Raw genomic sequence first — 144,179 nt, forward strand, 5'->3', positions numbered from 1 at the left:
GACACAACATCTCTCATTCTACCCTACTACACTCACACAGAAAATGTTGAATGTGAAACCAATCAAACTTAAATCAGAGTGATTTGAGGAAATACAGTTCAGTTTTAGAATTTCGTCACCATTTTAAACTTAGGACGATTAAGCTGTTAACACAAGGAACCTTACACGCTGTCCTAAAGTACGCCATCTTAAATTTTCTACTAAGAACAAATGATGAGGCAACCACGGTGGCTATCCTCGTATCCACAGCAATGCCGTCCTTGATCCCCATCTTGGATACTGACATGATATAGGTTGTCCTTATATTCCCAGGACTGCAATCTTGGAACGCTATCTTGGATTCTTATGTCATAGAGGATTTCCTTAGGTCAGCCTTCTTGAATTTCATCCATAGAACACTTTACCTATGTCCACCACGTTTAATTTTTTAATTTCCCCTTGTTTCATACTTACAAAATTTAGCTATTTTGAATTTCCTAAGATTTTTTTGCAGTCCCCATCATTTTATACATAGGGCACCTGGCTTATGTCCACTGTGAGATCATAGGACTGGGGGTTGAACTGAGGGAAAACTTTGGCAGCAATGCAATTTTTTGACATCATCGAAAAGGTTATATGAAATGTGGCAACAATGAAATCTGTCCCTCCACCCCTTAACAATAAAAGAAAAAGATGGCTAACGGCGCGTAGTTGGAAGAATCAAGTGAACCTGACTAGGTCATAAGTCAGCACTTTTCCATTTTCCTCTTCTTCTTCTAGTTAATATTTGGCTCATCGGTTTAGAAGTGTAGGATGTCTGTCTGCCTGGGCTCTTGTTTATTCTGTCTTGCTGTCTTTCACCGTGCCTTAACGATAAATCTTTCACCGTTCTGTGGTAATCGTCTGCCATAAGAACTTTAGAAAGCAACTGAATAACGTCCAAAATTGTAATACAGTATTTTCCTCCAAAGTGACACTTGCATATTATTGAAGGTCGCTGGTGATCTTAATATAACACCTAATTTTAACGTTATTTCTATTATCACTATTATTATTCATATTTAGGACATTACTAAATCAATATTTTTAAGCTCAATGTAAGGACATTTACATCGAATTATACGGACACTGCACTAAGTATATTTCATGCCAAAGAAAGGCAAACTGATGAGAAAAGCATTCTCTCTTTCCTTGAGCTGGAATCACACGAACAGTGTGTGAGCACTGTGGGATGTAAGAACTATGACATTGGAAGTTTGGATCAGTCCGGGAAGTGTGCACGGATAGTCAGAATTGTTAAAGCGACCACTCATGAGAAGCCTGATATCTGGTTTCGAGACCAGGATCGGCGCAATTTTTTTTGTGTCTATAGAATTACAATACAGTTGGTGTAACATCGTACTCGCAATTTGTGAATACATTTCATGATTTAATATGGCTTTAGAATGTCAGCAGTGCCGCTTCCTTCAGACATTCAGGAATTTATGAAGGACATTTCCATTGAAATGCACAGACATTATCAAATACAAACACTGCACTACCTGTATTTCATGCCAAAGAAAGGCAAACAGAAGAGAATAACATTATCTCTCCCTGTACGGGAACATAGACATTACGACATGTGGAAGTTTGTATCGGTAAGGGAGACGTCCACAGATAGCGCTAGTGATAAACGGGAAATACGGGTTCGAGTAGCAGTCCGGCAGAAATTTCCATTTGTCTGTAGTAAACCATACAGCTGACGTAATATCTTGCTCACAGTTTGCAGATACATTTAATAATATACGGTTATATTTATGAAAATTGACATTACAACAGGCAGTGGAGCCATATCTAGTACCTAAACAACTGATTGCTGCTGTAATGAGTCAATTGAAGACAGATGCAGAATGATATAGGATACTGTTGACGACTTTTATTCTATTCAGCAACACGAAGAAACTTATTAGAAGTATAAATCGAGGTAAGACACCCATTAAATCGTCCAACATTAGTGTTTCGAGACCGGATTACATCTCATTAATAAACGGTCACAACGCCCATGTTGGCTGAAACCAGACGTAAACAGTAATGAAATCCTAAACTCAGATTGGAATGTATACCGCAGAGACAGGCTGGACAGTGAAGGGGGAGGCGTGTTTATAGCGATAAGAAGTGCAATAGTATCGAAGAAAATTGACGGAGATCCGAAATGTGAAATCATTTGGGTGAAGGTCACTGTTAAAGCAGGTTCAGACATGGTAATTGGATGTCTCTATAGGCCCCCTGGCTCAGCAGCTGTTGTGGCTGAACACCTGAAGGATAATTTGGAAAATATTTCGAGTAGATTTCCCCACCATGTTATAGTTCTGGGTGGAGATATTAATTTGCCGGATATAGACTGGGAGACTCAAACGTTCATAACGGGTGGCAGGGACAAAGAATACAGTGAAATTTTTTTAAGTGCTTTATCTGAAAACTACCTTGAGCAGTTCAACAGAGAACCGACTCGTGGCGATAACATATTAGACCTTCTGGTGACAAACAGCCCCGAACTATTTGAAACAGTTGACGCAGAACAGGGAATCAGCGATCATAAAGCGGTTAGTGCATCGATGATTTCAGCCGTAAATAGAAATATTAAAAAAGGTAGGAAGATTTTTCTATTTAGCAAAAGTGACAAAAAGCAGATTTCAGATAACCTGACGGATCAACACAAAAGTATTGTCCCAAGTACAGATAGTGTTGAGGATCAGTGGACAAAGTTCAAAACCATCGTACAATATGCGTTAGTTGAGTATGTGCCAAGCAAGATCGTAAGAGATGGAAAAGAGCCACCGTGGTACAACAACCGAGTTAGAAAACTGCTGCGGAACCAAAGGGAACTTCGTAGCAATCATAAACATAGCCAAAGCCTTGCAGACAAACAAAAATTACGCGAAGCGAAATGTAGTGTGAGGAGGGCTATGCGAGAGGCGTTCAATGAATTCGAAAGTAAAGTTCTATGTACTGACTTGGCAGAAAACTAAGAAATTTTGGTCCTACGTCAAAGCGGTAGGTGGATCAAAACAAAATGTCCAGACACTCTATGACGAAAATGGTACTGAAACAGAGGATGACAGACTAAAGGCCGAAATACTAAATGTCTTTTTCCAAAGCTGTTTCACAGAGGAAGACTGCACTGTAGTTCCTTCTCTAAATTGTCGCACAGATGACAATATGGTAGATATCGAAATAGATGACAGACGGATAGAGAAACAATTAAAGGCCGCTGGACCTGATGGGATACCAGTTCGATTTTACACAGAGTACGCGAAGGAACTTGCTCCCCTTCTTGCAACGGTGTACCGTAGGTCTCTAGAAGAGCGTAGCGTTCCAAAGGATTGGAAAAGGGCACAAGTCACCCCCCTTTTCAAGAAGGGACTATAAAATAAATAAATAAAATCAAATGTTAATTATTGTATATGTATGATAGTGATTGGTTGTAATTAATATTTGCTTATCTGGAACGTGGACGTTTAATTATTTGGTATCAGACGCTTGACAATGGTTTTTTCGTAAATGCAATGTTATTCGTAGTTGACCGTGAAATAAGACTCAAATAATCGGACTTCGTATTTAAATAGTTTCCAAACACTGCTGCGGTAGATGCGGACTCAAAATCTCAATATTAGAATAATTTGCCAGCCTTGTCAATACGTCGCACAGAGGTGACTGTCTACTAAACATAAAAAAGTTTACACAGTAACTTAAATCAGATATATTCAACGAATAAGCCTACAGTTAAATAATGCAACTTACTTTCATAAATATAGAATCTTTACAGGATCGAGTGCCTAGTAAGATTGCAACTCGCAGTGTTCTTATCTAACACCAAATATGGCGGTGTGCCAGTTAATGAAATATACGTGCTTCCCGCACCAGCTATTCTTCAGACCTCCTCCTTGTTAATCAAATATAAGAGTGCCATAATTGTATTTCGTTTTATCAGCGGCATAGCGCTGCAGTTCTGTGCCATAGGCTTTATTTATTTGTCAGAGATTAATTATTTAATTAAGATTTCGCGTTTCCGAGGAAACTCACGCACGGCATGTAAATGTGCCTTTATATTGCCCCCTGAATTGCGAGGCGAAAGGACACACCTGCAGGCGAGCGATTCACCTAAAGGCACAAGAAAATTTAAGTTATCTACAACTATTTACATGACATACATTATACAGTATATTATATACAACATTTGAATGACACGCGTGCGCCGTAAAAGTTCTTATGTTGGCAAAATAGAGTGCGCGCATGCGCAGAAGCGTCTATGTGACTCCGGAACTGCCGTTATATCGTAAATTTAGATCACGCGGCACAGTATTGCAGTTCATATTGTTCGTGTGCGTGTGCGTTTCTTAGTCGTTGCATAAAGAAAATATTTCACCAAGATTACATATGAAGAGTACATTCTATGACAGGTAACTTAATTTTAAAAGCACAATATTTGTTATAATACAATACAACTTTAGATTGTTGAATGTTCTTAGTTACATAGTATTGCATTTAAATGCTTCAAAGAAAAATGTCTTTTTGTTTCAGGTGCGTTGACCTATACACATCGTGTCGTTATTACAGTTTATATTCATCTGCTGCACAGTAATGTTTCACAGGTTAGTGTCGTCGAGGTAAAGTTTTTTGATCACAGTAAAATCGCTATATAACAACGTAATTGATACATAAGCATATCCATTTCCTATTTCCATTATAGTCGTTGTGATGCAGTTCGTTGTGACAACAAGCATTGTTTATTACAGATCGGACGTGACCCGTCGAGTAATTGGTCCATATGCAGTTTGTTTTCAGTATTCCGTGGAAGCTTGGTTGCAGAACCTCGAACGGCACATAGCTGGCGTCGATCCTTGGACAGTCCAGGTAAGTGTGTCCTTCACATTTCGAGAACATTTTATTCCCAGAAGTTCCAACCAAAATTCTTCCACTCGTCGTGTTGTTTTCTGGACAGGCACGTTGTGACCATTTAATCCAGTTAACATCTTGAATTTAGATACTGTAGTAATGTCACTAGACGATGCACCAATTATGCACTTCATATTTTCAGTTTTTTGCTAAATATAGCTCACCTAAATGTTTGTAGTTACTTATCAAAGAAATCGTTCATCGCGTTTACAAAGGTACGATGCATGTTGAATATCGTAAACAGCTTCTTTCACATACGTTTCTGCGTAATTGCAGACTTATTAATGTACGTTAATGTCCGTGAACAGTCGTTCACTATGCAATTTTTTTAAAAAGTTTTTCACATTTTGGCACTCGTTATCGTTCAAATTTTCACATAGTAACAGTTACATTATACATCATTTTTTAAAAAAACATAAGTAATCATACATATACACATCACATATTTTCTTAGCATAAACATAATACATTTACACATAAACATGTTTACATCATCATTACATAGCTATAAATTATTACATAATGTCACATTTGATTACATGAATTGCAGATATTTACGTTCTCTTTAACGGTTTTGCTGGGATTTTATCGATTTTTTTTTATGTCATCTGAAATTAAGATAGGTTAGACACAACATTCATTACATCAGTAGGCAAGACCAGGCGTTTTCACTACTCAATAAATAGTCAGAATAATAAGAGACGGAAAACTGTTAGATTCCTCGCGTTTTGCGCGTGTGTGGCCTTGGCTACTGGTAGATGCTTTTCTTGCTGAGAGATGTGCGTCTAATCTATTTCTCGAAGTAAAAGGTCCCTTCACAGATGACGTCTGTCGGTTCGTCAGGTGTCATACCAAGTCAGTGCTACCTACAGTCACAAATGTTCCGTGAAAAATTAATATATCATTCACTGCTATGTAATCATAAATTTTACCTTAATATTCAGTGTTCTTGGTAGTGCCGCGGCGTTGAAAGAAAAGTTCTTCTGTCTTCAACTGCGTCACTAGTACAGCTGAAATGAAAATTTCTATAGTACTTATTATCTATGCTGTAGCAAACAGAGTTTTGCGAGTTGCTTAGCAATGTTTTCATGGATATGACTTTGACATTATTTAGCATGAAATGCTCTAAGATCTCGGTGTGCGTATAGCCCAATAATTTTGTTAGTTCTAGGATGTTGTAACAGATACGCACCAGGATGCAGTATGTTAACAATAATATAAGGTCCTTCATATAGCAGACGCCACTTAGCATTGCGTCGTTTGAGTGCTACGGATTTATGATGAGTACGAAGTAGTACAACCATTCCTGCCTTGAATTTTTGTTTTCATTTTATTATGTTTGTTTCGTATCTGTGCGTGATGTGTCAGTGTAATCAATACTTCTTTCATTTTCTGTTCAGGTGTGATTTTCTTGTCTGACAACTTAGGTAATTGCAATTGAACATGATCTCGTTAGGTGTGTAATTTGTATTGTAAATATTTAAGTTATTGTGTACGTCTTCGAAAAGACTTAGGTAGGACACCCAATTAGTATGTTTTGATGAAATATAGGTCCTCATGAATCGGTTTAGTTCTCGAAAAAGTCTCTCAGTCGCGTTACATTGTGGACTAAACCTTGAAATAAATACACTTTTAATGTTATTGTCCTTCAAGAAATTTCTCCATTTGTACCCAGAGTAGTATGCTGCATTATCTGACAGAATTGCTGTAGGTTTTCCCACGTGCGTCAGGTAATCACTTGAGAATCTTCGTATTATAGCATTTGCAGTGGCGGATTTTAAAGCATAAAGTTTTACATGTTTAGAAAATATATCGTAAAAAGCTAAGACATATATGACGCCTCCAGAGCTTGCTGGATGCGGTCCACTGATGTCAGTACACAGAATTTCCAGGGGTTTACTCGGTAAAATAGAATGTAAATCTGTTTTTGTGGATAAATTCTGAGGTTTTGATTTTTGACATATGACACATGTTTTCAGTTCCCTGGAAATTTCTCTTCTCATATTGCTGAAACAACAGTATGTGCTGAGCTTTGTCAAACACTTTCTCGTCCCATAATGACCCCAAACTAAGTGTGTGTGCCAAATAAAATTATGTTCAGACTCTTTGGGAATGCATACACACCAGTTAGTAGCATTTGGATGTCGGCGATAAAATAGTACATCATTGTGTAACATGTAATACTTAGTCAAAGGATGATTGTGTTTTTCTACCAGTAATGTTATTATCTTACACCAGTGAGGATCAGATTTTTGTAATTTAGCCATATTTCTGCACATATCAATACAATATTGGTAATACTGCTTGTCTTGCATTAAGAGAATCCTGTAGTCATTCATATTTTCAAGTCACTGTTGGTTTCATTAATACCTTGTGGAAGTCTAGACAAAGCGTCGGCAATGGTGTTGTCCTTACCTTTTATGTATTTAATTTCAAAAGAGTAGTTCTGAAGAGTAACTGCCCATCGTGATAGTCTAGGATGTACAAGTTTACAAGTTAACAAAAATGTCAGGGCCTGGTGATCGGTATAAATTACTGTAAGTTTACCAAATAAATAATAATTGAATTTCTTGAATGCCCAGACTATGGAAAGTGTTTCTAGCTCAGTAGTGGAGTATGTTCGCTCACATTCACTGAGAGTACGACTTGCAAAACCAATAATTCTTATCTGTTCCTTTTATTTATTCTTTACAACTTGAAATAAGCAACAGCCCAAGCCAGAACACGAAGCGTAACAAGTCATACAAAAATCTAAATTGAAATCTGGATGGCTCAATATATTTGCATTGACTAAAGCATGTTTAATTGTATTAAAGTCATTCTGGCACTGTTCCGACCAGATCCAAACTTGATTCTTTCTGAGTAGATTTAACAGATGTGTACCGTTCAAAAGTGGTTGTGGTAAAAAACGTCTGAAAAATGAACATAGCCCAAGGAATGATTTTAAATGATTTTTTGTTCGAGGGCTAGGACAGTTTCTGATAGCATCTAATTTACTGGGGTCAGGACGTATGCCCTGTGAATTAATGATATGTCCTAAATATTTTATCTCACTGCAACCAAATTTTGATTTTCTAAGATTGGCTGTGACTCCAGCTTGTGCAAATTTTTCTAAAATTCTTTCAAGTGTGTTATTTTTTTTCTTTCCAATACTGTGTAGCTATCAGTATATCATCTACATAGTGTGTGACTGTCTCAACTAAATCATCGCCAAGCACGGTATCCAGGGCTGTATGAATACTCAGAACTGGCATTCAATCCGAAGGGTAGAACACAAAACTGATAGGTTCGCCCCCCCCCCCCCCCCCGAATATAAATGCAGTATATTTCCGAGAATCAGAAGTGATACCTACTTGCCAAAATGAATTAGCGAGATCTATTGTGGAAAAATATTTTGCATCTAGAAATTTCTGTAATTGCTCTTCTAAATTTTCGGGTTTTGTGTGAATCGGTAAAATTATTTCATTAATTGCTCGTGCGTGTAACACTAGCCTAATGTTACCATTTGGTTTTTTGACAACAAGTAGAGGACTACAGTAAGGTGAGGTGGATGGTTCAATTACTTTCCAGTCTAACATTTGTTTTAGTTCTCGCCACACAGCAGGTCGTTGATATAACGGTACGTTATATGTCTTGTGGTAGAAGATCTTGTGAGGCTTAACTTTAATTTTGTAGACATACATGTTGATAACACCTAATCGTTTGGTAAAAACTTGTAAATATTTGGATAACAGTTCCTGTAGTTTCATACGTTCATGTACACTGAGATCTGTAGCTTTATTTATCTTATGACCAAGCAATGTTTTCAAGGCCATTAGCTCTGTGTCAGATGAGTGTGTGTGCGTGTCTTGAATGTCATTGTCAAGTACTAACTGAAGCTTGTACCCTATACAGTGTTTGTCATGCTTTAGAGTTCTCCTGTCCAAGCCAATAATAATTACACTGCTTTTATCATTTAAAATACATTTACCTTTGGAGTAGTCTATAATGCAGTCCTTCTCGCTCATAATATCTAATCCTAATATGCAATTTGTCACAAGGTTTTGTACAACCAGCAATGACCATTGTACGGTTCCATTACCTATTTTAATGTTTACAAAAACTTGCTTCTTAACCCTACATGACTTATTACCTAGACCTGTAGTTATTTTACAGTTTTGGGCAGGATACTCAGGCACAGGCTCCAATCCAAACATCTTTTTATAGAAATTAAAAGACAAAACGCTCACAGCTGCACCTGTATCTAAGATAATAGTAGTTGGAATCCCACCTACTACACCAGTAGTAGATGCTAAAACAATTTCATTTGTATTTGAACGACATTGTGTACTTTCTTGCAAAATTTCATCTGATATATTCTCATTGTGGTTGTATCTTATAAATAAAACAGGTAGTTTTTGTTTACAATTATTAGGCATATCAATATTTTGTTGTTCAATGGTGGTGTCAAATAACTGATTAACATTGAAGTCGCTCAACAAGAATTCTTCAGCCACGACCCGGGGCATAGAAGTGACTGTTTCTAGTTTGTTGGATTAGCATTTGTATTAGGTACTGACACAGATAGAGGTTGTGTATCAGGTGTCACTTCTATTATATTCACATTCGGATATTGCCTGTTGTGATCTCCAAACTTTTGCGGTTGTTGTTGCTGTTCCGCATTACGACTTACTTGTCGGTCGTAAGGTATGCTCCAATTTTGTCCTGGTGGCTGCTGTGGTATAGCAGTGTTTGAATGAAAGTATTGATCGCTAAGAGTCCACCCTTGATGCTGTCTTGGCTCGTAGTTATTATTATTTCTATTTCTGTTTGTGTTTTTGTTCTTATATTTGTATCCGTTGTTACCGTTGTTGTTGTTATTACCGTGGTGCCTTTTGTATGGGTTGCCGCATGAAGTGTTATTACTGTTGTAACTGTTGTTTGTATTGGAATACGCGTGTTGATTTTGATTTCCGTATTGAGATGGCATGTGTGTTTGCTGTTTTTGCTGTACCGCGTATCCAACTGTCGGCGCGCCAGAATTGAGTTGGCAAGCCTGCATGTTTTGCGTACCACTGATATAAACATTGTTGCTGCTGTTTTGCCGCGCGAAGCGCTGATCTTCTAGTAACATGTCAACCGAATCTAAAACTGTTAAAAAATAATCTGGATCGACATCCGAAATATGTAAGAGTTTTTCTTTACTGTTGAAAGGCAATTTGGCCTTCAACGCATGCAGTATATCACATGTTGCGACTGGTTCGTCCAAAAAATGTCCCATGTTCAAGTATTTTTCAAAATATCTGCGTAAGTTACCATTTTTACTGTTAAAAGTTTCAGGTTCTAAAAATTGTCTTCTGAGTCGCTCCGGGACGGATTGCGAACAGAATTTGTTCAGAAAGGCACGCTCAAACTCACTGTACGTGATACGTACGTCAGCTTGACTGTATGCCCAGACAGCTGCATCGCCTTGGATGTAACCGACAATATATGAAATCTTTTTCCGGTCACTCCAAGTGCGTGGAAATGCGTTACTAAAAGATTTAAGAAAAATCACCGGATGAATGGTTCTTTTTTCTAGGATAAAAGTCTGAAATTGCCTGTTTTTTATTAAGCTTTCTTCTTCTTTTGCATTATGATATGGATTTGTTCCACTGTAATTACTGTAATGTTCAGATGGCGAGTAATTACGATAATGTTGCTGTGGTTTACCATGATAATAGCTTGTGTTTGTGTTTGCATGACGTGGTATGTGTTTTGTTCTTGTGTGCGGTATGTTTGCGTCATACTCGTATGTATATTGGTTTCTGAACTGTACATTTTGACTGATATTTTCGTTACATTCAGACTGTGGTTGATCGGTGAATTGTGTCATTGGTGAATTGACAGACTGTACTGCGTCACTAATCAGCTGTTTGTTATTAGTGATGTATTCCGCTACGGAGTTGTGCACAATTGTTGGTAAATTTTCACGTATGCATCTATCAAAATGTTTGTCTTTGTTCTCTACCCAATTATGAAATTCTTTATTAATATTTTGAAAATGAGCTGTGGCATCAGATTGTAATCTGTCAGTCAGGTGTTGTTCAACATCGTCAAATTTATTCTGCACGTCAGTAATTCGTTTTTCAAGGTTGTCATGTACTGAAGGATATGTTTGAATTTGTTCAGTAAGAGCTTCACACGTGACATTAAGGTTTTTTACTTGTGTCTGTAAAAGAGCTACGTCACTTGTAGTCTTTTCTTGTATCGTATTAAGCTTGGAAAATTTCGTACTGAGTCCAGTCATCTGTTTAGCGAGTGTGGCGTCTATAAGTTCCACACGTTTACATAAAGTGTCATTACATGTCTTGTTTGCTATGAGATCAGATTTAATTTCGTCATTTTGTGTCTTTAAGGTTGCAATATTTTCTGCGTTTCGTTCATTAGCATTTGTAACATGTTGGCAATGTTTACTGTTTGCAAGGTCACTGCCCCCGGCGCGTCATTAGACGTGACGTCATGTATTAACATGGGCTCTGACTGAGACTTTGAAATTTTTGTGGTGGACGGCCTATTGTCAAAATTTCCGTTAACACTTGCGTCAATATTTGATGAATCGTCACTACCGGTTGCTGTCGTAAAGTCATTTTCAAACATTTGTCTCGCGTCCGAGTCAGATTGCGTCTGAATAGTACGTCTTTGCTGTTCCATATTTGCCTATTGTTTTCTAGTTATGACCATGCCACACGTAACATATGTTTCAAGAAAATAAAGTTTGACACTGGTTTTAAAATAAAATGCAGTTGAACTAGAATCGCTCGTAGCAACAATGGCTGTTTGTTAATTTAAAAATGTAAACTGAATGTGGGATTATTGTTAATGGCTGCTGGACATGTTACAACGTATCGTATAGAAGTTGGCCATATTGTACACTCGTGTATTGGTATTGTTGCAGAAGTTATTGTTTAAGGAAAAGCACTGAGAATGAAATTTGTCACGGAAAACTGCTACGCGCGAAAGAAATACTACAGAATCTACTGAAGAGCTAATACACTGAATTATGCGTCTGGTCAAGCCTGCCAATGCAAAGATGCTGCGTCTTACCTTATTTTGCTGGAAGCTTCTTTGCGTCTTCCCGAAAAATTTTAGAATTGGAAAATATCTTCAGATTTTTGTTATTTCTCATATATTCAAGTCCAGGTCCTGAAAGTTGATTTTTCACGTGAAACAAAGAGAACAATGTAACAAATGACAAAATAACAAGTCCGACACGCAGTCGCCAATATAAAATAAATCAATAAAATAAAATATTAATTATTGTATATATATGATAGTGATTGGTTGTAATTAATATTTGCTTATGTGGAACGTGGACGTTTAATTATTTGGTATCAGACGCTTGACAATGGCTTTTTCGGCCGGCCGAAGTGGCCGTGCGGTTAAAGGCGCTGCAGTCTGGAACCTCAAGACCGCTACGGTCGCAGGTTCGAATCCTGCCTCGGGCATGGATGTTTGTGATGTCCTTAGGTTAGTTAGGTTTAACTAGTTCTAAGTTCTAGGGGACTAATGACCTCAGCAGTTGAGTCCCATAGTGCTCAGAGCCATTTTTTGGCTTTTTCGTAAATGCCATGTTATTCGTAATTGACCGTGAAACAAGACTCAAATAATCGGACTTCGTATTTAAATCGTTTCCAAAGACATAGAATCTTTACAGGATCGAGTGCCTAGTGAGATAGCAACTAGCAGTGTTCTTATCTAACACCAAATATGGCGGTGTGCCAGTTAATAAAATATACGTGCTTCCCGCACCAGCTTTCTCCAGACCTCCTCCTTGTTAATCAAATATAAGAGTGTCATAATTGTATTTTGTTTTATCAGCGGCATAGCGCTGCATTTCTGTGCCATAGGCTTTATTTATTTGTCAGAGATTAATTATTTAATTAAGATTTCGCGTTTCCGAGGAAACTCACACACGGCATGCAAATGTGCCTTTATAGGACGTCGAACAGATGTACAGAACTATAGACCTATATCTCCAACGTCGATCAGTTGTAGAATTTTGGAACACGTATTATGTTCGAGTATAATGATTTTTCTGGAGACTAGAAATCTACTCTGTAGGAATCAGCATGGGTTTCGAAAAAGACGGTCGTGTGAAACCCAGCTTGCGCTATTCGTCCACGAGACTCAGAGGGCCATAGACACGGGTTCACAGGTAGATGTCGTGTTTCTTGACTTCCACAAGGCGTTCGATACAGTTCCCCACAGTCGTTTAATGAACAAAGTAAGAGCATATGGACTATCAGACCAGTTGTGTGATTGGATTGAAGAGCTCCTAGATAACAGAACGCAGCATGTCATTCTCAATGGAGAGAAGTCTAGAGAAGTAAGAGTGATTTCAGGTGTGCCGCAGAGGAGTGTAATAGGACCGTTGCTATTCACAATATACATAAATGACTTGTAGATGACATTGGAAGTTCACTGAGGCTTTTTGCAGATGATGCTGTGGTGTATCGAGAGGTTGTAACAATGGAAAATTGTACTGAAATGCAGGAGGATCTGCAGCGAATTGACGCATGGTGCAGGGAATGGCAATTCAATCTCAATGTAGAAAAGTGTAATGTGCTGCGAATACATAGAAAGATGGATCCCTTATCATTTAGATACAAATTAGCAGGTCAGCAACTGGAAGCAGTTAATTCCATAAATTATCTGGGAGTACGCATTAGGAGTGATTTAAAATGGAATGATCATATAAAGTTGATCGTCGGTAAAGCAAATGCCAGACTGAGATTCATTGGAAGAATCCTAAGGAAATGCAATCCGAAAACAAAGGAAGTAGGTTACAGTACGCTTGTTCGCCCACTGCTTGAATACTGCTCAGCAGTGTGAGATCCGTACCAGATAGGGTTGATAGAGGAGATAGAGAGGATCCAACGGAAAGTAGCGCGCTTTGTTACAGGATCATTTAGTAATCGCGAAAGCGTTACGGAGATGATAGATAAACTCCAGCGGAAGACTGCAGGAGAGACGCTCAGCAGCTCGGTACGGGCTTTTGTTAAAGTTTCGAGAACATACCTTCACCGAAGAGTCAAGCAGTATATTGCTCCCTCCTACGTATATCTCGCGAAGAGACCATGCGGATAAAATCAGAGAGATTATAGAGCCCACACAGAAGCATACCGACAATCCGTTTTCCACGAACAATACGAGACTGGAATAGAAGGGAGAACCGATAGAGGTACTCAGGGTACCCTCCGCCACGCACCGTCGGGTGGCTTGCGGAGTATGGATGTACATGCAGATGTACTACCCCATGATTATATACTTGTCCTCCAAGGACAAACAGATATTATTAAACATGTTTAACAAATGTTGAGAGCAAGATGAGCTTACTGGAATTGAAAATTTTACTCAGTATGCCAACTGTAAGAAGTCTTGAACAACTTACTAATTACAACAGGGTTTCAGGTATGTACAACGCACGGCAGACATGCAGCAATGACATCCACTTGTGTTACACTACGAATAATTATTTAATACCTTTTATGGACCTCAGCAATTCGTACAATAAATTACTGTTATCCATACGTGCCCGAAAGTTGATTAGCTTTTAGCTTACGGAAAGTTTGAAGATGAGCTGCTAAATAAAGTTATTCGATCCTGCAACAAGATGCTGCGCCAGCCGACGTTGCACCAACACATCAACACAACCATTGGTGGAGACATTTTCAATCCTAAGCGTGTTTCAGAATCTCAACCAAAAAACGCGACTGCTATGGTACTTTAAGCAACAGTACCAAAATATAAACCAGTTACAGGGCTCACGCATTAATATACTAATGAGGAACAGCAAAATGGGGTTCAGCAGATTAACCTTATCAAAACAATGGCTATTAGGTGCGCGAAGTGAAGGAACTCTACTAATTACAGAGCACAATAACACATGACGGACGAATCAAGGTGGACATGAAAAGAAGACTAGTACAGACAAGAAGGGCATTCCTGGCTAGTAAAAACTTTATCAGTGTCAAACATTGACCTATATCTGAGACAGAAATCACTGTATGGACATGAATAATGCATTGTGTGGAAACTAGAAAAGCAAAGAATAGAAACATTTGAAGTGTGTTGCTACAATAGTAAAGGAATGTGGAAAATTAGATGTACCGATAAGATAGTTAATAATTGCCAACCAGTGCTGAACAATCGCAATGAAGTCATGAGATGTTCAATTGACTCTTTTATTAGAACATGTTACGCGTTTCGCGATTACACCGATCTTCAGACATCACAGACTTCAACTCCTTCCTAACCAACCGGGCGTACAGCCTTGACAACTCAAAGAAAGTGTCGAATAAACCTATCAAAACTTTCTTTGAGTTGTCAAGGTTGCACGCCTGATTGGTTAGGAAGGAGTTGAAATTTTTTGATGTCTGAAGATGGGTATAATCCCGAAACGCGTAACATGTTCTAATAAAAGAGTCAATTGAACATCTCATGACTTTATTGCCAATTGTACAGCATTGGTTGCCAATTATTAACATAAAAATGAATGCAGGCTTCAGACGGGATTTTGTGTCCTGTATATCCGATAAGATAGGAAATGAGGAGATTTCCGCAAAGTCGGTGAGCAGAGGAACAAAACGAGAAGCGACAGGATGGTAGGACCTGTGTTAAGACACCAACAAATAGCTTCGTTGGTAGTTGAGAGATCTGTAGAGGGCAAATATTTCAAGGGAACATTGGAATGTGTCTTACAATTAACTGGGAACGTTTCTGGTTGGCACAGGGGAAGAATTCTTGGCAGGACGCATCAGACAAACCACTGATTTCTACCACCTCACACCCCCCCCCCCCCCCCCCCCGCGCAATAAAAAACACTTTCATAATCAAATATTTCATTTTTATGGCTTCTGGGACAATTACCAAAACTGTCTGACAGAATCGAAACCAAACATTGTTAAATGACCAGGTAGTCGTCTTCAGGAAAGTGTTCAAACGGAAAGGGGCAGAGACTTCAACCGGCATGATACAGTCCGATCGATGCAGACCGTATAGTATCAATAAATGAGTCGTTCTCTGCGTTGCAGACAGTAGCATTCATTGATACGGACAAAGTGATGAGCTGTTATGTTTCATGTCAAATGAGAAGGCTTACCAACTGGCAAATATCAAACGCAAGAGAGATGCCTGTCAGTTATGTATCTAATTGCTGTAGTCATGGCTTAGAAGCGAATGGGACAAATAGTGGGAGACCGAAGATATGTATAACGGCACCTGTTTCAAATAAATCCGCCCTCATATTCCGAAGGCACAGTGGTCACTGAAAAAAAGGAATATAAAATTCAACTTTATTAGTAACAGGAACAAGAGGCAGTTTGTAATAAATGTTGCCTGACTGAAGTTTAATCACGGCTGCTACTGAGGAAACCTTCGCTGAATCAACATCATACCATTACCATATTGCGCCTGTGGAGATAACTAGGACAACCTCAAATACTTTGACTGTCCTAGATCGGAGAAGGTATCAGATTTGCTTGTTAACGAGGCGGTAAAAATGAAGCAAGAACTTCCGTCTAATGTACTGATGCTCTTTGACAAAAGTGAATTTATGTATTACTCGCGGACCCTTGTTAAAATTGACATTAACACGTAATCAATTAATTCCAGTTTGTGTGTGCGTATGTGTGTTTATTTTGAGTATTTAGAAACTGGTCTGTTAACCTCGGATGCAGAGACTTTTTGACCAGTGTAGTTATTTTTGTGTGATTGTTAACGGCAGTGAAATTTGTTTTTTATTTACTTCGTTATTTGGGGGAGGACATTCCTATAGGTTTAAACTGGCTGTGTGGTATATCCAAATGCCTTTAAAACAAAATAAGATCATTATTATAATGCAACGCCAAAATAATCGTAAACAGCCTTCCAAGAAAGCGGAATGAAAGACCTGACATGGAAATACAAATTTGCTGTAGATGTTTGTAAGACACCCATGTACTTTACTTGTATTGTCACAAAGTGAAATAAAGAATAACCTAAAGTGCTCATTCTGCAATTGTCGTTCAAAATCCAGTAAACAGCGAAAAAGTTCATCCAAACAAATTAAAGCAGTCATCAGAGAGGGGTTTATTTTAGCCAGATATGTTGCCGTATGGGAAGGTAGAACAGTACAAAGGATAAGGTCGCTGGAGACGGAAAATGCAAATCAACCTAGGCTTGTTAAATGGAAGTATATAAGCACTCACTAGGAGTGACTTAGGGATACTGTGGAAACGTCCACTGGATGAATACAAGTTCAGTATTTTGACCACTTTGGGAGCACTCTCGTCGGGCCTTTTTCAACCAAAGGAAATCTTCAACTACCAACTACCAAACATGGCGAAAGCTGCAGCTTACAGTTAAACCCGATGCCCTTTGCAACAATTATTTTCCTTCAGAAATCCAAAGAAGTTCCAGAAGTGAAAAATATATCAAGTTAAGTAATACTGCGACCGATTAAGGGTCAAATTACGAATGATTGGTTTTGTACCTTTGCCTTGTTGGAAGCGAAAAGTATCTTGCATTACGAAAGCCCAAGTAATCCAGAATCGTTTTGATGAATGGGTTGTTGATGACTTAAAACCAAGATACGTTCCTGATAAACTACACTATTCACGTCCAAACGTTTCAACGCTTCCCTACCACACTAAAAAAATGACGGAATAATATGTCACAGTGGTTAAGACGCAACACTCGCTTTCCGAATTAGAGGATCTAATTTCTCCATCGAACCATCATGATTACCGAGGATGTAAAATTTGTTTTATGTCTGAATCTGTCCTTTGTTAAGCCTATGTAATTTCGTACCAAGATACGACTTAAACTAATGTACACTACGAGCTGTCGAAACAAACTGTAGTATAGCATTTCCAGTGTTGAGATGGCATACTCCAAAAACCAATACATTTAACAAAATCAAGATTTTTCCTCTATTCCAGTAGGACACGCCAACAGAATGCCTTGACATTGTTTTCAACAAGGTTGCGTCCGAATTCTTTCCCTTTCTGATGAGAGAAACTATTCTCTCACATTTTCAACTTTTGTAATCCTGTCTTCCTCAGTTGCGTGTAATATTACGGTATATTGATAATTTTTACTTATGTACCGTCTGACAGCAACTGATAAAACACAATTTTAGTGCCATAAGCGTTTCACCTTTATTTTCTGCAAAGCATCATCCGTGGCCTGGAATATGTACATGGCTGTTTAATTTACATTTTGTCACTGTACCTATATGTTCTAAACTGTTCTGGTGGTTGGTATTTCCTACTAAGTAGTAATGTTTTGAACTGTACATAGAGACTGCGTGGGCAATTTCTTACATATTACGCTACTGTTGGATTTTTGGTGTCGTTCTTCTTCTTATGAATGCCAATTTGCGGTTTTTTTCCACAATCTACAGCACTATGGACTGAACGCTTGTTTCAATGCAATGTTTTGGTTTCTGTTTCCGACTGTCAAATGTTTTTACCAAAGGTCGAATGTTATTGCCAAACTTTCGAGTGTAGTTATTGAAGTATCTGTGATCTGTTCGTGTATGCATCTTTGTGTGCGTTTGTGTGTGTGTGTGTGTGAGTGTGTGTGTGTTTGTGTTTTGGTGTGGTGTACGTATAATATTTCTTTTTTTTTTTTTTTGGTGGGCTCTGCTTACGTGTGTGTGTGTGTGTGTGTGTATGTGTGTGTGTGTGTGTGTGTGTGTGTATTGTACCACACCAAAACACACACATAAGCAGAGCCCAGCCCATCAACAAAAATAAATAAATTACATACCAAAACACACACACACAGTACAAAAAAATTATATCACACCAAAACACACACACACACACACACACGCATACACAGACGCACACAAAGATGCATACACGAGCAGATCACAGATACTTCAATAATTACACTCGAAAGTTTGGCAATAACATTCGATCTTTGGCAAAAACATTTGACAGCCGACAACAGAAACCAAAACATTTCATTGAAACAAGCGTTCAGTTCATAGTGCTATAGAATGTGGGGGAAAAAACCGCAAATTGGCGTTCATAAGAAGAAGAACAACACCAAAAATGCAACAGGAGCGTAATATGTAAGAAATTGTCCACGCAACCAGTAAGTACAGTTCAAAACGTTACTACTTAATAGGAAATACCAACCACCAGAACTGTTTATAACCTATTGGTACAGTGACAAAAATATAAATTAAATAGCAAACATATGTACGTATTCCAAGCCACTGGTGATGCCTTGCAGAAAATAAAGGCGAAATGCGTATGGCACTAAAATTGTGTTTTATTCAGTTGCTGACAGTCGATCCATAAGTAAAAATCATGAATATACTGTAATATTCTCTCACAGTGTCGATGTTACACAGTAACCATCCATTTCCTTTACCGAATGGCGTCAGAAGCTCTTTCCAGATGTCACAAATTCTAGTCTTGGAACAGAAAAATTTAGCAGCATGCTTATTTAACACAATATAGCAAAAGAAGGCGGAATTTCCCCGTAAGAGCATAAAGACTAATTAACGCGCGGCTCACTTCGGTTATCTCTCGCGTGCATTCTCAGAACTCAATTACCGATATCGCCCGCTGAGGCACAGGCGTGTCAGGGCACGCATTCGCTTGTTTGTGTCTCTTCACATGCGCGCTTACACATTAATGAGCAGGAAAGTATAAGCTAGTTCCATACAAAAAAATGCGATAAAAGCAAAGGAGAACCGGTAAAGGAGAAAACAATTCGATGGAAGGCGGTTGGTTAGAGTCAATTGCCAGCCTAACGCCTCATTATTCTATCTGCTTGTAATTAACGATTTCAGTGTCATCCTACAGCGGCGCAGTTCCTCTTTCAGCCTCTCCTTGTCGGTCATTCCCCGTATTGTTCCCCGTTATGGCGACTGATAACCTTGCGCTCCACCTGTTGGCGACAAAACACGCGCATACATTTAGTGCTTAGTGTTGTCGGGCAACTCCACTCGAGAACATTCATTTCTTCCTGTGGTCGCGCAAGTCTGCCGTACAGAAATGGCTCCTAACAACTCGACAGTGGTACGTTTTGTTTTTTGCTGATGACATCTTTTTGTATTTGTGGTAACACCTCTTATAGCTAGCAGTTTTGAGCAGTTTCTATGTTCACTTGAATAGCCGACTTTCCGCTTCATACTAACACTATTGTTAGTGTAGCTTCTTGCTCGTACATCAGTATGTGAAGTTCTTGTTTATTATAAAGTTATGATCAGATATCACCCCCGTCTGGCAGACAATTTTGATCTCTTGGGAAGTTTCATAACAGTGTAGTCTCCGCTCTGCTCTTAATACACTCCCTAGACTGTGAATAAGCCCTTTATACGCTGCATCCTCCTTCCCAGAAGTGGTTTTAAGGTGTCTTGAAATTTAGCAACATAGTAGAAGAGTTTGTTACAGTGTCAAAGATTCCGAGTGGAAATCACCTACAGGTGGTCAGATTTCTGTTAACCGCTCCCCATTCTCCTGCCTCCACTCGTACGTTTCACATCTCATGGCGGCTTATAACTTTTCTTCACAAAGATAAAACATAGTTCATTGCCAAAACTTTAGAGAACTTTTCGTTTAAAGAATGGCTAACATCTACGACAGGTTGGGGCTAAAATGGAACTGAGAAGAGCGTATAACAAACTGAAGCTGTGATCTGTGGCATGCTAGGTCAGCCTCATTGTAAAAGCACTGTACACGAAAGCAGGATCTAGATGTTCAGGTGAAATTATAAGCACCGTAAGTCTTATACCATAGTATACCCCTTGAGAACACAAAGCCAGAGTGAAGCAGTTTAATTTTTTTTAATGACTGTACTTTTTTCTTCGCTTTTCAAGTTGGAAGCTAGTGTAATGTGTAGTGAGTGCGACACTGCAGTGAAAACTGGACGACCAGAAATTTTTAGTTGAGTAGTCGGGAGTGCAGTGCTGGAGAGGCAGTGGCAGTGTTGTTGAATGGTTTTGTGTGTGTACTTGTTAATGCTGGATTAAGGTAAGTCACACGGAATATTCTAAATGTATATCGGTCTTGAACTTACAAGATCGATCGCTATCGTTTGCTTACAGAGGACCTCAAAGTGAAGAAGACGACGTCAGTTAGTCTGATTTGGAATGTAGTTGTTTTAATTCTCCCATTAAGTATCAAAAGTCGAGCTACCAAGTGTGCAAACTGTGTCATTTCTTTAAAAACCGTCATTCTTTAGAATGCTGATCCACGAAATTTTGGAAAAACTCCTGGATTTTTTTTTAGTCATCGGTTTTCTGTTTGGTTTGATGCTGTCCGACACGAATTCCTCTCCTTTGCTAACATCCTCATCTCAGAGCAGTACGCCCAACATACGTCCTCAGTTATTTGCTGGGTGTATTCCAGTCTCCGTCTTTATCCACAGTTTTTCCCCTCTGCGGCTCCTTCCAGTGCCATGGTTATTCCCTGAAGTCTTAATACGTCTCCTGTCATCCCGTCCCTTCTTCTTAGTGCTTTCCATATGTTTCCTTCTTGGGCGATTCTGTGGGTAACCTCTTCATTCCTTACATTAACAGTAAACTTAATTTTAAACATTCTTGTGTATCACCACGTCCCAAATGCTTCGATTCCCTTCTACACCGGTTTTCCCATAGTCCGTGATCCACTACCGTACAGTGCAGTAATCCAGAATGTCTCAGGAATGTCTCCCTCAAATGAAGATCAGTGTTTGGTACTAGCAATCTGTTCTTGGCCAGGAATTCCCTTTTTGCCAATGCTAGTCTGCCTTTTATGTCCTGCTTGATACATCCGACATGGGTTACTTTTCAAATGGCTCTGAGCACTATGGGACTTAACATCTGAGGTCATCAGTCCCCTAGAACTTAGAACTACTTAAACCTAACTAACATAATGACATCACACACATCCATGCCCGTGGCAGGATTCGAACCTGCGACCGTAGCAGTCGAGCGGTTCCAGACTGAAGCGGCTAGAACCGCTCGGTCACAATGGCCGACGGTTATTTTTCTGCCTTAATTTTGTCTTCTTCGTTACTACAACTTTAATGTTAAGTTGCTCGCTATTCTCACTTCTATTATGTCTCATTACTTTCGTCTGACCTTGGTTTACTGTCAGTCCATATTCAGTACTCCTAGTGTATGCTATATCACGAAATATCGTGAAAGCAAGTTATAGAGAACCGACGGAGCGCGCGAAATTTCATAGAACAAGCTACACACCGGGAAGCTTTAAATTTCGAGGTGGTTTGATGCAGTTCTTCACATTTCTGTGTCCTGTAGGAATCTCTTTGTACAACCATCCTCCTCTACAAACTGTTTTGCATATTCTTCTGTTTTTCCCCTTCTAGTGCTTCTTTCAGCACCACTGCCCATTTCTCTAGTAAGGGTGTTTCTACTACTCCTTGCTCACGTATTCTTTTATGTGTGTCTTCTTTTTTTACTTTATCTGTACTCAAGTATTTACGTTCTTCAGCAGTACCATACATCAAATGCTTCCTATTTATTCTTGCCTAGATTTACAATGTTCTATGTTTCATCTTTATACAAATGCTGCCACCAGACGTAGATGTTCAGAAACTTCTTCCTCATTTCCATATCAACATCTACAGACGCAAAAAGATTCCTTCACCTGTGCCAGTCTGCCTCTGATCCTTGCCATCCTGCGAAATCTTACGCTGAGAAAGTTCACTTGTTGTGGAATACCATTTACTTTGTAATTGTTGGAATATCGTTTACTTAATACTCATTCTTAGCTCTTGAACACATTTTATCATAAACTTCCATTATTTGGTAAGAGGGACTTGTATTTTTTAAGATTTTACAAAATTTATGACAGCATGAAATTCTCTGCCACTGCGCCAACATCTTGTGCCTATGGTCACGAGCCAATTTCAGTTGTAGTTTCCAATGTCGTGGTATTAACATTGGCACACATATGGGTCGTTGGCTGCGGAGGCCCATCCTCAGGAGTCTCGGCACACTGTGTGTTCAGACACATTTGTACTCTCTCTAGCCTTAAAGTCTGATGTTAGGTCCGCCACAGATCGCCGCCTGTCCTGTTTTACCAGTCTGCCCAGCCTACGATGTCCTACATTCGTAATTAAGGGTGGCCACCCAACCTCACAATGTCTGAACGTGGTTTCACCTTGGTTTCACCACGAGTTGAGGACACTCACAACAGCACTCCTCGAACACCCGACAAGTTGTGAAGTTTCCGAAATGCTCGTGCCGAACCTCCGGGCCATCTCAATATGCCCTAGGTCAAGCTGAGATAGATTTTGCGCTTTCCCCATTCTACATATGGACAACACGTACACAGATATTACAGGCACCCTGCGTGTGTCTGACTAGCAGTCATTTCTCGCCAGGTGATGCTGCTATCGCGTGGACTGATTTATATTGATAGTAGGTCTGTGATCATAATGTTCTGGCTGGTCAGTGTGCATTGTCCGACTTTTCCATAAATCAAAAATTCATCTACTGGGCAAGAGAATTATTTCCCCTCTTCTAGAACTATGTCGTTGCCAGTTTCGATGTTAAGCAAGTCATTTTCTGTGTCTACTACCCTTCATCACCTTCAGTTTTGCTTTATTTCTCCTTAAGCCACATTCCGTGTTCAGTATCCTGTCTTATGCTTTCATCAGGCTTCTAAGTGTTCTGTGAATTCAGGCTGGAGAGTACGTCGTCTGCCAACAAAATTAGATACCTGGTTCCCCACTCGCTTACATTCCTTCTCCGAAATTTTCTTTTAATATTTTCAATACTTCTTCCAAGTAAATGTTCAGCGACAGTGGTGTTAACTTGCAACCCTCATTAACACGAACTTTTCTTTATTATTATCACATTTAATTAGTAGTTAAGAATTCAAATGACAGGGTCCCAATGGTCAAAGTCAAACATCAGGCAAGGACGCGTTTCCGAATTTATTCATCATCAGATACCTAGGAAGCAAACATTCGCAGACGTTATGTCACATTTATATTATTATAATATTTGTATATTTTAGACGTAAATTATTCGTCTCTTTACATTACTATCAATTTTCTGCAGACAATTTGCATATCAATCTACCTTATATCGCCGAAGACTTCTCTATATCCTAAAATGTTATTGAGGTATACTTTCAATTTTTAGGCTCAAAGTCGAAATGGTTTGCCTGTGCATTCTCCCACCCTCAAACTAAACTGGTCTTTGTTCAGTACGTCTTGAATTTTATTCTTATTTATAATAGTCTGGTCAGAAGTTTACTAAAATATTTTATCAGACTAATTGTTCGATAATTTCACGATACCTTCACCGTTCATCGCACCGCAACACGGTGTAAAATGGTCTGAAAGTGTGAGCGAAACCGGTTACCCTTGCCAACAAATATTTTATTGCGGTCAAGACTGTTCCTAATCAAATTTTATCATAATCGTTCGATAGTTTGAACCCTTATGTGCACGTGCCTTTTTCGGTAATGCTATGGTGACATTTTTCTTTAAAACTTACGTTAAGTTGTCCGTTTGTCACTTCTCCCACATATTTCAGTAGCTCCGTAGGATTGCTGCTGAGTTATTCGGGCTGAGATTATTCTCTGGTCTATCAAAATTTGATCTCATTTCTGGATCACCTGTTTCCTCCATATTATCTTCCCCTTAGTCTTTCTTAACACTTCGGAACAGTCGCTTTCCATGACTCGTGGTTTCGAAGTACTCCTGTTACATATCACCCACTCTCTTACATCTAATAGATACTAACATCTGCATCGTAAATTAACACTTCTATATTTTGCTTTCATGAAATGACGTTCAGTCTTACCGTTAAGTCATGTCTATTTTTCCTCAATATCGTTACAGCTTTCTCGCGCTCATTCTAACATAGCATGTTTGTAGTAACTCTTAATCTTGTTTTTAAGTAACCCATAATCCGTGGGTAAGCTCCCTCGTTCTTGATATTCTGCCATTAAGCTCGAGTACTGTTCAGATCTCCGTCATTTCTGCTTTCGCGATACATACTGCATACTTTCCTCCCTTTCTTCTTCATTTTATTCCTCCATTCGTCTACTACAATAGCCTCACGGCTTTTATTTACGCCAGTGGTCACTGCCTCAGACAATATGTACTTTGTCTCGTTCCGCCTTATATTTTCAGTATTTTATCGCGCGTCTCCCCCCACCCATTTCCATTATCCTATCGATTTTCTGCCTTACTTCTACCGCTACTGACTCGTGATCGATATCCGCATCTGCCTGTGCTTTGTAGATTACGATTTTATTTCTAAATATTTCCTAGCTATATTCTCATCTAAATCAGTATTCGATCCATTGCCGTGTAATCGGGTTCCAAACATTTAGGACTACCAAATTTTCATTCCCTATATATACTTTAGCATTTCTTCTACTACTAAAACCATGTATTATGCTGTCAAGGGGACACCACAGTGATTCGTATATACAACTTCCCTAAGTAACACAGTCTGCATCACAATACATTTACTTCTAACGCCCATAGATAGTCTGTTGAGGTCCCATAACGTAGTAATTTATGTAGATCACCAATTAATAATAAGGTCGGTACATAAGCAACTCGAAGTGCTGCCCCACAATGTCAGCATTGGCTCTTAAACGAAAAAGTTTGACAGCCTCTGGTATAAAATATATTTCCTTCAGAAAAATTTACCTGCCAAATGTGAGGCGTACCTTTGACTCAAATGTTGTCAATGACCTAGACAGTCAAATGTTGTCAATGACCTAGACGTCATACGAGGAATCGGAAAGACAGTAAAAACTCAAGGTGAGCGCTTGCTCGTTAGCTCATTTTTCAACTGTACATCATTAAAAACAATCAGACATCACCAAATGTTAAATAAGCTGAAAGCTGCTCTTGTAGAATGGCGCCTTAGCAGTGCTAATTGCCGTGGTGGCAAGTCATTATTTGTTGATAGCTATAAAGATTCTCTGTTCCTTCTCTTATGTTTTTCACCTTTATATTAAGAACAAGCAAGTTTTAAAAAGAATTAAGCGAGCAGAGCGTTAACTGGTAAACCTTCGATACAACGGTGTTCACAATGGATGTAAGTGAATGACTAAGTAAACTTTCTGCGTGCGAGCACACATGTGACGAATCTTTCTTTTGTTTTATTGTTATATGAGTTTTGGTTAACCTAACTGTCTAGAATGAAATTTTCACTCTACAGCGGAGTGTGCGCTGCTATGAAACTTCTTGGTAGATTAAAACTGTGTGCCAGACCGAGACTCGAACTTGGAACCTTTGCGCACACTCCGCTGTAGAGTGATACTTTCATTCTAGAAACATCCCCCAAGCTGTGACTAAGCCATGTATCCACAATATCCTTTCTTCAAGGAGTGCTAGTTCTGCAAGGTTCGCAGGAGAGCTTCTGTGAAGTTTGGAAGGTAGGAGACGAGGTACTGGCGGAATTAAAGCTGTGAGGACGGGTCGTGAGTCGTGCTTGGGTAGCTCAGTTGGTAGAGCACTTGCCCGCGAAAGGCAAAGGTCCCAAGTTCGAGTCTCGGTCCGGCACACAGTTTTAATCTGCCAAGAAGTTTCAACCGAACTGTCGTCAGATCAAGACAGTTCTGTTCAGAAAAGTGAAATGGATGGTATGATATCGCTTTTTAACAACGGTATTGTTGCGTGCACTTCGTTGGCGGCAATGTCGACACTGGTCTATATTTCACCAAAATTCTCTTCTTATGGACCACGTAAGTAACTATTTATGACTTGCCACCTGATCTGAATGCTCCTTCATTCGATTAGGTTGTGATTTCTATTCTCTTGATCACATTACTACAGGTTTCTTTCTTATTTTCAGAATTGGAGAATTATCTCTGCCTATTATTTCATGCCTGATGATGGTCGTTTGTTGTGTCCTTTTGTATCACGGTGGTTTAATCTTTCTGTGATGTTCAAATCTCCAGTTGTAGTACCTTTCCTTTCTTTTGATTTCGTGTGGAATAGGGTTTAGTATATGTTTCTTCATGGTTATATTCGGTGGCTCTATGTTCTTACGCAGTTTGTATTATCTCTAGCTTACGTGACTCTTTTGTAAATCTTTGTATTTTTTTTTTTTTAGAAAATTTTCCTTCTTCTGCCGTTTTATATTTCTTCTCTCTTAATCTAGTCGAGGCATTCAGCTGCATATAAACATTATGGTTTTATTCCCTTCATGTTCAAATTAATCATTCAGCTTCCGGTGAGAAATGGCTCTTATTGTTAACAGTAGTTATTTAGAGTGATTTACTACGCGAAACTTAATATTTCACTTTCAGAAATTAATGTTCGTATATGGACGGACTACACAATAAGTTCACGTCCATAGAGCAAAACGTGAACTGTAATTGAAGTGTACTTATTTGAGAAGTAGGCTAAACAGATTTATTTCGTATTGTGATTACCAGTAATTGGAACATTCACCAAATCTATCTGTTATTCTGATTATATTCTCGATATTTGTTGTCATTTTCCGTAATATTTTGCAGCAATATTAGCTATTACTCAATTTTGTTTCACATAGTTGCCTTATCCGTCTTCAGTAATTTTCTTTGTAATAAAGTCTTAAACATGGTTGCGAAACAGCAACTGTGTAACTCTGAAGAGGTTGAAAAATCAGTCAACCAGTTGCAAATAAGGGTTTATTAGCCCCTGACCATGGTGTCGATTTTTTTTAAAAATTGCTTCTTCAGAAGTATTGCCCTTATTACATCATATGATAGCACAATAGATTAGATGAAACCGAGCGGCTCTTCTCATAAACGAAATTGATGAAACAAGAATTATTGCAAGATATGGGTTTAGAAAGCCGCAGATTACATATGTCATACTTCAGAATAACTACTCATTAGTAAGTCCACACAGGCAGAGGCCCTTGCCAACATTTAAATGGAGTAGACGTCACAGGATAAAATATTTGTCTACGTTACATGTACCTTCTGCCAGAGACTAAGGCCAATTGCAGTTGCGACAGGATGACAAAACATCTCTTAAGACATTAGGAAATAACTTCCATTATACTAGAGAGAGCTAGAGGGTAAAGACTGTGGATTACGAGGGTAATCCCAAAAGTAAGGTCATCTATTTTTTTGTAAGTGCATAGACCTGTTTATTTCTTCAATGGTTTACATTATTTTACGGATTGAACATTTAGCTATATTTCGACATGATCACCATTTCTGTCGATGCCTTTTTCTAGACGCTGTGGCATTTTTTGTATGTCTATGTCATACCAGCTCGCCGCGCCATGCTGTTCAGAAAGTTATGATCTGGCGTGATTGTTGCTTGACCTCAGGTGTAAAGTGGTATGCCCAGGTTTGGTCACCCGTGACAACAGAGTCCAGAAAGTTGTCCTGTTCGGCTGCAAGGCGGTGAAGAAATGCGCGGGAAGCATCAACTCGTTGCCGCATGTGGTCCTCAGTCGGCATGCGTGGCACCCTTTTTGCGCACACCTTTCGGTAGTTCAATGTTTCCGTTAAAATTCTGTGAGTGGTGCTTCGGGAAACCTCAGAAACTAACGTGCAGAGATCATCCAGGGTGATCCGTCGATCTTCACGTATGTTTTGCTCAACCTTCAACACTGTTTCCTCAGAAATTGACGGTCTCCCGCTCCTTTGTTCGTCGAGAATTTCGGTCCGACCAGCTGCAAACTCTCTACACCACTTACGGACATTGCACGACTCTTCATACACTTCCGTCAATTGGCGATGGATTTCAATCGGCGCAGTGCCCTTTGCGTTCAAAAACCGAATAACTGCGCGCAATTCGCACTTGGCGGTAACATCCAACGGGATCTCCATTCTCAACGGCTGCCAAGCCAAGACTGAGCGCCTCAGAGCGGCTTGCGCTTGTTTACACACAGCGCGTGTAGCACTCTTCATAACAGTTTGACCAACTGCCGCACGAACAGAGTTCTGTACTTATAAAAAAATAGAAGACCTTACTTTTGGGATTACCCTCGTAGATAGAGATTAGAACACAACCAGCAAATATTCGAGGACATGGGTTACAATTGCTATTCTGAGACGAAAAGGTTAGCACAGGAGAGGAATTCGTGACGGGCCGCGCAAACCAGTCAGAAGACTGATGGCTCAAAAAGAGCCATCATAATTCGGATTACTTCACTGTAATTGTTGTCTTTAAATAAAGGTGTTATTTCTGTTCTTCTCATTGTGTACGTCTTTCGTATAACTTTTGTACTATACTGTAGCAGGTCTTTCCAAGTATGATCCAAGTTTCATCGAACTGTGTTACTTGGCAGTGACACATTATGCGAAAGTGACTTTCGTACTTAAGTTTTACGTAGCAGTGCACCATTAGCGCCAGGAAATGAGCAACTGAATCCCCTACATTCAGTCCTGGAGACTGATTGACGGAAAGATCTGCTTGTTAAAATAAGTTTGTGGAAACATATTGCAGCTAGAGAAATCTAGAGGAAACCAGCAGCCTCCAGCGTATCGGACGAAGTCGTGAGGCCTGTTGGCAACAGCTGACCTTTTAATAAACTGTGCGTATGAAGTAGTGAGGGAGTGATCCTCAGAGATCAGTACAGTTGTTTTGCGGGTTTTTTTGAAAAAAGGGGGAATTTGCTAGGCGGAAGGTTTCATATGAGGAAATGGGGACATCCGATAGCCGATGTAGTGTTTGGTAACAAAGAGGCCGAGTTGACGAGGACTTATAAAAGACAATAACTTCCATTTGTTCCTGTGGATACCTGTGGTGATTTTCAGGCGTTTCCTCCAACCTTTTAATGTTATATTGTTACCCGGTTTTATTTCTGGAGGAAACACTATAAACAGGTATAGAGACTATCTTCTTAGCCCGTTATTCGATCCAGTGTTCGGATATGAGTGGCTTTCGATAGTAGTTGGATAGTTACATCGTATTAATTAGCAGTTGCAACTAGACAGGCTATATGGTACCGTTATTGAAGTGTCGGCAGAAGTGCCAACACCGTGTTGTTTGAGGAAGCCGAAATGCACGCTATAAGCTCACGCAGGATGGCGTGAGGTCTGAAACAGGATACGTAATGAATGCTATAAAGAAAAGTACGTAGCTGCTGGAATACTTAACTTTAATCCACAATTGGGGAACATTGGTCTTGTTGATACAGTATTATCATTTCAATATAACTTGGTGATGGCGCCTTGCTAGGTCGTAGCAATTGACTTAGCTGAAGGCTATGCTAACTATCTTCTCGGCAAATGAGATAGTCTTCGTCAGTGTCTGTTGCTAGCTACGTCGGCTGTACAACTGGGGCGAGTGCTAGTAAGTCTCTCGAGACCTGCCGTGTGGTGGCGCTCGGTCTGCTATCACTGACAGTGGCGACACGCGGGTCCGACATGTACTACTGGACCGCGGCCGATTTAAAGCTACCACCTAGCAAGTGTGGTGTCTGGCGGTGACACCACAGTTATACACCACAGTTATACACAACTCAAATGCGTCTGGACAAATGGTTTTCTGTGAGCTATATGAGACGTAATATTTCAATATCGGTCACTGAATCAAATGAGACTGATCGTACATCAATCCCGTCTCTGGCCATCCTGATTTAGGTTTTCCGTGATTTACCTAAATCACTTCAGGCAAATGCCGGGATGGTTCCTTTGAAAGGGCACGGCCGATTTCCTTCTCCATCCTTCCCTCACCCGAGCTTGCGCTCCGTCTCTAATGACCTCGTTGTCGACGGGACGTTAAACACTAATCTCCTCCTCCTCCTCCACTGATCGTACACAGTTGTTTTTAAGCCCAAAGCGAAGTACAAAGTTAAGGCAGAACTCTTTTCTCTAGTATCGACAACTGCAATATAAAACAGGAAATAACGAACAAATAATTACGCGAATAGAATGAAGGATGAATAGACGAAATCGATTCCGTAGGACAATGATGTTGTGTCTAACCATTCGATTAGACTTTCACCCAGAAGTTTGAAACAGATAGGTCAGATCCATCTCACATGTTTATCTGCTGTTATAAGTCATTCCGTTTCACATTAACGTTCGTTACTTTCTGCAGAGGTAAGCTTCTCTTTTTACTCTCAATATTAACTCTGATATTGGTCATGTGTGTCTTCGATTTATCCCTTTCCTATTCTTTAGCTATCTGTCCATGACTGAGATGAGTAAGTGTTAGTTTTCGTAAGGGAGGCTAGTATCTGTTGAACGCTAGGGCATGAGCCGCGCTGTCCCCGGCTTACGCGTTGGATTAAACCTTAACTGTTACTCTGCATTTGGTTTCCCGCGGTTATTGCGGTTATGCCTTGGTTCTTCCTCTTTCTACCTGTGGCAGCAGATGTGTGTATCGATATTCGGACTTTGTACTATCTTTGGTCTGGCGCTGATAAAATGGTTCAAATGGCTCTGGGCACTATGGGACTTAACTGCTGTGGTCATCAGTCCCCTTGAACTTAGAACTACTTAAACCTAACTAACCTAAGGACATCACACACATCCATGCCCGAGGCAGGATTCGAACCTGCGACCGTAGCGGTCACGCGGCTCCAGACTGTAGCGCCTAGAACCGCACGGCCTCTCCGGCCGGCCTGGTGCTGATAGTTTCCGGCTAGATGGTGTGCCGCAGTCGGTCGGTTGGTGTGGACCAGCCAGGAAATCTCCGCGCGGCGCAGTGGGCCGGGCCCGCTGGCGGTCTCTACGCAGTGTCGCAGTGTGTGGGAGCTGTTCCGATTGCTACGAGGTTCGTGGCTCACCGACCCAAGACATCACAGTTGAGTGGTGAAGGCAGTCTGTTCACATTGTGCCGTTTGTTTTCATGGTTGGCTGTTTGGGGGGGGGGGGTATTCCCGTGAGCAACAGCGAGTGTTAGAGTTGGCGAAAGTTTGGCCACCATCCGGTGGAGTTTAACTGTATTTTGGTTATTTGGAGTCCAAGTGCACCAGCGGAATTTTCTGCCTTGTGGCCGTTAGCGTTCCGGCTATTTGCCCCGGCCGCTGACGTAAAATTCAGGCAGTGTCCTTTCCTCACCGTGTTGTCGCTGTCCGACACGTGTGTGTAGTTTTGACAGCTTATGCATACTTGGTTGTGGGCGGCTGCGCGTTTTACGTTTTGGCATTGGAGTTCCTTGTGTACTTGTCGGTGGGTCCGTTGACTGTCTCTTGGTTGGGTTGCCGGCGGATCGGATATAGTTGGGCCGACTACCTGTCTCCCATAAGCGAACGTTAATATTTCAAGTGCAGACCGATCCCCGGAAACTTCTGAGCGCCGCTGGCTGTACTGCCTTTTCTTATTGATGTTTGATTGTGTATTTTAATGGTTCATAGCCGATGGTTTGAATTTGTATGCTTTTAGTTGGGTTTTAAATAACGGGCCTTCAGCCGTTTTGAAATTGAAAGTTCCTTACTTGTCAAGTCTTAGATTGTTTGAGCTTTCAGCCTTATTTGAAATATTATTTAAGGATAAAACCTTGCGCTTTCTCCCTTTCAAAAATTTATTGCAGTTGTGTTTTAAATCATGGGCCTTCAATCGTTTTAAAAATTGAAGAGGTTGTGTCCTTAAGCCATAAGATTGTGTGACATATTCAGTCGATAGTTATGGTCGGAAATATGCGCTGTAATGTTTGGGCAACTAAATAAAGTTATATGTGTTCGAATGTAACTGATAGCCGCTCATTTTTGGCCCCTTTTCACAATTCCAACTACCTGTTTTGTCCTGCGGATTTAACAATGCGTTTCAGGGCAGTTGTACCAATAGTGGCAGTTTCAGTCGAAAGGGAGAGAGGCTTAGCGTTGCTGTAGGTCAGGTGCGTGAACAGGTATACAGTTAAGTTCGCGGGAGGAACACTACTCACCTCTGGCTTTCCCCGTCCCGCTGATAAGCGGAAGGCGCTCTGTATTCGTCCAGTACCTGACTTGGCCGCTGGCAGTAGATAAGAGTAGGTGTCCTCCGGTCACTCTACAGATGAAACTTTTGGAAAGTATTTAGTATGTAATACTTAACCACATTTATTTCAGCTTTTTTTTTATTTTTGTTGAAAATAAAGTTGGTAATGGTAGGAGACGTTTCGCAGGTGACTTTACTATTTCTTGCACTTTGATAGGGAGTACTTTGTATGTGAGTGAGTTGCCCACCACGTTTGATGTGGTACAGAGGAACTTCCTTCCCCCATGCAGATATAAAGTTGAAATTGCTTTTAACGTGTGAAGTAAATCTGTGATAAACAATCGCTAGAAGTGCAGGGCTGGATTCTGTATTTTTCGCTTGAAACTAGATGGCTTTGTTCAGCTGTCATATCACATGGGCAATGGTAGAATTTATGTGTAATCCTTATTTAACTTTCAGTAAACGCTTGTGTTTTAAACGCGTGAGGATATGCACAGAAAGTTACAAATTTAACTGACATTTCTTTCGAAAACAGATGGGTTTTGTGTCACTCATGGTGTGTTAAGCCACGTGTTGCTTAGAGAACAAGGCATTGCAGTTCCTTATTAATCATCGGAAAGATCATCGGACACAGCAGAATAAATGCTCAAATTTTTGCATAATTTTTCGTCGTTTTCGAATTATGTAATTTTACTGTAATAGTAATGGTGGAATAAAATTTGTGAAAACTTTGTCAGTGTTACCCACAGAAAATGTAAGACCTCGGTTTGGATAAAGCCCAAGGTCTTATCGAAACCCACTGTCAAATACTGTCATAACATCTTTGTATTTCAATGTCACAAACAAAGAATATGAGTCATAGTTTGCACATGTGTGAATTTATGCTTAATGGAGATGGTACAGCACCTAAAAGTAGAAACACAAAAATATCATTTCTAGCATTATGATCTAAAAAAATCTCAAAATTTGACATGCCGAAGTTTCAGATCGCAGTACAGCCTCAAAAGGCGACTACAGTGCAAGAGAGGCAGAACTACACACTTTCAAACATCAGACAAACTACTTATATAAATATCACGCCTGACAATGAGAACAAATTCTAAAAACGCGTCGTGGTAAGCATGAAGAAATTACGTAATTGCTGCAGTGTATCTTCATTTAAATCGTGAATGACAGTTGTTAAACATCGATTCCCTCGAACGAAATTTAGTTAATAATAACTTACGGTAAGAATTTTATTCGTCACACTTGTAGCCTAACTAGTCGAAACAACAATCTTACACAAATTGGTACTAAAGCTTGAGGCTAGGCACAACACTAACTTTAGACGTAATACAGCGTCAAACTATATATAAATAAATATAGAAATCAACGAGATCGTTGACTGGAATTGTGATGATAATTTTAATGAAGTGTGTTCAAATGGAGGCATCATAGCTTAGGCACATTTCTGCATACTCTTTAGTAAATTTAACTACCTATACATTTTGTTGAACATTAAAGGTTTCGAAATATATTCGCTGTAAACGAATTCGTTGACACCAGCTGTATTAGGGATAACTCTACCCAGTGGTGACATGAAAACTTGTGTCGCAGCAGGACCCGAGTCCAGATTTACCACTTCTCGCGAACAGTCACTTCAACCACTTCGGCTATCCATGCATGCTCACTGGACTGACCCAAACTTCCACATATGACACTGTGTACATCCTTGTACCACAGTCCACTTAAGTCATTACCTAATGCTCGTAACATTACTTGGATTCCTGCAGCGGGTAAAATGAAATAATGAGAAATCAAGATCAATGGTATCATTGTATTCCCGCCTAGACTTGTAATACTTGAACACATATCTATGTACAGAACGGCACAAATTTTTGCCGGCGTCGCGAGCAGTTAAATAACGTGTCGCGTTTGTACTTTGCATGTCTATTTCAGTGCTTTGAATTTTATGAACAACTATTATTTTATATTTTAAATTATTTTACATTTTAATAACTTTATCAGTATCGTGTTTACAAGCATACCCTAATTTCCAGTGAGCTCATCTCACCGCCACGATCCGTACGCTGTCTTTAGTTTTCTTGTAGCATGTATGTAAGGTGTTTATGGTAGTGTCAGTGAATATCAAAATTTCTCCTATATATTCTGAGTCAGTGCGGCCTTCTTAACTTGCCCAGAAGGCACGCGGCCTCAGTATCCACACTATCAGGATGTACCCACTGCTGCCTCGCCGGTACCTGCTGGCCACCGCTACAGATAGCCTGTGCTGACTGCTTACCACAACCTCCCAAGCGCCTGCCCACAGAGAAGCCGGACTCACATAGCCCGGCCACATCACTGTAGTTCGCCACTACAAACTGCCCAGCCAAAATATATCCAGCACCCTCGTACCTATGCATATTGGTCGATAGTAATGTCACAGAGTGACTGTTTTAATCCTGTCTTGCAGGTTAGTACGAGCCTGGCGATCTTTATTTAACGCTTAGTATCTGTTTATAGTGACCCAGAATCTAGGGGGAAATAATAATAATAAAATAAGTAGCATCTTTGATTAGAAATCCTAACATCCTCGGTCATTGGTTAGAATATCGTCACTGTTTAAATGTTAAATAAAATTCATCATAAATGGCGGCCAAAGACTTCCGGCACAAGGAGTCACCCTCATTGTGCCAATGACCTTGTCAAGGACGGGCGGCGGAGCGGACAAAAATTCAGGGCACATTCTTGACATTCGGCTAGAAACTGCCCCTAAAAGGCGGAAGAATCAGCGATGATCAATAGATTAGTGGGATACATCCAACAAATAACTGAGGACATAGGTTGCAAAGGTTACTCTGAGATGAAAAGGTTGGCACAGGAGAGGAATTCATGGCGGGTGACATCAAAACAGTCAGAAGACTCATGACCCAAAAAAAGAAAGGTATATGTTTAGTAGGTCCAAGGAGAAATATTTCCAAGAATATGTGCAGACCAATACGTCAGAAAATTTGTCTTGCGCAGCACACAGCACTGAGACAATGGATTGTGGTAGTGGCCGTGAGTGGACCCTTGCCAGATGCTGTGGGACCTCCGAGATGACAAATGCGAAGCAAGCAATATATATTTCGTTACAGGTACTGGTCCTACATTGTCTTAGGAGAGACTCTGTGTTTGGAAGGAAAGTATAAGAGATGCTATGCCAGCTGAAGGTTTGAGTCAGACTGAGTCAGACGTAGAAGCATATTTGGATAGTGCAACTGCTGGTGTACTTCCTATAAAATACAAGTCTATGTTTTACACTTCCTATCTAGATATAGGTTGTATTTGGAATATATAATCAAAGGTTCTAATATTCTAGCACACTACGTATAAAACGTAAGAGATTTAGTATGTTGCTAGCAACTTGTTATATGTTAATAAAGTTGTTCGCCCTTCCATATAACTAATTCAGTTGACTGAAGCTGTCATCATTACAGAGGTGTGAACATTGAGTTGCGGCAGTATTCGTAAATTTTCCTCTCAAAAAGATTGCTTGAAATCACAATTTTAATTTAGAATTTCACTTCGCCTCTGTCGATTTTGCTTGTACTCTCATCAAAAAGTTACTGGCTGCTGTAGCAGCATGGCCTCAGGCCGTCATCTCACGCCTAACCCAGATACTTGCCGACATTCAATAGCACTGCACTCGTATCAGGCCAACGGCTCTGTAAGTGTGACCTGCAACTCTAGCAATAATGGGCGTTTCGAGACGTTTTGGAAGCGCTTGGCTGGCTACTTACATGACTTCAGTCACAACGAGCCCTCTCTTGATGTACATAGCCATCCTGGCTAAGTTGCGACAGCTAGGATTCAACCGATGTCTGCTGTTCTGCTGTTCTTTGGCTTCTGCTGAAAGGCCTCCAACATTCTCCCATCAACCTGATGGGACCACCAGCCGTGTGTCCAGCCACAGCCTGGGTAACCCAAGGGTCGAGTTAATATTCTATATCAGCTCAGAACCCTGTTGTCCAGCAGCGTCAACCACCCTTCTGTAGTCACTGGTACAAGATCCTGGCCTTTGTCCACCACCATCTACAGCCGGGGCAGCACATCAGCTTCTTCCAAGGGCAGTTACAAAAACAGAGGCTCCCCTCCCCTTATGTGACAACGAAGCAATATGATGTGTTGTTAGCAATGTTGACGCCGAGCTGTGAAATGAAAAACGCTGAAACCAGCACATCCTCACCAGCCCATCTCTGCTAGGTTAACCGATGGGCAGCGACATCTGCCTCCGCCGCGTGCCTCCAGTCTGGGCCTATCTCGCTTAGAACACATTATTTGTCACCACAGGCTACCTTCATCTTCTGCACCTGCTCTCCACTCCACCAGAGAAGCACTCACCACATACAATCCACTGATGTTTGAACCAGTAACAGACTTCCATAAAAATCTGTTACAGTTGTGAAGGTGCTGTTGCTAAAGAAATTAGCCAAGATAGTTAAAAGGATTTCACCCATTGTCCTTCTTTATTTCCTATAAATGATTTCCAAGCCACATGTTAAACACACTTTTCCAATAAATATTTAGAACCATTTAACAGGAAGTTTTGTCTCGACCACCATTGAAATTCTAAGTCTTGCAGTATACTGTGGACTGTTCATAATTTCGCCGGCCCCTGTGGTCGAGTGGTTCTGGGCGCTTCAGTCCGGAACTGCGCGGCTGCTACGGTCGCAGGTTCGAATCCTGCCTCGGGCATGGATGTGTGTGCTGTCCTTAGGTTACTTAGGTTTAAGTAGCTCTAAGTCTAGGGGATTGATGACCTCAGATGTTAAGTCCCATATTGCTTAGAGCCATTTGAACGATTTGTTCAAAATTTCCTCTTCCCCACCCCACAAAACGTTAGGTGAGTGGGGAACATCGGCTCTAATGAACAGCTCTCTTGGAATATTCGTGATCTTTTGCAGAAGAATCTTGTGAGTAGTAAAAAGATGCAAGACGTTTTAGCTTTATTATGGTTGATAACCTTGACCAAAGGTTTTCTTAATCTACACACTTATTAAAAAAATGTGAGTCACTTTTTCTTCCAAGTAGTAGAGCCACATCTGTAAAAAAAGTGTGGTGAAAAGAAATGCAACATTTGTATATCACAACTGAAGATTTAACAAAAATGTTAAAGCACTTATGATGGAAGTTGACTAGATAATAAGTCGCTCATGATGTTTTTCTATTATGGAAAACGAGAACTTGAGGAACGATGACACATGTTCAGAGCACTGTAACAGTTATTGACTCTGAAATGGTTAGAATACTGCATTTAGAAGCAAAATCAAGAGATCATTATACTGAAATGATACAATTTCTTCATCTTTTAGTAACAAAAGGCTACCAAGAAACACTCCCGAGCCATAATTTCGGATGGATAAGTAATATTTCTAAATAAGTGTTAATAAATGTAACATTTTATTAGAAATGCAACAACATTCGTAACAAACCACCAACCAAAAATAACCCGACAGAAGGAATACAAATTACCAAACGAAGCAATTCTCAATATGCCAACTGTTAAAGTAATCTTACTATACTTTCCTATAATTTTGGACGAAGTGATATATTTGGTCGCTGTTAATTAATTAGTCTGAATGCTGATTTCTGAATTTCATATTCAGCTAAGTTTAGGAATATAGAGATTCAAAAACAAATACGTTTCACAGGGAAACAATGTAGTCTACGAGAAAGGTAGTGCAATTATTTGAACATGTACATTTTAGGCAGAAACAATATCACATATGCTATAATTCTGAAGTAATATTTTAGAAATCTCTACGTTTGGTTCTAAGGCACTCCAGTTTCATGGAACTTTTCAACTATTTTACATGAAAGATCACGACAATTTTCGGTCTGTAGGAAAGTAAAAGGGGTCTGTGTGCACAAGAAAAGCAATGAAGTTGAACTCCTACTTATGTGTAAAACAACTGAACTGTGTCTTTGTCTACAGTTCATACCATGACAACACCCGTCCTCACACACAAACACACACACATACATACACTTGAATTTCAGCATTTATATGTGCATATTAACAATATATTAGTGGCGAAACTATGAAAGCTTACTAATGTTTTAAATGTTTTATCCACTGCACTACTGGCCTCGATGCTATTCTCAACACTCAATGAGGTGATTGTAAATCTCGCAAATTGTGAGACGAATGAATTACTTATTTGATTATATCAAAATAAAACATTTAGTATACATACCTCAATAAATATATTTTAGTGGTTTTTTGCAGTTTGTGCTCGATAATATTTTAGTGTCATAACATAGATTTTCGAAAATCATAAATGGTTTTATGATATTTCTATTTCATTAATAATAAATAGTAGTTATATATATATATATATATATATATATATATATATATATATATGAAATAAAAAAATAAATAAAAGATGGATAGAGTGTATACTATGTAAGCAGGATATCCCGGGTTCGAGTCCCAGTCGGTGCACACATTTTCAACTGTCCGAAAGAACAGATACCATCTTCATGTATATATATATAGTTAAGACTCACCCGCCATTTGACCATCTTCTTCTGTGCGGATGCACAAAGAGTGCCCGCACTTTTACGGTAATCGGCGGTAAAGCTGCGAGTAAGGAGTATGATGGGCGCCGGCACGGTAGCTCAGTGTGTTCGGTCAGTGAGCTGGTTGGCCTCTGTAATAAAAAACTGAGTGAAAGCATCAACAACGAACTTGAACGGATGCCATGTGACGTCCGCAACGACCAAACACAACGATCAGCAACGAACAAAATGTAAAATAAGTAAAAAAATAAAAGATGGATAGAGCATATGCTATGTAAGCAGGATATCCCGGGTTCGAGTCCCGGTCGGAGCACACATTTTGAACTGTCCCCGTTGACTTATATCAACGCCTGTATGCAGCTAAGGGTATTCATTTCATTGTAATTTCAAATAGTAGTTCTGTTTATCCGAATGCATATGTTTGATGAATATTTTCATGTCATATGAAGGAACGTAACTTGGAAATACAGTACTCAATCTTTTTTTTCTGCATTTCAGACATTTGAAACACGTGCAGATGGAGAGACAGAAAGATTAAACTTTACGGCACAAAAAGAACCGACATTCGAAAACATACTAGAGAAGATAGACAGCCGAGGGAGATTCCAAGTTCGGCTGAACCTTGTTTACGTTTGTCTGTCCGTACTGTTGTGCACCATGCCTGGTCACATGTTCGTTTTGTCAATGGTGATTCCAGACCACTGGTGTCACGTTCCTGGGAGACCTGAGAATATCAGCGTCGAGAAGTGGAAGGACATGACAATACCACCGTAAGAAGCTGCTGAGATCATGCAGCATCTTTTTTCGTGTTATCGTATAGTACTAATATTGCTTGATTCCACAAAACATGTAAGATGTAAAACTTAGCCAAAATATATTCGTACATGTTTTTCAGTACTGTTAACGTTAATAAAATAAGTGTCATTTTATGTTCTCGCAGGGATGGCAAGTCGTACAGTAAATGTTTCATGTACAAAGATTTTGACAAGAGAAATGAGACAGTTGGATGCCAGGATGGTTGGGAATACGATACGACGTGGTTTTCACTCACTATACCATCTCAAGAAAACTGGGTGTGTGAGAAGAAGATTATAGTCAGCAATACTCAGGCCACCGTCCAAGGGCTTTCTGTGATCGTAGGTCTTGCCATCTGCTACATAGGTGACAGGTCAGTATGACTAACAATAAATGTGGTTTCTTTCTTCCACGTGGCTTCTTTCATACTCATACGTCAGCTGAACTTGTGATAAAAACAACAGGCGCTAAACAAATATATGGAAAGACCAAAAACACAACACATTACCATGGTTAATAAAGTGTAGGAAACCCTTTGGCATTCAAAACTATTTCCTGTTGTCTCGGATGGATAAATACAGGTCCTGTAGGGATTTCAAAGGAATCTTACACCTTTCTCCCTGCAAAATATTGGCAAGTTTAGGTAACGATGATGGAGATGGAAAGTGATCATGCACCCTTTTCTCAAAAGTAGACCATAAAAAGTTCAGTAGTACTGAGATACTGTAGTGGCCAGGGAAGATGCGACAGTTCATCCTCATGCTCACAGAAAGAGTTCCGAACAATGCGATCTGTGTGGCCAGGAGCCCAATCGTCTTGAACACGGCATCACCGCTGAGGAACAAACACTGTAGCATGGGAAGGACATGCTAAGCCAAAATGATGATATAATCATTGGCTGTAATGCGACTTTGCAGAGTAACAATGCGGCCGATGAAATGTAGCTGCCCAAATAATTATCAAATCCCTGCCATTATGATGTAATAAAATAAAAGTTACGTTGTTATTCAATGGAAAAGATTGAGGTTTCGTTTATTGTTTTATCAATCACAATTGGCGTAAGAATCATGGATTGACCATTGTCATAAGATATTGCATTATGAAATGTGAATAGTCTATACTTGCAGTTTCACGTGGCTTGTGGCAGTCACAGCTAGCGTGCGCTTGATTAAGAAATTGCATTATCGTCTTTCTAATTACTTCATGATCGTAGATACGATCATACCCCGTTGTGAAGTTACTGTTATGACAAAACAATTTCCTAAGGACAAGAAAGTTCTTAAGGGCGCAAAAACAACTGTAACATAACACAAAAGGGGAATTCAATATCAAAGCTGACGCAATAAGACGATGAAATAGTTTTTTTATGTAACACACGCATTGGACTGCTGATCTCGGTGTCTGCGTCTTAGCAAAATACATAGTTAAAATGTAAATAATTCTGAGGAGATGATAGGAATGAGCACTGCTAAATGATTCATTATTTCCAGAAAAAAATTTATTATAACTGAAACATATATCGTACCTTATGCTTAGTACAACAATGACGGAACATTTTTATGTCCGTTTCATGTCCATTGAGAGCTCTTTTATATAGCCATTGCCCTCTTGAGTCGCCCGTGCGTCGTCAACGTAAGTTATAACTGTTCTTTTTACACTTCACTCAAACTTAGACGAAAGACGTTTTTATACATTTAGTAAAAATTACATCAGACCGCCACAAATCTGCGTCCGTCTTACTTAAGAAAAACAGTACAGGTGTTTAGCGCTCAGGGCTTCATTTGTTCTCCAGTGAACAAAATAGTGAAGGATCGCATATCGATCCGTATTCTTCTGTTTATATTGCCGCCCAAAGATGACGAATTACATTATTTAGGAAATTTCACCGTCGCTATGCGACGCCTTATTATACGTTAATCATTCTTTATAAACAAGTATTCGCCTTGTGGGTGAAAGTGTTAACGATTTGCTGTTTGAATGAAGCCAAAAATGCGAATATCACACCATGTTTCACTCTTGGGACGTAAAATCGGCCAGAAGTTTGAAACAGTGTGAAACAAGACACATCCGACCAAATGACTTTCTTCCATTGCTCCTCTGTTCAGTTGTGTGGCTTCGGCGCCATTTTTTTCTGTTACGGGCATCTGCATCACTTATCAGCGATTCTGTAATTTCATTTCACCCTTCGTGTTGCTTTTGCGCTGTCAGGGTTCGCGAGTGCGACATTCAGTTCTGCAGTGACTTTTGCAGCTGTCGTCTTCTTATTATTCGTCACAGTCCTTTTCGACTACCGTCTGTCACGATCACCCGATACACACTGACTCAGTGGATGGGTTCCTCCGCCTTCCCTGTATGCGGTACGAATCTTCGATTGCTGCCCCTTCAAATCCCAAACACTTTAGCTCCCTTGGTTACGGATGAACCCATCATACGAGCGCCAACAATGTGCCCACGAACGAATTCACTTAGTTTCAACATAATGCACTCACAACTACACAGAACAGTGCTCTGACCACCACTGACAAAAGCAGCGAATTGAGGACATTGTATAGATGCCGTTCGTGGTCAAAGACAACTGCGCCACCTGTTAAGCTTGTCTATCATCTGCCTTTGTGTTCAAGCACGCATTTCTGTCGGTGTTTCCATACTTTTGTTGAACTCCTGCACATCGTGTTACCACAATAAACTGCACCCTGTAAGCAGAATTGTTTTCTACACACAAGGTATCTCGTCTGCTTCGATTCCTTTGGTGTGCAGCCAATGTTCCCGGCGGTGAAACTGAAGAAAATGACACATAATATATTGGAATGAAAATATGTACCATTCTGCAGGGTATCAGGGCTGTTGCGAATCTGGGGGATATGAGCAAGGAGACCAAGCAGCAGCCGGCTGGAGTGGCCGAGCGATTCTAGGCGCTACAGTCTGGAACCGCGCGACTGCTACGGTCGCAGGTTCGAATCCTGCCTCGGGCATGGATGTGTGTGATGTCCCTAGGTTAGTTAGGTTTAAGTAGTTCTAAGTTCTAGGGGACTGATGACCTCAGAAGTTAAGTCCCGTAGTGCTCAGAGCCATTTGAACCATTTTGAACCAAGCAGCTAAGGAGATCTGCAGGCAGTATTATTACATGACACAGTGCACCATTCACCTGCAGTCTGCCTGTTTGAGACCCATACAGCTGTGGAAAAAAGAGGAACTTGTGGTGAGGGACAAGAAGCTACGGCTATCTGCCATGTTGTACTTCACACCCATACAGCTGTGGAAAAAAGAGGAACTTAACTTGAGCGACAAGAAGCAACGGCTATCTGCCATGTTGTACTTCACATTGGTTACTGACAATATGTGATAACGTTGTTCTGCCGCTGAACAGGGCACTGTCCCTTAACACGAGGCTTCTTACTCTGGCTCCCACCTGTGGTGCCTGTCACCGCGTATATTTTATACTGTGATGAGAGAGCATAAGCAAATTAAAGTGGCGATCTGTCCCTCTTTAGAGTAGTAGAGCTTCTCAAAAATTTTCATAGTGTCGGTACTCTAGATTATGCTATTAGGACGGCGATTTTAGAGTGTTGCGGAGTGGCTGAGTGATCACTTTCATTCTAACGATCACATGTGCACTTATATTGCATGCAGATGTTCTCTCTATAGTTAAGAATAAAACATCGTTACCTTAATTTAGAAGTCGAATCGTGATCATCAATAATGTTGTGAGCGGCATGGGTGCTATTCTGTCATTCAGTGCAACGGATTAATATGAGATGTACCCTTTACCCTGTGGCTCCTGCAAGACGCAATTTCCACCTCCACACTACTACAGAAGTCAGACAGACGCTCCAGACGTTCTAAAGAGAAATGCCTGAAAAACTTTCAGCAATAAATATCTTCTGGAGTCGTCCGCTGCAACTAGTGGGATACTTGGGTACTGGAGTAGTGCTAGTTAGTGTAAGAAAAACATGAAACTAACGAAAATTATTATTTATTTTGCTAAAATTCTGAGAAATCACAATGGCACATTTACTTATGAACTGAACAAGTTATTTCCGGGTTCTTTTCGGAATATGAAGTTACCTCTCAAGAATAGGATTCGCTAATGAAATATCTATACATAGTTTAAGATTGTTATTGACTTGGCAGAATGGCTGAGAGCCGTGCCTACTCAACTTGAATAATTATCCGTTAGAGTGTTGCTAGGTATGGTCGAGGCTGTCGTGTGTGAAATGCAGTGAAGTGTACTGTTGTGGAGGAAATATGGGGCTTGCAAGAGCTGTAGCGCACAATACCGTAAGCTGCGATGACTGCTGTCTATGCCGCTCGCTGCTGACAAATAAGATAACTCTCGTTCTATCTGGATTGACGTTCGCCGATCAAACTTTCCCTATGACTTGATGAAGTCAAGGACTCCTATTCACCCCTAGTCTAACTAATGCCATGGTACACCAGTCAGATAACCAGTCCACCACGATGCCACTCAAAAATTCGTTCGCAGGCATTTAACTATAACTCTGTCCGATCACACCGCACGATAAGTGTGGCAGACAACACAGTGAACAACGCTTAATAGCAAGGGCTCAATATAGGGTCGCACTCCGATTCGCTCTCGACAGAGGTGCTCTCCCAGTGAAGTACTGAGGAGAGACTTGTTCCTCACTCTTTGAGTACACGTACGAGCGAGCACGCTCTCGTTATGTGTTCTCGCTCCAATAGCGACAACAGAATGGCCCCTCTCCACGCCAGACATGAAGGGGTATATCTTTCGGTCTATTCCATTACTCCTTCAGCTCAAGGCGTCGGGAATATCGTCTGCCAATCAGCATTGCTCTACTAAAACGGGAGAATGACGTTTCGTTTAAGGCAACTAATCCGGAAATCTGTAGCATCGGCGTTTGGCGTTTGCTGTCTCCCTGTGAAAATCTCTGAAACTGCATGCTATATTTGTAAAGACTGCGTAGGCTGGGCGCTCCCACACAATGTAGCGGAATTTGCTTTTAAGCCGCACACGGGGTCGTTCTTCCTTTCACTCGGGCAAATGCTGTCCGCTCCATGGGCGGCCGCCGGCCGATGTAGATAGCTCCCTGTGAAATCCTCTGAAGGGACCGGCCTCCTGGCGTGCGGTGTTTGCTTCTCCCAAATTAAAAGCTTTTGTGACCGTTGTGTCTGGAATGTATGTGTGTATGCCAGCCTTGAGTATTTCAATCTCAGTGGGCATTGGCGATTTACTAGTTATTTGCATATAGTTTACATGAATTTATACATTGACTTTATCTTATCGAGTTTGGGTTCGAATGAAGCGTCTTGATGTGCGGAATGTGATTGTGAGGGCGGAATATGTAAGCGATGAAGGTCAGGAGACCACAACGTGTTACAATGTGAAAATACAGGCAACAAAAGATCGACCTGTCACGACAATAGCGAGTGGTAGCGTAGTTTTGTGATATTTTTTCTGAGAAGAAAAAACTTCCAGCAATGACAGCTGCTGGATCACAATTCATCCTAGTGGTCGTCAGCTGGAAGTTGCAGGCCAGAGAGCCACTGATGGCATAACCTTAAATGACACTGACCAGCCAGTCCCAGCAAATCTCACCAAACCTTTGCAATTCAAGCTGCAAGACCGCACTATTAGTGGCATTGGGATTCCGTGGCTGGTGATCTCTAGGATCATACGCTGTACTTTTATTACTTATGTGAATACATGCACCATTCAGACGCCCTAATATGCTACTGCTACTTGTCTAAGAGCGCATGGCAGCTATGACCCAGTAAAATTCGGAAAGGAGTGCAGTGATATAATGCCTTATTAATGTTTTTGTGATTAAATTTCTCGGAAAAATGTCTGAAAATGACAAAATATGACCTTCACTGCAACAGTTCTGTCATTTACGGCGATGTAAATGTCTCAGCAGGAATGTTCAATATTCGGGATCTGACATGAATGAAAGTTCAAAGCAAAAAGTTCTAGTACACATGGGTTCTAAAATGCCCACGTTTACTAGATTTTTTTATTTTGAATGATCGTTCCCACCATATCCCTGAATACTGTCCTTTCGTCCTTTGATATCCTGTGTAACTCTATGAACTCTCTAGCGAGACACAGATGAAAGGAAGACATCCATCGTGGAATATTATAAAAAAACTTTGGAGAAACCACATTTGCGACAGACAGAAGAACGATTTACTACCACCCCTCGCTCCGTTTGCGAGTGGAATAGGAAAGGCAATGAATGACTAGCAGTGGTACAAAGTACCCTCCACTGATCGCTTGTGCAGAATGTATGTAGATCGGAAGCGAAATTAGATGGTAGTAGTGAAAGTGAATGGAGGCCTTGCATTTACTGGGAGGATTAACGGGAATAACGGAGCGTCTGCAAAGAAAAGCAATTGCCAGCAAGTCTGAAGTAGTGATCCACTGGTTTGGTGTTGTTATCAGATAGGCATCATAGCATTTATCGAAGAATTTAGAGAGGGGGCTGCTAGAGTCATAAGAGGACAATATATCTGTACGAAAGTTCAACAAGGAAGCTCAGAAAACTGAAACGAAGAAGTTTGGAAGGAAGGCGCATATCTCTACCCCTGCGAAACTAATGAAACTATTACCATAAGACGTACTTTCATACAAGGAGGTGGTATTCTTACAAACTCTTTTCGACACACGTTACGCCTGTTGCAAGTGAGGACACATATCAGCAGTCTGCAGGGCAGGAAAATGTTCTGTGGGCCAATGCGCCCCTGTTCGCAATTACAGTGTGGCCAGCAGAACCTGACCAAACGACAGAGTTCGCTTTAACTCCAGTCTCTGCATAATCCAGCCAAGCGCCTAATCAACACTTACCATAAGTTGTATAGAATATCAGTGGTATTACGGCACAGTTTCAGGTTGATATGGGGGTAGTAGTTTCTCAGATTAACCAGGAAACTTTTCAGTGTTTTGGTTTCCATATCTGCACCTACTACAGTGGCACATTATGTCATATAGCCGAAAAAATCCCTTTGCGAGGGCAAGTTGCTATATGTATAAAATGCAGGAACGTGGAATGGCAAATCACTTTGTTGGTCGTAAGTTAACCGTTATCTGTAAATATTTTTGGTGTAGATGCGTTCGCCGCATTTGAGATCCAAACGTTGAATGAGATGAACTTGCCGTCCAGCTTGGTACAGTTCTAGAAGTTAAAATAGTTATTAGACAATTATAAGCACTTATTCCAAGCAACTTTAGTTAGGGCCAGAATTTCAAGCGGATATTTCACTCAAGCAGTCCGCAGGCCTAAATTATATGGTGCAAAGCCATTGCTTCTGGCAATGCGTGACACAGTAAAGGCTGAGTTAAATAATTTACAGGAATTAGTTGTAATTGCATCAATTCGGCTAGATAGTGAGCTACTCATATGGCCGTCGTAAAGAAATCAAACGACGCCATCTGAATTTTGTGGTGATTATCAGACCAAGATTAACGCGCAGTCCTAATTTCTCGGCCGGAGTTAGCGGGGGCGGTGGTTTTCAATGGCTGATTTGAAGGACGCACACCATGATTTACCTCTAGACGCAGACATACGCTATTTGGATTGCCAAACATACACGCACCAACTAACTCATGGTATTCCTGACGTGTGTAAACTATATGGATAACGTTTGGGTGATGGGTGCTGCTGGGGAAGAGAAAATGAAAACGTTACAAACACTATTTCAGTGGGTTCCAATGCACCCTAGTAAAATGCAAGTACTTTGCACCACCTGTGCAGTATTGGGGCATATGTTAAGCAGCAAAGGGATCACACCAACAGCGGAACACATTGGCGCGATCGAAAAGCTGCCTACCCAATAAAACTTATAGGAATTGCAATCTTTTATGAGTAAGGTGCACTGCTACGCGAAGTTCATTTCCCATGCAGCTCACCTCATGCATCCATTAAAGAAAGGTATTCCGTTCGTTTGGCCGCCGAGAGCTGGCTGAAACCCGAAATGAAAGGTTTGAGGTATTTAGCGAGCCGTGGAACATATAACGGAAAAACAGATTAGAGGCCATAGGAGAGGTGTTCATTGCAGCTGACGAAAATATTGTCTCTATTGAGGTCGAAGTTGAGAATGACGATGAAGTTGTCTGGTCGGGTATAACAGGTGTAGGTGACACCAAGTTAATTGTTGATGTTTTTACCAGCCACCCAAATCTGCTGTGACAGTTCAAAAGTCGTTCAAAGACAGTCTGCCTTCAGTAGCGCTGAAATACCTAGGTCATACAGTATTAGTAGGAGGTGACTTTAACTTACCGAGTGTAGACGGGGCTGTCCGTGAATTCATTGCGGGGGTACAAACAGTCGTGCCAAGTCCTTTTGAACACTTTTTCTGGAAACTGTCTTGACGAATTAGTTCGGCAGCCTGCACACAATTGAAATATCTTAGACCTTCTTGCTAGAAATAGGCCGGACCTCATCGATAACGTCGGTATAGAAACGGGGATTAGCGATCATGATGTCAGCACAGCAACTACGGTTAAGAAAGAAAATAAATTACTCAAGAAGGTTAGGTGAGTGTTTGTGCTAGGAAGAGCAGATAAACAGTTGTTAGCAACTCACGTAGACAGTGTACTGACATCACGTAGTTCCAGTAAGACGAACTTAGAGCAATCATGGGCAAAGTTCAAGCAGATTGTAAATCGGGGTCTGGAGAGCTATGTTCCTGGTATGTGGATTAGGGATGCAAAGGACCCACCACGGTTTAATAACGAAATTCGGAAAATGTTGAAGAAGCAGAGGCTGTTGCACCCTCAGTTCAAAAGAGAACGCGTAAATGACGACAAGCAAAGGTTAGTATAGATTCGTGCGCCTGTGAAAAGATCTATGCAGTCTGATGTGGCAGTTGAAGACAGCAAAACGAAAGCCGGAGTTTCAAATTTCCCATTCAAGAACTCGTTCACGCAGAAGAATAGTACAAACAAACCGTCATTTGACCATCGGACAGACTCCCGTATGGGTGACATAGTGATAAGCATCCCTGGCGTAGAGACACGACTCAAAGATCTGAAAGCAAAGAAGTCACCAGGTCCGGATGGAATACCAGTTCAGTTTTACAAAGAATACTCTACGGTGTCCTTACCCAGCTTGCATTTATCGAGAATCTCTTGCCCAGCGCAAAGTCTTAAGCGACTGGAAAAAAAGCGTAGGTGACTTCTGTATGCAAGAAAGGTAAAAGAACGAACCCGCAGAATTATAGTCCAATAACCCTAACTTCAGTTTGCTGCAGAATCCTTGAACATATTCTCAGTTCGAAAACAACAAATTTTCTTGAGTATAGAAGCTTACGTCCGCGGATCAGCATAGTTTCAGAAAGCAACGTTCGTGTGAAACTCAGCTCTCCTTTCTCTCACACCATATACTTGGAAATAGGGAAATTTCATATTTCTAAATTTCCGGAAAGCATTTGGCATTGTGTGCCATTGTAGGTCGTTAAGGAAGATACAAGCATGTGGAATAGGTTCACAGATATGCGAATGGCTTGAAGACGTTTTAAGCTATAGAGCTTAGTGTGTTGTCCTCGACGGCGAGTGTTCATCAGAGACAAGGAGCGCACCAGGGAATTGTGACAGAGCCGCTGTTCTTTTGCACAAACATAAATTATTTGGCGGAGACGGTGGGCAGCAGCCTGCAGTTGTATGCTGACGATGCTCTGGTGTACGGTAAGGTATCGAAGTTGAGTGAGTGTAGGAGGATACAAGATGACTTAGAAAAAAGTCTAGTTAATGTGATGAACGGCAGCTACCTCTAAATTTGTAAATACGTAAGTTATGTGGGTGAGTAGGAAGAGAAAACCTGTAATGTATACAGTATTGCTATTGTCCTGCTTGCCACATTCAAGTCGTTTAAATGGCTAGGCATAACAATGCAAAGTGATATGAAATGAAACCAGCATTTGAGAACCGTGGTAGGGAAGGCTACTGGTCGAATTCGCTTTATTGGAGAATTTTAGGAAAGATTGGTTTACCTGTAAAGGAGACCGCATATAGGACGCAAGTGAGGCCTATTCTTGAGTACTGCTCGAGTGTTTGGGATCCCTACCAGGACGAACTGGAGGAAGACATCGAAGCAATTTAGTCACTGGGTGCTAGATTTGTTACCGGTACGTTCGAACAACACATAAGTGTTCTGGAGATGCTTTGGGAACTCAAGTGGTAATCCTTGGTGGGAAGGCAACAGTAGAAACACTACTGAGAAAATTTAGAGAACTGGCATTTGACTGCCGAAAGCTTCTACAAATGTCAACATACATTGAGCGAAAGCGCCACGAAGGCAGGGTTCATACGGAGGCATAGAGGAGGCATAGAGACATCCGTTTTTCCCTCGCGCTATTTGCGAGTGGAAGAGGAGAGGAATTGACAAGTTATGGTACAGCGTACCCCCTGCCATTCGCTATACAGTGAATTACGGGGTTTGTTTCAGTTGAAAACACGGTCGTGGTTCGCCCTGTACTTAGCGATGTTCACACTGTACAAGCTCCTGACATTGGCAACTGACGCATCACAATTTGGTACTGGGGTCATCTTCTTGTATAAGAAAGCTGATGGTTCAGAGAAACACTCTGGCAGGCGCAGCAAAACTATTCACAGATTGAGACGGTTGTGTTAGACATCGTGTAAGGTGTCAAAAAATTCCGCGTTTTCCCGTACGTGGCAATAAATTCCAGTTACTTACGGAGCACAATCCTCTCATTTCCCTTTTTGGATCACATACTCCCCTTCCCAACAAAGCAGCACAACATTTGCAACGTTGGGCTCTGTTCTTTATCAGTTACCATTATAGCATTCATTTTCAGTCCGCTGAACAGCATGTAAATACCGATCCATTATCATGCCTCCCTACAGGCCCTAATGTTCTGTTTGACCATGTGGAAGGAGTGTGTTTTAGTCTAGATGAGACTACGTGCTACATCTTACAAGATTTCCCATTCATCGCTTATGAACCAGCCAGGATTCCCTCTGTGTAGCTTAGTGTGAGTTGTGCTAAGTGGTTGACCAGAGAGTCTTCCAACAGGATTAGATGTGGTGTTACAAAAGTATTTTGGTTTTACAAGCAGGCTTAATGTTGTTCAGGAAATTGTGTTATTGATACAGAGAATGCTGAATGTCACATCATTGTTCCACCTCTGCTATGTGGTCGCATCCTTCAGTTACTACGTATTTCACTCTTGGTGATGCCAAGGATGAAAGCTTCAGCACGAAGCCACGTTTACTGGCCGGGGACGGGTGACACAATGAAGTACACAGTGTGCACATGCTCTCAGATCTGTGCTCACAACCAAGCCTCACAAGGAAATGTTCTTCCCATGACTCTAGCCTGAGCACCCTTGGGAGAGGTTTGCACAACGACTTTGCTGACCTTTTCAGTGCACAGGGTGGTTACTGGTGGTGGATGCACTAGGGTTTTCCTTATGTGGCCTCAGCCTCTATTACAAGAGTCTATGCTATAGACAGAAAAGTAGGTACCATTTTCACTACAGAGGGAGCTCATTACACGTTAATAACCGACAACTGACCTCAATTTGTTCCACTAGGAGTTGCAGCTCCCTTCCACACACCCTCCAGGATTTGCTGCATCTGGCCTCTGGGCCCTTAGTTTAAGTTACACAACCCACTACCAGCAGAGCGCAAGAGTGGGGGCTCACACGCTCGGCCAGAAGCCGGGATGAGCGCTGGACGTAATTCTAGGCTACAAAGGGCGCCAAATATTCCTTTTCGCAGTCGGACAGGATCACCCGATTCGTCACTGAAACCAGATGCGCCCAAGTTATATGCAGGAGTCCTCCCGACGCCTTGAACGAATGCAGGAAAACTCAAGGACCCGCCATTCTTGGTGACCACAGGTATGAGACATCCCTGTCAATTCTCGGCGTTCCTTTGTATTCACTCTGGACGCTGACACAGTGCTGACAAGACCTCCGCCCATGCCATCATTATTTAACTGGTGCAGGACTGGCAACCCATGGAGGTCGCTGATAGTCTCAATGCCTCATCAGCAGCGACAGTGTCGAGTGGAGAGGATAGCAAATGATTACAATACCACATCGATGGAAGCTACAGCAATTGAGATGCCTTTGGAGAAACTGATAGGACTACTCATACAGTGTTCCCCAATGTCGCAGCAGACAAAACAAGTGTGGTCATTCCCAACATGATGTGCCTATTACAAGGCACTTTCCAGAGTTTCTCGGTTTCGTGGTCACATTGCAAGCAATGTGGAAACAATGTTCGTTGGCAAGACCCTCTGCTTGCGCTGCCAGCGTGAAAGTAAGCACATGTTCCTTGGCCAGTTGTGTTTCTGGTAGCCGATGTTACTATTTGCACACAGTGACACGATTGTTCTGAGTTATTCTCTCCAGATTTTGTTGGTAGACTACTGACGATTCTTCCAGCTTCAAATCTGACTCCCTCAAGGGTTGTCCTTTAGGATTTTTGTATGGCTAGCCCTAGTCCATTCGGTCTATTTTGACCGCTTACTGTTTTCCAGAGAAACCACTAGTTGCACTCCCTCACCTGGGTAGTGTGTCACAAAAAATCCATCTTGGACTCTATACTTGACACAAGTGACTTGGTGATCATCAAGCCTGACCTGTATGCCCAGATCCGTCCTCTTTCATTACGATTTGATAGGGCTGGAGGCACCCAGAAGGTCAATTGGCTGGAGTAAACCTAGAAAGGCGAGTGACCCGGCAGCCAATCACCCTGGGCTCCAGTCTTCATGGGATCTGTACCTGCCATCCTTTATTGCCTAGTATGGACAGTTGGGCCTTCAACATTAGGCAGGTATGATGGGGGAAACCCAATAGGACAAGAACCTACGTCACCCATCTGTGATTTTATACTTAGGACAATTGGGCAAGACCCATCATCTTGGATCTTCAAATGTCCTCCCAGTTTAAACTTAGCATAAGTGAGGTGTTTTGAATTTCCTGCCATCTTACACATAGAGCAATTCTGATGAGAACAACCGTATCACCGAACTGTACACAGTAACTCACTATCTGCCCTGCCTTCCCATTCACAACGAATTCTACGTCCGTTATACCACCTATTCTTCTTTTGATATTACCCTATATATATATCTGACCAGAAATCTTAGTCTTTTTTCCATTTCAGTTAACTGACCCCCGCTATATCTAGATCTTGCCTTTGCAGATTTTCTAGCTTCCCTAACACGTTCAAACTTCTGACCTTCCACGCACCGCCTCGTTTAACGTTATGCTTTCCTTGATTGTTCGAACTTTTTCTCATGGTCATCTTCCTTCACAGACAGGTAAGAGAAACAATTGATAAACTTAACCACAGTAAAACTGTCTTTTCGCTCTATTGAATGTGGTGTACAGAAAGCCAAAAACTGTTACCAACTGGTATAGCTACCAATACAATAGTGCTCAGTAAATCAAAATTCTCAATAGCTGCACCAACGGTTTAAGGCCTAATTAAAAGTACGTTTCATCAGAGCGCCAAACAATTGTTACAAGTAGGTGCAGTTGGCACCAGTGGCGACACATACAACGTGCTGACATGAGGAAAGTTTCCAACCGATTTCTCATACACAAACAGCAGTTGACCGGTGTTGCCTGGTGAAACGTTGTTGTGATGCCTCGTGTAAGGAGGAGAAATGCGTACCATCACGTTTCCGACTTTGATAAAGGTCGGATTGTAGCTTATCGCGATTGTGGTTTATCGTATCGGGACATTGCTGCACGCATTGGTCGAGATCCAATGACTGTTAGCAGAATATGGAATCGTTGGGTTCAGGAGGGTAATACGGAACGCCGTGCTGGATCCCAACGGCCTCGTATCACTAGCAGTCGAGATGACAGGCATCTTATCCGCATGGCTGTAACGGATCGTGCAGCCACGTCTCGATCCCTGAGTCAACAGATGGAGACGTTTGCAAGACAACCATCTGCACGAACAGTTCGACGACGCTTGCAACAGCATGGACTATCAGCTCGGAGATAACACTTGACACTGCATCACAGACAGGAGGGCCTGCGATGGCGTACTCAACGACGAACCTGGGTGCAAGAATGGCAAAACGTCATTTTTTCTGATGAATCCAGGTTCTGTATCATGATGGTCGCAACCGTGTTTGGCGACATCGCGGTGAACGCACATTGGAAGCGTGTATTCGTCATCGCCATACTGGCGTATCTCCCGGCGTGATGGTATGGGGTGCCATTGGTTACACGTCTCGGTCACCTCTTGTTCGCATTGACGGCACTTTGAACAATGGACGTTACATTTCAGATGTGTTACGACCCGTGGCTCTACCCTTCATTCAATCCCTGCGAAACCCTACATTTCAGCAGGATAATGCACGACCGCATGTTGCAGGTCCTGTACGGGCCGTACTGGATACAGAAAATGTTCCACTGCTGCCCTGGCCAGCACATTCTTCAGATCTTTCACCAACTGAAAAAGTCTGGTCAATGGTGGCCCAGCAACTGGCTCGTCACAATACGCCAGTCACTACTCTTCATGAACTGTGGTATCGTGTTGAAGCTGCATGGGCAGCTGTACCTGTACACGCCATCCAAGCTCTGTTTGACTCAATGCACAGTCGTATGAAGGGTTTTATTATGCCCAGAGGTAGTTGTTCAGGGTACTGATTTCTCAGGATCTATGCAACCAAATTGCGTGAAAATGTAATCACATGTCAATTCTAGTATAATATATTTGTCCTATGAATACCCGTTTATCATCTGCATTTCTTCTTGGTGTAGCAATTTTAATGGCCAGTAGTGTACATCTCACTGAATGAAGGCTAAGTAACATCTTCCTATTACTCAGTACTGATGTTCTTGAAGGCTGCTACCAAACTGGTCCCAACCAGCGACGAGCGGCTCGTTAAATAAACGTTGACAGGGGATGCTGAGCTCTGTCTTCCCGGAGGTGTGACGCTGCCCCACGCGGAGTCCCCGGCCGCGTTCCGACATCCACACTGCGTTCCGAGGGGAACGTCGGTCGGAAAACCACTGGAAGAGCGCCCGCCCTCTTCCTAAGCTGGTCCGCCGCAGAACAGAGAGGACGGTAATGTCGACGGCGGCGGCGGCAACGGCCCGGGTCATCGGTGGGTGCCAGGTCGAACGCTGTGGTGGCGAAGGCGATGGGTCCAACCCCACCGGTTCCACAGGCGGTGCCGAAGGAGCGCCTGAGGGTGGCGGCGCCAACAGCAAGATCCGGTTAGTATGCGAACCTGGGGACAGAAAATCTGCTGAAGAATCTCGCAAGTGACAAGCCTGAAACTGGTTTTGATGGCAGCGAAACAACACAGCAGGACCCTGAAATAAATATATGCAAGAGGCCAAACTTTGAAGAATCGTTTCCCTATCCCAGCGGCTGGTTCGACCAAAAACTCTGAAAAGAACATAATCGTAAGGAGCAAAACGATACTTGCGGATCATGGGAGGCGCCGTGCACTGTGGTGGGTGCAACAAGTGGAGCAGGATCCGATGGCGCCGGCCATGTAGAAACGCCACTGGTGACGGACCGTCGCTGGGCTGGGAGCAGTACGTTGCGAGAAAGAATAGCGGGCCTAACTCCCGAGTGTGGGAGGCACGTAGCTTGGCTATCTGTTGCTTGAACTGACGCACAAATCGTTCAGCTTCTCCATTTCACTGAACTGAGCACTGGTAAGGTGAGTGACACCATTGGTTGCACAAAACTGTTCTAAGTCCCTAGCCGTAAACTGTGGTCCGTTGCCTCTAACGAAAACTTCGGGAATAAGCACACGCGACTGTCCAGAGTCATTTTGCAAAAAAAAAAAAAAATAAATAAATAAATAAATAAATAAATAAATAAAAAAAATAAAAAAAGATATTACAGTTTGTTGGACGAAGAGGCTATGTCGACGAGCAAATTATCGGCGTACAGATGAATCCTGAATGTTTTTCACTGAACGAGGCCAAGCAGTATGGATGCAGTGCAACAAAAGGTTCACGTCAGGATCTGCTTCTAAGGCCTACGCAAGTCTGTTACAGGTCAGTGTCCTGCAGATCGATCTGACAACGGGATGTGGCAGCAGCATCGAATTCAGAATCAGGTCCGACAGGAGGTCAGCGTTTGCGTTTACAGAGGCCAGTACAATATTTCGTATCGAGGCAATAGCAAAGCCCAGCGTTGCAGCGTCTGAGCCGCACGCGGTGGAACAGGGTTGCACGAATGAAATAAAGACTGAAGTGGCGTATGATCCAACACTTGGTAAAACTTCCGACCAAACAGATAATGATGGAACTTTGTTACGTCATAGATAAGAGCGAGCGCTTCCTTGTTCAATACCTTGAAAGCGAGAGCAATCGGTCTGTCCTGTGAACCAAATCTGAGCGAAAGCATAGCTCCGATCCTGTACGAAGAAGCGTCCACTGCCAAAACCACAAGCTTATCGAGACCGAAATGAATAAGGCATCTGTCACTCATCATGGCATGAAGTTTCTGGACTGCATCCTGACACTCTTTGGTCCAAACAAAAAGCACCTTCTTACGGCGCAAACGATGCAACGGAGCCGCGGTCTGGGCTGCGCTGGGTATAAACCGGATGTAATATGTTAATTTCTAGAGAACTGACAGCAAATTCGTCACGTTATGCGGGTCAGGGAGTTCCCGGATAGCCATCAGATGTGACCGAAGGGGATGAACACCCTGGCTATTAAAGAACACGGCCTAAGTAACGAGTTTCAGACTGAGAAAAGCCGCATTTTTCCAGGCGACACTTAAGACCTGCGGCTGAAAGCACTTGAAAAAGCATACGAAGGTGACTGATATGTTCCTCCGGTGTACCTCCTGACGCCACAATATCGTCCAAGTAATTTGAGCAGAATTTAACTTTTGCACTAAGCTGTTCTATGCAGCGTTGGAACATGACAGGCGAGGAAGATTTCCCAAAGGATAAGCGCAAAAATTTGAGGAACCCTAATTGTGTGTTGACCGCAAGCAGTTTCTGGGACTCCTCATCTGGAGGAATTTGCAAATACGCATCGCATAAATTAATTTTTGAAAAATAGCGGCCCGCACCAACCTGTTCATTAATTCTACATCTACATCTACTTGGATACTCTGCAAATCACATTTAAGTGCCTGGCAGAGGGTTCACCGAACCACTTTCACAATTTTCTATTATTCCAATTTCGTATAGCGCAAGGAAAGAACGAACACCTACATCTTTCCGTACGAGCTCTGATTTCCCTTATTTTATCGTGGAGATCGTTTCTCCCTGTGCAGGTCGGTGTCAACAAAATATTTTCGCATTCGGAGGAGAAAGTTCGTCATTGGAATTTCCTGAGGAGATTCCGTCACAACGAAAAACGCCTTTCTTTTAATGATGTCCAGCCCAAATCCTGTATCATTTTAGTAACACTCTCTCCCACAACTCGCGATAATACAAAACGTGCTGTCCGTCTTTGTACTTTTTCGATGTACTCCGTCAGTCCTATCTGGTAAGAATCCCCCACCGCGCAGCAGTATTCTAAAAGAGGACGGACAAGCGTAGTGTAGGCGGTCTCCTTAGTAGATCTGTTATATTTTCTTAAGTGTCCTGCCAATAAAATGTAGTCTTTGGTTAGCCCTCCCCACAACATTTTCTATGTGTTCCTTCCAATTTAAGTTGTTCGTAATTGTAATTCCTAGGTAATTAGTTGAAATTACGGCCTTAATATTTGACAGATTTTTCGGGAAACCGAAGTTTAACGGATTCCTTTTAGCACTCATGAATCATTTTCAATTTGTTTTGATCTACTGATGACTTTAGTAGTCGATAAACGACGGCGTCATCAGCAAACAGCCTAAGACGGCTGCTCAGTTTGTCTCCCAAATATTTTATATAGATAAGGAATAGCAACGTGCCTATAACACTACCTGGGGGAACGCCAGAAATCACTTCTGTTTTACTCGATGACTTTCCGTCAATTAATACGAACTGTGACCTCTCTTGTAGTAAGTCACAAATCCAGTCACATAACTGAGACGATATTCCATAAGCAAACAGTTTCACTATAAGCCGCCTTTGTGGTACAGTGTGAAAAGCCTTCTGGAAATCCAGAAATACGGAATCGATCTGAAATCCCTTGTCAATAGCACACAACACTTCATGCGAATAAAGAGAATGTTCGAACACATTGTTTGTTCTAGAATCCTGCTGCATATCGACGTTAATGATATGGGCCTGTAATTAAGTGGATCACTCCTACTACCTTTCTTGAATACTGGTGTGACCTGTGCAACTTACCAATTTTTTGGTACGGATCTTTCGTCGAGCAAACGGTTGTATATGACTGTCAAGTATGGAGCTAATGCATCAGCATACGCGGAAAGGAACCTAATTGGCACATAGTCTGGATCAGAAGACTTTCTTCTATTGATTTAAGTTGCTTCACTACTCCGAGGATATTTACTTCTACGTTACTCATGCTGGCAGCTGTTCTTGATTCGAATTCTTGAATATTTACTTCGTCTTCTTTTGTGAAATCATTTCGGAAGGCTGTGTTTAGTAACTCTGCTTTGGCAGCACTGTGTTCGATAGTATCTCAATTGCTATCGCGCAGAGAAGGCATTGATTGTTCCTTGCCGCTAACATACTTGACATACGACCAGAACCTCTTTGGATTTTCTGCCAGGTTTCGAGACAAAGTTTCGTTGAAATTTCCAGCTTCTGTAAAAGATCGTCAATCTTGGGGATTTTGCGTCTGTTTGAATTTGGCATGTTTGTTTCGTTGTTTCTGCAACAGTGTTCTGACCTGTTTTGTGTACCAAGGATGATCAGCTCCGTCGTTACTTAATTTATTTGGTATAAATCTCTCAATTTCTGCCAACGCTATTTCTCTGAATTCAATCTGGTCTGCACTTCTATCATTAATTTGGAACGAGTGGAGATTGTCTCTCGGGAAGGCGTCAAGTGAATTTTTATCTGCTTTTTTGAATAGGCATATTTTTCGTTTATTTTTGGAGGATTTTGGGGTTACAATATTCAGTCTCGCTACGAAAACTCTGTGTTCACTAATCCCTGTATCCGTTTTGATGCCCGTTATTAACTCAGAATTATTTGTTGCTAGGAGGTCAAGTGCGTTTACACAACCGTTTACTATTCGCGTGGGCTCATGAACTAAATGGTCGAAATAATTTTCAGAGAATGCGTTTAGCACAATTTCGGATGATGTTTTATGCGCACCTCCGGAATTAAACATGTATTTTCGCCAACATATCATGGGTGAATTAAAGTCACCAACAACTGAAACCATATGAGTCGGGTACGTGTTTGAAATCAAAACTCAAGTTTTCGTTGCGTTACCTCAGTGCGAGATAATGGATAATTGTCAATTATTGTTTGTGGATTCACAGTGCATTTAAAGTCAACACCAAGACGAAACCTTCGAGAAGGCTTTGGTAAGGTCACTAAGGGAGAAGCCCATTGAATAGCCTGGGTAGGAGCAATAACAGCACTGTCTTGCCATTCTTTCAGTTGACTTGCAGCTTTGCCTTTAAGACCATGAGGGATGGGACGCTCCAGAAAAAACGTAGCTTGTCAATTGTCCTTCTTTGTAATGTGCACCAAATAGTTATTTTCTCTGCCAAATACTTCAGAAATAAATAAGGGAACTCCCTAAGCAATTTAGTAACACTGTTTATATAGTTGATAGAAGAAACCAAAAGTGCGTAGTCCTGAACACAAAGACAAATCAAATGAATCAAACCCAACAATTTTTTCACATTCTCATGAAAGCAAAAACGTAAATGTCACTGTGTGGGGAGCCCACCTGTTCATAAGTGACACGATTAAACAATCTAACGAAAGCGTCAGTGTCTAACTGAAGTCGCACACGGAAATGACTAAGTTCACGAACAGTTTGTGTAACTGTCATTGCACAGCACTTCGGCGCGATAAAGGCAAATCCTGAATTTGGTCAGTACTAGTACCAGTAGCTAGTTTAGAAGAAACTACATTCTGTGAGGGAGAAGATGTTCTGTGCTTACGAGAGCGCACGTGGATAGAATTATTTTTCTATTGCAAATACACAGGCTGTACATGAACTGGCTTCCCACAAGCAAAGCAAGTCACATTCCGTGAAGAGCAATGTTGTCTTTTATGCGTGGGAAGGCAGCGGGGACATGACGTCACAACAGACAAACCTGGTGACACCTGTTTACTCCGGCCGCGGCGCGGTGTCCTGACTGCACGCGGCGGTCGGCTCTAAGGCCAGACCGGTTTGTCACTTTGCGTTACGCTGCAGACAGGAGCTACCTCAAAATTTTCCACAGCACTGTCGCACGAGTTCTGACGTTCACTAGTTTGTAACATTTGATTCAAAGTACAATCACAATGTTTAAAAATTTGTTCACAAAATTTACTGTCTTGCACATCGTACATAATAGCATCACGAATCGTTGCCTCACTGTAGTACAGTTCACAGCTACATTGAAAATGATACTGTCGTGTCAAACCATGAAGCTCATTGACCCACTGATGGTATGTTTGTTCTGACTTTTTCCGTACTCAAAAGAACTTGCTACAAGCTGCAGCAACCTGCGCCTGATACTTGTAATAATTAGTGAGGGCAGAAACTAAATCTTCAAAAACTAGCAACTCTGGCCTACTATTCGGGATTAACTTCTGAGCGAGGCGGTAAACTCCTGTGCCGGCTGTTGACAAGAAATAAGAAAGTTTCATAGGACCTTGCACTTGATGTGTAGCACAATGAGCATTGAATGGAGTGCAGTACTCGTTCCATTCCTTTTGTTGCTGATCAAGCGGTGGAATGAACATACGCGGGGCCGTGGATGTGGGTGGCTGTTGTGATGGCGTTGTTGTAGCAGCGGTTTGTGCATTAATGAGCTGGTGGATGGCCGTCATCAACTGAGACATTTGGTGGTTCTGAAACTGAGTAAACTGCATTAGATCAAAGGCAGCACCAATTGGAGGCTTAGGCACAGGTGGTGTAGTGGGCTGGTTTGAGGACGTTTCGCTGAAAGGAGCACCGCAACAAGTTATGTAAGTAAAAGCAAGGCAAAAGAACGAACGATTAGTAGCAATGTGCCTCTGAAAGAAAAGAGAGAAATATTAGTAATATGCTGTGACGGAGCAGTGTAGAGCGAATGCAGAAGTGGATCTGGAATTCTCACTGCCAGATATTGTGTTGGCTGCTGTGAGAGTCGACACCATCACCAACAAGTAAGGAGAGCGACTGTGATGGCCGGTACCAGGAATCCAAAATAATCTACACTCCTGGAAATTGAAATAAGAACACCGTGAATTCATTGTCCCAGGAAGGGAAAACTTTATTGACACATTCCTGGGGTCAGATACATCACATGATCACACTGACAGAACCACAGGCACATAGACACAGGCAACAGAGCATGCACAATTTCGGCACTAGTACAGTGTATATCCACCTTTCGCAGCAATGCAGGCTGCTATTCTCCCATGGAGACGATCGTAGAGATGCTGGATGTAGTCCTGTGGAACGGCTTGCCATGCCATTTCCACCTGGCGCCTCAGTTGGACCAGCGTTCGTGCTGGACGTGCAGACCGCGTGAGACGACGCTTCATCCAGTCCCAAACATGCTCAATGGGGGACAGATCCGGAGATCTTGCTGGCCAGGGTAGTTGACTTACACCTTCTAGAGCACGTTGGGTGGCACGGGATACATGCGGACGTGCATTGTCCTGTTGGAACAGCAAGTTCCCTTGCCGGTCTAGGAATGGTAGAACGATGGGTTCGATGACGGTTTGGATGTACCGTGCACTATTCAGTGTCCCCTCGACGATCACCAGTGGTGTACGGCCAGTGTAGAAGATCGCTCCCCACACCATGATGCCGGGTGTTGGCCCTGTGTGCCTCGGTCGTATGCAGTCCTGATTGTGGCGCTCACCTGCACGGCGCCAAACACGCATACGACCATCATTGGCACCAAGGCAGAAGCGACTCTCATCGCTGAAGACGACACGTCTCCATTCGTCCCCCCATTCACGCCTGTCGCGACACCACTGGAGGCGGGCTGCACGATGTTGGGGCGTGAGTGGAAGACGGCCTAACGGTGTGCGGGACCGTAGCCCAGCTTCATGGAGACGGTTGCGAATGGTCCTCGCCGATACCCCAGGAGCAACAGTGTCCCTAATTTGCTGGGAAGTGGCGGTGCGGTCCCCTACGGCACTGCGTAGGATCCTACGGTCTTGGCGTGCATCCGTGCGTCGCTGCGGTCCGGTCCCAGGTCGACGGGCACGTGCACCTTCCGCCGACCACTGGCGACAACATCGATGTACTGTGGAGACCTCACGCCCCACGTGTTGAGCAATTCGGCGTTACGTCCACCCGGCCTCCCGCATGCCCACTATACGCCCTCGCTCAAAGTCCGTCAACTGCACATACGGTTCACGTCCACACTGTCGCGGCATGCTACCAGTGTTAAAGACTGCGATGGAGCTCCGTATGCCACGGCAAACTGGCTGACACTGACGGCGGCGGTGCACAAATGCTGCGCAGCTAGCGCCATTCGACGGCCAACACCGCGGTTCCTGGTGTGTCCGCTGTGCCGTGCGTGTGATCATTGCTTGTACAGCCCTCTCGCAGTGTCCGGAGCAAGTATGGTGGGTCTGACACACCGGTGTCAATGTATTCTTTTTTTCCTTTTCCAGGAGTGTATATAAAACTCTCTTTCCAAGCATTAATCCCGACTTGTGGGGTCTGCCAGTTAATCGGATGTGGCATGTTAATTTGAAGGGGTGGCTGGATGCCCTTCTTGTCGCCACACCATACCCCCGAGGAAGTAATTAGTGTACCCCAACTGTCTGTGTCTAGTGTAATCCATGGAATAGTGCGAATGTGTTCAGATGTACGTGAGCCGGGTAACTGAGGCGGAACATGGGAACCAGCCCGGCATTCACCTAGCAAGATGTGGAAAACCCCCTAAAAACCTCATCCAGGCTGGCCTTCATACCGACCTTCATTGTTAATACGCCAGGCGGATTCGATCCGGGGCCGGCGCGCCTACTCGAGTCCATGAAGCAGCGCGTTAGCGCTTTTAGCTACCCTGGCGGGTCAATACTCTATATAAAACTGTGGTGCATTAATTCAACACTGTATTCCTACCAAGAGGAGAATCTTTACTTAACTTTTATGTGCTTCTGTGCTTCCTACGCTTAGTTACTAATACATACTATGCAGAATGCAGACTAAGTAACGTCTGCCTGTTTTGCTCGGTACTGATGCTCTTGAAGACTGCGACAAACTGGCCCCGACCAGCAATGGGCGGCTGGTTAAATCAGCGTTGACAGGGAGCGCTGGATTCTGTCTTCCTGGAGGTGTGGCGCTGCCTGCTCTTTCCATTGTTGCACGGGGCAGCACCTTCTTCATGCCGTTTCGTGGCGCTGCACTGGCCGGTGCGCAGTCGATGCTTAGGGAATGCACACTTGATAACTTTCACCATTGGCTTCAGGCAGAATTAAACAAAAGGAAGGCACATTGCTAAAACATACACTAATACGATTACAAGGAACACTGCAGATTAAAAACGCGAATTCTTGAAACCAATGATGTACACTTGACAATTGTATCAGCGCTGCCTCACAAAAGTTGCATTATGACAGAATGTATCGTCGTGTTGGTACAAACGCTGTCTCTGAACTGTTCCTCTACTGTATGCAGTACACAAGCTGTAATGTGTGTCCTTATACTTTTGCTCTATTGGAGTCCTCCTGCTTAGCTTGGTGGTAACGTGTTCGCCTCCCATGCAAGCGTGCTCGCGTTCGATTCCCGGCAGGGTTGGAGATTTTCTCCGCTCGGGGACTGGGTGTTGTGTTGTCCTCATCATCATTTCATCCTCATCACTGGCGCCCAAGTCGCCCAATGTGGCGTCGAGTGGAATAAGACTTGGCGGCCGAACTTCCCCGAATTGGGGCCTCCCGACCAACGATGCCATTCGCTCATATCACTTTGCATTGTTGTACATGACGTTAGGTAACGTTCTCCGGGATTTCGCCAAACCCAAACCCTTCTGTCGGATTTACAAGAGGTGTAACACGACTGATCACGCCAAATCATTATTTTCCAGTCCTCCGTTGTCCCGTGGCGTCACTCTTTACATCACCTCAAGCGTCACTTAGCACTGATTATAGAAATTTGCGGCTAAAGAAGAGAAGCTCGACTGTTGTCCCCCAGTCTTTTCGACTCCCTAGCCACAGTCAGTATGGTGGCTAGAGTGCTGGCAGCACTCTGGAACTCACAAGTGATGCCTTCCGCTGATTTCATGATTTTTGACTACCACACTCCTCAAAGCTCGACGGTCTTTGCCTGTCAGCACATATGGTCTGCCCTATCTTGGCTAAGTCGTGGTCGTTTCTTCTCGTTTCCAGTTCACAATCACATCACTAACAGTCGACCTTGGCAATTTGAAATGTACTTGATTCATATGTGGCATCGAGTGACTAGTTCTGATTTGCAGTCACTGAGCTCTTATGGTCGGCCAATGTGACCGAGCGGTTCTAGGCGCTTCAGTCTGGAACCACGCGACCGCTACGGTCGCAGGTTCGAATCCTGCCTCGGGCATGGATGTGTGTGATGTCCTTAGGTTAGTTAGGTTTAAGTAGTTCTAAGTTCAAGGGGACTGATGACCACAGATGTTAAGTCCCATAGTGCTCAGAACCATGTGAACCATTTTTTGAGCTCTTATGACCGACACGTTCTGCAGTTATTGCTTCTCTCCAACAACACAATATTCCCCATCCACATCCTTTTACACTGGCAGACCCTGTAACACCTCAACGACCCCCTTAAAGTCAATTAAGACAGAATATCATAATATGAAGTAGGGAAGAGCTATCTTGGCAAATACGACATCTTTGCCGACAAGCTAACACCAAGATGTTTTGATAACAACAACATTATACATCACTGGGAGTTTTTGTTATGAAAAGAGGAAGAAGAAACCTCAGATTTAATTAATGGACAAATATCCAAGTGATAATTGCAATTAATGTCTTGAAAGCTAAGTCCAAGTTGATATTAGTCATAGATAACTTTTATATGGAAGAGAGCTGTAAGCGCAAAGAAGAATTTCAATGCGCCTACAATACTCTTTCACAGAAGTCGCTTGCTGGCTCTCGTCCTGTAAAGACGTGCGAGAACAATTCTTGTCTTAGTTATTGAGAGTACGAAACGCGACGAGATTGTTTTGCGTTCAGAAGTGTTTCTTGCGTGACGTGATACTCGAACTTCGGAAACTGATTTTCTAAGCAGAGACAAGAACTGATAGACGCGTTTAACCGTGCATAACGGGTTAATTGAACTTTATTGACGAAACTAGTGAATATTGGACTTTACTTTCAAATAGTTGGAACTAAAAGAAGAGTGGATAGTATATCAAAGGACTACACTCAATTAGTCTCGAGTAGGACACAATTACACGACTTCACGAAGGTAATACAATTACGCTGAAGATTCAAGTTGTCGTAGTTGTCAAGAAACTTAATTTTAATAGAACTGACTTTACCAACCAGCTGCGTGTGCGTGTGGTGCGAAAGTTATAAAGTATTTAGTGGCCAAGGAACAATAAACTGTTCGTTCCAATTGAAATATCAAGCGTGGACTATATTATTAAGTGATTTAATCAATGATAGTTAACCAACGACTGTTCAGCAGGGACAATTTAATCTGAATATCAAAATATCTACTTCATTAATTGAAAAGAGAACTTTTGAACATTTTTTTAACATTACGGCGTAGGTTCACTCAGACGTGATCAAAGAGCATCTGTGGATCTCGCTTCATACAGGTTCAACAACTCCATAGCAATGAGCCAACAACGTACGAGAAGACTGATAATTACAATGTTTCCTCGCAATTGGTGGTGTGTACGATGCGGATAAGATAAAATTTAACGACTACTGCATATCCGGGCAATGAACCATTCAATCTTAAATCAGAAGAAGCATCCATCGTACGAGTTCGCATTTCTGTCTCCCGTTCACCAACAGGGACCTACGTCATCGCGCATCATGTCTCAACTCCACTGCGAGAGCTGTGGCAGTAGCAGCTCTACGGCGTCAACAATATCAGCACGCGGTTGGAGTGCTGGGACGCCACACAGTCCGCCTCTCGTGACATCTAGTGCTTATTTCCGCATGCCATGGAAGTGTCTGGATACCTTTGAGCAGGTTTCGTATGTCCTGACAATTAGCCCAGGGAAATCTCAGGTTATTATTCAAAAATGGTTCAAATGGCTCTGAGCACTATGGGACTTAACGTCTGTGGTCATCAGTCCCCTAGAACTTAGAGCTACTTAAACTTAACTAACCTAAGGACATCACACACATCCATGCCCGAGGCAGGATTCGAACCTGCGACCGTAGCAGTCGCGCGGTTCCGGACTGAGCGCCTAGAACCGCTAGACCACCGCGGCCGGCCAGGTTATTATTATTATTATTATTATTATTATTATTATTATTATTACGTTTCGGTTTGTGTCATCTACGGGCCACTTTTGAAAATGTTTCTATTACATGTCAGTGTATCATGTTTATACACTGTCAATATTTTTCTGTTCTTCTTGAAAGTAGGTTCTTTCCTTTTACACTGAGTCTTCCTCTGTCTCCTCGAAACCAAAGAACTTGTCAATTTTTCCATATAGCTCTCAACTAGACGTTTCATTCCCTGATCTTGTCCAGATGAAACTTCACTGCCAGAAAATATATTGGTCTTTTGTTCACCGAAATAGTCGAAGAGTCTTTAGTCAGATCCTGAGCATCCTCATTGTGCTTCGCCAGTTTCCTCCTTGTGGAAGAATCTGCTCTGCTTTCTTGTTCGTTTACGCTATTTTTATATGAGTGCAAAACACGAGCATTATTTACCTGCAGTGGGCGTCCGTAGATACGTTCATAAAAGAGTGTATTTCCCTTCCTCATCAGTTCCGCCTCTCCTGTCTCCCGGTGAAATTTTCGGTAGATCGTATTTTCATTTCCGCATCTTTTACTATTGCCCCCTTGATATTTGGTTCTAGTTTCCTGTCCTGTGGGTCCTGTTGCATACTGGTGTTACAATTTAACTGTTATGTGTATGTGTCTCAGTTTACCTGTCATTTGCTAAGTCCGTCTTGTTAAAATACATTTCCTTCGATGACAATCCATTTACATTTATCATTTCCTGTTTAGCCGCAGCTTGTCTGAGAGCGTTTTCTGAAATGGAATTGTTCTCTTGTGTTATCTGAATCTTTTTATCGTCTTGATCTACACCGAAGCTCCAAAAAAAGTGGTATATGCATGCGTATTCGAATACAGAGATATATAAACAGGCAGAATACGGCGCTTCCGCCGGCAAAGCCTATATAAGACAACAAGTGTCTGGCGCAGTTCTTAGATCGGTTACTGCTGCTACAGTGGCAGGTTATCAAGATTTAAGTGAGTTTGAACGTAGTGTTATCGTCAGATCACGAGCGATGGCACATTGCATCTCCGAGGTAGCGATGAAGTGGGGACTTTCCCGTACGACCATTTCAAGAGTGTGCCGTGAATATCAGAACTCCGGTAAAACATCATATCTCCGACATCCCTGCGGCCAGAAAATGATCCTGCAAGAACGGGACCAAAGACGACTGAAGAGAATAGTTCAACGTGATGGAAGTGCTGCCCTTCCGCAAATTGGTGCAGAGTTCAGTGCTGGGCCTCCATCAAGAATCAGCGTGCGAACCATTCAACGAAACATCATCGATATGGGCTTTCGAAGGCGAAGACCCACTCGTATACTCTTGAAGACTGCACCACACAAAGCTTTACGCCTCGCCTGGCCCCGTCAACATCGACATTGGACTGTTGATGACTGAAAATATGTTTTATAAATGATAGATCAAAGCAATCAGTCATTCTTTTTAGTAGATTGTATTTGTAAAATCCAGGTTTCGTCTAGTGCCTAGCTATCATCAGTATTCAGTATTCAAAAAACTGTGACTGACGCTCGAACAACTTGGAGCTGACATGCATTGAGACTAGACACTAATGCCTTGATAATGGCTAGGCACTAGTCGAAATCTGGATTTGCCAAATAAAACCTGCAAAAAGGACTACTGATTGCTGTGCTCTATCATTTATAAATCAGATCACAGTCGCTGAGTGCACCCACGTTCATAACGGAAGGTAACCTGCTAAAAACATGTTTCCTGGCCCTACGAGTCTCGTTTCAAATTGTATCCGGAGAATGGACGTCTACGGGTATGGAGACAGCCTCATCAATCCATGGAACCTGTATGTCAGCAGGAGACTGTTCAAGCTGGCGGAGGCTCTGTAATGGTGTGGGAGTTGTGTAGTTGGAGTGATACAGGACCCTCATACGTCCAGATACGACTCTGACTGGTCGCATGTACGTAAACATCTGTCTGTTCGCCTGCATCCATTAATGTCCATTGTGCATTTCGACAGACTTGGCCGATTCCAGCAGGACAATGCGACACCCCAAACGTCCAGAGTTGCTACAGGGTGGCTCCAGGAACACTCTTCTGAGTTTAAAGACTTCCGTTGGTCACCAAACTCCCCAGACGTGAACTTTATTGAGCATATCTGGGATCCTTGCAACGTGCTGTTCAGAAGACATCTCCACCCCCTTGTACTCTTACGGATTTATGGACTGCTCTGCAGTATTTATGGTGTCAGCTCCCCCAGGACTACTTCAGACATTAGTTGAGTCCATGCCACGTTGTGCTGCGGCGCTTCTGCGTGCGCGCGGTGACCCTACGCGATATTAGGCAGTTATAGCAGTTTCTTTGGGTCTTCAGTGTATATGCATCCAGTTACATGGTGAAGGAATCATCTATGTTGGTCATGAACTCTTTTCATATGAGATTTATAACCTGGTGATTCTGTTATACTGAAGTCTTCAAAATGCTTTTCCCCGCTGTTTCTAGTTCGTTAGTAAGTGGTGCCGTGTCATCTCCATATGCCAAGTAACAGAGCTTCTCTGTCCTGTCAACTCCCTTATCCCACATACTTTTTCATTTGAATTTCTTTTTTTTTTTTTTTTTCGTTCCGTAATTACTCATTCGAGAAAGTAGTTGCATGTAATCGATGAAAGAGCTTTCCATTGTCCGGCTGCAATCTTGAACGCAATGGCATCTCTTGCTCCCTCCCCCCGACCGCTTTCAGTTGCTAAGACTGTGTAATGTGGCACAAAGGTTAAAATACTGGACTCGTATTCTATAGGATGCTGGTTCAGAAGCATGTCCAACCATTCAGGTTTAGCTTTTCCGTGGTTTGCTTAAAATCGCTGTAGGTAAATCCAGTGATTGTTCCTTTGAAAAGGACGTGGTCGACTTCTTTTCCCCATCCTTTGCGAACCGGTCTTGTGCACCGTCTCTGACTTCAACGTCGATGAAAACCTAAATCCAAATCATGTTGCCTCATGTTTTTGAGTTAAAACTGTTGGTTTCAATGGTCATTTTTATTATCCACTCTGAAGTCTGTAGCTTTCTATCTAAAGACTAGTATATTTTGTTCAAGTCAATGAACATCGCCGCTTACTTGTTCTGCACAAACGAATAATATTTTATTATGTTCATCAAAAAAATATCTCTTAAGCGTATTCTGTAATAGGATTCTGGAAAATATACTGTATTCCAACATCATGAAAGAAAACAATCTCTTGCGAAATTATCAGTACCGACTCAGACAGTATTGTCCTTATGAAACACCACTGGCTCATCATTCACACGAAGTAAGGAGTGCTATCGACAAGAGATCTCTAGCTGACTCCATATTTCTACATTTGCAGTAGGTTTTTGACCCCGTTTATTAAAGGCAGCAGCTAGTCAATTTGCGTGCCTATGGAATACCGCCTCAGTTGTGCGACTGGATAAGTGATTCCCTGTCAGAAAGTCAATTGACGGGAAGTCACCTAGTGAAATCGAAGTGAGATGTGGGGTTCCCCAATGGACAATATGACAATTATTATTTTCATCATGGCAGCGGCAACAGCAACCGTTACGAAATTGTCTCGAATAAAAAACAGTCCACAGTTGCACTAAATTATGTTTATTTTAAACCTTGACCATAATTTCTGCTATAATAATATAGACTTCTTCAGAAGTCCTAAAAATGATCAAAATAACATCTTGAACAGTGATACAATCTACACATAAACTTCAAAATTAGGTTAGTGATAACACATTACTTACCTATACACTAATAAATGAATAATGTCGCCGGCCGGAGTGGCCGAGCGGTTAAAGGCGCTACAGTCCAGAACCGCACGACCGCTACAGTCGCAGGTTCAAATCCTGCCTTGGGCATGGATGTGTGTGATGTCCTTAGGTTAGTTAGGTTTAAGTAGTTCTAAGTTCTAGGGGACTTATGACCACAGCAGTTGAGTCCCATAGTGCTCAGAGCCATTTGAACCATTTGAATAATGTCTTAGCCCAGCGGCTGCGTCAAGATCAATAAAATAACTTCAACAGACATAAGCCTGTTTCGAACATAAGTAAAATTACATATCGCACCGTATGTCCTCCGCCACTAGCTCTGTTATACTGGACGCACGTTTGTCAAGTGTACCGCACCCCGCGCACCTATCGCTCACCACAGTGAGCTGCATCGCACCGTTTATCAGGCAACTAGTCAATTTTGAAGTTCATGTGTAGATTGCATCACTGGTCTAGATGTTTTTGGATCATTTTAGGACTTCTGAAGAAGTCTATATTATTATAGCAGAAATTATGGTCAAGGTTTAAAATAAACATAATTTACTGCAACTCTGGGCTGTTTTTCATTCGAGACAATTTGAGATGCCTTCTTAAACTGTTTGTACGAGACGCTGTCGTTTACCGTAAAGTAAAATCATCAGAAGTTCAAAATTAATTGCAAAATGATTTATACAATATACCTGAAAGATGTGAAAACTGACAATAAAAGGTATGAGGTCTCACACTTGAGTGCTAAAAGAATTCCGTTAAATTTCGGTAAATTTAAAAGTTGCAAATTTCGCTATATACGTAGGGACTACAGTTACAAACAACTGGAACTATCACAAAGGAAATGTTCGAGGAAGGGGAACCAAAGACTGAATTTTGTTGGTAGACATTTTAGATGCAACGAACCTAATATGGAAACTGCATACACTACACTTCCCAGTCCTTTTCTGCAGTACTGGTGAGCGATACGGGGTCATTACCACATCGGACTGACAGAGCACATCGGAAAATTGTTACTCGGAAATTACTCTGCTATTAACTTCATATGGCCCCATTCAAGCTCTCTGTATATCCATGGGATATCACTTGACATCGCTTTGCTCCGAGATTCGAAAGATAGTGTGTTACAGTCTCTCTTCATTAAGCTAAACCCGAAGCACTTTTCAACATGTAATTATCTGCTGCCTACAAAATTATATATTAATTTATATTTGTTGATTCATTTATTTCTCCAAATAACGTATTCCGTAGATAGCGTAAATAAACATTGCCTCTGCGCCTTTGTGTTTAATTTTCCTTGCTCCCAGACATCTTCCATCGTTCGAGAGAGTCGTTCGTTTTCTTCCCGTGTCCAATCCCAATTCCTGACGTCTTTCTTTCGTGAGATCCTCCTTTTTTGCTTCTTCTCTCTTGAGTCCGTTATAATTTCATATCTTTGTCAATTTCAGTGAAAGAAATGGTTTTGTATTTGTAGCTATTTCCTAAGTTGAAGATCTGCTTGCTTTATATCTTTCGATATATGTGTCCATAAGACTCTAGTCTTCTTTCCCTCATTACATCGGTTACCTTCTCAATTTTCAAACGGAGCATTGTGATCTTTATTTGTATTTGTCATTAGTATTACTTTTAGGTCCCAGTGTTTTCCTTACAAGTTATTTTATTTCAGTATTTTAGTTTTAACTTACACAAATCAATAACATAACGAAAGGAGAGAGATCCTATCAAAAATTTATGGCTTAAATTTTATTTACAGGTTTGGTCGTCGCATGCAGTATTTCGTGTCTCTTTCCCTGATTGCAGTCTGCCGAACACTGAGTGTACCCGTAGCAAATATTTATCCCTTATTCATTCTGCTGTCTGTACTTGCAACTGCCGCGGATAGTTCGACAACAGAAGCAACTACAGCCGTCGGTAAGATTTGTGAAATATATCTTACATTAGTCTACTCAGCATACATCTCAATATCTAACGAAGGTACACAGAGATTCGCAATGTGTTACATTAGTGACTTGCTCTAGAAACTTGTTCATTTTGTATTTGAAACTCTTGTCCATGTTTTCTTTGAAATATGTGATTATGAAAATAGGTTTCTGGCTTAAGCAAACATAAATTTCTTCTTTAACTCCCATACATGTTTCAGTGAAGCTTCACAATCGTCAATGGGCTCATCTTATTTTCTCAGATTCACATGTTGTTTGAGTAGATGTCTGTCACTTGTAGTACAGCTCATATTTTGCTCCAGCTCGTCATCTGCAGTTTTTGATGTTTCCATTCTGCGGAATCCCACGATACTTTGCAATGGGTGCATATCTCGTATACAGTGACACTGTGCGTGTGAGCAAGTGCCGTTTATGTGCAGCCACGACAACGTGGAATCAGCGAAAATTGCAGATGACAAACTAAAGCAAAACATCAGCTAAAACTGCGAATGACAGAACAGCTCTTTGATGTACGAAATGAAAATGGCGAAACTTCACCGGAAAATGAATTGTGCTAAAGAAGAAAATCGTATTTGCCCAAGGCAAAACCCAATTTCCATAATTATGTGTTTGAGAACCTAGCATAACATCTATTTATCTGTAAGTAAACACAGTTCGTTCTATTTCAGTCGAAGTAACAACGTACATAAACAAGTGCCTCATATTTTGAACTCTTCTCGGGTACTCAGCAGGGTGGCGTCAATCAGATGGCAACATCTGGAGGACACCACATGGTCGAAGAAACGAGAAGAGTTACAAATCTTCATCAGCCTGGAAATTTTAACATCATATTGTTTGGTTGGTTGGTTGGTTGATCTGAGGGAGGGGACCGAACAGCGAGGTCATCGGTCCCACCTGATCGCGGAAGGATGCGGAAGGAAGTCGGCCGTGCTCTTTCAAAGGATCCATCCCGGCATTTGCGTGATTTAGGGAAATCACGGAAAACCTAAATCAGGATAGCCGGACGCAGGTTTGAACCGTCGTCCTCTTGGATTTGAATCCACTGTGCTAACCACTGCGCCACCTCGCTCTACATCACACGTGTTCCCTATTCTTATAGGAATTAATATTCGTCAAAACCTGAAATCTTTAAAGATATGTGTGGAAAAACATACTTGACGAGCTATGGACCATCCAGTCCTTTGATAGCCATCTGTCTTTCAACACTAAAAGATATACAGAGAGTGATTAACCAAACTTGTTCTCAAACACCGTTCAGCCCCTCATAAACAGTCACGAACTCGTGCGAACACACTTGGCTAGCTCTGATTTTCTCACGTGTATCGATACACACTCCTGCAACACGTTCACATTATTGGAAGGTAGGTAATAAGCCGGTACTTTTAAATGTCGCTCAGCCAGAAACCTAAATGATTAAGGTAAGGTGAGCGGGAAGGCCAAGCTACTGGACCTCCTCGACTAATCCATCACTCATTAAAAGTTTGGTCCCCAGCGGTGGATCGACTTTTTGAAACTATCTATAAAGTATGAAGATGGTCTCTGTTCTTTCGGACATGTCCGAAAGAACAAATAGCATCGGTGACAATGCAGCTCTCTTAGAATGAAATGATAATTAAATCAAGACCCGAAGCTGTCGACAGGCGGTGATAGACATCAACGGGGACAGTTGAAAATGTGTGCCCCCGACCGGGACTCGTACCCGGGGTCTCCTGCTTACATGGCAGACGCTCTATTCATCTTTACTTCTTTTTTTAATTGTTCTCATTTTGTTCGTTGCATTTTTTCGGTGCGGACGTCCCATAACACCCGTTCAATTCAATGTTGAGCCGTTGACTCAGTTTTTTACTACAGAGGTCAGCTAACCCTCTGACGAACACCCTGAGCTACCATGCCGGCAACCCATCTGAGCCACCGAGGGCACAGAGGATAGTGTGACTGCAGGGATTTATCCCTTGCACGCTCCCCGTGAGACCCACATTCCCAACTTAACGTCCACATATTACGTTCGTAGTGCCCCTGCCCATAATATTCATTACTCGCGGCAGACAAACTTACCGAGTCCCGTAAGAGTTCCGTCAATGCGTGTGCATCCAGCACAGAAGGAGGTCAATGGCCGGTTAGTCTTAACTAAATGAAGATAGTATATGATCTTTCAGACATTTTCAGCTGTTCCCGTTGATGTATATCAACGCCTGTCGACAGCCTAGGGTCTTGATTTATTTATCATTTCGATCCATAAAGTGATGTAGGTATCACACCCTGCAGCAGTTCTCCGTGTTGGTCCCTTGCTTGCAAGTAATCGACGAAAAAGAAATTCGGGATTTCACATAATATTCTATATCTTTTTTTAAAAAAAAGTCGTGTTATAGACATTGGTTGCACGGCGCAATGGTGCAGTTGCAGTCCTCACATGCAAAACGTGTGGGCGCTAAACAAATCAGCCGCTTTGAATTTTTTTGTTTTTAAATCTTTATCGAAATGATTTTGATCATTACTTGTATTCAATTATTTGGTTTAAGCGCGATTTATTTTTAATTCTCTGCTTCGTCAGGTCACTTTAATGTTCGTGTTAACTTTTCCATTTGCCCCGGTTTTTCTTCCAATCATATTTTTTTTTCGCTTTTAATCTTCGTTCATGTGATTTTGATTATATTTCAGTATTAACTTCGACTTGATTTCGTTTCTTTTATCTTTCAACATCTTAATCCATGCTGTTGCATTCATTATTTCTAGTCGTCGTTTTGGTTGAATTTCGTTTTCTTATAATCCATTCTTTCATTTAATCTTCATATGTGTTATTTTGTCCGTAGTGCAATAATAAATTCTGTTTCAAATGTTTGTAGGATGATAACCATCTAAAACATGTACATAATCACACCGCTGCACGTTCAGTATTAACAGATTATTTGGCCTTTTGTTTCTTAACTGATAAGCGGCATTTTGTGATATTTAAATATCATGATAGATAAAATAATTAAGTTCACATTCACAAAAAATTCGAAGTGGAAAATTAATGATAGAAATAAAAAAATTAGAGCAAATGAAAAAGATCATACAGTAATTAAAAAGATGTCTCAAAGGAATATAAATAAAAACCTATCTTTAAGACAATTAATTAAATAAAAATAAGGATCAAAGTCGCTCGATAAAGATTTAAAATAAGAAAATTAAAAGCACCTGACCAAGTTCGAACGAACAATATTTTTCATGTGAGTAAGGTACGCTACCCACTACATTACGCAACCATTCCATGGACCATTCCTTTAATGTCAGCTGCTGGAGCATCACACGAAGCTCCGAAATTTCCTCCTCTATTACTCGCAAAGCAGGGTGAGTGGCTGCTGGGTGTGATAACTGGGACCTTAGCCTACATCACCTTGTAGATTGTTTCAAAATGTGGATCCCACCACTGGGGACCTCTCTCTGTTCGTGTTAACACGGTTTTGTGGTGTGGTTTTGGAATTCACAAAATCTGGGCCTCACGGGCATAGTGTGATTTTTCCAGTTCGTTGGATGTTGTCGGATAGTGACGTATGAGGCGTAGAAAGCAGAGTGATGACCAGTCATGTTCGAAACATGTCTGCTGTTTTTCCGTAAGTGCAACTTCTCCATTACTAATAAAGAGCACCTGTTATTAATTTGCCCGCTAAAGGCATATTAAATTGTGTTTGGGTGAAAAGTTTGTAGTGACAACTGTGTGAAATCTATCTTCTGCGTATCCGTATGTGCAATTTATTGAATGTCTTGTGCTGTCCCAAATACACGTTCTAAGCATTATGAGGCGAATATGCGTCATTAAATTCCTTAAAGCATATTGAGGCCCTTTCCTTCAATGTTCACAACCAAGCGAACCTGATGCCTTGCATCCACGATCGGGCGAGGATTTGCATCTGTCCGTATAGGGTTATTGTACACTATTGGCCACTAAAAATGCTACACCACGAAGATGACGTGCTACAGACGTGAAATTTAACCGACAGGAAGAAGATGCTGTGATATGTAAATGATTAGCTTTTCAGAGCATTCACACAAGGTTGGCGCCGGTGGCGACACCTACAACGTGCTGACATGAGGAAAGTTTCCAACCGATTTCTCATACACAAACAGCTGTTGACCGGCGTTGCCTGGTGAAACGTTGTGATGCCTTGTGTAAGGAGGAGAAATGGGTACCATCACGTTTCCGACTTTGATAAAGGTCGGATTGTAGCTTATCGCGATTGCGGTTTATCGTATCTCGACATTGTTGCTCGCGTTGGTCGAGATCCAATGACTGTTAGCAGAATATGGAATCGGTGGGTTCAGGAGGGTAATACGGATCGCCGTGCTGGATCCCAACGGCCTCGTATCACTAGCAGTCGAGATGACTGGCATCTTATCCGCGTGACTGTAACACATCGTGCAGCCACGTCTTGATCCCTGAGTCAACAGATGGGGACGTTTGCAAGACAGCAACCATCTACGCGAACAGTTCGACGACGTTTGCAGCAGTCTGGACTATCAGGTCGGAGACCATGGCTGCGGTTACCTTTGACGCTGCATCACAAACAGGAGCGCCTGCGATGGTGTACTCAACGACGGACCTGGGTGCAAGAATGGCAAAACGTCATGTTTTCGGATGAATCCAGATTCTGTTTACAGCATCAAGATGGTCGCATCCGTGTTTGGTGACATCGCAGTGAACGCACATTGGAAGCGTGTATTCGTAATCGCCTTACTGGCGTATCACCCGGAGTGATGGAATGGGGTGCCATTGGTTACACGTCTCGGTCACCTCTTGTTCGCATTGACGGCGCTTTGAACAGTGGACGTTACATTTCAGATGTGTTACTACCCGTTATTCTCTCCTTCATTCGATCCCTGCGAAACCCTACATTTCAGCAGGATAATGCACGACCGCATGTTACAGGTCCTGTACGGGCCTTTCTGGATACAGAAAATGTTCAACTGCTGCCCTGGCCAGCACATTCTCCAGATCTCTCACCAATTGAAAACGTCTGGTCCATGGTGGCCAAGCAACTGGCTCGTCACAATACGCCAGTCACTACTCTTCATCAACTGTGGTTATGTGTTAAAGCTGCATGGGCAGGTGTACCTGTACACGCCATCCAAGCTCTGTTTGACTCAATGCCCAGGCGTATCAAGGCCGTTATTACGGCCATAGGTGGTTGTTCTGGGTACTGATTTCTCAGGATCTATGCACCCAAATTGTGTGAAAATGTAATCAGATGTCAGTTCTAGTATAATATATTTGTCCAATGAATACCCGTTTATCATCTGCATTTCTTCTTGGTGTAGCAATTTTAATAGCCAGTAGTGTAATATATTATCCCACTCGGTGTGAATTTCACCTCATTCTTAAACAGAATGCGAACATTGATTTTTGGATCGTCAGCGGTCCGTCTTATAATCAAAAAAATGGTTCAAATGGCTCTGAGCACTATGGGACTCAACTGCTGTGGTCATAAGTCCCCTAGAACTTAGAACTACTTAAACCTAACTAACCTAAGGACATCACTCACATCCACGCCCGAGGCAGGATTCGAACCTGCGACCGTAGCGGTTGTGCGGTTCCAGACTGTAGCGTCTTTAACCGCTCGGCCACTCCGGCCGGCGTCGTCTTATAATCCATTCACAGGACTGTAACCTGGCATGGTGGTCTAGTGGCCTGGGACCTTGGACACTCCGTTTGATTTCAGAGTTGGCGATAAATGGCTGTAAACAGCAACAAACATATAGATCTGAAGAGTAATCGTTCGGAGCAAACTGAAGTGGAATAAAACTATATTTAGGAAAAGCATAAGCAGATCTGAGATTCGTTGGCAGAATCTTAAGAAAATTAATTCATCAACGACGGAAGTGACTTATAAGCAGTGGTTGTCACGCTGGACTCGCATTCTGGAAGATGAAGGTTCAAATCCTCATCCGAAAAACCTGATTTAGGTTTTCCGTGACTTGCCTAAATCGTTCTCCGCAACTGACGGGAAGCGTGAAAGCAGTGCTGGAGGGTGAAGAACCTCAAGCTGTCCACAGTATGGGGATATCTCTGCATTCTCCACTCACTGCAAGGGTTTACGTTTCTTACACAGTCGTTTCACGCCACCTGACTTTCTTAAACTCGCGTCTTTCTGCATAGAGCGGGACTGAGACTCAACGGCTACGTTCGACAGACTTCTTTAGGCTTTATACTGCTGCCTTTCGTCTTCGCTTTTCGTCATAAACCTTTGCTCCTCCCTTGCATAACAATCACAGATTCAATAGTAATGATAAGCTTGACGTAAAACAGTCACTAAAAGCAACAAAATAATTAGTGCCAGGACACACACACACGCAAGTGTGCATTTAAGACTTAACTCACGAGGGTGATCTCTCACACCGCGTGAGAATTTTCAGGAACCGCGCGACCGCTGCGGTCGCAGGGTCGAGTCCTGCCTCGGGCATGGATGTTTGTGATGTCCTTAGGTTAGTTAGGTTTAAGTAGTTCTAAGTTCTAGGGGACTGATGACCTCAGAAGTTAAGTCCCATAGTGCTAAGAGCCATTTTTTGAGAATTTTCAAAGTCGCTCTCCAAGGTAATTTCTGGTGAAGTGTTCCTATTCGTCACTTATCCTCCTTAAATCGTCAAATCTATAATATTCTACTGTCGGTTGCATTCTCGCCTTCTTTATTTGTTGCTGACACGTGTTGTTGGCAGGTAGATCGAGCCTCGTGAACTACGTACCTATTTTCTTAGTATAGCACAAAACGTGTTCGCAGGTGTATGTTAATTTTAACTATCCTAAGTTTGATGAAGTTAGCAATCAGTAAACAGAGGAACATGTCAGTGATGTAGCGCAAGAATTAGACAAAAAAGAGGTTGATTCTGCATTAGCCAGTGATCACAATTCTGCTGGCGAACGAGAGTATCATTCAGAAAAAGAACTACAGGATGATTGCGTTTGGAAACTTCCTGTTTCTTCAATAAAATACTTAAAGTATTAGTTAACGTTAATGTGTTCTGTGTGATGGTAAAAGAAAATGTTACTTTTACGAACTTCCTTTTTGTAAATCGAGTGAAATTTCTATGTGCGTGTTTTAACTCTAGAATTTAGTTTTATGTGAAAATTTACCTGCTACAGAGATACTACAATTTTTCATAATGTAAATGCAGTTCCCTAAAAATTTGTCCTTGTGCACTAATTCAAAAACCGCACGAAATTATGTGATTTTAAAAAGTAAAATACTGCAGCCTTTACTTAGTGCTATAAATTCAAGATGGAGTATTTAAACAACACTGAAATAATTATGAAAATTAATGTTATATAACTTAAATGAAACATTTCAAATGATTTATTCCATAAGTGTCAGTTTAAACTATACCTTGTAGTATACGTTACAGAAAAGTCACCTCGAAAGTTACGGCTTAAAGAAACGAAGGACGTTGTAAATGGTAAAAGTCCACTACACAACTCATCCAGACTTTTGAAACTGCCTCAGGAAAACATGTTGCACTATTCCGAAAACACTACGCTCTTCGTAGTGGAATGTGTTATTCTGTACTAGATCTAATGCGCTTACAGTTTCACTCATGGACTGACCTAGAGAAGAGCTATGCTTCTTAACTCCCAGTTGTTTTGCTTGTGGCCTGCATGTGCCTCCTAACATCCTCTGTTCCCTCTTCGACTTAATCAATTAACGGAAGTGGGTGACATTACACAGCGACGGATTAATTCATGGAACATTCTAGTCACATTTCGCTAGAATGTCGCTAGAGAGCTCACCAAATACTAACTGTGTGATTTCTGTCATAAACGTGCGAATCCCTATTTATCACGATTAACCGGTCCCCATCAGTCATTCCGACACCGGAAATGTCTAATTTCCGATATCTTAGCGCTTTTATAATGTTATTACTACTCCAAAGAAGATATTCTGAGTGGTACAAAAAATGTATTATTTCCGATATCTTACCCTTTTTTCTAATGTTATTACTACTGTACAGAATATATTCACCACTCTGCTGCTCGCACAGCTTAACAGGCATCGCGCTAGCTTGGAAGACAGGGATATGAGCCAAACAGAGAACGAAATCACCTGGCTTGGCTGAAAAATGACCGTTGGTCTGGGACGCTGGCCAATCTGAATGTGGTTTCCACGCATTTTTCCATGCCCAGTTAGGCAAATGCTTGACTGGTCCCCAGTTTCCTCTCAGAAAAAAACGGTACATTAAAATGTTAAAATACGATAACAAACTTAATAAATTTAAGACGATTCACAGACAAACGTTACGTTAACTGCCGACCGTGTCAGCTGACAGACAGCTTGCCTCAAAGGTAAAAGTAAAATTTTTAAAAATTTAAAAAATAGACAGTATATTTTTTGTGAAATGATTATCTAAAAGTAAGAAATGAAGTAGATTAGTGAGACATTAAATGCACCTTTGAATAATGTACAATAAATAGGTTGCACCGACTGTTTCTCTTATCTGTTTTATTTTTTACTGTTAGGTATATCAGTGCACAAAACATGTGACATTTTTCTTAATTTTATTTTATTTTTAAGCTGTTCAGAATGCATGAACTGTAATATATTTAAACGTCGGTCGGTATTCTATTATTATTAAAAGTATACAGGGTGGTCAGAAACAGTGTGAAAAGCTTGCAGGGATGTTGCAGGGTAGGTTGTGATGAGAAACAACTGTGAAGGAAACTATTCGATACGTTACGCTGTTTCCCAGTTAATTAGCGCTGAATTTAGCGGATCTGGCCGTTGCGACCGCAATTTCAAGCAACCCGACAGATACAACTGGTGTGTTTTTCTCACAGTGTAGATGACAGCACACGAGACTGCTCACTCCATGACTCGCGTTCGATCGTTACTACCGTCCTATCGCTCTCTCGTTCGGTTTTAGGAAACTAAACGAAGAACATGTGGTGCGGCATGGCCTCTGGTCGGCCTCTTGAATTTGCGCCTCACTAGCTAACATCAGTGCTAATTGAATCGGAAACGGCGCAACGTATCGAATTTTTTTCTTAAAAATTATTTCTCAACAAAATGCACCCTACAACATCCTTGCAGCCTTCTCATGTTGTTTATGAGCAGCCTCTATACATCAACAGAAATCAGACAACTGTCTGTTTATTCGGCAATTTGATATTTACTTTATTTTTTCGACGTGAAAAAAAGAATTCCGCAATTTCTAGACCAGTGCGCAAAATAGCAACACCTTGAAGAGATAAACGTTTTGAGACTTCATTTGCATATTAGCAGCACCTGTTCCATGATATATTTCAATTTTCCCTCAAATCACTAATTAAGTTTCTTAATTAGCCTGGTTACTCTCAAGCAATTAAATCTTTTTTGCAGAACTAGATCTCAGGCTGGTCAATTTTACACCCTATTTACCCATTCCCACTTTTCGCTTGTTTACCCATTTCCTACTCTTCGTTTGGCTACGAAAATTCGAACAAAGATCCATTGTGTAATTTCCAGGGAGTCTTGTTGCGCTCCGCTCAACCATTTGACCAGTAAAATTGGCCACATTATGAACACAATGAACCCCTTACTACGGGATCTTTCAGCCTGCTATGTATCTTGCCAGCGTATACTGGCAAATATACCTGAACGTGTACATACATTCAGTATTTCACTGAGTGTTGGAGGTGAACAATGTTTTTCGATGGCAATAGATTAATAATCGTGTTAGTCAAATCTTTGATACACATGGATGTTCTGCGTTTGTGATAATTTGTTTGACGTGAAAACGTCTATCCTCTTGTCTAACTTTCTTGTGTCGTGAAATACATCTACATCTACATATATAAACCCGCCAGCCACCGAGCGGTGCGTGGCGGAAGGCACTATTCGTGCCCTCTCTGTTCCACTAGCGGATCTCGCAAGGGAAAGACAACTGTCTGAAGCCTCAGTACGAGCTCTAATTCCCTTATCTTTGAATGGTGATCATTGCACGATATGAAAGTTGGTGTTAATAATATATGCTCTACATCCTCTGCGAAGATCGGATTTTGGAATTCAGTGAGCAGCCCCTTCCGTCTAGCGCGTCGTCTATCTGCAAGTTTATCCCACTTTTAACTTTCTGTGAGATTTGTAACGCTCTAGCGATGGCTAAATGTACCAGTCACGAATCTTGCCGCTCTTCTTTGGACCTTCTCAATCTCTTGAATCAGACCCAACTGGTAAGGGTCCCACACAGACGAACAATACTCTAAGACTGGACGAACTAAAGTATTGCAAGCAATTTTCTCTGTTGAAGGACTGCATCGCTCCAGGATTCTACCAATAAACCGCAATCTAGAATTCGCCTTACACGTTACTTGTTCAATCTGATCGTTCCATTTGAGATCATTTCGAATAGTCACACTATGATTCTTGACAGCTGTTACCGCTTCCAAAGACTGGGCATTTATTTTGTACTCGTACATTAATGGGGATTTTCCCTTTGTTATGCGCAGTAGGTTATACTTACTAATATTGAAAGATAACGGCCAGCCTTTACGCCAAGCATTTATTTTCTGCAAATCCTCATTGATTTGTTCACAACTTTCGTGTGATACTACTTTCCTGTAGACTTCAGCATCATCGTCAAACAATCCAATTCCGCTGTCAATACCATCAACCAGCTTGTTTATATAAATCGTAAAAAGCAGCGGACCTATTGCGCTGTCCTGGGGCACACCTGAAGTTACGCTTGTTTCTGTTGAAGCCTCCCCATTCAGGACGGCATACTGCTCCATGTCTTTTAGAAAACTTTCTATCCAACCGCATATGTCGTCGGATAGACCGTAAGCGCGCACTTTTTGGAGCAAGCGACAGTGCGGAACTGAGCCTAACACCTTTCGACCTGGGAGCCGGTATCTAGATCCTGTTGTGTATCATGCACAAAGAGGGCCACCTGTGTCTCGCATGACCACTGTCTCCTAAAACCGGTGCTGGTTTCTGCAGATGAGTTTCTCAGAGTCTAGAAAGGTCATTATGGCTAACACAACAAATCGATGTAAGTGAAATTGGCTGGTAATTATGTGCATCTGATTTTCTACCCTTTTTATAGATTGCTATGACCTGGGCCTTCTTCCAATCCCGTGGAACTTTCCGCTGCTCCAATGATCTCTTATAGATTATGGATAATAATGGTGCTATATTTGTAGAATAGTTAACGTAAAATCTTACGGGGATACCGACTGGGCCAGATGCCTTCCTGGCGTCTAAGTATCCTAACTGTTTTACAATCCCAGATACACTAAACACTATGTCAGCCATCCTTACGTTTGTTCGATAATGGAACGGGGGAATGGTGCTGCAGTCTTCTACCTTAAAACACTTTTTGAAAGCTAGGTCTGATTTGAATCACTAATAACTGGGAAACTAATAGCGTGCAGTGGTTCAAAAAAAGTGGCTCTGAGCACTATGGGACTTAACAGCTGTGGTCATCAGTCCCCTAGAACGTAGAACTACTTAAACCTAACTAACCTAAGGACATCACACACATCCATGCCCGAGGCAGGATTCGAACCTGCGACCGTAGCTTGCAGTGGTTCAGCCCAAAACGAATAGATCATGTCTGTATGTACTTGTCACGTAGTATTTGTTTTGACTGTGCCGTCATCATACCAGCACAAGCTCATACGCATGATTCTTTCATATTAGCTTCGTCGATGTAGCGTGTAAACACGTTTCGCTGAAACATTGATTCGGGTGTCATTGTGGATCACTATTAGGAACCAAATTGAAAAATCAGTATTAAATTGAAAAGTAAAAGATAATGAAAGATGTCTCACGTTACTCGCAAATACCCCCGGAATCACAGGAAAGCTCGCGAGGAAAGTAATCTAAAAGACACAAAAAGACCAGTGTCGAGCGAATATGAGAGCTACGGCAGTGTCGAAAAGCAAATGAAGAAAAATTCGCAAGGCGATTACGCGACAGGTCCGTGGAACCTACAGCAACCGGGGGCAAAAATATACAGATCGTCTGAAGGCGTCGTTGGAAGATGTCACAGTGAACAGTCATGATACATAGATGGCAACATGTCGGCACCAGAGTAGAGCGATAAACTTGTGATTTGTCTATCTTCGCTGTTGACCATTATATAAAGTGATTAATTATTAAATTACATATTGACACGAAAGACATTGATTTTATACCAAAGCTTTCACGAAAAATCTACGGTGCGGAACAGAAGAAAAAAATGTTCAAATGTGTGTGAATTCCTAAGGGCCCAAACCGCTGAGGTCATCGGTCCCTAGGCTTACACACAACTGAAACTAACTTAAACTGACTTATGCTAAGAAAAACACACACACATGCCCGAGGGAAGACTCGAACCTCCGGCGGGAGGGGGGAACAGAACAGCGCATACAGAATTTTTTTTTTTCCCTAGCTTTTAATCTTGTAATGCTATTCTTGTCACCACTACCGGTTTTTTTAACAACAGGCTTTTTAAAGATAATCAGCGTGTGTTGGGAAACAGTTGCTCAAGGTATTCCAGACATTTATCAGGAGCAGTATTGCACATTGTTTTGCAATGGTATTTATCTTTTTCCACGAAAGTAGAACTTGTTTCGCTCACGGTCACGTGTACTGACTTAAAAAAGAGTATAGGATTTCCATTACGATAACTGCCTGGTTTTAGTACTTCGACATCATCAACCTGAGCTACGTTTGAAGAATTTTATAGCTTCACCTGCAGAATCTCGCTGTCAGTAGTAACGCCTCATCTTTGTTTAGATCTGCATTTATCAAAATAATTTCTTTGGAGCAGCTACTATACTGGTACACGTGACAGGTTCGCTATCACCTGCGCAGTATAATCTACTATTCTCGTTAATCGTTCCCTGCTGTTCATGTATATTTTCTAATGTTTTGGTATAAGGAACCCGTGGTCGACGGTGGCTCGTTAAATACACTGGAGTAAAACTTTAAGGACAAAAGTAAAATTCACGTGACCTGTGACTCTCAATTAACATAGCTCGATGAAACTTAGAGCATACATAGAAAGAACTACTACAGTTTAGTATGGCTCAAATGGTTCAAATGGCTCTGAGCACTATGGGACTTAACTTCTGAGGTCATCAGTCCCCTAGAACTTAGAACTACTTAAACCTAACTAACCTAAAGGCATCACACACATCCATGCCCGAGGCGGGATTCGAACCTGCGACCGTAGCGGTCGCGCGGTTCCAGACTGTAGCGCCTAGAACCGCTCGCCACCCCGGCCGGCCAGTTTAGTATGGAAGCTAACTGAAAGAAATACACAATGAGACGAACATTAATGGCGCTTTTATTGAAAGGCAATAATTACACCGAAAAACAGCGGTTTAAGAAGGTCTACTCGACATATAAAAAGGCCGGAGGTGGTTCTTAATACAGTGTGTGATCACCACTGACGACAGTGTACGCTCTGAAACATGCCCTCACACTCGCCACGAGGTTGGCAAGGAGTTCTTGTGGTAGAGCGTTCCGTTACTCACCAGTGTGGTTGACATTTGCTGGCTGGTCATTGGTGCATGTGGCGTTCTGCAGTACTTCTTCCCCGCGCATCACACGGGTACTTAATGGGACTGAAGCCGGGTGAAGGGCAGTCAGTCCGTTCGCCGAATGCCCTCTCGTTTCGAGAGCTCCTCCACTTGCACAGTTAGATGCCGTCGAGCATCGCTGGAAAGACGCTTACGGGGAAGGAGCACAGTGTCACAGGCACATTGACCGGTCAAAGATCTGGAAGGCAGCACGCCCTTGCAACGTTACACAGGGTGGGGCAAATAAAAGTGGTCCGGATAAGTGGTCCATTGATCGTGACCGGGCCAAATATCTAACGAAATAAGCGTCAAACGAAAAAACTACAAAGAACGAAACTTGTCTAGCTTGAAGGGGCAAACAAGATGGCGCTATGGTTGGCCCGCTAGATGCCGCTGCCATAGGTCAAACGAATATCAACTGCGTTTCTTTAAATAGGAACCCCCATTTTTTATTAAATATTCGTGTAGTACGTAAAGAAATATGAATGTTTTAGTTGGACCACTTTCTTCGCTTTGTGATAGATGGCGTTGTAATAGTCATAAACATATGGCTCACAGTTTTAGACGAACAGTCGGTAACAGGTAGGTTTTTTAAATTAAAATACAGAACGTAGGTACGTTTGAATATTTTGTTTCGGTTGTTCCAATGTGATACATGTACCTTTGTGAACTTATCATTTCTGAAAACGCATGCCGTTACAGCGTGATTACCTGTGAATACCACATTAACGCAATAAATGCTCAAAATTATGTCCGTAAACCTCATTGCATTTGGCAATACGTGTAACGACATTCCTCTCAACAGCGAGTAGTTCGCCATCCGAAATGTTCGCACATGCATTGACAATGCGCTGACGCATGTTGTCAGGCGTTGTCGGTCTATCATGATAGCAAATATCCTTCATCTTTCCCCACAGAAGGAAATCCGGAGACGTCAGATCCGGTGAATGTGCGGGCCATGGTATGGTGCTTCGACGACCAATCCACCTGTCATGAAATATGCTATTCAATACCGCTTCAATCGCACGCGAGATACGTGCCGGACATCCATCATGTTGGAAGTTCATCGCCATTCTGTCATGCAGTGAAACATCTTGTAGTAACATCGGTAGAACATTACGTAGGAAATCAGCATACACTGTACCATTTAGAATGCCATCGATAAAATGGGGGCCAGTTATCCTTCCTCCCGTAATGCCGCACCATACATTAACCCGCCATGGTCGCTGATATTCTTGTCGCAGCCATCGCGGATTCTCCGTTGCCAATAGCGCATATTATGCCGGTTTACGTTACCGCTGTTGGGGAATGACGCTTCGACCCTAAATAGAACGCGTGCAAAAAATCTGTCATCGACCCGTAATTTCTCTTGTGCCCAGTGGCAGAACTCTACACGCCGTTCAAAGTCGTCGCCATGCAATTCTTGGTGCATAGAAATATGGTACGGGTGCAACCGATGTTCATGTAGCATTCTCAACACCGTCGTTTATGAGATTCCCGATTCTCGCGCAATTTGTCTGCTACTGATGTGCGGATAAGTCGTGACTGCAGCTAAAACACATACGTGGGCATCATCATTTGTTGTAGGTCGTGGTTGACGTTAAAATATGTGGCTGAGCACTCCCTGTTTCCTTAAATAACGTAAATATCCGGCGAACGGTCCGGACAGTTGGATGATGTCGTCCAGGATACCGAGTAGCATAAATAGCACACGCCTGTTGGGCATTTTGATCACAATATCCATACATCAAGACGATATCGACCTTTTCCGCAATTGGTAAAAGGTCCATTTTAACAAAGGTAATATATCACGAAGCAAATACTGTCCGCACTAGCGGAATGTTACGTGATACCACGTGCTTATACGTTTGTGACTATTACAGCGCCATTTATCACAAAGCAAAAAAAGTGGTCCAACTAAGACATTTGTATTTCTTTACGTACTACACGAATATGTAATAAAAAAGGAGTACCTCTTTTTAAAGAAAACGCAGTTGATACCCGTCCATCAACAAAGGAGGTGGCTTGCAAAACACTCGTTCGACCTATACTTGAGTATTGCTCATCAGTGTGGGATCCGTACCGGATCGGTCTGACGGAGGAGATAGAGAAGATCCAAAGAAGAGCGGCGCGTTTCGTCACAGGGTTATTTGGTAACCGTGATAGCGTTACGGAGATGTTTAATAAACTCAAGTGGCAGACTCTGCAAGAGAGGCGCTCTGCATCACGGTGTAGCTTGCTCGCCAGGTTTCGAGAGGGTGCGTTTCTGGATGAGGTATCGAATATATTGCTTCCCCCTACTTATACCTCCCGAGGAGATCACGAATGTAAAATTAGAGAGATTAGAGCGCGCACGGAGGCTTTCAGACAGTCGTTCTTCCCGCGAACCATACGCGACTGGAACAGGAAAGGGAGGTAATGACAGTGGCACGTAAAGTGCCCTCCGCCACACACCGTTGGGTGGCTTGCGGAGTATCAATGTAGAATGTAGATGTAGATAGACCAATGGCAGCGCCATCTAGCGGGCCAACCATAGCGCCATCTGGTTTCCCCCTTCAAGCTAGATGAGTTTCGTTCTTTGTAGTTTTTTCGTTTGATGCTTATTTCGTGAGAAATTGGGCCCGGTCACTATCAATGGACCACCCTATACATATAATCGCACACGTGACACGCACAAGACGTGTGCGCCCGCCACGTGATCCATACCAGTTCAGAGCGTAGTACGGGCTGTGTCAGTGTGAGTAGAGCTGTGCAAAGGAGACAGTGGTCCTCAAAGTGGAGTGGCGGGTGTTCGTTGTGGAAAGTTACTTTACAACAAAGTCATTGAAACGGTGTGGTCAGTTGTTTGCTGAGAAGTTTAATGCTGTCAAAGCGCCGGCAAAGAGTGCCATGCAACGCTTAGTCCGAAAATGGCGTCAGATAGGATCTGTTTTGAACAAGTTCAAAATGTTCTAATGTGTGTGAAATCTTATGGGACTTAACTGCTAAGGCCATCACTCCCTAAGCTTACACACTACTTAACCTAAATTATCCTAAGGACAAACACCCACACCCATGCCCGAGGGAGGACTCGAACCTCCGCCGGGACCAGCCGCACAGTCCTATGACTACAGCCCCCAGACCGCTCGGCTAATCCCGCGCGGCTTTGTACAAGTCATAAACATTCCAAAACATGCGCACACCAGAAAATGTGGCTGCAGTTCAGCAGAAAATGATGCAGAGTCCTACCAAATCAAGCCGTCGGCAGTCGTAAAAAGATCGGCATATCACGTCGATCACGGGGACGAATACTCCATTTGAAACCTGCAGTCTAATCGCGACTGTAGCTGACCACTCACGTTACCTCATCTGTCAGTGTGCGATTACTTTGTGTGGGGAGCTCTCAAACCTAAGTCGTATCCAACAACCCTCATAGTCTTCAAGAACTGCAGCAGAACACTTCGGATGAGACTGCCAAAATTCCAGCAGTTCAGCTTCGATCCGAGGTCAGTAGCTCGGTGACCAGGGCCCAAAAGTGCCTAAAGGAGAACGGTGGTCACTTTCAACGTCTGATATAGTCAGGTTAGTACTTTATTTCCATTGCTCTGCTGTCTTTCTTTGTACCCTGGAACTCTTCTCTCTGGGCCACTTTTACCTGCCCCACCCTTTACCTCCCCACAACGTAACACCTGGGCCACCAGAACGATGATGTTCGACAGTACTCCTAGGTGCACTACCTGTTTCCACTTTAACGCACCCAGGTGCAGCAATGCGACGCCCTACTACGTTCAAAGCATATGCTGCCGTCTTTGGTGATCACACATCCTATTGAGATCCATGTCGCGACTTTAGTAATAACCATGGTACCTTCATAAATCACGACAACTTCAGTATAATTATTGTCTTTGAATTAAAGTGTCACTTCTGTTCGTCTCAGTGTGTGTTTCGCCCAGTTAATTTCTGTACTATGACGTAGCAGTTCTTTCTACGTGTGGCTGCAAGTTTCGTCGAGCTGTGTTACTTGGCAGCGACATGTCATGCGAAAATTACCCTCGTTCTTAATTTTTGCACACAAGTATATTAACTGCATTTCGTCTGATTGCTTACTCCCATGTATGGTTCAAATGGCGCTGAGCACTATGGAACTCAACTGCTGAGGCCACAAGTCCCCTAGAACTTAGAACTACTTAAACCTAACTAACCTAAGGACATCACACACATCCATGCCCGAGGCAGGATTCGAACCTGCGACCGTAGCGGTCGCGCGGTTCCAGACTGTAGCGCCTAGAACCGCTTGGCCACTTTGGCCGGCTACTCCCATTTATCTTTGCATCAGCAATACACTATGTCGGTGATCTCTGCACAACAGTACAAATGTCAACGATATGCGCTGTGTGTCCTGTTTGGAAACAAACTTGTTTCATTCGCCCAAGGTCCTTGCTGCTGACATCAGCAATTTCCACTGCACTACTTACGTTCAAACGTGCATTCTGTATCCCTTGGTTCTGTCTCAGGTTATTTTTCTGAGCAGTTTTAGTTGAACAATAAAAGTAATACATAGCAGCATTGGAGGATTTCCTCATGAAGAGTGTCAAAAGCCGCAAATGCTAAAGTACTGTGGTGTGGTTGGCGTCGCAGGGAGAACAGATCGACATAGAGTCGTTGTGCGCTTTTCCATTGCATGTATGAGCTGCATATCGCTCACTTCCTGGTCAGTAAATCTATTGTCTGCTGATGATGGCTCACGTTTCGATGAAATTTCGTATGACTTTCACAACGTGTTACGGCGGGCAACCGATAGCTGTAAATTCAAAATTAGTGCGTCTTTCATATGATGTGACACCACTTCAAAATTGCAGGGCTTGAGCTGACGGACATCATGTACCGGTCGAATATCAACTTCCAGTTTGCTTTAATGATGAGTGTGGGTTCAATGGTGAGTCCCCTCATCGCTTGGGCATCTGGAAACTGGGTCACGTTTATGCTAGCGTCATCAGTTCCATGTTTTCTTCTCTTCACCTGCCAAAGGTAAGTTGTTCTCTGTTTGTATGTAAATAGTAGCTTTTCTGTTTATAGCATGTATTTCACGAAGAAGTATTAGAAGCAAGTATTAATGTGGAACATGCATGATCGATCAGAAACTACGGTTGCTGTAAACAGGAGATTTTTTTTAGTACAGTGTGGCGCAAGGGAGCTCTAATTCTCCAATCGATGCAGAACAACACGATTAGCGACAGAATTACATTCACTTATTGTGTCATTAACATGCTAGTGGGTGTTAGAACTAAATTTCGTCTTGCAGATGACAATGCATAGAAGCTTTTCAATTCAGCATACACATTCCGAGAGCCTCTTGTGATTGCAGATGACAATGCCATAGAAGCTTTTCAATTCAGCATACACATTCCGAGAGCCTCTTGTCACATGCAGGTGCCAGAGTAGTTGTCAGGAATTGCAGGCATCCGAGGCACTTAGAAATGGGACAAAAGGTGCCACAGTTGACTATATTTTCCACTACGGAGTACAGCCTGTCACGCCCTGGAGTTGGTGAATCACCAGAAGGCCTGGTTTGTCATGGTGGGTGTCCATCAGCGACGGAACAAAGTCTCAAAATCATTGAGGGCACACGTCAAGCTGCGCCGAGAGCAGAGAGAGCGAATGCCTCTCACTTCACTGGTCATTCAGGCGCCACTCGGTCCAACTTTGTCCTTCAGCATCCTTCTCCAGAACAATCTCTTTTTATTCTGAGGTGATGGTTCGACACGGCATGCAGACCATTAGTTAGACTGACAGTGAAAATAAGAGGGTCGTTCCGAAAGTAATGCCTCCTATTTTTATTCATGGAAACTACAGGACATACATAAATCACAACTGCGCAACTAAATAGAGCAGTATTTCAGCTACAGACTGTCATTTTTCCACATGGTCACCACCATTCGTTATGAACTTCTGTCAACAATTAATGAGAGCCTGCATGCCGCCCTTTTAAAAATCGGAACCAGCTTAGGCCAACCACTCCCCTACAGCTTTGACAACGGCATTCGAGTCTTGAAAATGTTCACCATGTAGTCCATCATTCGGAGGCCCAAAGAGATGCAAGTTTTAAGGCGCTAAATGGGAAATGTACGGTGGATGTAGTAAGACTGTCCAGCTTAATTTCGCAATGAGCTGTGTGGTCGAAAAATTGGTGTGGGGACTGACGTTATCATGTTGCAGGTGAAAGTTGGTCTTTTTCTCTGCCCTTACCTTGAAAATTCGGGCTTCTAGCTTAGTCAGTATCGCCTTGTAGCGTGATGGATTGACAGTTTCTCCAGGCCCCAGAATATCCAAAAGAACCACACCATAGCTATCCCAGTAGACTGAGCACATCACTTTGCCTGCAGTCGGCTGTGTTTTAAATTTCTTCTTTGACGGAGAATTCGCGTGTCGTCATTCCATGGACTGTCTTTTGGATTTCGGCTCTTAGTGGTGACACCAAGTCTCATCTCTGGTGACGATGCTGTTCAGAAAATTGTCACCTTCGGCTCCATATTGGTCCAGCAGATCACGACAAATTTCCAACCGATGAGTTTTTTGTTCTCCTGCAAGCATCCGCGGGACCCAACACGCACAGACTTTGCAACAATCAAGATCTTCCAACATTCTTTCGACGGCATTACAGCCGAAATTCGGCTTTTCACACAATTCTCTGGTCCGTGTCCTCCGATCAGCAGGTATGAGGGTTGATCAAGATGCTCTTCATTGCGAGGGATGACAAGTGTGCAGAGTCGACCGTACTGTGGCTTGTCACGCACACCGTTTTCACCACCTTGAAAATGCCGTACCCATCGCCTCACATTGCTCACGTCTATTTGATCGCCTCGATACACCTTTAGCAAGCGTCGATGGATTTCATTCGGTGCAATTTCTTGAGCAGTGAGGAATTGAATCAGACATCGCTGTTTTATACACGCGTTCATATCAGACTCCATTTTGGAACACTCCTCTGCTGGAACCAACTACCTCAGTACAATGGAACCACATGCATATGAAAGAGGAAGGTTCAAGCAAGCACGACATTTGGTGTGGACATCCAAAGTCACCCAAAAAATAGGAGGCATTATTTTCGGAAAAGCCGGATCTTGTGGCCGAGCGGTTCTAGGCACTTCAGTCCGGAACCGCGCTGCTGCTACGGTCGAATCCTGCCTCGGGCGTGGATGTGTGTGATGTCCTTAGGTTAGTTAGGTTTAATTAGTTCTAAGTCTAGGAGACTGATGACCTCAGATGTTAAGTCCCATAGTGCTTAGAGCCATTTGAACCATTTTGAACTTTCGAAAAGACCCTCGTATAAGTGAGAAATATTTTGTTAGTTAATAGTAAAGTAGTCTGAGTAACCTCCAGGTGGTGGTGGCCTGCACCGTGAAAACTTCGTCTGCAGGGTTGTAATTGAGTTCTTATTCTCAGTTATTTGATTTCGTTTTGAGATGCACCAATAGAAAATACTGCGAGCAATCAAATCAGAATACCACAGAGGTTATGAAATGCCATAATTGTGTGAAAGGACGAATGACTTCCATTGATTACTATGTTGTAAGGGTAGAAATTAGTTTGGTTACGTCTGCTAATAACGTAACGAGCTGATGTTACAGTTCTTGCAACTCCCCTCACTACAAAACAAGTGGCTTTAGATACGACACAGCAAACCACACTTTATGCTGGGTGTTGAAGGTAGCAAAGAGTTGTTTTTTTTTTCTTTTTGGTTATTCAGGGAAGTTCTGACGAAGTTGTTGGTTAAAAATGGATTTCTTCTCACATTAACACTTACTTTTAAAAAATTAGGGCCCTTGTTAACATCATGCAATACTCGTTCGAAAACACAAGACAGTATCGTGAGTATATAATTTCTCTAAAAGTTCTAACTTATATTGACAGATCTGAACTTCATGCCTTTTTGTTAGAATCCTCCTCATCCCAGCTGTAGCGTCCGTGTATGATTTTTGAATAGACCAGCGATGACTCCTTTCGACGATAACTGTAACAGAAAACCTGTTCTCAGGAGAACATGTTTCCAACTTCAGCCGGAGACTTCTTTTATAAGACTGAATCTGTCTCTTCGAAATTATGCATGCACGTTGTACTCAAGAGGGTTGAACGTACACTGTTCTAACTGGCACCAGTTGCACTCTCACAGTTCCTATAAATGCTGGTAACACAAGGCTTGTCCAGGAAGGAAGTTCCGATCAGTCGCGAAATGGAAACAACATTGAAAATCAGAAATGTTTTATTTGCGAATGTTGGCTCCACCTTCCAGCTACTTCTCTACGTAGTCGCCGCTCCAGCTAGGACATCTGTCGCACCGTTATACCAACTTTCCAATACCCTCGTCATAGAAGGCAGCCGCCTGTGTTCCCGCCAATTCTCTACGCTCATCTACAGCTCGTTGTGTGCACGAAAATGTTGTCTTCATAGCCAGTAGCTAATGTGAACAGAGATGAAACACGGAGGGAGCCAATTACTGGCTGTAGTGCGGGTGATCAAACACTTCCCATCGAAAACGCTGCAGGAGCATTTTCATTGCCCCTGAAGATTGCGACCGAGAATTGCCACGAAGTAGGAACCATATGACAGTTCTGTAATGTGGGCTGCATAACTTCAGGCGAAATCTCTCACCAGGACCTCATACTTGGAGGGAGACACTATTTTCTACGCAACTTTATGTACTCACCGTGCGCTCAGAACTGAAAAGAGCGAAGTGATGCAACCGACAGGGATACTAGAGACACTGTCGAACACATAGGTGCAAAGTTTTGTTAGATTTTCGCAGTGTTTTCCATTTCATGATCGGAACTTACTTTCCGAATATCCCTCGTATCAAACTTGTGTTCAGTGTTGCGCTACTGCTCCATCACTAAGAATCATCCCAACAAGCGCAGATTCCAGAAACATCGGCCATGAGAATCCTACTAGCACTTCTCTCACGTAACATCCTGAAACCGATGAGTCAAGGGAGTATTTCTTGGCTTCCGAAAATCAATTGACACAGTGTCTCACCTACGCTTGTTATCTAAAGTATAATTTTATGGAGCATCAATGGAAATTTGTGACTCGGTTCAGGATGGTGGAAGGATGTAGCATGTTTTCGTAAATGGAGAATCGTCGACAGAATTGTAAGCAGCCTCAGGTGTGCCCCAGGGAAATGTGTTGGGACCCTTACTAATCACGTCCTTTAGGAATGACATCGCAGACGATGCATCTTCATCTTCATCTACATCCATACTCCAAATGCCACCTTTCGGTATGTGTGGCGGAGAGTGGTATATGTACCACTGTCATACGGGTACCACAGTCATTTTCCCCTTTCAAGTCCCAGTCGCGAATTGTGCGCGGAAGAACGATTTCCGGCAAGCTTCTGTGTGGGTTCGAATCCTCTCCAATTTCATATTCAAGGCCTTATCGCGAGACATGCATAAGGGGAAGAAATATGTTTGTTGACTTTTCTAGTAACGTACGCCCTCGAAACTTTGCCGATAAACTTTGGCGTGATTCGGAATGCCTCTCCTGCAGCGTCTGCCACTGGAATAAGTTGATTATCTCTGTGACGCTTTCGTCCTTACTAAACGAACTTATAGCGAAACGTGCTGCTCTTCTTGAGATCTTCTCTGTTTCATCTATGTCCTATCTGGTACGGATCCCACACTGATGACCAATATTCAAGTATTGGTTGAACGAGTGTTTTGTAAGCTAGTTCTCTTCCTGATGGACTACATTTCCTGCAGATTCTTCCAATAATTCTCAGTCTGGTATTTATTTACCCGCAGTTAATTTTATGTGATCATTCCATTCCAAATCGTTCCATACGCATACTCGTAAATACTATATGGAAATAACTGCCTCCGGTGATTGTTTTGCAATTGTGTAATCACATAATAAAGGGTAAATCTGGCTATGTATTCGTAATTTTGTTTATTAGGCGGCAGTAAGAGACTGTGTCGAACGCCTTATGGCAGTCAGGGAACACGGCGTCTACATGGGAGCCTCTATCTGCTGCTTTCTGTATCTCGTGGACAAACAGAGCGAACTGGGCTTCACAAGATCGTTGTTTTCAGAATCCATGATGGTTCCTATTGAAGAGATTTTCGGCCTTCAGAAATATCAGAGTCCGCGAGCATAAAACAAGTTCCAAAATTCTACAATTCACCGACGTCACAGATATAGGCCTACAGTGTCTTGCATCTTGAAACTGGGGATGACCTGTGCTTTTTTCCTCCAAAAACCTACGGTACACTGCTGTTAGAAGAGGGCCACGTTCTTTCACATACTCTATTTGGCATCGTATTGGTATCCCGTCAGGTCTAGTTCCCTTCCCTCTGCGTAGCGATTTCAGTCGCTTTTCTATGCCATGGTCATTTATTTCGGTATCAGCAATTCTGTCGTTCGTACGACGATTTAAAGGAGGGACTACAGTGCGACCTTCCTCTGTGAAACAGTTTTGGAAAAAGAGGTTAGGAATTTCGGCCTTTTCTGTTACGTCCTCTGTTTCAGCTCCATTAAGGTCACAGAGTGTCTGGAAAGATGCCTTAGATTCATTTATTGATTTAAAGCAAGAATAAAACTTCTTAGGATTTCCGTGCATGTCGGTAGACAGAATTTTACTTTCTCATGCGGTGAACGCTATTTTTGGCTTCGTTTAACTTTCGTTTGTCTGTGGAACTTGGGCTACGTTTAAATTTGTACTGAAGCTCTCTTTGCTTTTTTAGCAGTTTCCTGACATGGCTGTCGAACCACGGCGGGTCTTTTACACCCGTCAGGTCGCAGCTTACTCGGCGAATACCGGTATAGTCCGTGTAGTACAACGCTCTTGAACGTTGTCCATCGGTACGGAATGTTTTTAGAATTGGAGATGGAATTGTCGTGCTGCCCCATTAGATAATTTCAAATCTTTGTCTTGTAGCTCTTGCTAAGCAAAAATATTTTCCTACATTTCTTTATGTGCCTGTTTACTGCCGTATTCAGTGATGCTGTAACGGCACTTTGATCACTGATTACCTATTCTTCGCTGAGTCGGAAAGTTCGGTTCTGTTTGTTATCAGCAGGTCAAAGATTTTATCCTTACGAGTTGATTCTACTATTAACAACTCAAACTATTTTTCGTATAAAGAGCTTAGAACTAATTTACATTATTCTTTGTCCCTACTACCCATCCTAATAAGTTGGGTCTTCCTGTCTATAGCTGGTAAATTAAAATCTCCTCCTAAAACTATAACATGCGAAAATTCGCGTGAAATAGTGTCCAAGTTTCCTCTTAACTATTCCGCCACTACTGTGGCTTTAGTAGGTGATCTGTAAAAACATCCGCTGACCATATTTGATGCTCCTCTAACACTTGTATTCATTAAAATTATTTCACATTCTGGATCGGTACTACTTTCACTAGATATCATTGCATTTCTTGTGGCTAAGAAACGCCTTCACAACCCGCTTTCAACTTATCTTTGCTATGTATATTCCAGTCGGAATTCAGAATTTCATTGCTATTCACATCTGGTTTCAGCCATCTTTCCGTTCCTAATACTATGTGGCCATAGTTACCGTTAATAAGTGAGATTAGTTGCACTATCTTTCCATAGACACTCCAGCAGTAAAATTGCAGGATATTAAGATTTTATACTCCCGATTTGCTACTCTGACGAATGCTGCTCTGGACTGAGAAAGCATCTTATGGGGCCTGTGGAGGGTTTCCTCTATCCTGAAAAACCCACATGTGCACGTCACATGTACTCCGCTACTCTAATAACCATTTCCGGCGTGTAGCGCACGCCTGGTCTATTAAGGGGAACACTAACGTTCTCCACCCAGTAGCGAAGGTCTAGAAATTTCCATCCGGTACCATCGCAGAACCGTCTGAACCTCTGACTTAGACCTACCACTGTATTCCAAACGAGAGAATCGCAGTCGGTTCTGGGAACGACGCTGTAAAACGATAGCTCTGCTTCCACGCTACGGGCGAGGTTATCTGTCTTCACCACATCAGCCAGCCGCCTCTATGAGCCAAGGAAAGCCACTGAACTCAGGTGGCATGAGCCATTGGTGCCTACATGAGCAACGATTTGCTGCCTGGTGTACCCCTCCCCCTCCATCAACCTTCCATCCCCCTAGTATTCTCAATTACTTCTAATTGAGCCTCGCCCACTTTCCGCCGATGATGCAGTTGTCGATAATGAAGTACAGTCTCAGAAGTGCTGGAAAAATCTTAAGTCAGATCTTGATAAGGTTACAAAGCAACTTGCTTAAAATGTTCCGAAATGTTAACTCGTGCACAAACGTGGTGTCTTATTGCTGTATTATCAGTGGGTCGCTACTGGAATCAGTCGACTCAGACAAGTATAACAATCTGTAGGGATATGAAACCGAACGACCTCATAGGTTCAATCATAGGTAACGTAGGTGACGGATTTCGGTTCATTGAAAGGTTATTGGGAAGATGCAACCAATAGGTTTGTTATAAAGTACTGGAGTGACCCATCCTAAAATGTTGCTCACGTCTATGGAACCTCCGCCAAACACGTCTAGAAATGGACACTGAACCTACAAAGAAGGATAGCACAAATAATTACCAGTTTTATTAACTCGTGGGAGAGCGTCACGAAGGCGCTGAAAAAATTTAGGTGGCAGACACTAGAAGACAGACGCAAACTATTCAGTGGAAGCCTGCTTACAAAATTTTAGGAACCGGCTTTAAAAGAGAAATCTAGAAATGTACTACAGCTCCCTACGTATCGATCCCGTAGGAATTGCTAAGATAAGATTAGATTGGTTACTGCACGCAAAGAGGCGTTTAAACAATCATCCATACGTGAATGCAATGAGAATAATCTTTAACAACTACTAGAACGGCAAATACCCTCTGCCATGGACTCCAGAAGAGTTTTCAGAGTATACAAGTATTTGAAGATCAACTGGCGTCGCTAAAGGTTTGCCAAGAATATATTGGAACTGTCATATTTTCTGCGTCAAGGCTATATATTGTATGATGTTAAATAAATTTTACCTGTCAACAAATTTATGATTTTCAATTTTGAAGGCATTTAAGTAACATAGTACTGTTTTAATGGTAAGAGAGACAAAAAGCTGATGTTTATGCATTATAAAAATCCATGCTAACTTCTGTTCACTTTATTTATTTGTTACTTTCACAACTATTACAGTTTCCTTCCTGAGTCACCCAGATGGCTGCTTAACAAGGGACACACGAAAAAAGCGTTTTCTGTGATACGCAGAATCGCAGAAACTAACAAGAGACCTGTTCCAGATGACACATATGAAGTCCTCAGCAGCATGAGCAAACGTCACTCTGCCAACATGAGTGTGCTGAGCTTGGTCACAAACAGAAGTTTGTTCAAGAACACACTCATTCTGGTTTTCGGCAGGTAATTAATAATTTGACAGTTACTCAGAATTTTAGATAAGCTTCCAGCACTCGATAAACCCATTTACGTGCTATAACGAATTATCTGAATTTACACGCAATCACACACGTTATAAGCGCCATTATTAAAATTAACTTAGCCCGCAAGTGTTGCAACTGTAATCCTTTGATTGTTGGATATATTCATCCCAAAACTCTCATAACATTCTCAAGTTACTCTGTAAATAACTCCTGAATAACAAAGAGGGGAGAAAGTCAGATCCTGAAATTAGAGGCCGCGTAGGGTACGGTGGCCGGTGCAGACTGACCATTTTCCGTCCAAAAGCACTGGGCGAGTTTATCGTTTGTTCGGAAGGAGAGGCCCATAAGTGTTTGCCCCCTTTCGGCCGATCGGCGATGACAATTGAGGCGCAAGCCCAGCAATCTTTCACAAAGATTTTACAGAAACCATTAGCTAAAAAAAAAAATTCTTGCTTATTGTTTTATATGTGAGGTTCATGATGAGGCGCCTATCACTTAATTAATGATCATAGGTATCGTAACGTTTACGTGGAAGTAAGACACTGCGCGAAATTCGGAAAAGTTTGCAATGAAAAATAGGGGTCGCTATTATTTTGCTTTCGGTGCATATTACATGATTTGCTGCTGCATATGAAATTTAGCTAACATATTGAATTTTTCTTTAGACTTAGGTAAAGGTATCTATCTGTCAGCAAATTCTAGAAATTTTAGACGTTTTGTTTCTGGACCAATAGTTCCTTGGGGTGGTCAAGATAAATGGGACATCTTGAACGTTGACAGAAATAGAAAGCGCTACACCATGAAATATCAGTTCGATATTTATGAAACTTTGTGAAGTTTTTCGTCAAATAACGGCTGTTAAAAGATTAAATTTTCATTCTTGTCGGGACTGATGTCCATCACCAACACCAATGTGTGGTGTGCCTTCCATGGCGACGAATACACTCTTGTATTCTTTGTTGTGGAATCAAACAGCCTTCGAAGGTCATCTTGATGGATTTCTCGCCATGCCTGAAACACATGCTGCGTCAGTTCGTGATAGTTCTTGTGGGTGAACCAGACAGACATTCATCTGTACATTCTTCAGAGACTTTATGGTGTGAACTGCACTGTGGACTCTTGCGTTATCCTGCTTGGATATGTCATTTGGCACCTTGTTTGTGAAGGGTACAACATCAGGGTTTACCGTTCTTGTCACGTACTAGAGATCCTTCAGCCTCCCCTCAAACACATCAGTCCTGTTTTAATTAATGCCGTCGCACATGGTTCCACAGAAACACCGCAGAAAGCCACTCGGTACTCCAACTGATTCTGGCTCTACGTCACGTTAGTTTCTGTTGCGTCAAGTGTGGTGTCAGTGATAAACGATGCATGGTCACTCGTGATTTCAATCCAGCTTCCAGAAATTTGCTCCCTACGGTTCGTGGTGACACCTTACCTCTATACTCTCCCCGGATTTTACCTGTTATCAGTTGTCTTTTCATCAGAGCGCGCCGAACAATCCTGCGATGTTCTTGTAGTGTAGCATGCCTTGCAAGGACCTGTGCACATTCTTCTTGCCAAACTGGTGTCTTGACGCTTTCTCGTCGCTCGTTCTGAAGCCACTGAATAACAGCCCAGTGTCTATGCGAACCGTCGGTATGATCTATACCTACATCTTCATTAGTACTCTGCAAATCACAGAGGGTTGTTCGGACCACCTTCAAACTACACGGTCCATACGCATTAGTATGACCACCGAATTTTTCTGCATCAACGTGCAAAAACCACTGATGCCAGCACTACCAATGGAGGGTATATAAAACTTGTTGACGGGATGCGATTGTTGGGTAATGAGGAAACGGAGCGATATATATGACGTCCAAAAGGGCATAATCATTGGCTTTCGGGCCAAGGGTGGAAGCGTTTCCGAAACGGCTATGTTTCTAAATCGTTCGCTTGCCGCCATGTTTAAAGTATGCTGTGAATGGCAAAATGGCGCTACCCACAACTGGCGCCAAGGCAACTTTGCTGCACCATGAACTATACATGACAGGGGTGAACGACCGCTACAGAGATGTGTACTCGCGAATAGACGTGCAACTGTTGAACAACTGACCTCCAAGTCAGCAAGTGGCTATCAACAGTTTCTCCTCAACGACCCTTCAGCGAACGTTGCTGCATATGGGCCTCTGCAGCAAGCGTCTTGTTCATGCATCCCTGCTGACTGCTATTCATCGGCCACGAGACTGGAATATGCACACCAGTACAGAGCTGGACCTCCACTGGTCGGCGACAGATTTCCTTTTCAGATGAATCGCCTTTCATGCACCATCCGACAGATGGCCTTTGGCTTGTACGGGGTCAAACGTGAGAAAGCAATTATCCTGCAACAATCATAAGATCTGAAGAATGTTTTTCTGGCATATCGTGGGTGATCTCGTCATTCTAGAGGACATAATTGATCAACGCAAGTATACATCTACCATTCGGGACCATGTACACCGCTGCATGCTCTTTGTTTTCCCTCGGTACGATGGCATCTACCTGCAGGACAGTGCAATGTATCACACAGCCCGCAGTGTGCATGTGTGGTTCTAAGGCATCAGACTGAGTTTACTGTACTCCCTTGGCCACCAAACTCACCGGATTTAAACTCAATCGAGAATCTGTGAGACGACTTCAATCTGACTGTTGGCGCCATAGATCCACAGCAGAGAAACTTAGCGCCAGGTGGCATCTGCACTGAAGTAAGTATAGCTCCACAATCCTGTCGGTACCTTCCAGAACCTCATTGGCACTCTTCCTGCACATCTCACAGCAGTCCGCACTGCAAAAGTTTGTTACTTAGGCTTCTGACAGGTGGTCACATTAACGTGACCAGACAGAGCTGTAGACGTCGTTTGGCCAGAAATGCGCTCTTAGGCAGTGCTAGTCTGCTTCTTATGTCCTCCTTGCTATTTTCATGTCCTCCCTGTTCCATTCGACACGTGTTGTTTCGCTTCCAAAGTAGCAGAATGCCCTCAATTTGTGAGTTTCGCTCTCACCAGTTTTGATGTTAGGTGTATCACTAACACCATTTCTGCTGTTCCTCATTCCTTGCGTCTTTCTTCGGTTTATTCTCAGTTCATAGTGTGTACTCATTAGACAGTTCATTCCCTTTAACAGTCCTGCGGTTCATCTTCACTTTCACTAAAGATACTAATGTCAACAGTGAATCACTGATTTTCATTTTCACGGAATTTTAATTCCACTTCTGATTCTTGCTTCTATTTCTGTCATTTTGCGTTACGAAGTACCAAGCCTACTTTTCTCCCATAGAGCATCTTCTGAAGACATATTGTTTTTTATGTTAGTTAGTGGTCTATACAAAAACTACCCACCGAAAAAATTTGACATTTATTCTCGAATGATAACGCATTGTCTATTTTGGTATCCCACCAGGAAGGCGGCGCGTGGGTCTGCTCCTGAAAACTGAAAACTGAAAGGTTGGCCGAATGATGGAAGTGAGTAGGAGCAGGAAAAGGTGAAAATCTCTCGGTATTGCAGTGTGAATTATAGATGTTTATTATAGGCAAAAACAAGTTAATAAATGGTTACATAACTTTGCAGCGAGGTGCGAAGCCTTAGACCCGTCGTAAGTAGTACATAGTCTCAATAGCAAGCTAACACCCCCTGAGGTTGAAGCGATGTTTCCAGGCCGTCTGTTCTTGATAAAATGGGCAGAATCTGCAGTGGAGCTCGTAGACCTGCGCACAGCGCCTGCTAGAAAGCGTTGTCGTCGGTGTCGGTGTCGTAGTGCCAAGCTATGAACTTGCACCTACGTCGTGGCATCGTAACTATCGATACCACATGTATAGGCAATGATTTTCATATATCAATGTGAATTACTCTGAGAAGTCGGATCCCTGGAGCCGCTGCACGTTTCAGCCTTAATAGAAGAATAACGTCGCATTTTCTTTGTCCGCAGGAGTGTCTGCGTTCTGACTACGTGCAGCATGATGTTCAACATTGGGAACCTTGGTGGAAACCCATTTTTGGCGTTCATGGCGCAGGGAGCTGGCGACTTACCAGGAAATCTAGCAGCACATTTCTTGGGCAACAAATTTGGGCGCAGGTTTACAGAAGCATTCTCATTATTGGCAGCAACCTTGATATCCATATTTATTATCGTCGTTATAACAGGTAAGACAGCCTCTTTTAATTTAATATATAAATGTTTTATGAGTCTTCCTGCCTCCGCCCTCCCCTCCCTACCCCCCCCCCCCCCCCCTCCCATACAGTCCTGTGCCACTGCGGAGAGTGATACTGCGTGCCTTGTATTTCAGTTAAATGCTGTTGCAGCTGCAACCATCTTTCTAGCTTGTTACACAGTGTTACGGTTAACTGCTGCTGTAGTTGACTGTGGCCGACCGCCACCTCCCGGGCAGCAGTGCCTGTGGTTCGGTATCCTCCCGATGCACGTTAAACAATGCTGTGAGCCATACCAGACTCCTGGGCTACTGTCATCATGCTTCGCCCTTCGTCTAGTTTCCCAATGGCTCTTCCCCGTGTGAAGTCATCCAAATATTGTCTACAGGATATACTGTAATGAAGAACATTACAAGAGTGCGCCATAACTGCTCGCTAGTTGACAACACACTTCTTTTCCCGTTACTTCTCGAGTTGTGGGGCCAACTCCATTTGGCTCTATAGGCACGTTGCCTCAAGCCATGTGACGTTCAGCTTCCTGCGCACTAATGGCAGACCTTGGGAACATGCTCCCTCACTTTCATTCATTTCCACCGAGTTTCTAATATATTCTGTTACTTTATCACATCTTTAAGTTTTGCGGAATAGTGTACTTAATTCTGCTAATAGCTATTATTTGATAGCTGTAAACCATTTTCTATCAAATGATTAACAATGCTGAAACCCGTCGCTTGTATATTTTTAGTAACTCATGAAGAAATCCCTAATCTAATTCCTATATCGGAGCTCCGTCATTTTTCATATACGGATTTTTTAAATGAGGTGGTTTACGGGAATTGTGACCAATCATCCCTAGGCTGTACAAAGCCCACTCAACTCTTCCATCGGGTACTGGAGTCTCTCTCTGGCGTCCACAATAGCCAAGAGGATGAACCCATGAGTGTGGCCAGGAATGAAATGTTATAGGGATCGGAATAATTATCTGTAGTAACGTAGGGCGAACACAAGTAAGCCGCGTATTCTTAGTCACTTGAGCAGTTTATAACGTAGAATCCAAGAAGTTGACCCTGGAACGTAGTGCCAAGATAAAACATACCGTTGTCGCTTAAGAAATCTGAAGTTGATACTTGTCGCAGTTGCAGGACATGCAAACAGCTGTCTTCTATGAGGGACCATTTCAACTTTTTAGTCCACTGCCACTCCCGTTTCATGAATGGGTTCTCAACTTTCTCGGTCCCGATTAATGCAATCTGCAGTCTTACTACCTATTCATTTTCTACCTACTTTCTTCTTGTTTGTTTTCGTTACATAGTTTTCCAACTGACAGACATCACAGCCTTTGAGACCTTTTTGCCATGTCCAATCTTAAGCAGTCCTTTCTCTACTCATTTACAACATAAAACTCGTTACTGATAACCACTAACATTTTTCCTACTTTGAAGGTCCAGCTTCCCCAGCCGAGACGTTTACATTATTGTGTCACAACGCCATGGAGTTCATGTTATTCGTTTGTAATATGCTAAAAGGTGTTAAAACTTCTATCGACAGGACGACGATTAGTCTCTGCTAGTGGCAGATGTATTCTCACTACTGTCAGTCAGGTCTAATTAGAAGTCACCGGATTCACTCACAATATATCAAATCTGATTAAACATTTTTCTCTGTTCCAGTATCTGGGCCTCACTGGATTGTGACAACCGCAGCTGCGTTCCTCAAGTTCTTCTGCGTAATGTCTCTCTTCACAAACGTACTGCAGAGTATGGAGATCCATCCTACGTGTATTAGACAGATTGGTTCAGCTATAGAGTGGGCTTTTGTCGCAGCAGTAATAGGAATCGCTCCGTATCTTGTTTACTTGGTAATTATTGTGCACATGAATTCCTTAGATACGCATGCAAAGTAACCTATTGTTAGCTTTTTCCTATCTGTACGATAAGGTATAGATTAACCGATAGTTGCTAAGGATCAATCGCACATTTACAGTCTTGCCTGTACGTTGAGATGAAAAAGATCATGGGATAACTCTTATCATCATGTCTGACCTGCTTTAGGCCGGCGTACTGCAGCATGGACTCAACAAGTGAATGGAAGCACTGTGCAGAAATGCTGAGCCATGGTGGCTCTACAGCCGTCTATGATTGCGAAAGCGTTGCGGCTGCAGGATTTTTTACGCGAACTGACCTCTCGATTATGTCCCATAAATGTTCGATGGGATTCATGCCGGGCGATCTAGGTGGCCAAATCATTCGCTCGAACTGTCCAGAATGCTCTTCAAACCAATCGCGAACAGTTGTGGCCTGATGACATGACGCATTGCTATCCATAAAAATTCCATCGTTGTTTGGGAACATGAAGTCCATGAAAGGCTGAAAATGGTCTCGAAGTAGCCGAACGTAGCCATTTCTAGTCGATGATCGGTTCAGCTGGACCAGAGGACGCAGTCCATTCCACGCAAATACAGCCGCCGCCATCATGGAGCAACCACCTGCTTGCACAGTGTCTTGTTGACATCGTGGGTTCATGGCTTTGAAGGGTCTGTGCCACACTCTGGTCTACCAACAGCTCTCACAAACTGAAATCGGGACTCGTCTGAAAAGGTCACGGTTTTACAGTAATCTAGGGTTCAACCGGTATGGTCACGAGCCCAGGAGAGGCTCTGCAGGCGACATCATGCTGTTAGCAGAGGCACACGCGTCGGTCGTCTGATGCCATAGCCCATTAACGTCAGAAATGTCGCACTGTCTAACGTATACGTTCGTCGTAGGTCTCACATAGATTTCCGCGGTTATTTCACGCAATGTTGCTCGTCTGTTAGCACTAACAGCTCTTTGCAAACGCCACTGCCCTTTGTAGTTGAGGCCGTCGGCCACTGTGCTGTCCGTCGTGAGAGGTAATGCCTGAAATTTGGTATTCTCGGCACATTCTTAGTACTGTGGATCTAAGAATACCCAGTTCCGTAACGCTTTCCCAAATAGAATGTCTCCAACTACAATTTCGCGATCAGAGTCTGTTAATTCCCGTTGGGGACCTTTTCACATGAATCACCTACGTACGAATGACCACTCTGCCAATACACTGCCCTTGTATACCTTGTGTACTTGCAATCGCTATCCCATAATCTTTGTCACCTCAGTGTATCTGAGGGCTACAAAGATTATTTCAAGTGTTTGTGTATCATACGGTAAGATACAAAAACCATTAGTAAAAGACACCGACTGCCGTGTCCCCCTTTGCCAGTGGTGTCGTCGGATGCGGTATGGAGGGGCACGTGATCAGCACAGTGCTCTCCCGGTCGTTGTCGGCTTCATTGACCTTGGAACCGCTACTAAACGGCCGTTTAAAGCTGATTTTCACTGTTTAGAATATGCCCAGCTTAAGTAAACACAGTCTTGTACTGTGTTTTGTGTTATGTAGTAAGTATCTGTGAGCGGTATACACTCATGTTCAGAGAAAAAAGAACACGTTGAACGATGGAGATAGGACGCTCATATTCACAGGGCATGTACATTAATATGTTCTGCAGAAATGACTAGCATTTCGGTCACCTCGGTTCACCCTTTGTCCTGTTGCCGACACAGGGTCTGCCATGGAACCTGGTAACTTGTTCCATGTGTGATTGCACTGACGCATATCGTGTCATCCTGTGATATAGCCATCCATGCTGCATTAACCTGGTTCAAAGTTCATCTGTGGTGGTTTTCAGTGTTCCACAGCACTGTACCTATCATTTCACAATATTCCACACATTTTAGATTGGGAACACATCTGATGGGTCAGGGCAAAAGGCTGAAATCCTGTGACACCAAGAGGGCACGTGTTTGAGCAGCAACATGCGGTCATGCATTGTCTTGCCGAAAAATGGCGTCTGGGGTGTTGGGCATAAATGGTATGGCTACGGGTCACATTCGCGTAGGTCACACTGGTCACACTGCCCCGGACAGGCACCAACTCTGATTTGTGGTTGTACCCAATAGCAGCCCACACCATAAGGCCTTGAGTTGGCACTGTATGTCTTGTACGAATGCAGTCACGGTGATGCCTCTCCCCTTGTCTGCGACGAAACAAAATGCGAGCATCATTTTCACTGACTGGTGTGGCCGAGCGGTTCTAGGCGCTTCAGTCTGGTACCGTGCAATCGCTGCGGTCGCAGGTTCGAATCCTGCCACGGCCGTGGATGTGTGTGATGTCCTTAGGTTAGTTAGGTTTAAGTAGTTCTAAGTTCTAGGGGACTGATGACCTCAGATGTTAAGTCCCATAGTGCTCAGAGCCATTTTCATCATTTACAAACAAACAGTAACTGGATTCATCTGAAAACACTATCTGATGCCATTTCTGTCCCCAGTGACGTCGTTCCACACACGATTACCGTCTAGCATGTTTCTGCACAGTCCTCAAAGGTATGCAGAGAAGTGGACAACGTGCACGTAACCCATGCCGTAATAAACGGCGATGGACTGTCACCCATAATAGTGTGCGATGTGTTACACTGTTGCGCTGTTGCTCCAGAGCTGAGGAGGAACAATGCAATCCTGATGAGTTGTTGATCCTCTCATGGGGTAGTCTGAATGGTGCGACCTGATCCATCTCGTTGTGTTCAGAGGTCTTCCATGAATCATTCTGCACACCCCCGTTGCATTGCCGAAATATTTCATCCCACATGAACAGAAGGCTCCTGGATGGATACATCACATTCTCTCATACCAATAATGCGCCCTTTTTTAAACTCACTGATTTGACGGTACGGTTTGCGTGCATATCGGAAAGGCATCCTGCAATTCTGTTCAAACCACACTGATCCATAACCTTTGGTTCATAAAAATGGCTCTAAGCACTACGAGACTTAACATCAGAGGTCATCAGTGCCCTAGACTTAGAACTACTTATACCTAACAAACCTTAGGGCATCACACACATCCGTGCTCGAGGCAGGATTCGAACCTGCGACCGTAGCAGCAGCGCGGTTCCGGACTGAAGCGCCTAGAACCGCTCGGCCACATCGACCGGCTTGGTTTATAGTTACAACGAGAGCTGCGGGCAACTTTTACTGATAGGTAGCTTTGCGCCGCGATATCGACGTTGTCCTTGAACCCGTTGGCGGACATGGTTCAAATACTAATCATTTCTGCAAAACATACTAATGTGTACGTCATGTGAATGTGAACATCCTATCTCTAGTCGTTCAAGGAGTTGTTTTTTCTGAATATGAGTGTATATACGGACATGGCCATTTGCATGAGATGCTTTACGTTTCTAAATACGAGGGAAAATCAGGTAATGACAAATATATATCATGTTCTCCGCACCTTAGACTATTTTTCCGCATAGTCCTCCAGCTGGTTCACATATTTGTCGTATTGTAGCGTTAAGTTTGAGATGCTCCTGTAGTAGAATTCTTCTGGCTGACTACGGAACCACTGTCGGACTGCTGGCTTGGCTTCATCGTTACTTGTGAATCGCTGTCCCGGCAGGAACTTCTTCAGAGGTCCAAAAACGTGGAAATCACTTGGGGAGAGATCTGGACTATATATCGTGTGGTCCAAAATCTCCCAGTGAAATCCCCAGAGCTCTTCGGTGGTTCTGATTGCCACATGTGGTCTCGCATTGTGGATTGTGGAGCTGAATCACGTTGTCCACATCGAGAATCCCTCAGAGCCTTCACCTGTTGGCAGCCCTCAGACCTGACAGTGTGGAACAATAACTGCCAGCATTGATGGTTGCACCTTGTGACATGGTATCCAGCAGGAGCGGTCCACGCCTATCACAGGTGGGCGCTGGCAAGGCCACGGTACTGGCGTGGACTCGCAGCATGATAGACTTGGCTTGTGGGCTGCTGCAGTGCTGTTGCCCCACCACAGCGGTTGGATGCGCTGATGTAATAAGAGGCTAGCAGCACAGCTAGACACGATTACAGCACCCAGCTCGCTACAAGGTAACATCACCAGCTTGCTGAATGACTTTTGGGCAGGATATTTTCTCGCCGCCCAAACTGTATTCGACAGCAACCAAAATTTTATGTCCTGCTCTAGGACCAGATGGTGGCACATCCCACTTCGACACCAGATTCTACAGGTGTGTAGTGGGGCGAGGGGTAAGAAGTAGTCAGGATGAGGTTTTTGGAATGCGGTTTCCAATATACGAGTTAAATAAATTGAATTTTTTTATATTATGAAAAAACTGAGTAAACAGGAGCATGCCCAGAGCACACCGTGAGTCCGCTTGCCAGTCTAGGTGAGCATAATGGCCAGAGGAATAGGCAAAGAGAGGAAAAACTTAATATTTGAATCAGCTGATAGCTGATCAAGAAGAGCAATGCCAGAGATTGGTTTCCCACGCCATCCGCCCAGGAAAAATGCTAAAGGATGTAAGAGCTACTAGCCTGAGTCCTGCGCTCCAAGAAGAGGCCAGCCACCAGCACATTACAATCCTCCCAAGCTTCCTACTAGTACTGGCTTGCCATTGCAGCATGTGTGACTAGTTTTGTCAGCAGATCACCTGAAATAACAGCGCCTGCTGAAGGCATGGTTTGATGTATGACATAGGGACAAAAGATTTATGTATGTGACTGAATAAAGTAACGAAAAATCTGGAATAAAATTTTGTTACAAAACCATAAACTGTATCCACTATGACTAGACATCCTGCACACAATATAATGCTAACCAAATACATCTTGCACGAGCAGCAATTAATAAATTGACAAAAGTTATTATTAATGAAAATTTTACACTGAGGTGACAGGAGTCATGGGATACCTCCTACTATCGTGTCGGACCTCCTTTTGCACTTGGTAGTGCAGCAACTCGAGGTGGTGTGGACTCAACATGTCGTTGGAAGTCCCCTCCAGAATTGTTTAGTCGTGCTGCCTCTGTAGTCATCCATAACTGCGAAAGTGTTGCCGGTGCAGGGTTGTGCATCAACTGACCTCTAGATTATTTCGATAAATGTTCTATGTGATTCATTTTGGACGATCTCGGTGGCCAAACCATTCACTCGAATTGTCCAGAATGTTTTTCAAATCAATCGCGAATGATTGTGGTCCAGTGACTTGCAGAGTCGGTCATAAAAATTCCAATTTGGGAACATGACGTTCATGAATGGTTCCACATAGTCTCCAAGTAGCTGAGCACCATGAGGACTCAGTCCAATCCATGTAAACATAAACCACTCGATTATGGAGCCTTACACAGCGAACTGTTGAAAACTTCGTTCCATGGCTTCATGGGATCTGCACCACATTCGAACCCTGCCATCATGTCTTACCAATTGCAATCAAGATTCACCTGACTAAGCCAAGGTTTTGCAGTTATCTAGGGTTCCTCCTACATGGCCACAAGCCCCGGAGAGACGCTGCAGCCATGTCATACTGTTAGCAAAGGCCTTCGCATTTGTCGTCTGCTGCCACAGCCCATAACGCCAGATTTCGCCACACTGTTCTAATGGATACATCTGTTGTACATCCCACATTGTTTTCTGTGGTTACTCCACACAGTGTTAATTGTCTGCTAGGACTGACAACTCTACGCAAACGCTACTGCTCTGTCATTAAGTGGAGGCTGTCAGCCTCTGCATTTTCTGTGGGGAGGGGTAATGCTGAAATGTCGTATTCTCGATACACTCTTGGCACTGTGAATAGCGGAACAATGAATTCCCTAACGATTTCCAAAATGAAATGCCCCATGTGTCTAGCACCAGCTACTTTTCTGAATTCATAGTCTGTTAACTCCCATCGTGCGGTCATAATCCAATTGGAAATATTTTCACCTGAATCACCTTTGCACAAATGACTGCTCCGCCAATGCACTGCCCTTTTGTATTTTGTGTACATGACTCTTAACACCATCTGTATATGTGTTTATCGCTATCCCATGAATTTTGTCGCCTCTGTATATACACAACTGCAAAAGTGGCATCCACCAGACACTCTGTAGTGACCCACGGAGTATATAAGTAGATGTAATGTAAGACCTTGATACAGTGGGTCACACAAAGACTGACAGACTGCTACATGTATTGCATCAAATGGTAAAACTTGATAAATCTAATAACTCTATCACTTTTATGTATTATGCAGAGGGTGCTCTAACCTGTTTTTCTTTCCACAGGGTACTGCAATAGACCCTCGATGCCTCTATGGGATTCTTGGACTACTTCTTGCCTCAGCGGCCATTGTAACATCATTCCTGCCTGAATCATTGAATGAGAGGTTACCTGAAACGCTGGAAGATGCTACCAACTATGGCGCCTGTCAAAAATATTGGAGTTTGCCTGGTACAAGAAAATGCTGATAAATATTCACCTACAACTTTATATTTATTTATTGATCAAAATGCTCTATCCTACCCTTTATTGGATATAATAAAAACTCCATTTAAACTAAACAGGTTTTATTGGTGTAGTTAATAATAAATGTAGAGGCAGTGCCTTAGGAGAAACAAAAGAAAACCATGTAATTGATTTATGGTCACAAAAACACTACCACCAAATATTTAACAGGATGTTCAGCAGATTCAGTAGACAGAAGTAACAGGCCATGGTGTTTTCTGAATAAATGATCACATTTTGTAACCTGGCACAATCATCTGCCTTTGTGACATGTTTTAATGTTGTTACAAGTAAAACTACGTTAAAGGTTAGCCTCAAAGCAACTTTGATTAAGCAACGAGTTTCCTGATTAAATATTTATGTTCAGTATCAATAACTACTAGCCCATCACCATATGTTGAAATCGCTATATCTTTCCTATCCCCCCCCCCCCCCCCCCCCCCCTCTGTTCATCCCCACATAGCATGAAAGTTTATGCACAGCTGCCACTTGCCCACAGCTCAATGTCGTGGGTTCCAGTGTTTGGATGCCATAACACCAAATTAATTAAAAAAATAATTTAAAAAAAACACTTGTTTCAGGCATCGCTCCTTTCCTAATTTTTTCTCTTAATTGTTGCTGATTTTTGTAGCTTTTCCTTGTAATCATTAATTTTTTCGAATTTCACAATTCCCAAGTGTATAATGTTAGATACAATAAGGGCAAGAGCAGTGAAGGGCAGCTTCTTGTCTCCCTTCCTCATAGTTAGCTAAAAGATCTTTGCAAGTTGAACTCATATCCTAAGCCATCAAACAAGCTGACATATTAGTTCAGTACCACTCTGAAGAAAGCTAAAACATGAGGTGGATATTTACTAACAGAAAATGTAACCAGACTCATTTGTTGTGAAATCTCAAGGCTATTTCCTCATTCACTGTGAAACTAGCATGAATTACTGTCTCCTTCTCTCATCTCGCCCCCACCCCCTTCCCTCACCCCTCCAGTTCAGATCCCAGGTAAGCTCTTGTTAAACAATGTATGAAGGTAATAATAGTTAAGGCAGAAAGGGTTTTCTACAGTCTTTACAATACTCTGTATAGATTCTTGTAGAAGCTTACAATGATATATGACCATGGGATGGCGGATGATGTCTCGGGAGGGACATTTCACATTACTTACAGCCTCTGCCACTATTGGTCATGAGACATTAATGTTGATGCAGAGAAGTCCAGGGACTTTCTCATCAAATCTCTCACATAATCACAGGGAGGGGGGGGGGGGGGGGCAGTGTTGGGTAATGGAAGAAATGTGTGATAATATATTACAACAGATTTGGTGAAAACAAAGGTGACAGTGCATTTGCAGCACTGTGAAATCAATTAACTCCAAGCAGGCAGTTAAACCATATTCTCAAACAAGCATATAATCTACATCATATATGCAGTGTATAGAGATTATGGCTGCTATTGGCCTACATGTAACTGCATGTGAGGCATAGACTGGTATCAGTAAAAGTCACTCTTGTGAGAGGAATGCAGTGCTCATCATCATCAGTTATCTGCTATATTAGCAGGTCCTTTGCCTCTCCATTTTCTGCGATCCATTGCTTCCTTCTTAAGGCTGCTGTATGTTGTACCGTCCATCATGTCATCCAGTACCTGGAATCTCTTCCTTCCTCGCTTCCTTTTCCCTTCTACGTAACCTTCTAAAACTGTTTTTATCAGTCCGTCATTCTTTCTTAATATATGCCCAATCCAATTTCTTTTTCTTCTCTTTATTACATCTAGTAACTGCCTTTTCTCTCCCACTCTTCTCAGTACCTCTTCATTTTTTACTCTGTCCATCCAACTTATTCCTTCCATCTTCCGCCATGTCCAGATCTCAAAAGCCTCCAGCCTTTCTCTGTCTTTTTTCCTCATAGTCCATGTTTCAGCGCCATATAGAAGAACACTCCATACAAGACATTTTATGAGTCTCTTTCTGAGTTCTCTGTCCATACCGCTGCAGAAGATTCTCCTTTTCTTATAAAACGCCTCTTTTGCCATTGCTATCCTTGTTTTAATTTCTGTGGTGCACTTCCAGTCGGTGTCTATCCTGCTTCCAAGATACTTAAAATTTTGCACCTGTTCTAGTGTTTCTCCATTCAGCACAATTTTTATTTCCTTATTTCCTCCTATTGCCAATACTTTTGTTTTATTTGTGTTAATTTTCGTTCCATATTTTTTTCCGTTAGTTGCAATGGTGTCCACCAAATCCTGTAATTCTTTTTCCCCTGTGGCTAGAAGGACCATGTCATCAGCAAATCTCAAGCACCCTACTCTTCTTCCTCCAATTTCTACTCCTTTGTCATCTAATGAGCATTGGTCGATCATATTTTCCAAGTACAGGTTGAAAAGAGTAGGTGATAAACAGCATCCTTGTCTTACTCCTTTCCCTAGTCTGATCCAGTTTGTACTTTCTCCTCTCACTTTAACTGAAACTTTTTGATTAAGGTACAATGAGTTTATAAGTCTTCTGGTTTTCCAGTCCACTCTCTTTTCCCTCATAATAGTCGCCAGCTTGTCCCAAACCACATTGTCAAATGCCTTTTCTAAATCGATGAAGCACATATATAGGTCTCTTCCTTTTTCAATAAACCTTTCTCCCAAGATTCGTAGGAGCCCTATTGCATCTCTGGTGCCCGTATTCCGTCTAAAGCCAAACTACTCCTCGCCGAGATTCTCCTCTATTACTTTTTCAAGTCTTTTATTAATTATTCTTAACATCACTTTGGTTGCATGTGAAATGAGGCTGATTGTCCTGTGCTCACTGCATTTCTTGGTTCCTTGTTTTTTCGGCAATGGAATCATTACTGTTGTCAAAAAGTCCTCAGGCCATTCACCACTGTCATATATTTTATTACATAACCTCAATATTTCTCTTATTCCATTGTGGTTCAAGCATATTAGTATTTCTCCCGGTATTGTATCTGTACCTACTGCTTTCCCATTTTTCATTGCATCAATGGCAAACTTTACTTCTTCCATTATGATGGTCGGTCCTTTCTCTTCATCACTTACACTGTTGTGTGGTTCAAGTTCCAGAGTTTCTGGTTTGCTATTTGTGTCATATAGCTCTTTTATATATTCTTCCCATCTCTGGAGGACATCGTCACGATCTTTATACACTACCTCTTCGTCTTTACTCAAAATTTCCATAGTAGCACTTCCTGCTCTGTTTTGTTCCCATGTCATAGTCTTTACTCTGTTGTACAGTAAGTCGTATCTTCCTTTCCTGTCCAGTTCTTCAATTTCATCACATTCCTCTTTTAGCCATTTTTTCCTAGCCTGCTCTGTTTCTCTTCGCAGTTCGTTATTTAACCTTCGGTATATCTTTCTTGCATCTTCAGTGTTCTTGTTTTTCAATTTTCTTCTCTCCTCCATCTTGGAAATCATTTCTTGTGTGACCCATGGTTTTTTTGACCTTTTCCCTTTTACATATCCTATATTTTGCTGTCCTGCTTTAATGATTCCTTCTTTCAGCATATTCCAGTACTCATTGGCATTATCAGGTGCTTCTTTGTCTCGTAATGTGTTTAGAAAGTCCCGAGACAGCATTTCTGTAATTTGTTCTTTGTTGGACCTTATCTTCTCTAGATCCCATTTCTTCACCATTGTCGCCTTTTTCAGTTTCTTCATTCTTATTTCTATTTCTGCCATAAGTAAGTTGTGGTCGCTATTAATATCTCCACCTGGTAATGTGTGCACCTTCTTGATTCCATTCCTGTATCTTTCTTCTACCAGTATAAAATCGATTTGGTTTCTATATTTATCCCCTGGTGATTTACAAGTGTAGAGCCTCCTCTTATGGTTCTTGAACCATGTGTTTGCCACTATCAGCTGCCTTTCCCTGCAGAAGTCAATTAACCATTCACCTCTGTAATTTCTCTTTCCAAGACCATGACTGCCTACTATGTTTCCCTCTTTCCCTTCTCCCACAATGGCGTTCCAGTCTCCCATTACTATTTTGCAGCATTTTTTATTTTCGTCCATTATTCTCTCTATTACATTGTATGTTTCCTCTACAATTTGGTCATCATGTTCTGAAGTTGGCATATACACCTGGACAATCAGTAAATCTTTTTGTGCTCCTTTCAGCCTTACACCAATAACGTGGTCATTTGCATAGTCTACATATTCCACACATTTAGCCAATTCCTTTGTCATAATCATTCCTACTCCATTAATTCCTTTTACTTCTCCTCCTGAGTAGTAGAATACATATTCATCTGACTGCAACTCTCCATGTCCATTCCATCTTACTTCTGCAACTCCTACGAGGTCCATATGATTCTTTTCCATCTCTCTTTTAAGGTTTTCTAGTTTTCCTGCTTGTTGCAGAGTTCTGACATTCCAGGTACCAATTCTCGTTTTGATTTTTTGCCTCCTTTTAAGTTGTCCCCCCCGGAGATCCGAATGGGGGACTATTTTACCTCCGGACAATGATTTAACATGAGAGGAAGCCATTTTTTGTGCATAAAATGGAGACTGCATTATGCAGGGAAGATAATCTGCGGTGGTATTCCGTTGCCTTCCGCAGTTCTGGAGACCGCCCCTAACATGGGATACAGACGCCTTTTGCAGCCGCCCGCTCCGGGTCAGACGCTGCATGAGAAGTATAGGTTGGAAAATGAAAGACCCCTAGCCCTCGAAACCTAATAGCGTCAGGGTCGGAAAAGAACAAGAGCTGGCCGAGGGTGGCCAGATAGGAAAGATAAGAGTGAGGAGCCTGGCATAAGTAAGTGGAAGCAATGCCAGGACTCAGCTCGGGGCCCCGTGGTCGCCAGCCACGTATCATAGGTGTGACTCCCTGAGGATAATGCAGTGCTACCCAACACATAATAAAATATTTTTAAAGGTAGTGACATGAATAAACAGGACCTGCACAAAGTGGTAAATCAGATCACATAAGAATGATTATGAGATCTGGAAGGGTAGTCTTTTCTCATAGATACTGGTTTAATTATAAATATGTGTTCTCAATATGCAAATGAGGAAAGCAAGCTTAAATTACTTTTCACTGAATAAAGCACTCCGTCTTCAGGCCACGAGTGGCCTACCAGGTGGGGTAGGTGGTTAATGTTTAACGTCCCCTCGACATCGAGGTCAGTAGAGATGGAGTGCAAGCTTAGGTTAGGGAAGGAAATTGGCCGTGCCCTTTCAAAGGAACCATCCCAGCATTTGCCTGAAACGATTTAGGGAAATCACGGAAAACCTAAATCAGGATGGCTGGAGACGGGATTGAACCGCGTCCTCCCGAATGTGAGTCCAGTGTGCTAACCACTGCGCCACCTCGCTCGGTGGAGTGGCCTACCAGGACCGTCCGACTGCCGTGTCATCCTCAGAGGAGGATTTCATTGAAGAGCTGTATAGAAATTTAGGATGACTCATATGCTTGTTTAGTGTAGTGTTTCACTTGAACATGCACGCAATTATTATATTCTGTGTGTGACTAGAGATAAAGTTTGTAGAAACATCTTGAATCAATATGTTAGATGGAATGAACATTACTGGCGAAGGTATAGAATCATTCCTATTTACTATTTCCTAAAAAGAAAATACCTCTGCTGAATCATTACTTGAAGGTGTTTGATAAGCTAAGAGTCAAGTAACCAATAAAATTCTCAGACGGTATTCCAAGGAGCATATGCAGAATATATCACCAAATTTAGTAGATGAGTTTGTTTTGAATGTGATGGAACCATCACTCAGATATACTAGTAACATAAAAACTGCTAAGCATTACAATTAATTTCTTCTGTTGATAATCACAATGTTTGTGTTTTACAATAAGATTCACATTTTTTATCAGCATGTGATGAAGGTGGCTGTGTTAGTTGTCTACATATTCAATGGAATGTAGAACAAGAACCTAGTTGAGTTCAAATAAAACTGTCTGTTACCTCTTCTGGTGGAAAAAATTACAGATTATCTCAACATAATTTCTACACTAACTGACTGCTGCTGTTAACCATCAAGATTTACATACCTGTCAGTGTGTTACAAAAACACAGTTATTGAATGATGTAATACCAGTAAGATGCTTTCCAGAACGCTTGACAGGTTGCATTAAAATATTTACAAAAATACCAACATTAAAATAAAATTTAACACACACTGTACACGGGAAGTAAGGTATGAAACAAGATTGTCACTTTTCTTCAATATTATTTAACATTTCTACTGATTGACCTCTAATAGAATAGAGCTCTAAGTAAACCTGGGTACAAAATTAAATTAGAGATGTTGTTTCAATATACTGATAAAGTTTATGAAAATAACAAATATATCCAAAAGGCAGTGGCGGCCGCTGAGGCATTCCATTGGCGGTACCAAAAAAAAAAACTTAGTTTGGTAGCATCAAATGTATTACAGAATTTTGTCAGTAATTCATAGGACATTACATCAAACAAAGCGTTTAGGGAAATAGAAATAAACACCTATTACAACAGCTTCCTTCTTATGCGCAGTAAGAGAGTGATATATTCTGGAGAACATGAGATAGCAAGGGTTTGTATAAGATAGAGAGAGGGGTGGGGGGAAGGGGGTGTAGCTTAAGGTATCTTTTGCGCATGTCAGCACAAGATATAAAATGTAACACTGTCTCTGAAAATCTCTCTCGCACACAAAAATGCATGCATGCATGCACATACCAACAGCACAGTTCTTCACTCCTCACATGGTATGTGCGAACACTTTTATGTGGCAGTAGTAAGTAGGGAGTGTTTTGATGTACCATTGCGTAAGATACCAGTGGAGATGGAGCCTGAACTACCAAATTAACGACAACGCCAACCTCAGCTAACAACTGCACTCTAGCAGTCACCGAATGATTTGTGTGCTCTGCTTTTGCTTGAGTTGTACTTGCTGGTTGTTTCCTATCCTTATTTTGAAATGAGTGGAGAGGACAATTGCTCTGTCACAAGAGTTCGAATATGACTTCCACAACACCAGATGGAATCAGCAGTCCATATGTCCCTTATTACGTTGGTTCTGCCTTCTCAGTAGCACAGAATACAAATGTAGGCTGCCAGTCCTGTGAGAGGGAGGCATGGGTTGTTGCTCCTGTCCATTCTTCTACCCTCAACATCCAAAACTCCTTGTCTGTTTTACATTCGAGGATGACTGCCAGAAAAGTGTTCACTACAACATGAGTACCAGTACCACAAATAACAGAGCAAGCATAAATTATTCAAACTGGTAATCTGGATTTTGCAAAGCAAATTTAATCAAATTACAAACATTTGAAACTAAAAGCATTGTACTCAACAAAAGCAGCAAATCCATGACTTTTGGAAGATAGCTTCAAAATAATTAGTTGGAATGGTATTAGAAATACATTCATCACTCCTTCTTGTTGACAAATAAATCCATCACTCTTGAATTGAAATCTTCAATTTTACACATGAATGACTTTTCACAGGATAGCATTCCTAAGGCACTCAGTTGTCTTCTTTCATGGTGTTTTGTAGGAATATTTTAATTCTGTTGAGCATTGAAAAGCACCGCTCAGCTTTTGCAGCCAAGATAGCAATTTCAAAACTTTAATAGTCTCTTCGAATGTGTCACAAAGCTCATCCTATAGAATCAGCGAAAGAAACAGTACTGTGCCAGAAACTGCTCTCAACTCCAGCCTAGCATAGAAGACTTGAAGCTCACCCTTCAACTTTCTTTTTTCCCAGAAATGTATAAGTGTCTGTAATTTCGAAGTATTTGAAAAATTTTTGATACATTTGTCAAACTGATTTACATCAAGTAAGTTGGCTGCAATGAGGTTTCCAGTGAAATGAAATCGTAATTTTATTTCAGAAAGGATGGCATGGTGTACTTCCAAGGCATTTCTCTTTTTATGCTTATCAAGAATCCATGGCTTCTTGGCAGGCATTGTTTCGACATTTACGAAACTAATCTCATTAAGGATGGAGTCAATATCATCTCTGATATTTTTCATTACCACTTCAAAATTCTAGACATCTTGTTTTGCTTTGGTCGTTCGACTACCTTCTTTTGAAGCTGATTAAAAAGTACGTCTGAGGCATTATCATATAGAGAAATGATAGCAAGAAAATGAATTTGTTACCTTTCAGTCTTTGTTTGTATGAACCAGCTTTTCACTAGTAGAAGACGGTTTTATGCTCTCAATTGTTTCAGTGACTTCCGTAACAGTAATAAGATCTTCTATGTTTTCAATAACATCTTTTTTCTACTCGTGAATGGTAATTCCATCTCGTGACACAAGCACACTGCAAGCTTTATTGAACAATGCTATACAATACTTTTGATCTCTGTGGTGAGTTGGAAAAGAAAGAAGAAATACCTGGAAGATGTGTAAGAAAGAGGCAGGCTTTGCGATTTACAGAGGCTGCCGTAGACACAATAATAACTGATGTAGCTCACATTTGGGTATTTGTCTTTAGTTAATTTGTGAACCGCATTCGACTTGTCACTCATAACATTTCCACCATCATAGCTCTGAGCTGTTAGTTTTGCTTGTTCTTCGCCAATTAATGGTTCAGTTTCTTTCAGAATACTCTCAGCTATAGTATGAGCATTCTCATTGTCTGGATTAACAAAGTTCCAAAATCTTTCAACAGGTTTGCCCTGAATAACATAACACAAAACCATAACCATCTGAAATTTGCAAGTCACATCTGTGGACTCACCTGTGATTAATGCAACATAATCGGCATATTTTATTTCTTTACAAACTTCATCATGACACACTTCCAACATACATTGTAGTAGTTTGTTCTGAACAATCTTCGAAATGTCTTCGAACACTGATGCTTCACTGAGATGAACTTGAAGATCTTTATCCAGTCCCACACTGAACTAAATTAGTTCACAAAAACTCCATTATTTTCAGAGGCATCAGATTCATTGTGGCCCCTGAGAGCCAGCTCCAAAGCACCACAGAACCCAATACAATTTACAATTAAATTCAATATATATGTATCCTTTTCTACACGTTTGTTGTGGCTGTCAGTTGTTTGTCTGTACTGTGAATCTAATGTCTGCTGAATGTAAGCACATTATTCATGTGTCACTATGACATTTCATGTACTTTCACCGTAGACGTACTTGCCCAATATCAGTTATTCCGGTCTTACACTAATGAACATGTCCCCCAAATAACACATGGGGGGGGGGGGGGGGGGGAACAAACAGTGTTGCTCTCTTCACAGCCACAAATTCGTTTGTTCTTTTGGTAGATTTCTGGGTTGAATTTAAGTCATTGGTTTTTCATTTGGTGCTGTAGATTCGGATTCGGGAGTGGCCTACCTAGCGTTTTTATCTGAATTTTTTCACTAAGAGTCCTGTTGCTAATGGCATTTTTAATAACTCACTTATTTTGTTCATGTTTGCTATTTTCACAGTCAACTGAATTTTCACTTACACTTTGCACATATCTATATACAGTCAGTTACCTGATCTCACAATAATGACAACATGTTTGTAAAGAACTGTATTACATGAAAGTAACAAGTAGAAACAGAAATACTATGGTACATGATTGTTTGAAAAGCAGATGCTCAACAGGTGGTGAATATGTTAGATTATTTGTTCAGTACCAACAGCTCTGCTGTTGTGAAATACACCAGTATTGAAACAATGCCTCTTAGTTCCAAAATCTAAAGGCATAATTATATTTATAATGATATTTAAGTGTATTATTTCTATAACCAATTTAATTAAGCATTAATTTGCGTTTACAAATGCATTAGCATTAACTTGTAAAAAGAGTGTACAACTGGATTTCAGAATGTTTGCACCCTGATGTATTCTAACATGATCACTAGATGGCAGAGCTTGCTTCTATAGGTTCTGCACTTTACTGCTCTCTGGTGGAAGGAACATAAGCTCTGAGCCAGACCAGCTGTGGCTCCACTTCCAGAATAAGGAGCATAGAAACCAACAGCCGAGCCTTTATCACAGTGCTTATGTGGTCAGACGGTGCCATTCTGCAGTTGGCTCCAAGCTTCATAAAACTACCACGAGAGGGCACACAGCAAAACCTGCATCTTCATATCAGAAAATACATACTCCTAAATAATGTTTTATATGCAATTCACTTAGATTTCTCTTTCTTTTTCGTACAAGTGGTGCCACGACACAGGGCAACACCTCATAAGCCATCCCTGCCAAAGGGCATTCAACAAACTGAATTTATTGTGTAATTAACACAAAATGGAAATGGCAAATGAAACGCCTGGTTAAATCCGCAGGACAGAATAGGTAGTTGGAATTGTGAAAGGTGCCAAAAATGAGCGATTGTCAGTTACACTTGAACAAATATAACTTTATTTTGTTGCCCAAACATCTAAGACTTAAAAATAAGGAATTTTACTTTTAAAACGGCTGCAGGCCCATGATTCAAAACACTACTACAATAAATTTTTACAAGGCAGAAAGCCAAAACAACATAGGGTTTAACAAGTAAGGAATTTAAATTTTAAGATGGCTGAAGGCCCATGATTGAAAAACATAACAATAAATTTTCAAAACGCAGAAGGCCCAAAGCTTTATCCAGAAAAAAAAAAAAAAAAAAAAATTAAATGAGGCTGAAGGCCCAAACAATGCAAGACTTGACAAGTAAGGAACTTTCAATTTTAAAACATCTGAAGGCCCATTATTTAAAACCCAGATAAAAACATACAAATTCAAACCATCGACTGTGAGCCATTAAAATCCACAAACACCAATAAGAAAAGGCGGTGCAGCCAGTGATGCTCAGAAGTTTCTGGGGGTCAGTCTGCATGTGAAATGTTAATGTTTGCTTAGAGGAGACAGGTAGTTGGCCCAGCTATATCCGATCTACCAGCAACCCAACCAAAAGACAGTCAACGGACCCATTGACAAGGCTACTTGCTTTCCACCCATCCAGTACACAAGAACTCCATAGCCAAAACGTAAAAGGTGTAGCCACCCACAACCAAGTACGAATAAGCTGTCAAAACTATACACACATATTGGACAGCGACAACATGGTAAGGAAAGGACACTGCCTGAATTTTATGTCAGCGGCCAGGGTAGGTGACGAGAATGCTAACAGCCACAAGGCAGAAAATTCCTCTGCTGCACTTGGACTTCAAATAACCATGACACAGTTAAACTCCACCAGATGGTGGCCAAACTTTTGCCAACTCGAACACTTGCTGTTGCTCATGGAAATACCCCCAATAGCCAACCATGAAAACCAAAGGCACAATGTGAACAGACTGTCTTTGGTAATTAAATCACCAATCAACTTTGATGTCATGGGTTGGTGAGCCACGAACCTCGTAGCAATTGGAACAGCTCCCACACACTCCAGCACTGGGTAGAGACTGCCAGTGGGCCCGGCCCACTGCGCCATGCAGAGATTTCCTGGTTGATCCACATCAACTGACTGCTGCACACCGGCTAGCTGGAAACTATCAGCACCAGGCCAAAGATAGTACAAGGTGTGAATATCAATACACACTGCTGCTGCTGTATGCAGAAAGAGGAAGAAACATGGCATAACTGCTGTAACCATGGGAATCCAAACGCAAAGTAACAGTCACGGTTTAAACCAACACACAAGCCAGGGCCAGCACAGCTCAGCAAAACCAAATGCAAAAGTAATGAATTTCAAATGAGTGTACATACAATGAGTGGAAATGGAAAACTTTCAAGCATCATATTTTTTACAAAACACATTTTCAGGGGTATTGTGTTCTTGGTAGGAACTCTGTTGCATGCCTCTAGACTCGATCCAGGTACCAAACCATGGAGAGTGTCTTTCAAACATGCATTAGTAGAAGAACAAGGTCTTTGTGCCAAGCTGTGCTTCCCTCTGGGGTTTTAAGAGTTAAAAAATATAAGAAATAACTTTTGTTCACTACAGCTATACCAGTTAAAACCTAATGCTATATTTTTGTATTTGCATCATCAAATATAAAATATAGTGCCTCAGTGTTGATGGCACTTGGAACAAAAATGTTGTTCCTGCTATTTTGTCTAAAACTGACATTTTTGAGATCATAGCTCTGTTGACTTGTGCAAAGAAGAAAACAGCAACCACCTACTGTTAATAATGCTATTTATTTACAAAAGTGGTCCTGCTACTAGTCTTGAACTGAAAGGCTCATCTTCATGTTTATATTACATTTGTTGTTGGTTGCATTAGTCAGTGAGAAAGAAACAGCCAACAAATAATGTAAACAACACCAAATGTAATATAAACCTAAACAACTGTCTCAAGGTGAACCTGTCACTTGTGATGTGACATGTTGTCCATTCATAACAGCTTGTTACATCTCTTCCTCTCAAGCTAATGAAAGATATGCAAGTACAAACATTGCTTACATAGTATTCAAGTAGAGAACTTCACACAGTGTGCTGTGGTTTGAGGTAAGAGCAGATGAGGTGAGACAAGAATGAGCCCAAGACATCGGCAAGGTGCGATGGCAATGATCAAGCAACTCTGCCTGCTGATGTGGGGTCACTTATACTTTGGCATCACAGTATGGGTGTGTCTTGGAAGGCGCCGAGCAAGAGACTGGATACAAAACATAGAACAGTTATTGAAAGATGTTTATGTTCTTAAGTAACCTGCATAGTTCAGCGCTCTCTTAGAGCCCTCAACCCTCTAAAGAAGGTGAAGTCTCTTGGTAATATTTTGTGGTATTACATAACAGACCAAATACATCAAGAAACTTTGAGAAAGGTGACCATAAAAAAATATATATTAAGATAAAAGTTGTCATAAATATCAGCAGGGTGACAGATCATTTGGAAGATAACACTTCATTTTGGCTTAGTCCAGCTACAGATTTTGGCTGTTACACTCCACATTTTGAAGCTGGTAACAGTCCTGCATCTGTAAATAAAAAGCATTAATAACAGGGGCTGATCCCTGTTTTCCTCTTTGCAAGAATCAACTGTAATAACTGTCCCACTGACTCTAGAATGACCCAGCTTCCTTGTATACCACATGAAGGCCACTCATTACTTTTCATGGTGATGTGGTGAGCAGCATAATTCTGTGGTGTCAAAACACCTTATCAATTTTGGGTACAAATCAGTTATCTGCAAACATAGGTATTTTGTTTTATCATTCTCCTGACGAATGTAATATTTGCCACTTCGAATCTTTTCCTTTTACACTCTTCATGTCATCTTTGGAAGGAACTTTAGTTTACCTCTTCATGTGTAAATATGCATTATTTGCTCTTGTTTTATAACATGTTACACATCCCTGAAGATCTCCACACTTTGGACCTATGGAACAAAAAAGATTATCTAGTGCAGAACAATAAATTGATTAATGACCAAACAAAGAAACACATGTCACCCTTCAACTGTATATGATGTGATATAAGCTATCATTAAAATTATAAAACAAATCACCAAAGCATACATAGATTTTAATCTGCTTCACGATGTTTCCGACATATACAGACTTTTTATCTTAAAAATTATTCACCTAATCATTTTCAGATAAAATGCATTTGAGATAAACTTATAAAGGTGAACAAAATGGTGAACCTTACATTTCTTAGAGGCTGCTGGAGAATGGAGGAAACTGTAATCAGGAATCTGTTCTTGGCACTGCACTATGGCACACCACACCCATCAGCCAAAGCCAGTGGGAATTGCTGATATTATATAGTGTGACTAGTATTACTACCATCTCGTGCCATTACTCATTTCTATATATAAAAGGAAATGTTCTGGCTGACTGACTCTTCATCTTCCAACCCAAACCACTACGGATAGAAATTTGAAATGTGAAACTGGAGTTGATCTTGTACTGTAGGCATCATTTAAGAAGAACTTTTCCGAAATTCCACCACTAAAGCAATGAAATAAGGGCTCTTAAGGCAATTTTGAAGCTAGAAATATGAAAATTGGTATTTGATTTCTCAATCAGAAATTTAAAAAAATACATGTTTCAGCATTTTTGAAAATTCGTCCCCTAAAGATTGAAATAGTAAGAGCAAGTTTTTCTTTTAATAATTCATTATAAAGGACTCCTAAACCATTTTTAAAACTACATCTATAAAAATTGTTATTTGACTTATCAGTTAGAAATATTAAAAATATGTCTTGGGAATTAAAAAACTGCTTCATTGTATTTAATCTTTTTATTATCTCATCAAAACCAGTTTCATGATACTGAAAACCATATCATCAGGTGATATGTGTATAATAATGAATTACAAACTAGTAATACATTATAAAATACCCAATAAAACAAAAAAATAGCTTATAATGTGTTTCAAACCGAAAAAAAATTTACTGATTTAACTAAGTCGTAAGAATTAAGTAGCCCAGAACATGGAACTCAACATTCATTCTCCAATCAGATTAATAAACCATTCAATGACAATACATCAATGACTCAAAATCAACTGGATCCACGCTAAACAAAATATGTTACACTGGTAATATGAAAATCTATAAAAAAAAAAATATGTAAAGATTTGATGAGTGGCTATTTTAAAGAAGAGACAACAAAGGGGAGGCTTAAAGGGAAATAGTACTATCCCAAAAAGCCAGATACTATGTGTTAAGTAAGTGGTTTACTAATGGAAAGGAGATACAAATAAAATAATCAAATACCATATCTCCCATCTATGCACATTTCCAGAACACAGGGCGTAAATAATCAGCCCGTGGAGGGATTGTGTGTGTGCAGATGATGTGCTGGCACAACTAAAGAATCAGTTATTTTTTGGGGAATGCACGAATACTCAAATAAGAACAAGAAATGTTGTAATGTCTAAATACAATATCTTAAATTTTGTGTGGAAAATATAATAGTGATAGTTAATCTGCATTACAATGTGTCTCATTGTGACCTGACAACAGCAACTATCCAGCTGGTCAAGCACCCACTTGCACAGATATAAACAGCAGCCTCCAAGGTTCTCCAGTTCCACAGGAGACTGGCAATAGCACCACCATCTTATGGGATGCTCAGATGTATAATCAACCGTCTTCTAAGGGTGGAGGATACCATGTCAGTTCACATAGCCCTCCAGCATAACAGCACTGCACCACTGGTGGCCTGTGCTGCAGGTTGCAGGTTTTACATCAGCAAACACCACCACTACAGTTCTGGCACATGCATCAACAGCAGGCAGCAATGGCATCAGTCAAAGAGCTGCAATCTGCACAGACCAACTCATTTATATTGGATAACTTGCCAGAAAATAGATCTCATTATTATCCTGGTGCCTCAAAAGTATTTAAGCCAGCATGTGTCTATGGTAAGCCATTTCTCCAAGGGCAGGCTGTCTGATAATTTACACCTAGCACTGGCATGGCTCCTCAACCAGAAGCTCTCCAGGAATCATTCTACAGACTGTTGTCTGACACCACCAGTCTACCTTTTTGGGATCCTCACATCTGACACTACATATACCCATCTATGGTCATCCTTGAGCTATGACAAGACTTGGCCTCCACAGCACAGGCATCTGGGACTTTGGTATTTTGGAATAACACAGTATTTGTGTAGTTACAGACAATAAGTTCCTAGTGACTCTAGTGACTGTGATTCAGTTAGCCATGGACGAAAGTTTGCCAGACTTACGTATTTCACTCACTTCAAAGACAGAGAATAATTGTGAACTACTTCTTGTGTTGTGTAATTAAGTGCTGCAGAAGGAGAGCTAAAGATTTATATTCATTTCAGCAAACTTTCATTTCATTGTCTACCTGAACTTTAATTTTACTGCCTATAAAATGTCATAGGCCATTTCAGTGCCCAACATCCAAGGTAGCAGGATGTGAACCTCATACCACAGAATATTCAGATGATCAGTGTCAGCTGGAACTGTGGTTTGTTTAAATTTCAACTGTATTGCCAAAATAATCTGACATCTTTGATATCTCTGGCAAAAGCGGAAAAGTGTTCTAGGCTTCAGCATCCCTGTGGAGGCTGACAGCATTAGCAGCAAATAGTCTGGCATTTTGAAGGGTTTGTGGTGGAAGCAGAAATTAATTCTGTATTATAGAGTGCCATCTAGGTGGTAACTGCTAAGAACTTTGATGTACCAGGTGCGAAGTGTCTGTTTGGTGGCCCCTTCTGATGCTGTCACTGCATACACAGCATCCCACCCCTGGGAAGAGGGGGACTGTAGTTGATGAACCTGACTTAATCAATTTCATGCTTCTTAACTTGCCAGCATGTGAATCTATTTGCATCTGGTCATTGCTTGTAGGCTACAGCTGGGTCCTGCTGTTACAGATGCAGTTGGGGTTGGTTTCCAGCTGCATCTGTAGATTCCAGAGGCAGTGGCTGTATACAGGTCTCCTTATTCTGAGAAAGAGTACAGCCTTTGACATCTGTCTACTGCCTGAATGTGCATCAGCACATTGCAGCCTAATGTGATTCATATGGCTTGATATAACACCATGTTGAGTATTTAATTGCTGAGCAGCTGTGTGACTGTTCCTGATACCGAATATTTCTTGCGTGGATCATTTATTTTAAAAATTTGTTGTCACACAGATGTTGGCACTTTTTCTGTGGATGCATGGGTGGCTTTAAAATCAGTATTAATGTGTGACACGGTCTGCCATGTAAGTTTTCAGCTTGAGGATTGGCATCATGTGGAGTTACTCTGTGTGAGAGAAAGGAATCAATAAAGCATGGTTTCTATTGCACTGCTGAATGAGCTTTGCAATGTCACTTGAAAGTTCAAAAAAAATCTTGCTGCAAGTCCATTAGCCTTAAGACAAAATGATGTAATTTGATTTGCATGAAACCATTACTTTAAGAAAAAAAGTTTGGACTCCTGAAATTATAACTTAGTATCATTGCCCATGACATGTGCTTTCAGCAACTCTTCAATGGAGAAAATCCTTGACAAAGCCTGAATTGTGTTCATTGAACTGATTGGTGACATTTGAAACACAAATGGAAATTTGGAAAAGGCATCAGTGATGACAAAACAGTAGCTTCCTAAAAATTGTCCTACAAAATCAATGTGAAGACATAACCAGAGATAATGCATGTGGCCACAAACAATGTTTTCAAGGTGGAGCTGACTGGTTATTTTTATATAAGAGGAATTTATCCGGCATTACTTCTATGTTCTTATCTATATTTTTCCAGTGGCAAAGCTCTCTGGCAGTGTGTTTGTGCCCCTGTGGCATTGATGAAGTCCTTTGGATTTAAGTACCTCGGAAATAACCACTTGTATCTTTCCTGATTCTGAATGTACCAGTATCACACCTTCATAAGCTGTGAGTATACATCTTATATGCTAATATGACTTAATTTCAGGCTGATTTATCAGCTTCCTAATTAACAGCCACTCCATCTCAATGCACCCTCTAATCTCTGATAAAACTGAATCCTTTGGCACAAACTTTGCAGCTAAATTAGAACCTCAATGGGAGGTTTTTGACAGTGTCTTAATTAGTTAAACCTAGTGAAAGATGAACATCTGCCAAAGAATCACAAATTTGGTCCTGTCTATTGACAGTTAAGAGATCAAATCTGTGTTTGCATGTTCAGGTGTTGATCCGAAAATTATTTCATAGTCATAGTAACACAGTGGTAGAAGCCAGTGCTGCAGTAACAGAGCTGTTCATGAAGAAACAGTATTATTTGAGCTGAAGATAGTCACCATACGCTTGTTATCCATGAGGAGAATGAACTTAAAACTGAAGATAATTCATGAAACTTTTTCACTTCAAAAATAATCACAAGTGCCTCCTTTTCTATCTGACTGGAGCTTCTCTGAGCAACTGTAAGTGGTTTTGATGTGAATGCTATTGGACACTGAAAATCATGTTGTGGATGTGACAAAATGGTGCTGATGTCATATTCTGAAGTCCACTGTAAGAATTTTGTATGGATCATATGTCACAAGACAGTTGGTGCCTAACAAACACTGATTCACAATACCAGAGAAGGAAAGTTGCTACTCACCATATAGCGAAGATGCTGAGTCACGATAGGCACAATAAAAATATTCACACAATTAAAGCTTTCAGCCATTAAGGCCTTTGTCAACAGTAGACACACACACACACACACACACACAAACGCAACTTGCACACACTGGCAGTGTGGTCTCAGCTCTCTGAGACTGCAGACGTGTGTGCAAGTTGCGTTTATATGAGTGTGTGTGTGTGTATCTACTGTTGACAGAGGCCTTAATGGCCAAAAACTTTAATTGCGTGAATCTTTTTATTGTGCCTATCACGACTCAGCATCTCTACTATATGGTGAGTAGCAACTTTCCTTCTCTGGTATTGTTACATTCCATCCTCCATTTTCCATTTTTTGAAACATTGACTCACTTTATTGAATGCACTTGAGCATTCATATTCCAGGGATATTATGAGCCTTTGCATAATTATTTCTGAAGTGATTCACTTATGGATGCTGCAGGTGAGATGAACTGTCAGTAACAATTTATTTATCATAATACAGCACCCAACTGCTTGATAGCTTTGGGAGGTGGGAGGTTTTTAATTGCTTCTATGTCATGCAGTATACACTGTAACCCATGTGCAGACAAAATGTGTCCCAAATATTGTACCTCATGCTGGAGGAATATGTACGTGCCTTCATTAACTTTAAATTTGCCACTTGCACAATTTTGAAGACAGATTCCAAGTTATGTAATGCTTCTTCTGGAGTTTTTCCTCAGATAGTGGTGTCATCAAGGTGGTTCACAACATTCAGAGCTTTCAAAATTAATTGTATCCAAGTTAATTGTATCACTGGAACAAGCTCAGTGCACTGGCAGTCCCAGATGATGAGCTCTTGTATCGTTATAGCAAAACAGAGTATTTATATGTAATGTGTCATATGGTTTTGCCTTTGCATATGTCTGCTTGTGTCCGTATATGTGTGGATGGATATGTGTGTGTGTACGGGTGTAAACCTGTCCTTTTTTCCCCCCTAAGGTAAGTCTTTCCACTCCTGGAATTGGAATGACTCCTTACCCTCTCCCTTAAAACCCACATCCTTTCATCTTTCTCTCTCCTTCCCTCTTTGCTGATGAAGCAACCGTGGGTTGCAAAAGCTTGAATTTTGTGTGTGTGTTTGTGTTTGTGTCTATCAACATACCAACGCTTTCGTTTGGTAAATTACATCATATTTGTTTTTAGATATATTTTTCCCATGTGGAATGTTTCCCTGTATTATATATATATATATATATATATATATATATATATATATATATATATATATATATATACAACAAAGATGCTGTAACTTACCAAACGAAAGCGTTGATATGTTGATAGAGACAATATCAAACACAAACACACACACAAATTTCAAGCTTTCACAACCTAAGGTTGCTTCATCAGGAAAGAGGGAAGGAGAGGGAAAGACAAAAGGATGTGGGTTTTAAGGAAGAGGGTAAGGAGTCATTCTAACATAAACCAAAATCACCTTGCTGTGCTGCTACTGTGAACAGCTGAAAGCAAGAGAAAACAACAGCCGTAATTTTTCCTGAGGCATCCTTATCTACTGTATGGTTTAGTGATGATGGCATCCTCTTGGGTAAAATATTCTGGAGATAAAATAGTTCCCCATTCAGAGCTCTGAGCAGGGACTACTCAGGAGGATGTCGTCATTATGATAAAGAAGATAAGAAGTTGAGCAGGCAGGTTTGAAAATTTGAAAAACGAAAGGTAGATATAGTGGGAATAATTAAGTTTAATGGTAGCAGGAATAGGACTTCTGGCCAGGTGAATACAGGATTACAAATACAGAATCAAATAGTGGTAATGCAGAAGTAGGTTTAACAATGAATAAGGAAACATGTATGTGGGTAAGTTGCAGTGAACAGCATGGTGAACACATTGGAAATGAAGTCCACATCCACCACACTAGTAGAAGTTTATGTACCAACTAGCTCTGCAGATGATGAAGATATTGAAGAAATGTATCATTGGATAAAAAAAATTATTCATATAGTTAAGGTAGATGAAAATTTAACAGTGTTGACAGACTGGAATTCAGTAGTAGAAAAAGGAAGAGAAGGGGAAGTAGTAGGTGAATATGGACTGGGAGAAAGGAATGAAAAGGGAAGCTGCCTGGTAGAATTTTGCAAAGAGCATGTTTTCATCATTGCTCACACTTGATCTAAGAATCATGAAAGAAGGCTGTGCATGTGGAAGAGACCTGGAGACTGTAGAAGGTTTCAGACTAATATAATGGTAAGACAGAGATTTCAGAACTATATTTTAAATTTTAAGACTTTTTCATGGGCAGATATGGACTCTGGCCACAATTTATTGGTTGTGACCTGTAGATAAAAATGGAAGAAATTGCTAAACAGTAGGCAATTAAGGAAATGGGACCTGGATAACTTAAGATAAACATTGATGAGGATTTCAGAGGGAGCATTAGACAACGATTGACAAGGACAGGGGAAAGGAAGACAACTTTAAGAGCTGAAATAGTGATAGCAGCAGAGGGTCAGATAGGTAAAATGGCAATGCCAAGTAGAAATCCTTGGATACCACAGGAGATATTGAATTTAACTGATGAAAGGAAAAAAATATAAAAACACAGTAAATGAAGCAAGTGAAAGGGAATGCAAACATCTAAAACATGAGATTGACAGGAAGTCCAAAATGTTAAGCAGGAATGGCAGGGGGAAAATGTAAGGATTTAGGAGCATACATCACCAAGGGAAAGATAGATACCAAGCACAGAAAATTAAAAAGGCCTTTGGAAAAAAGAGAAGTCACTGTATGAATATAAAGAGCTCAGCTGGAAAACCAGGAAGGAAAAGCTGGAAGGTGAAAGGCATATGTGGAGGGTCTAAACTAGGAAGATGTACTTGAGGGTAATGTTATAGAAATGGAAGTAGGTGTAGGTGAAGATGAGAAGATAAGATATGGTACTATGAGAAAAATTTGGCAGAACACTGAAAGACAAGTTGAAACAAGGGCCTAGGAGTAGATGACATTCCATCAGACCTACTGATAGCATGGGGAGAAAAACCTGTCATGAAACTCTTCCATCTGGTGAGTGAGATGTATGAGACAGGTAAAACAGCTACAGACTTCAAGAAGAATATAATTATTCCAGTTCCAAAGAAAACGGGTGCTGATTGGTGTGAGTGTTACTGTACGATCAGTATAATAAGTCATGGTTGCAAAATACTAATACAAATTCTTTAAAGAATAACAGAAAAACTGGTAGGAGCTGACCCTTGGGAAGATCACTTTGGATTCCATTGAAATGTGGGAAAGTGCAAGGCAATACAGACCCTGCAACTTCTCTTAGGAGATACATTAAGGAAAGGCAAACCTTTGTTTATAGCATCATCTGTAGACTTAGAGAAAGCTTTAGATGTTGTTGAATATAATAGTCTCTTGAAAATTCTGAATATGAGATGGCTAAAATATAGAAAGTGAAAGGCTATTTACAATTTGTACAGAAACCAGATGGCAGTTACAAGAGAGAAGGGGCATAAAAGGATAGCAGTGGTTGAGAAGGAAGTGAGACAAGGTTGTAGCCTGTCCCAAATGTTATTCATTCTGTGACAATCAGCAAGCAATAAGCAAAACCAAAGAAGAGTTTAGAATAGGAATTAAGGTCCAATGTGAAGAAATATTAACTTTAATGTTTCCGAAAAAGCAAAATTTTTTAACAACAAATATTTATTTAAGTGTCTGGAAGTCTTTACTAAAAGTATTCGTATGGATTGTGGCAATGTGTGGAAGTGAATCATGGATGATAAACAGTTTAGGCAAGAAGAGAATAGAAGCTTTTGAAATGTGGTACTACAGAAGAATGCAAAAGGTTAGATGGATGGACCACATAACTAATGAAGAGGTACCGTATAGAACAGGAGAGAAAATAAATTTGCTGCACTAGTTGAAAAGAAGAAGGGATTGGTCAACACGACACATTCTGCGATACCAAGGGATCACCAATTTAGTACTGGACTGAAGTGTGGGGTGGGGAGGGGGGAAGGGGGGGTGTAATAATCATAGACAGAGACCAAGAGATGAATATAGTAAGCAGATTCAGAAGCATGAAAGTTGCAGCAGTTATTCGGAGATAAAGAGACTTGCACAGGGTACAGTAGCAGGGAGAGCTGCATCAAAACAGTCTTTGGATTGGAGACCACAACAACTCAAAAGAATGGGTAATTTTGGAATGGAGATTAATGGATGAGCACAATTATTTTACACATTTTTTATTTATGTCAGTGTATAGTACGGAGTATACCATAATTGAGCATTTTTATTTCTTGCACTACATTTCAACAGTATGAATATCTGTAGTGCACTACATTTCAACAGTAATCCTGGATATTTCCTCTCACATTCTTGCTTAAAGTTCTTTGGTGGTAGCAGGATGAGTATGGTAAACTGCACTGTTAAAAGCGGCTCCACAAGAAAAAATCACACACTGTCAGGTCATGTGACCTTCAGCACCATGCAGTGTCACAGTGCCTTGAAATGACATGGTCATCAAACAGTCATCACACAGTTCCCATCAATATCTATGTTGTATGTGGCATTGCTCCATCATACTGAAACCAGAAAAATGGGGAAGTTCTTGCACTACAAAACTTTCCATCATGGCAATGTAGCAGACAGACATTATAGTGGTTCTGCACCAATCATCATATTTAAAAAAGTAGGGGCCTATAACACCACTCAATGATATCTACATCTATGGTGAACCACAGAGTAACCTTGTAGCTGTGAAATGGACTCTCGTGTAGCTGTTGTGGATTTTGCCAAGAACAGCAAAAATTCTGTCTGCTGACAAAGCCACTGAGGTGGAAGTGAGCTTTGCCTGCAATCCAGAGGTTGTTAATGAAACTGTCATCATCATGCACTTTTGCCAACATGCACTCAGCATATTGCCTACATATTAGCAGAGAGTCAGCTTGAAGTTGCTAAACAATCAGCAGTTTGTACGGATGGAACTTTATATCCATTTTCACTGTTCGTTGAGTACTCACACAATGCAATTGTAGAGACTTTATGTGACATCAAACGGAGCACTGTATGCTTCTTACAAGAGCAGTTCACACTGCCTCAATATTGTAGGCACTGAGGGAACATGATCATGCCACCTGATGAAATGATGCCAAAATTCTCAATGTATGGCCTCCACACTTCAGTTCTTGTAATAAGCTTTTACCACAGAGGCATGCTGCACACCATTCCATTGCTTCACATTTAGTAAATGGCAAGACCGTGCGAGCAGCATTGTATATGTCATTTGGTGCAACCTACCTCACAATGTTGCCAGAACTTGTCCCAAAATTTCTCATTCTTTAGAGTCATCTGTATATATCACTTACCACAGTGTCATAAAAGCATTGTCTTTCTATTATCTTAGAACTGATCATGATGGGTGGCTGAATATGACAAAGTTAAACTAATTAGTTTTAGGCACCTAAGGAAAATTGTACGTTGGAACTTTGACCTGAACAATTTCACAGAGCTGCCGGTGACACCATAATATTCTAATACTCATAAGAAAATGCTGAGATTCACACAGTCAAAGGCTTTTGACAGGTCACAGAAAATGCCAATAGTCTCTAATTTCTAATTAATGAATTTAGTACTGTCATGAATTTAGAACATTTAGCTGTACATGTAAATAGCCTTCTTATATCTGAACCCTTAAGGAACCTAAACTGTGACTTGGACAATATATTATTTGCAGTCAGATGCTTAAGAAGACACTTGAGCACAACCCTTTCAAATATTTTATAAAAAGCTGGCAAAAATGAAATTGGTCATAGTTTGGTGGTATCTCTTTATCCCCCTTCTTGTATAGAGGCTTAACTTCAGCATATTTTGGCCAGTCTGAAAATATTCCACTGATAGGAGATTGATTCACAAATAACCTCAAATAGAACTCAACTCACATGGGTATTGTTTGATTAACTTTATTAATATGTTATCATAATGTATGGAATACTTTGATTTTAAGGATTTTATGATGGCTGCTATTTCTTTGGGAAACATGGGTGTGATTTCCATTTTACTGAAGTTATTGGTAAAGGCTGGTGTCAGATATTGCATTGCACTCTTTATTGAAAGAAATAACCCCAAGCTGTCAGTAACAGAAACAAAGTACTTGTTTAAGAGGTTTGCAACACTACATGCACTTTTTACCCATGTCCCATTTATCCTTACCTTGTCTTTTATCTGATCCTTTTCACTTTTGGCCTCTCCTGTCTCTGCCTTCACTATATCCCATATAGTTTTTATGTTGTTGCTGCTGTAATTATCTTTTTCCCATCATAAAGCTGTTAAAATTTCTGGATTATTTGCTTCAGTATTTTGCAGTATTCTTTGTAACGCATTACAATGCTAACATCAGAACTGTTCATAGATAGTACACACAGTCTCTGTCTGGTCCCACGTGATATCTTTATTCTTTTTGTAATCCGTGGTTTATTTTTAAATTTCTGTTTGATGTGAGTTGCCTTTAGGGGAAAATAATTTTCAAATGAGGAAATAACTTTATTAATGAATTTGCTTTGCATTTTCCATTTCAGTCAGAAGTATTATAAACATTTACTCCTTTGTAAAGCTGTAGTGAAAAAACACATATTCACAAATATTTAACTATGAGGGTAAGTTTTACAATAATGAAGAAAATTAATGATACTATTTGTTTTGTAATAAGAGTTTTTATACAAATTTATACAAAGAATTGATTCTTAGTAAATGCATTTCAAATATGCAAATTGCTGTTGAAGTGCATAATTATTTTGATTCCTAACATTTAAAATTTCAAGGTGCATAGGTTTCAATGCTAAAGCTACATTATTTGATAAAACTAACAACTTTGAAAACCAAGTTAAAGATTATCATCTACTGACTTTGATTAAATGACTTATTTAGTCATCTGTGTTACAGTGTTCATTGTATGGATGTTTCCAGTGGTTGATATGTACTCATACATAACAATACCTCTTATTAAATAACATCATAGCTTCTTAAATTTTTTGTAGTTCTTAAAGTTAAACACTTAACTTTTCTAGTTACTTCACATATTGTTACACAATACATGTTCATAGAAATAAAATTGCGTACTATAGTTTAGGATAATTATTTGGTTGACAAGGGCTATTTTAAATGTTCATTTACAGTCTGATAACTGTTATTTAATAAATGTTTTTAAGCCTTTGACTAAAGCTGCTGGGACAATTGACGCCTTTAAATTCCTGCAACAGGTTGTTGTACAGTTTCAGTTCATGATATAACACATTTTTTTGTGTTTCAGACTTTTTTTCCTGTGCAGAAGCAAACAGAGACTCACTCTGCTTCCATGCTCATGTATTGAGCTGTTCATAGCATACAGTTTTTCTAATGTATATTATATTATGAAATGTATATGCCTTGTAACATCAACCAAAACAGCCTTGCTGTGCTGGTACTGTGATTGGCTGAATGGAAGGAGAAACTACAGCCATAATTTTTCCTGATGGCATGCAGCTCTACTGTATGGTTAAATGATGATGGCATCCCTTTGGGTAAAATATTCCAGAGGTAAAACAAGTCCCCATTTGGATTTGCAGGAGGGGAACACTCAGCAGCAATTTGTTATCAGGAAAAACAAAACCGGCATTCTACAGATTGGAGCATCATATGCCAGATCCCTTATTCAGGCATGTAGGTTACAAAATTTAAAAAACGAAATGGATAGGTTAAGGTTAGATACACTGGGAGTTAGTGAAGTTAGATGGCAGGAGGAACATGATCTCTGGTCAGGTGAATATAGAGTTATAAACGCAAAAATCAAATAGGGGTGGTGGAGGAGTAGGTTTAATAATGAATACAAAATAGGATGCAGATGAGCTACTATGAAAAGCATCGCAAATCCATTATTGTAGCCAAGGCAGAGATGAAGCTTATGTGCCAACTAGCTCCACATATGATGAAGAGGTTGAAGAAATTGTGAAACAAATACTAAAAAAGAGATAGAGGGGCTGGCCAGTACTTAGCTCAGTACAGCCAATAGAAACACAAAACAGAACAGAAAATTTTCTGTTCTGTTCTGTTTTGTGTATCTATCGGCAGTACCGAGCTGAGGTAAGTACTGGCCAGCCCCTCTATCTCTTTATATGAGATTTTCCATTAATCATTTAGATTGAAGAAATTGCATGATGAGACAAAAGAAATTATTCAGACAGTTAAGGGAGATGAAAATTTAATAGTCATGTGAGACTAGAATTCAATAGTAGGAAAAGGAAGAAAAGGAAAAGTAATAGATGACTATGGACTGGGGAAAAGGAATAAAAGAGGAAACTCCCTGGTAGAATTTTGCACAGAGCATAATTTAATCATAGCAAACACTTGGTATAAAATCATGAAAGGAGGTTGTATAGTTGGAAGAGACCTGGAGACACTGGAATGCCAGGTGATTATCTAATTGTAGGACAGAGATTTTGGAACAAGATTTTAAATTTTAAAAAATTTCCTGGGACAGATGTAGACTCTGACCATAATTTATTGGTTATGAACTGTAGATTACAACTGAAGAACATGCAAAAAGATAGGAATTGACAAGAACTGGGGAAGGAATACAGATGGAGAAGAATGGGTAGCTTTGAAAGTGAAGGCGGCAGAGGAGCAAGTACGTGAAAGGTGAGGGCGTAATCTTATCCTCCCACACATCACCAGTAGATTTTCACTCTTCTTAATAACTGATTCATTTCAAAAGCTTCAAGAGGAGTGTTGTTGTTGTTGTGGTCTTCAACCCAGACACTGGTTTGATGCAGCTCTCCATGCTATTCTATCCTGTGCAAGCTTCTTCATCTCCCAGTACCTACTGCAATCCACATCCTTTTGAATCTGTTTAGTGTATTCATCTCTTGGTCTCCCTCTATGATTTTTACCCTCCACACTGCCCTCCAGTACTAAATTGATTCCTTGATGCCTCATAACATGTCCTACCAAGTGATCCCTTCTTCCAGTCAAGTTGTGCCACGAATTTTTCTTCTCCCCAATTCTATTCAGCACCTCCTCATTAGTTATGTGATCTACCCATCTAATCTTCAGCATTCTCCTGTAGAACCACATTTTGAAAGCTTCTATTCTCTTCTTGTCTAAACTATTTATCATCCATGTTTCACTTCCATACATGGCTACACTCCATACAAATAATTTCAGAAATGACTTCCTGACACTTAAATTTATACTCGATGTTTACAAATTTCTCTTCTTTGGAAACGCTTTCCTTGCCATTGCCAGTCTACATTTTATATCCTCTCTACTTTGACCATCATCACTTATTCTGCTCCCCAAATAGCAAAACACATCTGCTACTTTAAGTGTCTCATTTCATAATCTAATTCCCTCAGCATCACCCAATTTAATTCGTAAAGGCATTTGTAAAGGCAAAGAGTTTCTTTGCCTTTACAAATGTCTGCTTGTGTCTGTGTATGTGTGGATGGATATGTGTGTGTGTGTGCGAGTGTATACCTGTCCTTTTTTTCCCCCTAAGGTAAGTCTTTCCTCTCCCGGGATTGGAATGACTCCTTACCCTCTCCCTTAAAACCCACATCCTTTCGTCTTTCCCTCTCCTTCCCTCTTTCCTGATGAGGCAACAGTTGGTTTCAAAAGCTTGAATTTTGTGTGTATGTATGTGTTTGTTTGTTTTTCTATCGACCTGCCAGCGCTTTCGAATGGTAAGTCACATCATCTTTGTTTTTAAATATATTTTTCCCGCGTGGAATGTTTCCCTATTATATTTTAATCCATATTTAAGTACACATAAGCTTGTAAACAGTACATTCAGTAGCAGAACACATCTGAGGATGAGCACTTGCCATACTGTACTTACATCAGGAAGAGCTCCAGTAGACAGTGTGACAATGCTGTACCATGTGCACAAGTTGCCGATGGCCTCTGGTGGTCGTCCCACACAGATACCAATGACAGAGTGTTTAAATGTAGTGCATCAGCACCCACGCACATGGCATATATCAAAATATGATGCTCAGTGTTACAGCACCCCTATCATCTTGGGAAACCGGCACTCCTCCAATGTGGGTGTCAGGATGACCTTAGGCACATCCTTGTTGCCTGCAGCGGGCATTGCAGGAGATGAAAGTGGTGGTGGAAGGAGATTCTTGACCAGAACTAGTGAAAAGGGGGAGGAATGGTGTGGCTGTGGACACATATGATCACCATCTCCTCCACAAAGTACCAGAAAAGAAGATGAGTGATGAGGATGCAGGAAACATCTCAACATCCGGAACCTCAATCTAGTGGAACTGTTCTCACAGCAAAGGTGCCAGCTGCTTGTGCAGGTGCACCAGGGAGACCAGCATCAAGGGACCTGAGGGCAACAGCCCAAGCAGTAGTTGAGCTTCACAGAAAAGGCCAGCAGCAGGCATCAGGGTGCCAGACCCTAGAGGACAGGCAGAATGTAGTGACATACACAAGAAGGGTGGGCCTGCCACCACAACAGGAATTCCCCGTGAGACCTGGACAGATGCTGAGACAGCATTCCCACAGCCCTCACTGTGTTGCCAAGATACAGCCAATGATGGTGCACCACCAGTCTCTCACTAATTAGCTCCATACTGAGAGGGTGGCCATGGCAGCTGTAGACTGTGGCCAGAATCCATTTCAGTTGTTGACCAAACACCCATTCCGAGATCTTGGAGACAGGAACGAATCACAGTGAGGGCCACACTAGTGGACATTGATGGGGCAGCAGGAGCAGTTGAAGTGGGTGCAGGGTTGGTGACGACAGAACATATCAGCCGGATAATAATATCCACCAGCATAAACCTGTAAGAATGCAAGAAGTTCTTGAAGGCACCATCTGTGGAAGAGTGCATGGTGTACTTCTTGATTTGTACTTTGAATTCCACCTCACCATTAGATTAGGAGTGGGAAGGAGAAGCAGTCACGTGGTGAATGCCTTGATGTGTCTAGAAATTATGGAAGGTCTGATACACAAAAAGCGGACTGTTATCCATCATAAGTGTATACAAGTGTATACAGAAATCCTTCAGTAGAAAATAGCTTGGAAGGGGCCTGAACCATAGCCACAGCTAACATCGAAGGAAATTTAGAGAAGGTATTGACAACCAATAAGCAGTAAGAAGTGAGAAAGGATCCTGCAAAATCAAAATGGATGCATTCCTATGGACACTGCAGTGTGGGCAACAGAGAGAACAACACCCTTGGTGCTACCTGTTGTGTAGTACACTGGGAGCAAGCCATGACAAGATATATAATGTCACTGTTCATGCTGGGCCAATACACATGCTGACAGGCCAGTGAATTTGCATATGAGACCACCTCCCCCCACCCCCCAACCCCTTCCCCCAAACATTGCTGATGTAGGAGTGGAAGCATATTCCACCAGAGGGTAGCTAGGATCACAACCGTGGGCAACAGCCTATCCATAACTAAGAGAACAACACTCTCACACATTAAAGATAGTGACAGTCATGTCAAGGATCAGAAGCCTTGGCCAGGAGGAATGCTGAACAAGGTGAACAACATGTCACAAAACTGGTCAGCAGTAACAGCAACATTCAAGGGAACCATGTCACTGTACACTGCACCTCTACATCTAAGACAAGGAACAAACCACTGATTTACGTTCAATGAGAGACATAAATTGCTGCAAAATTGAAATATGCTGCTTGTTGTGACTCACCAATCATTGAGTAATAGGAGACAATCCCAGAGATCCTAACTCCACATTAGTTTGTGAGTTCAGCCATGTCACAGGAGGAACACTGTCCACTTATATCCAGAGCACTTTATCACACACATTTCTTTAAACAGTTCATTAGTAAGCATAAGCACTGGAGACATACAATTAACATCCATGTCCATACCTGCAGAAGGCTGGAAATGACACACAGATGCTATATGGCCTTGTTTTCTACAGTTGTTGCAGGTCACTCAGTGCCTAGGGCACACAGCCCTGTCATGTTGCATGAAACAATATGGACAATGTGGAAGCAGCGATCATTACCGCTGCCGTGGTTGTTGATATTTGGCATGAGGCTGTGAAGTGAGTGTGGCAGGCCATGTTTGTACTACCACCATCTCATCCTCCCAACACTGAACAATGAGGATCAGGAGCCACTACAGCGATTCACACCAAGCCTCAATCAGATCGCCAGCAGCATGAGACAACTAGGCAATATTTAACACTATAACCAAAGTGATTTTTCACAGTGTAGCATGTAATGATACAATACCTTGTCGGGAGCCAACTGAATGATGAAATCTTGAACCACAGAAACAGCTTATGAATCATGATGGGTATCAGTACCAACTGACATCTGCAACTGAGGCTATGAAGTTCAGCCACCCAAGCCCGGTGGGGCTGTTTAAGGCAATAATAAAACTACACTCACACTACAATGGCATGCATGTCTTTACAGTGATAATTTGACAACAGTCTATATATTTCATTGAGTGAAAGTGAAGCAAGTTCCTGGAATGGTGATAACTGGTGTAAGAACTGGGAGATCCAAGGAGAAATCCAAGAAAGGAACAAGGCCTTATACATGTTTGCATCATTGATGCCAAAGGTGACGAAGTGTTGCCAAAGCTGCTTCTCCTAAGCCTTCCAGTCTTTGGATGCATTGTTGTATGCGGAAAACAGCTGTGGGCACGTGATGGAATGGGAGCCTGCGTAGTTTGTGATAGCAATTGTAAGAACCTTTTGCTACTCAAGGAGAGATTTGTGCACTGTCTCCTTGGGCAGAAGAACTGGTGGAATAACCAAAAGACTGACCATAAGAAAATGAACACCACATTCCTCACCAATTGTGTCATAATGTAAGACACAATTAATAGTGTGGCCACAAAAATAAAAGTTTACTAATCCACAATCAAGTACACAATAGCATAGAAACAGTAAAGTTAACAGAAGAACACATTGGAAGATGAGCACCTACCACACTGTTCCAATACAGGATGCAGGATGTTTGGAAATTCGCATTACAAACTTCTAGGTGTTGTACAGAGGACTGGCAAGATAATACATTGAATTGGCACCCCATGTCTGGAAATGTACCATTTCTGATCAACTATCTGAAAAGATGTTCTTAACGCGATCACTTTTACAAATAATTTGTTATGCATGACCCAGTACATACTTGTTCCTCAATTCCACTCCTTAATAACCAAAGAAACACGAAGGAAAGTTAAGCAGTAGTCACAAACACTGTTGTTTACAGTACAGTGTCTTATAATTCAGACGTGCCGCAGTTATGCCTGCTGACTGTGAAGTTACCCCTTTCTCGAAGCCATTGCGTAATTGTTGCAAAGAGTGTATGTAATGGAGTAGGATATCATGGATAATGATCTTGATAACAGTGATGCACAGTTCTTAGATTACCATCACCTTCAATATACAGAAGGATCATGTTGATGTATGCTGCAAACGTGTATTCAGCCACGTTGGTCTAATATTCTCAGATACATGAATGCTGCTAGAACCATGCCAGAGTGGTAGGACAGACATCAAATGTCAGCAGCTGATGTGATGTAAATATCCACCACCATAACTATCCTGTTGCATATCTACCTAGCAAACATGTTTTCAAATGGCTATAGCATGGAAATGATACATTACTGGACATGGGTACAGATTCATAATATTGTCTATTCAGTCCCCTCTCCAAGTCCTAGAAGTTAGTAATGGGAATTTCCAAACACTCTGTACAGGGAAGAGCTATGGTAGATGGTGCAGTGGGTGCCATGACATGTGCACAACTCATGGGTGGCTTCTGGTGGCTAGCCCAAGCAGATGTAAATGGAAGAGCATTTGAATGTGGCACACCAACGGCCACAACTGCGGCGGGTATCCAGTTATGACGTACATGGTTGCAGCAGTATTACTCATTGTATTTTACTTCACTGTATTGACATTTAAATCACCAGAGGTAAGTATATTTGAAGACATGAGTGGAACAACAGGCTAACCTATAGTAATTAAAAATGGAAAAAAGGATGTTCTGTATATGAGGCTGGAAAAAAACATATTAAATTATTTTATTTTTATTTTTTTAGCAGAAATCCATACAGAATGGACCAGTAAATGTTTCTGATATGTCATGTCCTGTATACAGCAATGTAACATTAAAAATAATAATTAATACAGAAGAACAATACAGTATTATGTGAAGATTGGTTTTGTACATTATCAAACATCCACAACTACAAATTATCATAAACTGTAGGAAAACGTGTTTCATTAGCCTTAACAATTTATACCAGGCTTAATACAGAATGACATTTTCACTCTGCAGTGGAGTGTGCACTCTTTTGAAATTTCATGGCAGATTAAAACCACGTGCTGGACTGAGATTCGAACTCAGGACCTTTGCCTTTTGTGGGCAAGTGCTCTGCCATCTGAGCTACCCAAGCCTGACTCAAGACCTGTCCTCACAGCTTTGCTTCTGCCAGTACCTTGTCTCCTACCTTCCAAACTTCACAGAAGCTCTCCTGGGAAACTTGCAGAACTAGCACTCGTGTAAGAAAAGATATAGCAGAGGCATTGCTAAGCCACAGCCTGGGGAATGTTTCTAGATTGAGATTTTAAAAAAAATAAAGTAAAATAAAATAAAAATAAAAAATAAAAAATAAATAAAAATTAAATT

The 144,179-nt window shown here is 41.6% G+C and overlaps 1 protein-coding gene and 1 long non-coding RNA gene across 2 annotated transcripts; both read left to right on the forward strand.

Annotated features, from left to right (window-relative positions):
• Window positions 1–4,354: 4,354 nt before the first annotated feature.
• On the forward strand, window positions 4,355–4,769 carry LOC126475069 (uncharacterized). Its single transcript, XR_007586649.1, has 3 exons — window positions 4,355–4,418; window positions 4,540–4,610; window positions 4,755–4,769. It is a non-coding gene; the product is annotated as an uncharacterized LOC126475069 (long non-coding RNA).
• A 15,030-nt stretch (window positions 4,770–19,799) lies between these two features.
• LOC126474032 (solute carrier family 22 member 7-like) lies at window positions 19,800–111,630 on the forward strand. The gene is made up of 9 exons (XM_050101439.1): window positions 19,800–19,955; window positions 39,774–40,045; window positions 40,216–40,443; window positions 71,984–72,141; window positions 90,516–90,684; window positions 98,841–99,062; window positions 103,032–103,246; window positions 104,923–105,110; window positions 111,355–111,630. Exons 1-9 carry the CDS (start codon window positions 19,932–19,934, stop codon window positions 111,535–111,537), a joined length of 1,659 nt encoding a protein of 552 aa, XP_049957396.1. The 5' UTR covers window positions 19,800–19,931; the 3' UTR covers window positions 111,538–111,630.
• The last annotated feature ends 32,549 nt before the right edge of the window (window positions 111,631–144,179 follow it).

This window comes from Schistocerca serialis, chromosome 4, assembly GCF_023864345.2.
Source record: "Schistocerca serialis cubense isolate TAMUIC-IGC-003099 chromosome 4, iqSchSeri2.2, whole genome shotgun sequence".
Lineage (NCBI taxonomy): Eukaryota > Metazoa > Arthropoda > Insecta > Orthoptera > Acrididae > Schistocerca > Schistocerca serialis.

Coding starts and splice junctions, on each gene's coding strand:
- LOC126474032 (XM_050101439.1), top strand. CDS start 19,932: ATGGCTCCTAACAACTCGACAGTG. Junction 19,956..39,773: donor CTCCTAACAACTCGACAGTG/GTACGTTTTGTT, acceptor TCTGCATTTCAG/ACATTTGAAACACGTGCAGA. Junction 40,444..71,983: donor ATCTGCTACATAGGTGACAG/GTCAGTATGACT, acceptor TTTTATTTACAG/GTTTGGTCGTCGCATGCAGT.